The 141,999-nt window shown below is 50.0% G+C and overlaps 2 protein-coding genes across 10 annotated transcripts; both read left to right on the top strand.

The window, feature by feature from the left end:
* Positions 1–23,072: 23,072 nt before the first annotated feature.
* Positions 23,073–107,710, top strand: DLGAP4 (DLG associated protein 4; the record flags this gene model as incomplete). Of its 8 annotated transcripts, none has more annotated exons than XM_080813076.1 (11): positions 23,073–24,071; positions 26,704–26,945; positions 29,510–29,624; positions 32,257–32,307; positions 35,097–35,337; positions 74,058–74,419; positions 76,956–77,044; positions 77,623–78,035; positions 104,009–104,100; positions 104,995–105,150; positions 105,938–107,710. In XM_080813076.1, 11 exons carry the CDS (start codon positions 23,073–23,075, stop codon positions 106,154–106,156), a joined length of 2,979 nt encoding a protein of 992 aa, XP_080669202.1. In that variant the 3' UTR covers positions 106,157–107,710. The 8 variants fall into 8 exon arrangements, with proteins under 8 accessions (XP_080669202.1, XP_080669203.1, XP_080669204.1 ...); XM_080813077.1 differs by lacking the exon at positions 76,956–77,044 and adding an exon at positions 76,633–76,712; XM_080813078.1 differs by lacking the exon at positions 32,257–32,307.
* An 8,232-nt stretch (positions 107,711–115,942) lies between these two features.
* MYL9 (myosin light chain 9) lies at positions 115,943–124,729 on the top strand. Of its 2 annotated transcripts, none has more exons than XM_080813075.1 (4): positions 115,943–116,049; positions 119,191–119,400; positions 120,718–120,879; positions 121,703–124,729. In XM_080813075.1, the coding sequence occupies exons 2-4, from the start codon at positions 119,217–119,219 to the stop codon at positions 121,873–121,875; spliced, it is 519 nt and encodes a 172-aa protein (XP_080669201.1). In that variant the 5' UTR covers positions 115,943–116,049; positions 119,191–119,216; the 3' UTR covers positions 121,876–124,729. The 2 variants fall into 2 exon arrangements, 1 of the variants encoding a protein (XP_080669201.1); XR_013967387.1 differs by having other exon boundaries at positions 115,988–116,049; positions 119,933–120,879; positions 121,703–122,389.
* The last annotated feature ends 17,270 nt before the right edge of the window (positions 124,730–141,999 follow it).

The following is a 141,999-nucleotide window of genomic DNA, read 5'->3' as shown; positions in this document are numbered from 1 at the left end:
TATTTTATTCTGTTCCAAGCAGTGCCAGGCAGAATACCAAGCAGCATCCAGCCGCCTCCCTGGCGGGTCCAGACAGTCCTAGCCAAAGAGGGGGTTTCTGAGCGGAGAGACTGCTGCTGCTTTAGCCCTCGTGTGACCTCCGGCAGGTCACTCTTCCTTCCTGAGAGCCGCATGGCCTCGCTTGCAAAATGTGTTTGCGGCAGCCCCCATCCTCCACCCCTCCTCCCCCCAGTGCTGAGCCAGGCGTTGGGTACCCCAGAAGCTAGTGTCCATGCGTCTGACAAAGAGCCACCGATGCCGCTGTGGACAGCCACCTTTGCAGGGCTCGTGATCCAGGAGGAAGGTGCAGGAAGCAATGGCCTCTTGACAGAGATGAGTTGTGCCAAGGACACGGTCTGCCATGTTGGAGAGAAACAGGGAGCACCTGTTTTTCGGAAGCGTCAGGCCAGGCCTCCCAGAAGCCTAGATCTGAATTGGGAAAATTATTCCCAACGGAGGGTTCAGCAAGTGCAAAGGCTCTGAGGTGGGACAGGCCTTGGGGAGTTTGAGGAACAGGAAAACCAGTGTGGTTGGGGCCGAGTGAGCCACAGGAGGAGAGACGGGGAGGAAGCTGGAGGTGGCGGCAGGCCCGAGCAGGTTGTTGGGTTCACGATACGTTTCTGTTCTACAGATGAACTGTGAAACCGTTCACCGCTGCGAATGAGCAGGGCCAGGAAGACACGCGTCACCCCAGGGGGAGGCACCGAGTCCCGGTTCTCTGCTGGAGCTCTGCCGATGAGGACAGCTGGCAGAAAGGAACTGCCCCTTCCCTAGGCGAGCTCTTGACCTGGGCACGGTTGTTTGGGGTTCAGATTTCAGCTCCACTACCTTCCGGCTGTGTAGGTCACCCCACTTCTCTGGGCTGTTTGCTCGGGAGGCACAATCTACGTTCCCTGGCAGGACTGTTAAATGAGTTAATGTATGTCAAATGTATGGCAGATCATATGCACCAAGTGAACGAAATGGTCACCACTGTTGTGCTGTGTGCACCGTCATTACATTACCCCGTGTACTCCTCCCAGGGACCCACCGTGTCTACGCACGTGTTATAGTGGCTCAAAGAGGGGAAGCAACTTACTCAGGGTCACACAGATGAAGGAACTGGGATTCAAACCTGGGTCTTCCCAGTTCTGTTGGAGGTATGATTTCCTCTTCGCCAATCAGGTCTGTGATAATCTGGACCATCCCTGGAGGAGAGGGCAGAGCGGGAAGGATCCTGGCGCCTCCTCCTCTGAGAAAAGAGGAGAGAAACTAGGGTGGCTGTGCCCAGGGCTATAGAGCTGGCAAGAAAGGAGGCCAGAGGGGATGCCATCCCTATGTATTCTGTAATCCCAGGGGGCAGAGCCGTGGCCAAGGAGGAAACCCCAGATAGTCTGAACTTTTCAGTGATGGAGAAGATGGGTTTTTTAAGTAGTGAGCTGCCTACCTCTGGAAGCATACAAGCAAAAGTCAGCATGTTTCCAAAGAGACTTGTATTGGTTATCTATTGCTGCATGACAAAGTAGCCCAAAGCATAGCAGCCGAAAACAGCAATAAACGTATATTGTTATACATGGTTTCTGTAGGTGAGGAATGTGAGCGTAGCTTAGCTGGGTGGTTGGGGCTCAGGGATCTCTCATGAGGTTGCAGTCCAGATGTCAGCTAGGGCTACGGTCATCTGAAGGCTTGGTCGTGCATAGGGTAGGCATAGGTAGGAGGCCTTGCCATGTGGTCTGCTCCCCAGGGCTGCTTGCGTACCTTTACGATGTGGTGGCTGGCCTCCCCCAGAGTGAGAAATCCAAGAGGGAAAAATGGAAATGGCAATGTCTTTTATAACCTAGCACTGGAAGTCACATACTGTCATTTCCGCAGTGTCCTACTGATCCCACAGGTCAGCCCTCGTTCGTGTAGGGTGTCCATACCAGAAGATGAAACCCTTTGAGGGCCATCTGGGGTGCTGGCTACCACAAGATTGGACTATGAAACCTTGAGGGTGCTGTTCTGTGTCAGGTGGCCCCGCCAAGTGCCCGTTTCCCCATATGCATAATGGGGGGTTAGATTTGGTGATTCATGGGAGCTCCTGCAGGGCTGTGTAAAGCAAACCCAGGGTCAATAGCGCCAAGTGGCAGAACTCGGGAGCTGGACATGCGAGAGAGGCCCATGGTCACCCCCAGAGTCCTCAGAGGGCATCAAAGTAGGCTCTAGAATGTTCCCCCAGAAGGCACCGTCTCCAGGCACCAGGAGAAGTGGCAAAGGTGTGTTTCAGGGCAGGTAGGCTGCCATTGGTGCGTCCCTGCACTGCTGAAAAGATTGGATTCTGTGTCATCCATCTCCCCTTCCAGAGAGCTTTTTCCGAAAGCTTCTCTAGAGAAACAGTGTGTGAGGGGGTGGAGCGGAGTGAGGGGAGCAGAGGGATGGGCGTGCAGAGATGGCGTTTCCATATGTAATGTTGGTCTCCCCCACAACACCGCTCTGCGGGTGCACACTGGCCTAGCTCATGGGAGGTGTTTACAAATATTTGTTGAATGAAAGAATGAATGAAGCCAATATGAAAATGCCATCCCAGCTTGTGGAGAGCCCCCGGTCCAGTGGGGACGCTGACAGCTCATTCCAGTGCAGTGAGAGAGATGCTCCAGCAGGATTCACAAGGCGTGGGAGGTCCCCGGAGGGAGAGACAGTCATCAGAGTCACAGACAAGAGGGGTCGTCGGTGAGCAGGTCAGGGAGCGCCTCTGTAGAAGGGGTGTGGGAGCCAAACCTGGCTCCAGACCCCCGGGGAGGAGAAGGGCATTCAAGGCAGAGGGAACAGCACAAACAGGGACCTCGAGGGAGCAGATCGTGGCCTGGGAAGAGGGGAGGCAGAAGAGGGGGGCGGGTTGTAAATGTTGGGGGAGTGTCCTCAGTAAAGGAGGCCGTGGCTGGAGTCTGCAGGATGCAGAGAGTGGTTAAGACTTCGGGTCAAGTCCCAGCTCTACCACTGGGGCAAGTTGGTCTTTGAGGGTGCCTTCATCTCCTCGTGAGTGAGATGGGTGAGTCGGTGGTAGTTAACTCCGTCAGGGGGCTCCTGGAGCTTGAAGTGAGTTTGTGTTTGCGGCGCAGTGCTTGGAACAGAGCGTGACACGTAGTGAGGCTACACGAGTGTCAGTTATTATAAGAATTGGTAGGTATACCCACGTGAGGGAAGCATGGGTCATTTCTGGAAGACCACACGAGAAACTCCCTGGGGGGCCCGGGTAGGAAGGAGACTTGCTTTTTTTTTTTTTTTTTTTTTTTGTTAAACACATCCTGTGCTATTTTAATAATGATGGCAGATGCGCCAAAGAGGCTGCAGGGGTCTGGGGACCCGTTGGATCAGAGCTGATGGGGATCCAGTCATGCAGAGGACAGGGGATGGGGGAGAAGGGCTGGATTAGGGTGTTGGACGCTGCCCCCCAGGACTGCCTGGTGACTTAAGTGTGCGAGAGAGGGAGAGGCAGAGTGAGGGACCCCAAAATTAGCACACCTGTATTGGAACATCAAGACCCAAATGGGCCCCAGAAATTGTGCCAGGCTGGTCCCTGAGAAAAGGGTCCAAGGTAAGAACAGCTCATTGGGCCCAGTGATGCTTACTCGAAAGCGTTGAGGCAATGATCAAAGCACAGTGTTGGCGTCTGTGAGGAAGCTGGGTCCGCTGGCTCAGAACGCCAAAGTCCTAAAGGCTGCTGCTGGGAGCTGGGGCCACACAGTGGGGAGCTCTGCCCTTTGTTCCGCCTTTCAGCCCCTTACCCCGGTGAGGGCTTAGTTGGAAGTGAAGTGTTCACCCTTGACGTCATGTGAGATGAGTGACCTCTACTCTGCCAGGCACAGATGCCCTCCATGTCTTGGTCTCAGGGCTGGGAAGGAGTGACAGGGGACCTAAGGGGGTGGCCTGGGGGATGGTCCCCAGTCATTGACTCTCTCTCTTTTTTAAAAGATTTTATTTATTTGAGAGAGAGAGAGAGAGAGAGCATGCACAAATGCGGAGAGGGGCAGAAGGAGAGGGAGAAGCTCCCTACTCCCTCCCTGAGCAGGGAGCCCGACATGGGGCTCCATCCCAGGATTCTGGGATCATGACTTGAGCCAAAGGCAGCCACTTAACTGACTGAGCCACCCAGGTGCCCCTGACTCCCTCTTTAAACAGAGAACATGGCTCACAGCTGGATATCTAGATATCATGGATGGTTCTTGACCTTGAACACAGCTTTGAAATTGCTGAGTACTATGCCTGACCCCCCTCCCAATCCCGGGAGAGAGGGCAACAGGGCTGAGTCCCCTTTACCTAGGGCATTCAGCTGGCAGACCCTAGAGTCCCAAACCGTGTGAGCTGTAAGAGACCTTGAAGTCTTCCTATTCCGGCTGACCCCACATGGGGCAGGTGGGGAAACTGAGGCTCAGAAGCCAGAAGGGGCCAGCCTGAGCTCATATTGTAGTTTAGGGGCCCAGCCAAGGCTCTGGGCTCCAGCTTGGGGAGGGGGCGGGCAGGTGCAGGTGACAGTGGAAAGCCTGCAGGAACCCCTAGACCTGTTTGAACCCTAGTTCTGCTTCTTACCAACCAGGTCCCCTCACCTCTGAGCCTCAGTCTCCTCACCTGTCCTTCAGAATGAATGACACCTCAGTCAGTCTCAAAAGTGTGGGGAGGTCGAATGATAGCAGGTCTTAAAAGGGCTAGTGCAGTAGTCCCTCAGTGAGCGGTATTCCCCCTTTTTAAATGTGATCCTAAAGGGTCATTCACATCTTCCTGCCTTGTTCCATTCATTCATTTGTTCCTTCACTCATTTGCTCACCAGCCTTTTATTAAGCACCTGCTGTATATACCAGGCTCTGTGAGATGTATCAGACTCAGAAGCATCTTTGCCCTCGTGGAGCTCACACAGTGTGGGAGAGAGGATTCCAGATTTGCTGGAGGGATGACTCAAGCGCCATGCGCCTGCCCAGAGTCAGAGACATTCAGATGAGATGGTGCTCGGGATGGGCCGCTGACATGAGCAGAAGTTCCTGGGCAGCCAAGGAGGGAGTCCATCGCAGGCAGAGGGGACGGCATGGGTAAAGTCATAGACATCTGAAACTGTCATGTTCGGGGAGCCACAGACAGCCCTGTGCATGTGGCTCCCAGGTGCGAGGCTGCTGGGGGTGAGCGTGGGGTGAGGCAGGGGTCCAGGCATGGACAGCCTAGGGATCTGGCTCAGGGGAGTTGGGGTTTTCCTGGAGACCCAGAGACAAAGATTGCAGGAAAATATTTTGGGGGATGATCCCAGGAAAGCCATGTTGGGGAGTGGGAAAGAAAGGAAAAGGAACCAGTAAAGGATTATCCAGGCGGGTACTACTATGCACAGCTGGGGACCCCGGGAGAACAAGTAGAAGGTAACTCGGGGTTACCAGCGCCCAACGGGGAAGGAGGCCAGGTGTGTATGTACTAGTCCCCCTCCATCACAGTTGAGGCTACTTCTGGGGGCATGAGCTCCCCGATATTTCCTGTTTGCCTTGTGCATGGGCTGAGCTCTCATTTGGGCAGAGTTACAGGCGCTTGGAAGCAGCCTTCGTAGGTAGAGGTGAGTTCTCAGGGGATACGGACAGCACTCCCACAGCCTCTGCTACAGCTTCTGGCTTTTGGGGAAAAGGGAGCCACCAATACCAGGGAGCCCCGCCCCTGTGTGCTGCTTGCTCCCCTCCCAGGCTGACCTCTCGGGGGCATCCAGGGCCGAAGCTCTGTCTATTCACCTCAGCCCAGGTCACACCTGCTCAGAAGCCTTCGATGACCCCTGCCTGCAATTGTTATTTTTTAATAAATTTGTAGAATACACAGTATATCCGTGTGGATCAATATTTTGAAGACTAAATGCAATGTGGTTTCCTGGATTGGATCCTGAAACAGAGAAAGGATATTAACGGACTTGGTGAATTCCAAATAACGTCTGGACTTTAGTTAGTAGTAATGTACCAACATTAATTTCTTAATTTGAACACATATACCATCGTTATATAAAATGTTAACAGTAGGGGAAACTGGGTGACATTTACATGGGAACTTTCTGTACTCTTTGCAACCTGGAATAATCTAAAATTGTTCAACGATAAAAGGCTTATCTTTTTAATTCTAAAAAATCATAGTAAAAAGCCCCTCTCCTATCCTTTTCTTCCATTTACCCTGTTTCTGCTTTTCTGGGTACCCTTCCCCAGAGAAGCAGATTGGTACCAGATAGTCAGTGCTGTTCAGTAGCAGACATGGTCCAGCTGACGGCTTTCTCTCCGGCTGCACGGGAAGGTTAGTGCCCCCAGGGAGCCCTTCACTGGTGCAGGAGGACATGGGGAATACATACCCTAGCTCCCTCAGTGGGACCCTGAGCTGCGTGTTCTCCCGTCACACCGAGTTCCCAGTGGAACTGCGCCCACATGCCTGCAGCTCAGGAACGCAACCTTTATTGTCTTGTCTTGCTTCCCGCTCCCTCCATGTGCTTCCTAGAATCATCTCCCAACAGTACTCAGATCCTTGGCTCTGGGTCTGCTTCCGAGAGAACCCAAACTAAGACAGATACCATAACCCCAGTTCTACCTCCTGTTGTTTTTACATAGCAGCGTGTTTTGGAGAGCTCATCATCAGTACTTAGAGCAACCTTATCCCTTTTCACAGCTGCACACTCTTCCATAGTGTCCTGGATCACAATTTGCTTATCTAGTCTCCTAATGGGCACTTGGGTTGTTTGCAGGTTTTTGCAAATACAAATTATTTTTCTTTCAAGGTTTCAAAAAAAATCCTCTTTCAAGAAGAACCCTTTGCACCCCCCTTTCCCATGTGCATAAGGCAAGGCTGCTGGATAATTCCTGGAAGTGGGATTGCTGGTGCCAGTGTCCCTGGGCCGGCTCCACTCTATTTTGAGGGCAGGTGGCCTACAGTTTAAATCTAGAGTCCCTGGGGTTCACCAAAGACCTCTATGATCTGAGCGCCGACATCTGCCCACCTTCCCCCTCAAAGCCCACCCTTGCCCCACAGACAACGTACTGTTTCCAGCACTGCCTCCATCTCTCACCTCTGACTATGATTGCCTATGCTTTTCCCTTTTATGAAATGCTCTTCCCTACACCTTTATCTGCTGAAATCCTACTTGTCCTCAGAGACCTGGGTGAAATGCCACCTCCTCTAGGGAGACTTCCGGGTGCCCCAGCAAGTACTGATTCTTCCTTCCTTTCTTTTTTTTTTTTTTTTTTAAGATTTTATTTATTTATTTGACAGAGATCGCAAGTAGGCAGAGAGGCAGGCGGGGTGGGGGGGGAAGCAGGCTCCCCGATGAGCAGGGAGCCGGATGCGGGGCTCGATCCCAGGACCCCGAGATCATGACCTGAGCCAAAGGCAGAGGCTTAACCCACTGAGCCACCCAGGCGCCCCCTGATCCTTCCTTTTACTGGGCTGCTCATCCTGGCTTTGACGTTTCCTGGAATTTATTTTTATGTGTTGTCTAATTGCCCTGTGTATTTCTGCCTCCTGCACTTGGCCGCATGATCTCTAAGGGCTGGAACCTTCTGAGTCACAAAGCAGGCCCCATCAATGTTAGAGGAATTGAATTAAATGTGCTGGCAATTGCAATATTTTGACCATTTTGTTCTGCTGTTTGCCAACACGACCTTCCAGGATGGTCCCTCAGTGAGGTCCAGAATGAAACAGGCCGAAGCAGGTGACCTCTAGAGCTCGCCTGCCCCACATTCAAAGTTCTGAGGGGAGACAGTGGAGCAATGTGTCCCCTGGACAACCTCCCCTAACAGTCCTCCCCGGGAAGGTGGTGTTGAGCAGGCGGGTAAAGGTCGTGTCCCCCAACCCAAGCCCAGGGCTCTGTGAACTGGTAGCAGATGAAATGTTGTTACTGAAAGCTGAGAGGTAGCTCAGGGAGCTGACTGGAGGCACAGGCTCTGGAGGCACAGTCTCTGGAGCCACACTACCTGGCTTCAAATCCTGCCTGTGTGACCTTGGGCAAGTCACTTCCTTCTGTGCCTCCACTCTCCCTCTGTAAAATGGGACCAATGATAGGATGTACTTCACAGGGCTGATCTGAGGGATCAACAAGAGAATTCATATGAAGTCCTTATGTATACACAGGTGCTTATGTATGCAGGGCACAGCGTGTTTACATACATATATTGACCAGTAAACTCCCGAAGGTCTTGAAAGGCTCGTGCAACAACCACAGCTCCTCTTTATCAAGCACCTACCAGAAATTTTCCTGGGTGCTCTGCAGACACGCTCCTGCTGAATCTGGTAAACATCCTACAAGTGAAGTATCTTAATTTTAAAAATTGAGGGAGGAGACACATATTTTAACCAAATTTACCATATTAATCATTTTAAAGTGTACGATGGGGTGCCATTAAATACATCCCTACGTCGTCAGCTGTCACCACTGTCTGTTTCCAGAACTCATTTATCATTTCTCACAATGACCTTGTGCCCACTGATGTCACTCCTCACTCCCCGTCGTCCCAGCCGAGGCTCGGAGAGGCCAGCTGACCTGCACGAGGTCACATCCCTGGGAAGAGGTGGATCAGGATTCAAACCCAAGATCCAACCCTCGCTCTCATCCGCCCTTAGCACCCCCTGTGGACAACGCTCTCCCATTTAGCTAGTCCCATTTGGCCCCTCGTGAGGACCCGACACCATTGGGATAATTATCTCCATTTTCCAAATGAGAAAAAACCAAGGTAGAGAAGAGGACCTGCCTTTGGCCACACAGTGAGTTAGCCAGGGCCCCAGCCCCCATGAGCAAGACAAATACTGCCTTGAAAACGGCAGCTAAGGCCATTATTGAGGTCCTTCCAGAACGTGCTAGAGTGGGAAGGGGAGAAGATGAGCCCAGCTTCTGCCTCCCTCCCAGCCCTATAGTCAACCAGTGTGACCTGGGGAACCGTCCATGGAGCTGATGGGCACCCCGCTCTGAGGCTGCGGACAGCTCTCCCCCATCATCATTCCAGGGCAGTCTTTTTGCTTTTGTTCACCAGCAAAAATTTATTTCTTTTGACCAGCATCTCTGCCAAGCATGGCCTGACTGCTGACTCTCCAGCCGGAGCAGCAGGGTACTAGGGCAGGAACAGAGTCAGGAGACCTGAGCCCCTCACAACCTCCACCTGCTGTGTGACCTTGGACGAGTCCCAGCTCCTGGCTGGAGCCTAGTCAGCAAAGCACAGCATGAGAAGTGTGGATAAGATACTACGGTTTGGAGGCTGAACATTCCTCAATCCATAGGCTTTAGACAGGCTCTCTGTGGACCGCAGATGTAAGACCCAATTGGTGTCCCCTCAGGTCCCACGTAGACATCACAGGCAGCAGCCATATGTTGTGATCAAGTCGTGTCCCTTAGTACCGTCTGTGCTGATGGACATGGTCTATCTTGCACTCTGTATGTGGTAGCGTCTGGCCAGATGTGGCCATCGAGCAGTGTAAATGTGGTTCGTGGCACTGAGAAGCTAAATTTTAATTTTCACTTAACTATATGTAAGTTCAATTAATATCTAAAGCAGGTCTAGAAGGTTAGGCTCCGTGGATGTGAAGAGGAGTGAGGGCCACTTAGAAGGTGTCCACAGCCTAGAACACTCCCACCCCTTGTCGGTTTGAGACCTCCAGAGAACACTGACCTAGGAGTCCAGAGGCCTGGGTTCAAATCCCAGTTGCTACCAACATGCTGTGTGATCCAGGCCAAGCTCCATCCCCTCTCTGGACTTCCAAGTGGCTGAACAAGGATGCTGCCCAGCCCTGTTCCCTGTGGTGGGTCCTGTTGAGAAGGATGGCAACAGAGAACACTTGTAGAACACTCACTGTGTGACAGGTCCTGTGCCAAGTCATCTGTCTATATTAACTCATTTATCTCTGCCAGCAGCCCTTGGAGGACACTGGACTCAGGGAGGTTCAGTAACTGGCTCAAGATCACACAGCACCAGGAGTCACACTTGAGGAGGCTAGTTCCATGGCCTCCATACTGCACCGCCTGCAGGGGCAGGTCTGTCCTCAGCCCTCCCTGGGGCTGCTGCAGGGAGTGGCTGGAGAAGGGCGGCAAGGCCTGGAGTGTCTAATGGTCATCCCCAGGTGTGGTCTGGAGGTGGAGGGGAAGGGGGCGGTTGTGATCGTCACCCTCTTATCCCCCCACCAAATCAGGTTTTTCCTAGGTATGGGTGGGATGACCCGGATTCCCACGGATCAGGGGAGTCTTGGCTTAGAAATCCAGAGAAGATTCTCAGACCAGGCTTCATTTCCTCCATCTCAGCCACAAACCCATGTTCCTTCTTGCATGGGTAACCGTATAATTCATCATCTAAATCATAACACTTTTGAGAATGAAACAAGGCACTAGCCATCAGGGACTCAAGGCAACAGGCAGAACGTGGGCAAACCAGAATGAATGTCATCCTCTTCACACATGAACATTTATGAGAGTCCGCTCTGGGCAGTGTCCTGCTTCCGGTCCAAAGGCACCCCTGGGACTATCTGTGATTCCTTAGGGAGGGAGCTCCCATCATAGGGAGACTCAGAGGAGCCCTGACCCCCACCCCCTTTTGCAAGGTCAGGGAAGACTTCTTAGAGGAAGGGATGTCTCTTCTGAGCTTCAAGAATATTATTAAGTGGGGAAAGAGGCTAGGGACAGGCCTTTTCAGGAAGGTTCTGGGGAACAGAAACACCAGCCCAGCCCATCTGGGACCCAGACATGAGGAAGAAGCAAGAAAGGAGTACAGGGCAGCCCAGCAATCAACAACCATTGGGCAGCTCTAATTCTCTCTAGCTCCTTTCCCTCCGAGGCTCTGACTGCTTCATTTAGCAACTGCTGTTGTGCACTTCCTGGGTGATGACTCTGTCCTGAATCCCAGCCATACAGTGGAAAATGAAACTGGCATGGTACCCCCAATATCAGAGCCCACAGAACATAAAGAGATACTTATTAGCCAAGTGCCCAAGGAATCAAGCAGAATTCCCGGAGATCCTGGGAAGTGCTTTGAAGGATACCAAGAAGGGCGTGAAGAGAGGAAGTAGGGCGTCTTAGATACAGGGTCTGGGAAGGCCCCCTTAATGTTTGAGTAGAAACTCAAGTCAACAGAAGCAGCTGGATTATGTGAGGAGTCAAAAGGAAAAATGTCAGGCGGAAGGAACAGCATGTGTAAAGACCCTGTGGCAGGAAATACAATTGAGGCCCGCTTGGCTGAGTCAGGATGAGGAGGCTGGAGTTTTGCCTGAGGGCAAGGGGCGACCTTGAAGGAATTTAAGGAAACTGGGTGAACCAATCCTATTTGGTTTTTTTTTTTTTTAAGATTTTATTTATTTATTTGACAGAGAGAGAGGGAACACAAGCAGGGGGAGTAGGAGTGGGAGAAGCAGGCTCCCCGCCGAGCAGGGAGCCTGATGCGGGACTCAATCCCAGGACCCTGAGATCATGACCTGAACCGAAGGCAGACGCTTAACGCCTGAGCCACCCAGGTGCCCCGTCTATTTGGGTTTTTAAAAGGAAGACTCTGTGGCTCTGCCTCTGTGGTCCCTTTGCTCTGAGGGTCTAGGCCTGTTTCCTTCTGTCCTTTCCATACCGAGCGCACAAAGATGCACGCTGGGGGCAGGACTCGGGGGCTTGGTCTGTGACCTCCAGAGCCTCAGCTGAGCCTAAGCAGGTTTCAAAGGGGCATGGGCTCAGAGAGGCCTGGTGAGCAGCCCCATCCCCACAGAACCCCTCAGCCCCAAATCCGTGCCCCTCACGTCAGAGGACCTGCAGCAGCCCCATGCCGCGCCCTGAGTTCAGAGTTCACTGTCAGGATGGGCGGCACAGGAATTCAGCTTGGAGCGTAAGAGAGGCCCTGCTCTGGGGACAGCGGGGACAGTGTCAGCCACAGGTCCCAAGCAGCCCAATCCAGGGTCTCTGCTGGAGCCATCGCCTGCTATCTTGTTATCCAAACAACCAGTTGATGGAATGTTACGCTTTTCAAACAGTTGCTATGGACACAGACTTAGGCTGGAAGCAATTCGGACCTTGAATTCATCAGGATAACGGAGCTGTCATAAATGAAAAGGATCCTGGAACCTCAGCCTTGTGGCCAAAGCCACGGAATGTGGCCTCAGGAGTCAGATTGAGTCACACCAGCACCCCTTCGCTCACCAACTGAGGGCCTAGAGCAGTTGCCTTTTGCCATTCAAGGTGCTTTTTCTCATGGGTATATTGCCTATTTGTACATAAAAATTATACCGGAACTTGGCAGTGGCTTAAAACAATAAACATATTATCTCACCCAGTTTCAGAGAGTCAGGAGCCCCGGAGCACCCTTAGTGGGGGATTCTGGTCCAGGGTCTCCCTGAGATTCCAGTCAAGTTGCCAGCAGGGACAGCCACCAGCCAGTGTCCTCACTGGGGCTTAGGATCGTTTGCAAGCTGGCTCATCCCATGGTTCTGAAGTTAAGGTGGGCTTCCAGCAGACCTCGTTCCTCCCCACGTGGACCTCTCCTGAGGGCTGCTTGGTTTTCCTCACAACATGGCGGCTGACCTCCCCCAGGGCTGGAGGTCCAAGAGAGCAAGGCGGAAGCTGCAATGTCTGCTCTGACCCACCTCAGAAGTCCCACTTGTCATTTCCACAATCTCCTACGGGTTACACCGTCAGCCCTGGCTCGTGTTGCGGCAGGGGAGTGGCGGGGGTGCCTACACAGGAACGTGAATACCCAGAGATGGGGGCCACTGGGCTGCGTTTGGACGCTGCCACCGGGGACTCCTCAGCCCCACCAGGAACACCTGCATTGAGGGTGAAATGAGTTCACATACGGGAAGCATTGTGTATTCAGTAAGCGCTCAATAAGTGATCACTGTGACGAGCTGGAGTGGAAAAGCGCACCATCCTGTAGCTGCCTAACGGTCTTCACCATTTCTAGGCATCCGCCAAGATGCCTAGTCTTCTGCAGGTCTTGGATTTAGCAAAAGCTGCAGGAGCCTCTCCTGCTGGGGACCCAGCAGTGACAGAGACAGACCCTGTCCCTGCGGTTCCAAGCTCTGTCAGGCCTAAATCCGGGCAGTGCTGCAGAGGGCTGGCAGGTGAGGTGCTGCCCCGGGGGGGGGGGGCAACCTCTGCAGAGGGAGCCCGTGCGCTGAGACTGGAGGAAGCAAGGACAAGTCACGTGGTCAGAGGGGGACACAGCATTGCAGTCAGAGCCACGGGAAGAGTGGAGAGTCCCAAGATGGGAGTTAACGACCCGTGTACAAGGAACAGGATGGAGGCCCAAGGGAGTAGGGGCAGGAAATGAAGTTGGAAAAGCAAGAAGAAACAAGATGAGTAGGAAGATTGGCTTTGAGTCTAAGGACCATGGGAGCCTTGTCATCTGGGGGAGACGCGAGGGGGGGCCAGCCCCGGGCAGGGCTGTGACGGTGGTGAGAAGTGGTGGGACTCTGGGATATCTGGAAGGTGGAGTTGTTTTGAAGGATTTGCTGTGTGATGGGATGTGGGGCTGAGAGAAAGAGGCGTGGAGGATGATCCTGTGAGGTTTCTGACCGGAGTGAGCAGGAGGATGGGGTTGTCATGAGCGGAATCGGAGTAGACGGTGGGAGGAACAGGTTGGGGTGGGTGGGAGATCAGGCATTCGATTTTGGACCTGTCAGACATCCAGAGCGAGATGTCAGGGAGGCAGGGATAGGTGTCTGGCGTTTGAGAGAGATTGGGCGGAAGATGTAAATTTAGGATTGTCAGATATAGGTGGTGTTTAAAGCCATGAGTCTGGATGAGATCAGCAGGAGAGAGAGGGTAAAGAGAAGCAAAGAGCACCCAGTTCCTCTAGCAATTAGAGGTCAGAGGAAGAGACGCCAGCAAGAGAGAGCACAGGTGTGGCGAGGAGTGTAGGAGGAGAATGGGAGGGGTACCCAGAGATGAAGTCACTGTGGAACGCAGCCTGCCTCCCCCTCCACCCGTGCCCCGGGCAGCGCCAGATCCCGGAGGCTCCACAGGACCCATTCTTTTCCCTTTCCACACTTCTGCCCTGCAGAGGCCTATGGCAGTGGCTATGTTGGCCGTGGACTGTGGTAAACGTCCCCAGAATGTTCTGCCATTCTACCCACATCATTCCAAGCCATTCATCTCTGGGCTCACCCTCCCATGCCCTGCTCTAGTTCTCTGTCTCTCTCTTAACACAGTTCACTCCTGAGAGGACTATCCCCTCCCTTCATTTAGACTCTCTATCCCTGTTAATATAATCTTAGACCAAACCAGCCCTTCTGATCCCACCAAATACAGAAGACAGAGGCAAGAAATATGAAGGGATCTGAGCTGGTTAAAGGGAGCAGCTGTCAAGAGGGGAAGTGAGTTTGTTATCGTCGGGAAGGGGGTTTGGGGTTGCATCAGCATGGGTCTTGACTGCCTCACCAAGAAGTTTGAACTGAGGAGAGAAGAGGATCCACAGAAGGTTCTAGATTAGGGGAATGATGCAATCAGGTGAGTTTTGCATCAGGAAGAGCCATGCTGGGTTCCATTCCTGGCCTTGTCCCTAATTAGCTCACAGGCCAACTCTGGCTCCAGAACAAGTGGGGATCACACAGGGGGGCCACACTCTGTGTGGATGAGGGTAGTGACAGCAGCCACTGTTGCACCACAGAGCAGGGAGTGTTCCCAGGGAGGCAGCAGCTCTGCGACTTCCTCCATGTTTCCGTGAGGGCAATGAGGCTTATATTAATGAGAGATAATTATGGGCACCCGGATGGGCCTAAGTATAGCTCAGAGACAAAGGCAGCGCGAGGCTGCCAGCTGCTTCCCCTGCAAGGCCCAGGCCTGCCTATTTTAAGACCTCCCCAAGGTGAGGCTCCTGCCACTGCTAGGGGTTGGGTGGCTGAGGCACTGGCGCCCAGGGTCCCAGGAACTCTGACCAAGAGTGTTCAGAGGGAATCAGCGTGACCAGATGCCCACAGAACCCTCCCTCAAACCCCCACGGCCTGGTGGTGGAAACGGAGGCCTGGGGTGACCAGTCCGCAGTTGCAGCAAGAGCATAGTCAGGATTTGAATCCAGGGGCAGCTGCGTGCCCTTTGCATGATGCTCTGCGACATCCCTGCCCCAGAGGCATCGACTTGTCTGCAGGAAAGCACAGTGAGTTGAGGAGGGGAGTGTGACTGATGTTCATTAAGCCCTAAGTGCCAGATGTTTTCCATATGACATCACAATGAATCTTCCTCATAATCTTGAAAAGGGTCCGCATCCCCAAGTTATAGAAGGGGAAACTGAGGCCTAAGAGGAGTGATTGAATTACTGAATGTCTGTCTGTAAGGAGGGAAAGAAATAGAACCCAGTTATGTCCTGTCTTAGGGTCAGGTTCCGCAGGAAGAGATGCTGAGGTGTGCATGGGAAGTCTGCTGGGAAGACCTATGACAGGTGAGGGGCACAGGATCGGGCAGAGGGAGGGGCCAGATAGAGAAACCATTACAAGAAAGGTTCCGCTGATCCCACGGGCAGCTCGGTCTGGGCTGGCCCACTAAAATAGTTCTGAATTGGGAAAGGGAGCCAAGCTTTGGTGCCTACACATCAACCAGTTACTGGCTGCTGGCTACTCCGAAAAGGAGTGTAACCTCGGGTGAGGCATCTCCCTTTGGCTGAGAGCAAGTCCTAGCGTTGCCCAGTGTGAACTGTAAGCAGCCAGGGCTTGGCCGCTGGAGACGTGAGTGCCTCCATCCTGAAGAGGGACTTGAGTGGCCATTTCAGTGTCCACTGCATGTTCATCCATCTCCAGATCCTTTCTCATTCCTCTGGCTCCCAGATGAGAAGAACCAGCTCTTGCCCACAAGGAGATTATGGGAATATGGACTCATGTTCTTTGTGGGGCTGACAAACCAAGGGATGCTGGGGGGCAGGGAGACCACCATGGGTGCTAATGAGGAAGGAAAGAGTAAGTGACCAGTCCAGGAAAAGTTGAAAAACCCCACCTATTTAAAACCTGTAGAGACTGAATGGGAGAAAACTATTGCAAATCATGTTATAAGGGCCAGAATATATAAAGAACTCTTGGGGTGCCTGGGTGGCTCAGCCGGTTAAGGGTCTGCCTTCAGCTCAGGTCATGATCCTGGAGTCCTCAGCGGGGAGTCTGCTTCTCCCTGTCCTTTTGCTGCTCCCTCTGCTCATGCTCCTTCACTCACGCTCTCTCTCTCAAATAAATGAAATCTTAAAAAAAAAAAGAACTCCTACAACTCAACCACAAAAAGTGACAAATCACCCAATTTTAAAATGAGCGAAAGTCTTAAATAGACATTTCTCCAAAGAAGATACGCAAATTGCCAATAAGCACATGAAAAAATGCTCAACATCATTAGTCATCGGGGAAATGCAAATCAAGACCGCAATGAGATACCAGTTCATACCTACTAACATGGGTATAATTTTAAAAAAACACACACAAAAAAAAGCAAAACAATAACTGTTGGTGAAGACGTAGAGAAATTGGACCCCATATGTTGCAGGTGGGAATGTAAGATGGTTGGAAACCATTTGGTGGTTCCTCAAAAAGTTGAACAGAATTACCATATGACCCAGCAATTACATTCTTAGGTATATACCCCAAAGAATTGAAAGCAGGGACTCAAACAGATACTCGTGTGCCAACTTGATTGCAACCTCATTCACGATAGCCAAAAGCACAACCCAAATGCCCATCAACAAATGAATGGACAAAACTGAGGTCTCTGCGTACGTTCTGATATGATCCAGCCATAAAAAGGGATGAACTTCTGGTACATGTCATAATCCAGATGAACCTTGAAAACATTAGGCTAAATGAAATAAGCCAGATACAGGAGGACAAATGTATGATTCCATTCATATGAAATATCTAGAATGGGTGAATTCATAGAGACAAAGTGGATCAGAAATTACCAAGGGCTGGAGGAGAAGAGAGAATAAGGAGTCCTTGCATTTAATGGTTACAGAGTTTCTTTTTCTTTTTCTTTTTTTAAGATTTTATTTATTTGGCAGAGAGAGACACTGCAAGAGAGGGAACACAAGCAGGGGGAGTGGCAGAGGGAGAAGCAGGCTCCCCACTGAGCAGGGAGCAGGACATGGGGCTTGATCCCAGGACCCTGGGATCATGACCTGAGCCAAAGGCAGATGCCTAATGACTGAGCCACCCAGGCGCCCCATAATGTTTATAGAGTTTATGTTTGGGGTGATGATGAAGACTTCAGGACATAGATAATGGTGGTAATTGTACAACGTCATGAATGTAATTAATGTCAATGAACTGTACCCTTAAAAATGGCTGAAGTGGCAAATTTTTATGTTATGTGCATTTTACCACAATTAAAATGAAATACATAGGAAATAGGTAAATCCACAGAGACAGAAAGCAAATTGGTGGTTGCCAGAAGCCAGAAGGAGGAGGAAATAGGGAGTGATTGCTCATTGGGTACTGGGTTTTCTTCCGGGTTAAGAAAATGTTTTGGAACTAGATGGAGGTTACACAGCATCGTGACAGTACTGAATGTCACTGAATTATATGCCGTGTTACGTGCTTTTCACCTCAATTTTTTTAAAAGAGGAGGAAAAAAACCTGTGGGGAAATAAAATCCATGAGATGATGCCAAATAGGTACTCAGGAGGAAATGTACAGCTTTTCCAATGAGACATATACTAGAATATTAAGCCTCAGAAAATAAGTGAATTAAGTTTCCAACTAAAAAATGTGGGCAGAGTGTTAGAAGAGAGTATCTTGGACCCCAGCTTTAGGAAGGGGAGCTGGAAGAGGCTTCTTCCTGGAGTTGGATTTCAAGTTCTAGAACTGTACTATCCAATATGGTAGCCACTTGCCACATGTGGTGTTTACATTTGAGTTAATTAAAATTAAAAAGGCAGCTCCTCAGTGACATAGCTGCGTTTTATGTGTTCTATAGCCCATGTGGCTGGTGGCTACCATATTGGACAGGACAGACCCGTGGGACAATGAACAGTAAACCAGCAAGCAAGGAATATGTGAGAGTTTCCACAAGTGTTGAGAACTATGTAGAAAATCCAGCAAGGTAATGAGTTTTGTTGGCAAGGGGAGCAAGGGAATGGGAACGAGGCTGGAGAAACTGGCAAATACTAGACCATGCTGGGCCTTCCAGACCTCCACTCTGCTAAGGTTCTGCCTCATGCTGTCCCACCCTCCTCACCCCCTGCTCCTCGGCTGGCAATCCTGGCCCCTTCCCTTGCAGACCTTCTGTTTCAGGTGAGCCAGTGGGCTGCAACCTGGGTTGTCAAGAGACCCAGGTTAGCAGACCTGGAGTGGCCTTGCTGTGAGACCTTATGCTGTCCCTTCCCCAGGTTGACACTCTTTAGCTCCAGCAAGCTGTGTGGCTGGAGCTGACAGTTAGAGGTCTACAGAGAATTGCTCTCCAATGGCCTTGAATGCCAGGCTCAAGCGTCAGGCATTCGTCCCAAGAGCCAAGAGGAACCACAGAAGAGGAAGAACACTAGTGCTTTGGTATTTTAGCAGAATCACTCCAGCTGCAGTTTGGAACATGAAGGGGTCTTAGAGTGGACACTGAGGGACCAGGGAGAAGGCTGTTCAGCTGTCCAGGTGAGTGGTGGGAGGGACAGAGGCAGAGGATCCAGAGAGGAAATGGCACCAGGAGACACAACCGAGGCAGAATCACTGTGACTCAGTGACTATCATAGCTGAGGTTTCCCAGAAACATGCCCAAGACAAAGATTCAAGACTCAAGTGCAAGTACCTCATTTGGGAACAGCAGCACAGTGTGGGAAGGGAGAGGTAAGTCAGGGAAGGGGAGGTAGCCAATGAAGGGAGTGTTATCCGGCAAGTGACCACTGCAGATAACTGGAACTCCTGGGCAGCTCCAGGAGTCCGTGTAGAGCCCATGCCTCAGTTGACCCACCTGAAGGGTGGAGGAGCTGGGGTATTTACACACCAACTCCCTAACAGACACTGGTTGAGAGCTGCAGCTGGTTTGGGGGTGGGGGTAGGGTTGTTAAGTCTCTGGCAATTCCTGCCGGCCACATGTGAGCAGAGCCAGCTCCAGCAGCTAGAGAACACCCTCCACCACCACTCCCCGCCGCCGCTTCCCACAGGGCTGCAGAAGCTGAGAGTCCCAAGTCAGTCTTGGGCACCACAGTGATGAGGCCACAGGAGATATGAGGTGGGGGGGGGGGCACTCATAGCCACTGCTGTAGTGACGAACTGTTCATGAGGCCAGTATCGGGCTGTTGTTGAAAGACACAGAAACCCAACTCAAACTTAAGCAAAAAGTCTCCACTGTCATATGAGATCTTATCAAGATCTCAACAAAGGACTCTAGGCTGACGCTCCGCCAAGCACACAGCCCTAATAGAGAGAAAGGCACCTCTTTCCGGAAGAGTCCAGCCATTCCCAGGGCCAACTCTCATTGGCTAGGGAGGATCCTGTTCCCATCTCTGAGCCAATCAGTGCTCAGGGAGGCAGGGCTCTGATTGGCCAGACCTGGGTCATGTGTCCACTCCTGGGGTTCTGGGATAGGGCTGGCTCCACCTAGACTACAGGAAGTGAGACTGGGGGGTGGGGGGTGGATCATTTTCCAGGCACTGCGGGCATTGTTGCGAGGGAAGGACATAGAAAGTCAGAAGAAGGAAGAATTCAGGGAGGTGCCCAGGTGCCTGGCTTGAGCCCCACTGATTTTGCTGATTTGGGGACACCATGTGCCCACTCAGAGCCCTGGGAGGCACTGACATTTAAGGTGGAGTGGAAGGACAGACACACAGGCCCCAGAAGTCAGAGAAGGGACTTTTTTAATAATGAGGGCCCAGTCACAGGAAGGAAAGAAGTTGAGAGTTTATTTGTGGTCATTAAATCATCTGGGTCTCTAGAGGACTCCTTGATGGTGGCAGCCCCCACTCTCCCTCCTGTAGCCCCAGTGGCACCTCCAAGACAGGGACCCAATTCCCCCCACCAGCCAGGTGATGGGCCTCATCAGTAAAGACCACCAACAGGTCATGGCCCACGGTTTGTACCCCAGGCAATGAGAGTGTGCCAGCATTTCACAATTCACTAAGCACTTGCCCGCACTTTCCTTTCTCTTGGCCCCGTTTGACGAACACAGTCTAAGGCTTAGGGAGGCAGCCACGGTCCCAGGTTCACATGGTCCTGTTGGGGCAATCCTGGATTCCTGGGGATCAGGAGCACCTGTGATGTGACATTGAAGCCAGCTTGGACCTTGGGTTGAGAGAACTGTGTGTGGTGTGCACTTCTAAGCCAGCCCCTGGCCACTGTCTTCTGCTCCTGGTGACCAGCCCTCTCAACCTCCAGCATTTCTGGGGCGTCAGGCCCCTGCTATGCCCATGAGCCAGCAGGGCTGTGTTTGCAAATCGTGTCCTCAGTTTTCAGTATCTGGCCTTACTTGAGTGGGCATCGAGGACATATGGCTGCACACACAGTTCTCCAGCTAGAGAGACAAGGAGGCTGGCCCCTGAGCCCAGGGATCGCTGTGCCCCTGAGATGCTGTAAGGAAGCCAAGAAGGGATATGGGGCTGGTTTTGCTTGAAGTTGTCTTCGAGAAGAGGTTTGCCCAGAGGGAGCCGCTGCTAGCTGGAATGGAGGGGGATCCTTGACTTTCTGGAACCCTGATGGGGTGGCTGGCGTTGAAGTTACCTGTTTCGCCTTGGCTAGAAGGATCCCTCCCAGCCTTGGTTTCCCCATCTGTAAAATGGAGATAATGGTCCCCCACCTCTTGTGGCTGTTGTGAGGATATAGGGTAATGAAGATAAAGAGGCCAGTCAGTGGACGTCCTCTCCAGCTTGGAGATAGATGCTCTCCCAAGCCAGCTGGTGGGAGCAGAGATCCAAGGATGGACGTGACAATGCTCTGGCCTCCAGGATGGGGTCCATCAGGCTCCTAGAGGCAAGGAGGGTGTCTGGCGGGGAGGCGGAGAGCTTGAGCCAGGTGGACCCTGCTGAAGTCTCAGGGCTTAAGAAGGCTTAGGGAGAGCTGATCATGAAACATCTAGGTCCAAGGAAATAATCCTCAGACCCTTGAGGTTGTGGGGCTGGCCAGCTTCCCGCGACAGTTGCAAGGCAGTGCTGCAGAGGACTAGGAAGAGCTGTGGGTCCCCCACTGCCCCTGCCACTGGACCCACTCTATGATCCCGAGGCAGTTGTTGCCCTCTAAGGGCCTCGGTTTCCCCACCTCTACGATGGGAGTTTCACCAAGGCCAGTGTTTTTGACACAGTGTTAGGTGGGATCTGGAATTTGCCTTAGGAGCTGCTCTGAGGGGTGAGAGGGAGTCTCAGACACCAGAACCCATTTGGTATATTAATTTCCTGTGGCTGCTGTGACAGATTTCCAAAACTTACTGGCTTGAAACAACACAGATTTATTATTTTACAGTTCTAGAGGTTGTAAGTCTACAATGGGTCTCAGGACTGCAATCTTTCTGGAAGCCCTAGAGGAGAATCTGACTCTTTGCCTCTCTGGCTTCTAACAGCTGCCCACATTCCCTGGCTCGTGACCCTCACCCCCCTCTGACCTCTGCTTCTATCATATTTTCATGCCTCCCTCTTAAAAAGACACATGTGATTAGGTTTGTACCCCTCCAGATAATCCAGAATAATCTCCTCATCTCAAGATCCTTAATCATATCTGCAAAAACCCTTTTAATATGTCAAGTAACATAATCAGAGATTTGGGGGATTAGGATCTGGGCAACTTTGGGAGACATCATTCTGCCTACCACGCTTGGCTTCAGCCAGAGCCTGTGCATTCTGACCTGGCCCAGCCCTCCAAGATCTCTATCCCCACTGCCCTTGTCCCCACTTGCTCTGTTCCAGCCACACCGATGGCTTTCGGATCCTCAGCACACCAGGCACACAGTCTGTAGCAAGCCATGGGACTCATCTGAGTCAAGCTGGTGGTGCGTACATGCCTTAGAAACCTCACCAACCTCCCCTCTGCTTCGTGGTACAGATGGGAAGACTGAGGCACAAAAAAGAAAGGTACTTGCCCAAGTATTAAGACTGTTTTTTCCAGCATGGGCTTGGATGGAAGATCTAAAACAGTCCAACTGTCTGATTTTACAGATGGGGAAACTGACTCACAACTCCACCTAAATGTCACCCCCACCCAGGGCCTTGTCCTATCCACCCAGTCCTGAGAACAAGCACCCGTTATAGAACTCACTGAGAACTGTTCAGGCTGACTGTCATTGATCTGTTCCAGTCGGAAATGATGAGCTAATGGGCTTATTGGCTTCTCTGCTGTTTGCAGCCCCGGGCGCCTAGCCCAAAAGTCACATCAGTAGACATCTGATGAGGGACAAAGCAGATGTTTATAGAGGGTGTGCATTTGATGTAGGTAGGATTCCTCTGCTAAAGTGAGAGTTGGAGAGTACTGCCCTCAGACTCAGGTGAGATAGGCCCTACTATTTAGAAGGCTTCTCTGGCCCTCTTACAACTGTGCTGAACCACTCATAGGCAAGAGTGTTACAGGGCCAAGAGGACATGCTTACCCAGAGCCACGCTCTGGATACCGGGGACCGTGGAATTCCCTAACCAAATGGCTCCAGGCCTGCTTCCAGGGCCAGTGCGGGATCTTCCCATGGGTGGCCTGCACTGCCCATGGGGCCATCCCTAGGCCCGAAAGCACATGGAGTGAGCTTGTGGTGCATGTGTGTACGTGGTTCCTTGTAGCAAAGGATAAGTCAGAGATAGGAGGAAAACAGGGTGAGCCGCTCCCCCCACCCACTACATTTGATCGTGGAATTTGATCTGAGTTCAGACTTGGCTTTCCAGGTTATTATGAAGACATGTTCATCAAGGTAGGATTTTTTTAACAGTTTGCCAGCCTGAGCTGTGACTTGGATTGACACACACGGTATGGGGGTCTCTGTTTGTCTTCTTGTCCTCCACCCGACAGTGTTAAAGGTAGGCCAAGAGTCCTCAGAAACCCTCCCAATCCTGAGATCTGTAGGGGTCTGGGTGACATTCCTGGCACCCTGTCCCCTCCAAATTCAGCTGATTTCCTCTCTGTTTTCTCTCCCCAGGATAGCTGCCGCCCGGGAAACGCAACCCGGGTGCCCTGCTAGGGCAACGGCCCCTGCCCTGAGGGCCGGGATCATGAAAGGCCTCGGTGACAGCCGCCCTCGCCACCTCTCCGACAGCCTGGACCCACCGCACGAGCCCCTGTTCGCAGGGCCTGACCGCAACCCCTACCTGCTGTCGCCCACGGAGGCCTTTGCCCGCGAGGCTCGCTTCCCTGGCCAGAACACTCTGCCTGGGGATGGTCTCTTCCCCCTCAACAACCAACTGCCACCTCCAAGCAGCACCTTTCCCCGTATCCACTATAACTCCCACTTCGAGGTGCCAGAGGAGAGCCCCTTCCCCAGCCATGCCCAGGCCACCAAGATCAACCGGCTGCCTGCCAACCTCCTGGACCAGTTTGAGAAGCAACTGCCCATCCACCGCGATGGCTTTAGCACGCTCCAGTTCCCCCGTGGTGAGGCCAAGGCCCGTGGTGAGAGTCCTGGCCGCATCCGCCACCTGGTCCACTCGGTCCAGCGGCTCTTCTTCACCAAGGCGCCCTCACTGGAGGGCACAGCAGGCAAGGTTGGTGGCAATGGCAGCAAGAAAGGTGGCCTGGAGGACGGCAAGGGCCGGAGGGCCAAGAGCAAGGAACGGGCTAAGGCTGGGGAACCCAAAAGGCGTAGCCGCTCCAACATCTCGGGCTGGTGGAGCTCTGATGACAACTTGGACGGCGAGGGTGGCGCCTTCCGCAGCAGTGGCCCGGCCTCCGGGCTGATGACGCTCGGCCGACAGGCAGAACGCAGCCAGCCACGTTACTTCATGCACGCCTACAACACCATCAGCGGGCACATGCTCAAAGCAGCCAAAAACAACACCGCTGAGCTGACTGCCCCACCACCCCCTCCCGCACCCCCAGCTGCCTGCCCCAGCCTTGGGGTGGGCACTGACACCAACTATGTCAAGCGGGGCTCCTGGTCCACTCTGACCCTCAGCCACGCCCACGAAGTCTGCCAGAAGACCTCAGCCACCTTGGATAAGAGCCTGCTAAAGTCCAAATCCTGCCACCAGGGTCTAGCATACCATTACCTGCAGGTGGGTCCCTCCCATGGTTAGGGGTAGGATAAGGAATGTTGGGGAGAGCCCCTGTTCTGAGACTTAGCTGGACCACAGATTTACTTGGAAAGTTGCTTCATTCTGGGCTCCTGTGAGTAAACACCTGTGAAATGGGTGTCTGGTGGTACCTGCTAATAAGGGGATTTCTTCCACTGGTCATGCTTTCGGCAGACACTGATAAGGTTTCTTCAGAGCCCAGCCCAGAGTAGGAACTAAAATGTGTACCTGCCCTCTAGAGGACAAATCTGGAAGCCCTGCCCTCCCCCCTCCTCAGAGAACCAATTGCCTGGTGTTCTACGTGCCAGCCTCCTGCCTGCTAGCCCCACCAGACCAGGGGCTCCTTGAAGACGGGGACCATATTAGAAGCAGCTGTGTGTCCCGAAGGCCCAGGACAGGGTTGGCAGAGAGAGAGTGCTCAGGAAATGTGAGAAGAGAGAGGGCTAGAGGAACAGGTGGACATTTTAAGTGAACAAAGCTAGAAATAAATAAGAGCCCTGATTATCAGGATGCCGGGAGAGAAAGATGCATGAACAGATAGTCACGTCAGTGTGAGTAGAGTGTGATGGAGATCAGCATGGAGGGCTGTAGGAGGCCCTAACCCAGCTTGGGAGACTAACTTTCTCCTCCCAAGTGTTAATGTTTATTGAGGAACTTAATATGCACTTTGCAAAGCCACACTCCCGGAAAGCAGCAGAAGGCTCAGCGACATCTCTGTTGCTATGCATTCCCCTGGGGCCTTCGAGAGCAAAGCCAGGGGCTAAGAGCTGAGTGTGGCTCCTGGGGCAGAACCCAAGCTGTGGGTGGAAGTCACAGGAAGCAAGATTTCAGTACCCACCAAGATGGAAGGGGCTGCTTCTGTAGGTAGTGAGCCCTTCGTCCCGGGGGGTGTGCCAGCACAGGCCTGGCCAGCCTTTGGGAACACATTAGATGCATTTTGAACCAGATGAACATCAAAGTCTGACAAAGCCCTGGGCTCTTGTCATTCTATATAAAAATTCCAAAGATGGTGAGACTATGGGGGAAAAGCTATTTTTTTTTCAATAGAAGGAAAATGGAAATCTAGGCAGTATTTTATGTATTTAAGGCTTTTGTGGCTCTCAATCCAATTCCTTAGTTTAGAAACATCAGAGGGGGTGGTGTGTGACCTGGCTCCCTCTCAGAATGCTGTGGTTTGGTCTGATCATGTGAAAAATGCTTCAGAAACACATGAAAGGGAGTCTCTGCGGGCCCTGGGGTTTGTGCTGCTTGCTTGGGTCATGGGAGGTGGGGGGTGGGTGCTGGGGTAGCAACAGGTTTTAAGCAGGAATATCAAAGGGCACCTTCCCAAGGGGCAGGTGGAGCCAGGAAAATGGACTAGCAAATGGTTTGGGAGGTAGAATGTGTGGGCCCTAGACCTGCTGGGCAGTTAGCTGGTGGAGGGGGGGTAAGGGGGTCCTGGGGTGTGAGTCCCAGACTGGGACCATCCCTCAGCCGAGAACTGGTCACTGGCAATATGGGCATCTAGAAGGACGTAGCATCTGTGTGCATTCTGCATGTGGTGAAGAATGGTGATGCTGTGTCCACTGAGAAATGTGTGTCACCGGGGCCTCTGTGATGAAGGGTGTTGAACCTAGCGGGGGTGTGCACTCTGTATGTGTCGAGGCAAAGACTCGGTGAGATGGGGACAGGCTGCAGTGTGTCCGCAGTGCAGTGATGGCTGCTGTGTTCGGTGGGGGGTGGTGCAAGTATGTTCTGTGTTCACGTTGTATACTTGTCCAGGGGTGTGTGGTAATGAGTGACTGCTGTGGGAGTGTCCTTGGTGAGATGGGGGCGGGGAATGTACGTTTGCTCTCTGAGATGTGTGCACCTGGCAAGGTGTGTTCACTCTGTGCTTGGGCTGAGAGACCTGGTAAGTGCTAAGATGTGTGGAATCTTTCATCATGGGGTGAATGTCCACTGTGTATACCTGTCAGATGGGAAAACAGCCCTTTTTCCAGGTCACCACCTGGCTGCCAGCCCCCCAACGGGCTCTGCACCCCTGTGCCTGGGCTTACCCACTAGTAAGGGATACAGGATGTCCGTTGGCTCCAAGGACCCTGCCCCTTTACTACTGTGCTGGGGTTCTCTGACCAGTCCTCCCTATCCCTACCCCCATCCTAGGACTGGATCTTGGTGCCAGGTCTGAGGGCCTCAGTCTGGTCTGATGTTCTCATCTGTGTAGTGGGATCATAAGCCGTCCTCTAAGATAGCAAGGTGATGTGATGGGAACACAGTGGGTGCTCAGAAAAGGAACTGCAGTGGGCAGCTACTGTGATCTTACAGCCTGAGCGGTTTTGCTGGGGCACACGCAGCCTGGGATCCATGCAGAAATCTGAGGTCTGAGAGGGGCGAGGATTTACTTGAGATCACGCAGTGAAGCTGTGGCCGAGCCAGCTCTGGAACTCAAGTATCCTTCCCAGCCCCCGGCTCTGCCCTGCTGCTGGGTGGCTTCAACAGCAGTACCCATCACGGAAGGCTGAAACTGTCCGAGGCGGAGAGCGGGGGGCGCTTCAGGGTCCCGAGCACCGTTCTGCGATGTGCGCTGCCCCCGATCCCACCCTGCCCTCGCTGAGGTCTGTCCGCCCATCCTCAGGTGCCCGGCGGCGGCGGCGAGTGGAGCACCGCGCTGCTGTCCCCGCGCGAGGCGGACGCCGCGGCCGAGGGCCCCATCCCGTGCAGGCGCATGCGCAGCGGCAGCTACATCAAGGCCATGGGCGACGAGGACAGCGACGAGTCCGGCGGCAGCCCCAAGCCCTCACCCAAGACGGCAGCACGGCGCCAGAGCTACCTGAGGGCCACGCAGCAGTCGCTGGGAGAGCAGAGCAACCCCCGCAGGTGAGCGCGCAGTCCCGCTACTTAGAGCCCCGCCCACAGGCTAGCCCGGCCCCCCCGGAGCTCCGCCCCCTGGGATTGCGGCTCGGGAGTCCGAGTCAGGTCCTGGGAGGTCTCCCAAGTTCCGCCTGCTGGGAGCCCCGCCCACAAGCTAACCTGCCCCATTGGAGGTCTCCCCGCTCACCGCGAGCTCTCCGGGAAAGCCTCCTCCGCTCTCACAGGCTCCGCTCACTGGCCGGGCTAGTCCCTAGGTGAGCTCCTCACAGGTATGTCCCACCTCTGGGAACCTCGCTTTCCTACTCTGTGGCCCCTAGGAAAGCCCCGCCCCATAGGTAAATCCTGCCTCACAGCCTCAGATCCAGGTGAACTCGGGCTCCCAGTGATCTAGGCTCCCTAGGTAAACCCGACCTTAGCTTAGCCTTCTCCCTGAGATCCTTGGCCTTAGGTTGGCCCTTCGTTTGAGGAGTTGACTCTGGAGAGCCCCGCCATTTGGTGAACCATCCCATAAGCCCCCCACAGTTAAACCCTGACCAGCAGTGAGTCTTATCCTTTGGCAAATGATAAGGAGAGTCTCTCTAGAGTGACTGGCCATGTGCCCAGGAGGCACATCACCAGGTGAGTTCCATTCCCACAGGAGAACTGGACGAGGGAATCCTCTTCTTCCGGTTAGGACAACCCTGCCCCTAGTGATCCCACCACCTGTACCAACAAGGTACTTACTGCCAGGGGAAGGCCAGAGCCCCCTCTGCCCTTGCCCCTGTAATTGATCCCTGTGGTGAGCTCCGAGACTGGGGAGGAGGGTGTACCCAGAAGTCAAAGGCAGATGAACAGCCTTCACCTGTTCCCTCATCCTGCCTCGAATTGCACCGTCAAGCCCTTTCCTGTTGCTTTAAGACTTGGAAGAGTTAATGAAAGTATGAACAAATGAGATGCATGCACACAGAGAGCAACAATTAAAATGTTAGAGAAAGGTGAGGCTTTCACATGTAGAAGTCACCGTGGGGATCAGAACAGAAAAGAATGAGAGGAGGAAAAAAATGTTACAGAAGGCCCATCATCAAGTACAAAACAAGTAAAACTTAGTAGGAGGGGTTCAAAGTTCTTTGAGGAAAAGAAACGAAAGCAAGTCAGAAACAAAAAGAAGACTTAAGGGAACAAGCTTAGTCCTAGTTCCTAAACTACGGGGGCCAAGAGTCAAGGCTTCTGGGAGGAGGGGGTCTGCGAGGACCTTGACAGAGAAAAGAGAGCAGGTAAGGTGACAGAGCCATGAGGCAGGGAGAGGCAAGGAGGAGCAGGGAGGGGCAGTGTACTCGGAGAAGCCCAGGAGTTTCCTTGTGACAGGGAATTGCTTAAGGGATGCACAGGGAGACAGAAGGCAGGAAATGGCCTCCAGGTGGGAATTTAGGGCATCACTGGCCCATCCCAGGTCTTCCCCTCTCTGAGCCTCAGTTCCCCATCTTTAAGTGAGGGGGCTAAGGTGGATGATCCTTAAGACCCCTTCTAGTCCTGGAAGCACTACCATAAATGACCAGTGTGCACTGAGGTGGGAGAGGAGGGCTGGACCCAGGCCCAGACCTTGAATGAGAGGGAATAAATAATAATAGTAGCTATAGTCATGGGCACCATCTGTTAGCACTTGCCACACTCTGGGCTCTGTGCCTGGCCCAGTGCACTTCAGTGTGATTCCAAATCCTCCTCATCAAGGCCCCAAGCAGGCAGGCATGGTGTCCCCCCACTTTGTAGGCGAGGAAACTTAGACATAGGCAAGGGGGTCGTGACTTGCCCAAGGTCACCCACTGAGGAAACTCCATTCCAATCCAAGCCCACCTATGTCAAGGCCTGAGCTGTTGGGTGCTTGGATTTTAACCCCAGAGCAGTGGGGTTAAAACTCACTGCACCGCCTGCTGGGAGCCCCGCCCACAGGCTAACCTGCCCCATTGGAGACCTCCCTGCTCCCCCGCAGGTGAGCTCTCAGGGAAAGCCTCCTCCACTCTCACAGGCTCCACTCACTGGCCAGGCTAGTGAGGGAGAAACCCAGGGTCAGGTAGATGTGAGAAAAACTGAAGAGCAGGAGTTGTGAGAAGTGGTGTCTTTGGGGGCCTGGTGGAAGCTACCTGGATATTGTGTTGAAACTGATGCACTTTGGGCAGCTCCAGCCTGAGATCAAGGCTGTGAGCCTTGACCTACCTCCCCTGTCCAGCCATTGGAATTGCCCCAGACCTGTCGGGGAAGGGGGCTGTAGAACTGGGCGGGCTTGGGCAGCGAGGTTTGAAATGGTTAAAAGTGAGCTTGTGCTGCCACCTCGTGGCTACAGTAGAGATGACAGGTGAGAAAGACCGGCATCCTCCAGAGTCAAGTCTCAGAGAGCTGGGAGCTCTCCCCTTGCTCAGTGCCCCTGACCCACCCCTCCACCCCATCTTCACCCCTCCCAACACTACACAGGCTGGCAGTGACTTCCATTTTTCCCTCTGCACTCGATGACCTTGGCCAGTCTTTCCTGGTCTGAGCCTGTTTCTCAGGCTGAACAATGGGTGGGCTGAGCCCTGTCTGCTCCCCACCTTCCCCAGGAGTCTGGACCGCCTGGATTCAGTGGACATGCTGCTGCCCTCCAAGTGTCCCAGCTGGGAGGAGGACTACAACCCCGTCAGCGACAGCCTCAACGACTCCAGCTGCATCAGCCAGGTGAGGGTGGCAGCTAGCCAGGACAGTGGGCTTGGGAGAGCCCAGCTCCCACCCAGGAGGACAGACATCCAGGCCCAGCCCCTGGCGAGTGGTCCCCAGATGTCTTCACTGTGCTTCTGTTTGGTCTTTGTTCCCATAGCTGCCTGTGTACATATGTCTGTCCCACTGATTGTCCTGTGGCTGGAGAGCGGTCTCGGGGCCTGAGCATGCTGTGGCCTGAGCTGAGGGCCCCGGGGGAGGGGCCACACCACTGCTATAGACCCAGGAGCCCTGAAGATAGAGAACTGGAGACCTGAGCTTGAGTCCTAGTCTTGTCACCGAGAGTATGAACCCAGGACAAGTCACTCCCTCCCTGAGCCTCAGTTTCCTGATTTACACAGAAGGGTGATAATTCCTATTTCAAAGTGTTATGAGGAATTGAGATAGGAACGTAGTGTTCTCAACTAAGGGTAGCTAACGTTATGGTTCTTATTGCTGTGTTGCTGTATGACCTTAGGAAAGTTGTTTCTCCACTCTGGACCTCCATGTCCCGCAGGCTCAGTGGAAAGTTGGACTTCCAAGGTTTAGGCACCCCTGCCACTAACATTGATAAGCACACTGTGCTGAACCTTTCATTCTCTTAACTCCCAGGTCCTTGAACCCTCACAGCCATGTCCAGGGGTGGGTGTGCTTATTATTTATATCCCCATTTCACGGATGAGGAAACTGAGGCTCAGCTGGCTGAGATCACATAGTAAGGAGGAGGCAGAGCTGGGCAGAGATCCAGGGCTGTCAGTCATACACCGGGACTCCAGCCCCCGCCATGTGCGCAGTACTTTGGGGTTGGCAAAGGGAAGACCAGCCAAGTTTCAAGGGCTTCCCCTAGGGTGTGGATGGGGAGATGAGGCCCAGAGAGGGCAACACCTGCTAGGAGTAAAAGAGTGGGGCAGGCGAGGCCCCAGGTGCAGCCCTGGCCTCCTTTCTGGGCAGAGACAGGCCCCAGGGCCCACTGTGTATAGCCCCACTGCCTGGGCTAATACACTGCTTAGAACTGGAAAGCTTCAGGATCCCATCCCCTTACCACTCCACTGTTCCTCGTCTGGCCATAGTGTCCCCCCTTGAGTCCCCAGACCCCTCAGCACTGTCATTCCCAGACCAAGGGGACTGACTTCAGACTTGGGGAGGAGTAGAGCACCCTAACCATGGGACTCTGTCCCTGCCACCCTCGTGCAGGCCCCACCAAGTCTCCCGGGCTCCAGACCTGCCACCTGCACTGTGTTCCCAATTGCCATAGGGAGCTTATGAAGGATGTGAGGCAGATCACCCTGTGTCCCTGCTCTAAACCCTCTGTAGCTCCCGCTTGCCCCCAGTGAAGGCCAGACTCCTTACTCAGCTGCGTGTGAGCCTGCCTCTCTCTCACGTGGGATCTCAGATGCTCTGTCCCCTGTCCTGCTGCAGCCACACTGGCCTCCTTTCTGCTCCTCGCACACCTCACACACCTTACTGTTTCTTCTCCCAGGAGCACCCTTCTCTCAGATCTTTGCTCAGCTGGTTTTTCTCTGTGCTTCTGGTCTTGACTCAAATGTCACCTCAGGGGAGCCTGCCCTGTTACTTGTCGAAAGGAGCCCCCAAGACACTGTTCCCTTACCCTGCTTAATTTACCTGACAGCACCATTACTGTCTGGAGTTATAGCTGTTTATTTAATTGATGTCTGTCTCACTCTTAAGACTGGGAGCTCCCTGCAGGTGGGGAGCTTGCCGTGTGGTTCCCTGTACTGTCCTGGTCCTCAGCACATGGCACAGGGCACACCGGAGCCTGCTGAATGGATGGCTTCCCTCCCTGTGTCTCCTATCCTACTGTGTTCTTTTGTTTCTCAGTCTTCTGTCTTTGTATCTGTCTCTCTCTGTTTTTCTTTCCCCTCATTCACATTTTTCTCTGACTCCCTCTAGTCGGTACCACATCCATGCTTCTCTCTGTCTTTCTCTCACACACCCCATCTTCACTTCTGCCTAGCCCCGGCATCTGGAACACTTTTATCCTTTGGCTGTACGTAAGGGCCCATGGAATCAGCCAGGCTGGGGACCCCAGCAGGTCTCTGCCACTACCACCTGCCCAGCCCAGCTCTCTCCTAGGCCAGGGTCCTCTGAGCCCTCAAACCCTCACCTCCAGAAGCCTGAGTGACCTGAGCCACATATGTGGCCCTAGAGTCAGAGATATCCCAGCTCTGACTGTGTCTCTGAGGCCTTGACTCCTGCCAGAAGGAGCCTCCCTCCCACCAGGCCCTGGACTATGTAGGCCCTGACCAGGGAAGAGAAGGCTTTGGGCTCTGGGCCTAATCTGTAGATCCGGGAGTTGGGGGTGGGGGGGCTGCCTGCCTAGGTGAGAGGCAGTAGACTGGGCATCTCCCAGGGGCCAGAACAAAAGAAAGATGTAGAAAGAGCAGAGTATAAATCCTCAGTAGCACCCAGCCCCAGAAGGGGTAAGCCTCCCATCCGTGGAGGAAGCTAAGTGAGACCTCCTGGCAGACCAGGCCTCAGCCAGTCTGGGGAGGACGTTAGGCCAGCCAGCCAGCCTCTTGTAGCCAAGTCTGAATACCCTACCCCAGCCCCCAGCCTTGGTCTCCCCATAACCCTCCCCCTCTCTTTCCTGCAGATTTTTGGACAGGCCTCCCTGATCCCCCAGTTGTTTGGCCATGAGCAGCAGGTCAGTATGTTTGCCCTTCTCTCATACCCCAATTCCAGAGCCCAGGGCTGGGTCTGAGGCCTGGCATCTGAGTGGTCCCAGCCCCTGGCCCTGGCAGGAACCAGCAGAGCCTGCGCCAGGGAAGCCACCACCGGTGAGCACGGAGTCGAGGGTCACGCTCTGCCCTGACCTCTCCCTCACGGACCCTTTCACTTCACTTTTCTGTGCCTCAGTTTCCTCTTTTCAAAAATGGGAAAGAATGGGCTAGGTCTCATGGATAGGGCGGGAAACAATCCCAGAGTAAAGGAAAGTGGACCCTGGGAGTCTTCTAGCTAGAGAGACTGTTCTCTTTGGACACATGGGAAGCTGGGGGCTGGTGGTATTGGCCTCCAGGTCCCAGATCCCAGATCCCCTAATGTTTCTCCTTTAAGGATGTTGGGGTATTGGCATGAACACAGAGACTTTTCCATCTTACAAAACTTGGTGGGGGTGAAGCTGCTTGTGGTATGCTGTCTGTTTGCCCTACGGGTGCCCCTTCCTGTGCACACAAACCTTGCCCGAGAAGAGGCCCTCTCCTCCTTCCCAGGCCCCAGCCCCCGAGACCAGGAAGAGAGGCTGAAAGGGGCTCCAAGCTCACCCCCTCATTGTGGCCAGGAGTAGACAAGGAACCTGTCCAACGGGCGGGACGAATATTGGCCCTCCTCTCCTGATTCTAGCTGTGGCGGGCTCACATGCCTCCCATGTTCATGTCATAGTTCTTCCCAAACACATTTTTCTGGAGGGTCTTTGGGGAGCCCACAGGGGGCCAGGTGCCCTCTTCCTCCCCTAATGTCCACAGGCTTGTGGTAAGGATGTGATGTGTTAACATCCCAACGAGTTCCCTGCCTACAGTATGTCCTCAGTGATATACATACCAACAGCTCTGACCAGCTGGCCTCACCTCTCAGGGCTCGGAAGCATCTTAACCAGTACTTACAAATCCTTGCCCTCACCCCACGGAGCCTCCTCTAAGAATATGGATAGGTCACCTGGTGCTTAGTCTCCTGACACTGTTCTCAGCATGGGATATGAATGATCTCATTTAATCTCGACAACAATCTTAGGAAATTTGGTCTACAGTTAGCCCTTATTTTATAGATGGGGAAACTGAGGCACAGAGCAGTTAAGTGACGTGCCCATATTCATATTGCAAGGAATTGATGGACCCAGGTTGAAACTCCAGCAGTCCTGTTCCAAAGCTGTTGCCATGCCTGCAATCCCAAAGCAAGACCTTATTGCCCTTGGCAATCACAGGGGCTTCTCGGTGTACTTCAGGTCACAGCCAAGGAGGATAAACGCCTGTCTCTTTCAAACCCACCCCAAATGAATGTTGGGTATACCTCATGGCCTACATTTTAATTTATCAGTGTCGTCCGACAGAACTTTCTGTGAAGATGGAGATGTTCTGTCCTACACGCTTTCCCATAAGGTGGCATAAGCAAGTGAAACATAGCTAGTGTGGCTAAGGAGCTGAATTTTTTGTTTAATTTTGATTAGTTTAAAACCTAAAGAGCCACACGTGGTTGCTACCATATTGGACAGCACAGATTTAGACCTTTCCAAATAGATATGCTCCCAACTGGGTGATGATCCGTCTAGTCATTTTACCTGATGCAGTGCCCGGCATTTCATTTAGGTAGGAAACCTACCTGACCTCTGACCCAGAGGGTGGTGAGAGCTGGACGCCACACCAGCAGAGCAGGCCCCATGAACGGCTCCATCTTTCTTCCATATGGTGCTCAGTCAGCTTCTGTCCCTGCCCTTCTTGCTCTGGCCTCCCTTCAGGTCCTCCAGTCAGTGTCCATCCTTTGCCTGCCAACTCCTCAGCTTATGCTCTGTGGTCTCTAGTTGCCATCATAGCCTAAGACCTGGGTCAAACATACCCTTCCAGAACCCTTAGAGAGTATGTGTGGCAGGCCGCTGTATGCTCACGCTCTCAGATACAGATCTATAGGATCTTGGATGGCCGTCTCTAGAGAGACACTTAGAAACCATCTAGATAACGTTGAACTAGGTGTGAGATGACAAATAGCAGACGTGTCACCATTCTCCCTACTGCCCTTGGCAGACATCACTAATCAATCCTCACCACAACTCAGTCACCATTCTCTATAACGCCCTTGGCAGACATCACTAATCAATCCTCACTGCCACTACCCTCATTCCAGTTTTATCTTCTCTTACCAGATTATGACATCAGCTTCATCTCAGGCCTCTGCCTCTGTCCCAGACTCCCTTCCCAACATTCATTCTCTACTCCAGGGCTAGATTAATGCTCCTTAAATTCATATTTGGAGTACTGATTCAGCCACTTCCTGACTGGGTACACCTGGCAATTATCTTCCCCTCACTGGCCCTCGGTTTCTTAGCTTGTGAAAGTAAAGGAATTGGACCTTAAACTGGTAAATTTCTAGCACACCTACTGCCACCTCCCATTCCAACATTCAAGGTAGACATTACTAATTGATTGTAGCCTTCTTTGTGGCTGAATTCAGATGTGACCTCAGGATCTATCAGTTGATCAGTATGGACACTCAAGACCCACTAAGTATCCTTAATCAAATTTGAGGTCCGAAGAAGTGACAAGGGGCTGTCACTTCTTAAGGGTTCCATCCACCCACCCTATATCGTGAGCGAGACGGGAGGAAAGGGGGGAGGGCTGACTCAAGGCCCCACTAACTCTCCAGCCCTGCTGCTGAACCAACCACCCAGCACCCCGTCCCTCCAGAATGGGCCCTGCTGGCCCCTGACGCCCACCTTTGCCCGGCTAGGTACGGGAGGCAGATCTGAGCGACCAGTATGAGGCAGCCTGCGAGTCTGCCTGCAGCGAAGCCGAGTCTACAGCCGCCGAGGCACTGGACTTGCCGCTGCCCAGCTATTTTCGCTCCCGCAGCCACAGCTACCTGCGGGCCATCCAGGCGGGCTGCTCTCAGGAGGAGGACAGTGTCTCCCTGCAGTCCCTCTCCCCCCCGCCCAGCACTGGCAGCCTCAGCAACAGTCGCACGCTTCCGAGTGAGTACTGAGATGGGGGAGAGGGGTTGTTTTTGTTTCTCACGAGGGGACCCCAGGGACTGTTCCTGATGGACCAGATATGGGGAATGCCGGGGAAGGAGCAAAAAAGCAGGAGGCCTTGAGACTGAACTTCCCAGTAAAAGACAAATTGGAGCTCAAACGGGAGTCACAAAGGCTGATGTCATCTCTGGCAGTAGGAGGAGGGGGTCAGAGAGGGCTCCCACTCTGGGATCCCAATCCTGGCTCAGAGCAGCCACCTGCTGGAGGGCGGGGCTTCCTGAAGCCCCACCTCCCTATTTGGATTAGTTCAGGTAGGCAAACCTATGGTGAGGTTTAGAACCCGCAGGGAAGAGGATGGTGTCTGCACTGAGCCTTCTCAGCCGGCTGGGTTTGCGGGTGTCTCTCTTATCCACAGAGACCACCTGTCCTTTCTGATACTTGTTGTAAGTCCTCCGGTGACAGTCTATGCATGATCAGAGCAAAAGGGAACCCCACATCACAGACTAAGCCATGAAAACCCAGACCAGGGAAAATCATAGATCATTTCTGGTTTAGTAGAGAGAGTTTCAATCTTATCCTGGCTAGCTGGTTTTCCTCTAGGAGTCTCGTTTCCTCATCTGTACACCAAGGCAGAAGCCAGGCCCCAGAGAGTTCTTGGGAAGACAAGATAAGGGAGTGTTTAGGCAGGGCCTTGCACATGGTGGGAGCTACGATCGTTGGTGTTCAGACATGACTCTGACTTTCCTGGCAGTCAGAAGCAGTTGGGGTTGGATTGTTGTAGGAAAAGAGACATGTTACAAATGTTCAGTTTGTGTTTGATGTAAATAAATGAATCTAAATCCTATGCATGTTCTGTATGTGGGAAATTAGCTTTATCAAATGAATGAATTTGTCTTTACAGGGGGGCAGAGCAAGAAACGACTTGTCTCCCCATTGCCTTTCCAATCCTGGGTGAGATCTGGGCAGATCCCTGAGCTTTTCCAGTCACTTTTAGATCATAAGGAACAGTCTCATTTTTAGGTATTAGGAGTCAGGTCTGGCCTCACTGTGAAGCTTCAATCTTACCAACCTCAGATCTCATGTTTCTGCAGGTAGAGCCTGACTTGGGCTTTGGAGCTGGGCATGGTGGTCATTGTTGACTCTGTCCCTTGTTCACTAGTGTCTGTTTCTGGTCCCTCCAGGTGGCAGGGGAAGGTAGCCAGCACAGGTGTTTTTGGGTGTCAGGACTTTTTGGATGACTGATGCCACATGCTGGCTCTTTGCTAAGTGGTACCTTCGGAGGGCCTCACGGTGCTTCCTTCCCTGGCACGGGCAGCCCCCCTCCAGCTCACTGCTTCCTATTCCCTCTCCGCATCTCGCTCTGCTGGACCCCCTCCTCCCAACTCAGCTTCTCTTCTCTAGGGGACCAGGCCCTGCCAGGCAAGCATCTTGGGCAAAATCCTCTGATAACAACTCCAGCCCCACTTTCTTCCTTGACTCCCATTCTACCTGTGTGACAATGAGGCCCTTGTCCTGGGGAGCTCTGAAAGTCTGGGCTTCACTACAGCCCTTCTTCTAGACCTTCTGTCATGGGTAACCCTGCCAGGCTCTACTTCAGAGGTCTGCCAGATGCCAAGGCCCAGTTCTAGGGCCTCCAAATCCAGGGGATCCCTGCCAGGCTCTCCCAGGCATCCTGCTGTATTCCCCTAAGAGCCTCAGGGAAAGGGCCAGATTCTCCCATCATCAGGCCCATTTTCTAAGCATGAAGTAGGCCTGGGGGGACATACAGCACGCCAGCAATCTTCTTCAAATAGACACTCATTCTCTAATCTTCCCCAAACCCAATCACTCATGAATGGACTAAGGATGGGTCCATGTCCCAGAACTGCTTGGGTCCCTGTATCGATCAGCTGTGGACACAATAGCGCTGCATAACAAAGAACCACAAAATTAGTGTAGTACAACGATTAACACTTATTTCTTGCTTTGCGGGTCAGCAGGAACAGTTCTGTCCCACAACTCTCTCATCCTCCTCCTGAAACCAAAGGTCCTCCTGGGATCAGTGACCCATTCAGGGCATGTTCTTCTTCTTTTTTTTTTTTTTTTAAGATTTTATTTATTTATTTGACAGAGATCACAAGTAGGCAGAGAGGCAGGCAGAGAGAAAGGAGGAAGCAGGCTCCCTGTTGAGCAGAGAGCCCGATGCGGGACTCCATCCCAGGACCCTGGGATCATGACCTGAGCCGAAAGCAGAGGCCTTAACCCACTGAGCCACCCAGGTTCCCCCAGGGCATGTTCTTCTTGGCAGAAGCACAAGAGAGCGAGCCTAAGGACACAAGCACATTTCAAGGCCCCAACGTATATACTATCTGCTAAAATTTTATGGGGTAAAGGAAGTCATATGACTGAGCTCAAAGACGGGGATGGAGAGGTACCCTCCTACCTTTGTGTAAGAAACTATTTCTATGGCAATGGTGTGGATGCAGGGAGGGGTGAAAAATCAGGGTTGATAATCGAATCTGCTATAGTCCACTCTCTTGGCCATATTTATTCACGTTCCTCTCACATAGAAAATACACCATTTATCCAGGACACCTGGGTGGCTCAGCTGGTAGTATCTGACTCTTGGTTTCAGCTCAGGTCGTGATCTCAGGGTCGTAAGATCGAGCCCTGAGTGGGGCTCTGCTCTCAGTGCAGAGTCTGTTTGAGCTTCTCTCCCTCCCACTCTGCCTCTACCTGCTGGTGCGTGTGCTCGTGCATGAGTGCACATACCTTCTCTCTCCCTCTCATTCTCAAATAAATATTTTTTTAAAAATATACTTATCCTCAAGACTCCCAAAGTCTCATCCAATCATAACAGTGGGATCTCATGATTTATGTCAGGTCTGGGTGTGGTTCCTCTTGATTGAGTAACCTAAAATCTAAAAAGAAAAAGATACAGGGCACCTGGGTGGCTCAGTTGGTTAAACGTCTGCCTTCAGCTCAGGTCATGATTCCAGGGTCCTGGGATCGAGCCCCTCATTGGGTTCCTTGCTCAGCGGGGAGCCTGCTTCTCATTCTGTCTGCCACTCCCCCTGCTTGTTCTCTGACAAATAAATAAATAAAATCTTAAAAAGAAAAAGAGACCCCAATCAACCAAACCCACTCCCAACTGTCCTGTATGGGTGATCCAGGAGCCGGCTTTAAATAGAGGGATGTGGGCCTCTAATTATTCTCAGTTTGGGGACTTTAGATCAAACAAAAGACACTCAAAAAAGAATCATGTAGCAACACCTCCTATTGACTCCGACGTGTGTGTACAAGTGCACCTGCTTCCGGATATACATGAACTTGTAGACCCTTAGATCTCTGTATGATACGAAAAGTTACAAAAACACATGCACATGGATATTCCCCACAGGTGCACATACACACGTAATGTCTACATACACCTGCATACACACTCACACACACGTGTATCTCTTTCAAGACTCGTGCCCCCTCCACACCTGTGAGGAAATCATGCCCCTAGTAGATTAGAGCCACTGAAAAAATTCACCCTGACATTTTCCAGGTCAGCCCTCCCTCAGGTCTCCACAGTGACCACTACATACTTGCTCGTCTCTCCACCCTCCGATCCCCTCATGCTCAGCAGGTAAACCCACCTGCCTCACAGGGAAAACCAAAGCCACCAGATTTTCCCATCTGTGCCCAGAACTGCAGCTGGTCCATACGATACGTTTGTGCTGAGTTAGGAAAGGGCACTCCCCCCAAGACACTTAATTGCCATCTGTTGAAAAATTGTCATGATGTGTAATTTTTATTAGAATAAGGTCTTTTTCTGCCATCTGCCACAGATTTGTCATAAGTATATAATTTAATTATGTCTGCCCTATATGTGGCATCCTTAATCAGTGGAAAACTTGCACAACCATCCATGGCAATTCTGCACATAACCACCTCCCTCTACATAGACCCACGCCAACACGCAGGCCCACCCTGTTTCAGCCACCGTTGCCCCACAGGGGTCACCCCTATTCAGAAGCGGTCTCCTCTCCTCAGCTCTGTCTCCAGGAAGGGAGAAGTCCAGACCCCAGGTACACACACACACACCTAGGGCTGTTCTGAGCCCCCAGGTTGCTGAGGGGTATGAAAGCTCTTCCACACTCGTACATGGGCACGTATGGTGGGCACGTATGGACTCAGGCCATATGTGGGCAGGTGGGTGGATGTGGGCAAGGAGTGGTTATTGAGGCAGTGAGAGCCTGGAAGGGGGAGGGCCCCTCTGGAGTGGCTGTGGGCAGAGCCTGGAGCTGCCCGCCCACCCACTTAGAGCTCACCAGCTTCCCAGCCGCCAGCACCACTGCCACCACTCTTTCTCTCTCTCCCTCCCCCCTTCTGACCCAGATTCCACATTCCAGAAATAGCTCTGGCAGGTGACTGGCAGGCGGGGTCAGCTCCAGCTAGGGCGGCAGGGGAAGCAGTTTGGCTATATATATGAGCCCCTCCCAGCCAAAGGACCCAACTGGAAGGGGCCACAGGGGTGCCATCCCCCCACAGTCGGCCCCAGCCTGCCTCCTCTCCCCCTCTGGGAAAGAGAAGAAGAAAGAACAAAGAAGACTCTCCCTCCCACTCTCTCCCTCTGCCCAGCTCCCATTAGTGCTCATTCTCCTCCCCTCCCTCCCTTTTGCCATCCTTTTCTTCTAGCTTCCTCTGCCCTCTCTCCCACCATCTCAGCCTTCAGTTTGCCTCCCTCAACTCCGTTCCCCTCCCCAGCCCCCCACTTCCTCCCCTCCCAGTTTCTGGCTGTCCTCCCTCCCTAGCCTCCCCTTCTGTGTCTCTCCCACTCCTTTAGAACCACAAGGGAAGCTGTGGCATCACCTAGGGGCCTGGGTAGCACCCCCCACTCCCACCCCCTAGCTCCTGCCAACTGTGCCCTCTGCACCAGCACATGATTCCATGTGCATGTGTGTTTACACACACACACACACACACACACACACACACACACACAAAACCAGGTTACACACACTGGGGGGCTCTCCCTGGCAGTCCTTGAAGCTCTAGGCTGAGCTGGGATGGGTTCCTGGCCTGGGATACATGCTTGCTCCTTACTCAGGAGTCCTGAGATCTAGTTTCCTCTGTTCTGTGTCACTCTGGGGGGTTCCAGCCCCTCCCTATGCTTCAAATTCTCCACCAATGTTGTGAGGTTTGAATTTGAGGAACCCCCCCTTCCCCGCCTAAATACCTCCCATCCAAGTCATCCTCTGAGTCCCTTCTTTGTCTCCTCCCCTCTCCCTCAGAATGTTCCATTTCTTCTCTGATTCACTCCCTCCTCCACAGAGGAAGGGAGGCTGACAAAATTCCAGTAAGCAGTCAACCCTCCATTCAGCCTTGTCCTCCCTCCCCCCGGCCTAGCCCTCCACAATCTCTGATTATTACACTACAGGCTCCTGTCAGATTGAACACTCCAGTTCCGGGGGTGTCAGGGCTGAGAGGAACCTCAAAGACCATAGTGTCCAGAGGTTGCAAATAGACTTCAACTCCTGTGTCATCTCTGATCCCTGGAGCCCAAGACTGAGATTTAGTTAAGCAGAGAAGTGTGCCACCATCGATTGGTGATGTCTGCTATGGCCAGAATATTTACACATATCTGACATTCCTGAATTAACCCAGTTTAACCTCTCATATGTATGCACATACACATGTGACAGAACTCTTTCAAAGAAACTACAGCCTAGAGAAGGTGAGTGTCAGGTCAAGGTCACCTGGTAGGTCAGGGAGCAGGCAAAACAATAAATAACACATATCAGTATATGGTTCATTGGAAAATAGCCCAGAGCAAGGGGAAGGGTTGCAGCACAAACAGGATTGTTAGGGTAGCCCTCGTTGAGAAAGATGTTTAAGCAAAGACTTGGAGGAAGCTGGGGAGGTATGCCAGGCAGGGAGGAGAGGTCCTGGGACAGGAAGGTACCTGGTGCATTGGAACAGGAGTGGGGTTCCATGGGGCTGGGGCAGAGCAAAACTGAGCCTGGCGTGTCCTCAGGGATGTCTTGAATTTTCTAAGTCAATTTAAAGATGAATACTACGTGAATAGCACAGGTGTAGCATAGTGACTGTGACTAGGACAGGGTAAACGCATACTTTCAAAATGCTTAGCACGGTATCTGGCATCAAAACCGCTCAGTAATCCTCATTTTCTTTTGTTATTATTATGCCTTTATACAAAAAGGGTTACAGTGGTATCAGAAACACTGTATCATCTTGTTAAGATTATTTTCTCCATTTTACATTTATTAAAGAGATGTGCAGAGAAGGTAAGGGACTTGCCTAAGTCACCCAGCAAGGCAGGTCAGGCAACAGGAGTTGGGTCTGTGGATGGCAGACCTACTGTAGGTACAGCCTGAAGAGGTGAGGCTGTAAGGAAACGACTACATGAGGAGTGGGGGACTACCAAGAGAGAAATGGGGAACAGAGAGTTGCCTTGAGACAGGAAGGGAATGATTTATGTCCTTAGCGCCTACTGCACGTTGACCTTCAGGGTACACTGAGTGTGCTGGTTTTCTTTTGCTGAAGAGGAATCGAAGGCTCAGGGAGGCTGAAAGAGTATCTCGTACAAGGTCACGCAGTCCTGGAAAGGGTGAGGCAGGATTCGAACCCAATCGGAGGATTCCGTCTGAGGATGGCAAAGGGAGGATGGAGGGGAGGTGCCAACTAGAAACACTTAGGACGTAGAGTCCACAGTACTTGAGGTCTAATTTGACCATGTAGGGTTGAGAAGACCAGCTCACCAGCACAGGATGCTTGCTGGGACCCTCAGTTTCCCCCAGTGACAGCGAGGTGTCGCCACGGTGAACTAGGGCGAACTCGTAGCGCTCCTCCCCCGGCAGGGAGCATGCGTCCCGTTCCAGCTGGAACCGGTTTGGCTGGGCGGCTCGAGGGGCGGAGCTCCCGGCGCTCGGGCATGCGCGTGCCGACGTGGGCGCGCGCTCGCTCTCACCATCAGTCGGCCTGGGCGTGGGCTAGCTAAACGCGCCCAGCGCTTGCGCACCGGCCAAGCCGCGCGCGCGCGCCGGGCCACGTGCCGAGCGGGCTCTGCGCGTCCCCGCCCTGCCCGGGAGTCCCGGGAGGCGCGCGCGCGCGGCTGACGCGGGGGGCGGGGCGGGGCGGGGCCGGCACGGGGCTTTAACACGGAGGCCCCGCCCCTCGGGCGTACAAAACCGGAGCCTCGGGCCGGGCCGCGTGAGGGAGGAGGGTGAGTGCCCGCCGCTGGCCGCAGCTGCCGCCAGCCTCGTCCGTCACTCCGTCCGTCTGTCCGGTCCACGCCGTCGCCGCCGCCTCCTCAGCCCGGACGCCCGGCGCCCGCCCAGCGCCGCCCGGAGCAGCCGCGGCCCCGCGAGGAGACGGGCGCCGCCCCCGCCCGGCCCTGCCCCCGCCCTCCTCCCCGTCTGTCCGTCCGTTCGTCCACCCGCCCGCTCGCGCTTCCGTCCCTCTGTCCGGCTGCCAGCCTTCGGGCTGGTCTCCCCGCTCCGTCCGCTTTGTCTCTCCCCGGCTCCCTGTCTCTTTGTCTCTGCCCTCGCGGTGCCTCACAGCCCCTCCCTCGCTCCCCGGTCTCGGGTCCCCCTCAAAGCGGTCCTCTCATCCCTCGGAGCTTCCCTTTCTGGGAGCCCCCATTCCTCGGGACCCGCCCTCACGGTGCCCTCCCGTTTTGGGGGGGTCTTTTCTTCAGAACACCGCCCTCACTCCCCCACGACTCCTTTCTCAGCTTCCCGCACATCCTTTGGGGGTCCTCCCTTCCATCTGTCCTCAAATCCCTGCGGTCTTGCCCTTTTCTTAGCCCTCATTTCCTCGGGGTTTTTCCTCTCGGTGCCCCTGATATACGCTGGGACCTCTGAGATACTTGGGGTCTCTCTCTTGGAACCCCCAAAAGCTCCCCAGCTCCCAGACTTCACCCCTCCCTGCTTTCCCTTGGGTTGTCTCTGTGGCTGTCGCTCCTTGTTCTTTCTCAGGCCTCCGTGGCCCCCCAGTTCTGGGGGTCGGGGTCTCCCGCTTTGCTCTCACTGCCTCTGCCCCTGCATCTGTCTCAGTGGTCTCACCACTCAGTGGCTCTTGTGCTGAAGGCCCCCTTTTGAGCCTGCTCCTTTCCCCAGGGCTCTTGGCCCCCTTGCTTTCTCTGCCCCTGCCCCCTGTCTCCCGTGCTTTCTGCTCCCTTGTCTCTCCCTTTCCCGTTTTCTGTCTCTGCCGGTCTCTGGGTCTCTGACCCCACTCTGGCCCTCATGGCTTTGTGTCTGGAGCTCTTGAAGCAATGTGAGTGGTGGGGTGTCCGGGTCGGGCTGGAGTCCGCCCGCAGGCTGGCCGCGGCGAGGCTCCATGGGGTTGGCGCTGGGGCTAGGGCTGGCGCTGGGGCAGGAGGCTCTGGAGCCTCCCAACAAAGGGGCAGGGAGGGAGGGGCCAGGCCGTCTGGCAGAGGTGGGAGTTGGGGCGCCTTCTTGCTCGGAGGCTTCTGCTTTAGTTGCTTGAGTGTGTGTGAAGGGTGCCACGGGCTGGACGTCCTGCCCGCTTGGTCCTGCATGGCCTGGCACTTTGTGATTGCTTGTGGGCAGGCCTGGGCTATTTTGGAGCTGGCAGGATGTGATATCACTTGGGTGTTTATTTAGACCCAGCTGGGGGTGGGGGCTGCGTTCTTGCCAACTTGAGTAATGAAATTTTGCAGGGGGGTGCGGCCTTTTAGGCAGCTGGGCTGTAGGGTTTGTGGGCAGAACTTTGCAGGCCACCAGCCTGGGCAGGTGAACAAGGTTATCATGCTGCTTTGGTCTTCCCGAGACTCCGCCAGGATGAGGGGAGAGAGTTGTTCTTAGTCTGACCACCCTTGAGTATTCCATTTGATGATCTAAGAACTCAGGGGCTTGATCCTGCCAGCTTCAAGCTGTGTGGGACCTGTGACCTCTCCAAGCCTCAGTTTCTCCATCTGTAAAAGGAATAATTGTGCTAGTCTCACCAGGTTGTCATGAAGACCAAATGAAAGTCTGTAGACATGTGCTGTGAAGTGTTGCTGTGTCTTTGAGCTGAGCCCACAGAGGGCAAGCAGCTTGTCCAGGCTACACAGCTAGTTCATGGCAGAGCTAGGACAGGGATCCAGCCCTAGGACTCCCTATCCAGAGTTCTTTACCCTTTGCTCCATTTCCACCTGATTATTCAGGAATGCACCTGCCGTTCCAATAGGGCAGGGAGCAAGCAGTCCCTTATTTATAACCCGATTTCTGGTTGCTCTTTGTCAGTTTGTAAAGATAGGCAGGTGTGCATAGCTGGATGTCTGCTCTGGGAGACAGGTGGATTTTTCATGTTCCATCTCATTGTTTGAGGGTGGGTCCTGCGTGGCCAGTGCCACTTGGGAATAAGGTCGGTCACTTTGTGGTTGTGAACCTTGCCTGCTTTTCCTGCTTCCCTGTAGGGTGGGGGACAAAGGCCCCGACTGGGAGAGGCTCCACAGATGGGGGCGGGCAGGGGGGGAGGTGTCTGCTGTCAGGGAGCCTAGGATGTCCTAGAGCTGAAGCAGGAGATCAGCTGTTGTAGCACCCTTGTCTTACTGATGAGGCCCAGAGAGGCCAGGGACTCCTGGTCCTGTTCCATGGCACTGCCTGTGAGGAAGTCATGGTCAGGCTAGTGTCACTTCCCACTGGTGTATAATGACAATTTCCAATGTCCATTGACCTTTTACTATGGGTCCTGTGCTGGACACACTACTCGGACTACATGCATTGGGGAGGAAGAAGGGCTTGGTCCTTGGCCTGGAAGTAGGGGTTTGGGATTCTGGTCCCCACATCTTACCCACTTTCAGGGAGGCTACTTTCTCTTGGGCTTCAGCTTCCCTATCTGTAAAATGGGAATAAGAGTCTTTGTTATAAAACTGGTTCTGAAATCATAGAATCCCTAAAGAAATTCTGTGAGACAGAATGCCAGGGTTCTATTCCTGGCTATGCTAAGATGCAATGTGACTTCAGACAAGTGTCCCCCTCTCTCTGTATTTTTCTTTCTGCAAAATGAAGGAGCTGGATAGCGTGGTCTCTTAGGTGCTTCCAGCTCTGACATTTCAGGATTTTTTTTTTTTTAAGATTTTATTTATTTATTTGACAAAGAGAGAGAGAGATCACAAGTAGGTAGAGAGGCAGGCAGAAAGAGAGGGGAAAGCAGGCTCCCCGCTGAGCAGAGAGCCCAATGCTGGGCTCGATCCCAGGACCCTGAGATCATGACCTGAGCTGAAGGCAAAGGCTTAACCCACTGAGCCACCCAGGTGCCCTGACATTTCAGGATTCTAAGGTAACTCGGAGGCCACCTATTTGTACCTACATCTCATCTTACCTGTTGAAGGTATGCTTGATTGCAGAACGAGAGGAAGATTGTGTTGAATGCTGCAGGATGTGTGCTGATCATGTGTTGTGGGGTTTCAGAGGAGGGAGAGAAATCCTGTGTGGGCTGAAGGTTCAGAAAAGCTTCCAGGGGGAGGCAGTGCTGGAGTTGGGCCTCTATACCAGGCATGTTCTGCCTCTAAAATAAACTGTTACAGGTAGTAGAATTAATGTGGTATTGAGAGCCATAAACAGCTGGTTTTAATTGGTCTCCATCATTCATTCCATGTGTGATCTTGGGCAAGTTACTTTGGGCTTCAAGTTTCCTCATCTGGACTCAAGATAATATATTTACACTACAGAATTGTGCTGAGGATTAAGTGAGATTATATATTCTAAAAATGCCAAGTACACAGTAGGCACTTAATAAATATGAACTTTCATCTCCCAGGGATATCTGGATCACTTTCTTTGTGGGAACAAGGTAGACCCAGCTTCTCCCCGCCTTCCCCCCTCTACTGACGCCTTCCCCCCTCTACTGACCGGCTGGGGGAGGTTCAGGTAACAAGGAAAGCACCTGACTGTTGTAGTAAACACTGAGAGTAATCCTCTAATCTCCCCCACTTGCTCTGTGAGCCATTGTGTAGTCTGTCAGGCGCTTTCCTGGCCATTGTTCCTCAGAACAGTCCTGGGAGGAAATCAGAAACCACTGGAGTTCTCTCTGCTTCACAGGTGAAATGGAGAGTAGGGGGCCCAGAGAGGCCCAAGGACCCGTTCAGGGTCCCATAGCATGCCAGTGTCAGGGTGGGCTGGAGCCCAGACCTCTTGGCTTCTTCTCCCACGGCCCACAGCTTTGCTCCAGATGTATTGCTTCTGTCTGGTAGCCTGCCCCTCAGGCCTCCTTCTCTGGGTCTGGCATCTGTTCTGCAAAGGAGGGTTTGCTTGACATTTCCTCAGCCTCTGAGCTCATCCCAAACCTCAACGGGACTAGCTTGAGGCTGGGCGGGGACTGAGTCACCACCTTCCCTGGCTTTTTCATCTTGAGCAGCAGCCAGACACACACAGAGGGCCAGAGACCTGCTGGTTGTAGGACAGCAGCATGGCAGGCTTTCCTCTCTGAAGCTCAGATTGGTTCTAGAATGGCTCTCCCTGGGCTTTTAGGGAGAGGCTGCAGTGGTGGCTCCCCAGGGAGCGGGAAGCATGAGCAACACTGAGCAGCTGTTGTCTGGCCTTTCGAGCTCCAAACCTTTATTTGTGCTGTACCCTCCCCTGTGGTATTTTCTCTACCCCTGAAGGCCCGCATTGTCGAATGCCACCACCTCCTCCAGGAAGTCTCTGATTGCCGGCTCTCTGGAGTCAAACAGACTGAATTCTGTCCCAGGTCCACACTTGCTGAAAAGTAGTCACTTCCCCTTTTGGTGCCTCAGTTTCCTAATATATATAAAAAACTCAGGTTGCTTATCTTTATAAAGCTTAGGTTCCCAGGCTCCATCCCCGGAGAGTCTCCTTTGGCAGGTCCGGGGGCAGGAATCAACTTTACAAGTTCAGCCCTCTGGAGGAGTCTGATGCGGAGATCCTGTGGGCTGCATGCACCCTGGGAAAAGCTGAACTGAGAGTTTTCCTGGGTTTGTATCACAGCTTGGCTCGTCCCCACTGCATGACCTTGGATTGATCGACTTTCTGCACCTCCATTTTCTTTTGTCTTGTTGGGATGGAAATCCCTTCCTCCCAGGTTGCCATGAGGGTGAGAACTCATGTAGTAAAGGCCCCTCAAGAAATGGAAACCTTTGTGCTCTGCTACCATTTACCAGGTGTCAGGGACTGTGCCGGGTGGTTTATAGCATTATCTGACTGTGTTACTGCAGCAATCCCACGATGCAGATACCGGTATTTCCTCCCATTTTACAGATGAGGAAACTGGCTCCTCCTCATCTTTGATTTGGGCAGAGTTGGTTGTTTCCAGAAGCAAGGTACCCTTCCCTTGCTCAGCCCTGGCAGCAGACACTGTCGGACCTGGCCAGGGTGAGGGCTGTGGAATTGAACACCTGGGCAGGAATGCAATCCAGTCGTCAACAGGAATTTAATGAGGTTGATGAGGTGTGCGGGCTGAGTGCCTCTCAGATTCCCAGGTTTCCCAGTCCTGGCTGTGGCTGCTTCCTCTCCCTCAGGTTGTACTGGAATCAGCCGGTTCCTCCCCCATCCACTCCTGGGAAGGAAGGCTAAAACAAATAATATCTGTATTCTTCAGCTGAAAGATTAATGTTTCTTGTTTCACAGTGAGGAAGCAGGCACAGGTAAGGGGAAGGACAGGGACATGCCTAGGATCCCAAACCAAGGCCATGCTAGGGCTGGGCAAGAACCGTAGCCCTGTCTGCCCACCTAGGTCTCCATTCCTCTGTATCACGGGCCTGGGCCGGCCGGTGGAAAGGGGGAACACAGGTTTGGTTTTGGGAAGTTTCCTCACCGCGCAAGAGCAGGAGAAGTGGTCCTAAGTGTCTGGAGCTAGGGTTGGCTCAGCCTCCAGCCAGATGGGCTTGGAAAGCGCTTTCTGAGGCCTGCGCTCCCAGCCCTGGGCCAGGCTCTGAGAGGATGGGAAAGAACAGACAGGGCCTCTGCTCCTGGGAACTTATGGTCTGACAAGGGAGACAAGGCCTACAATTATGAGAGACTGTGTGACAGTCTGTAATTAAGCGTCTGCTGAGGAAAAGCATTGTTTGAGAAGGAAGAAGTGAGTGTGTGCCAGAGGAAACAAGAGCCCTTTTGAGGGGGGCTGGATTTGCAGAGACAGAGGGTGGGGCTGACATTCTAGGGAATGGTTTGTGCAAAGGCAGGGGTGTGGAGGCTGGAAGGTAAGCATGTATTTAGGGAAACAGTGAGTGGACTGGTTTTGCTGATACATCAGGACTCTGGATGAAAAATCTGGGAGGGGCCAGGAAGTTGTAGGCAGCATTGAACATCAGTGGAGAAGCAGAGGCTTTGGGGAGCCATGGACGGTTTTAGAGGAGGGGTAGCCCAAGTGGAGAATTTTCTTTTCAAGAAGGTAAATCAGGCTGGGTGAATTGGAATGAATAAAAATGATGACAGGGAGGAAGCTTCGCAAGCATCCAGATGAAAGAAGAGGGTGAGGTGTGGGTGGAGCCAGGAAAAGACAGTTGGGGTAGCAGAGGGTGCTGTGTCCCTCAGAGAGCCCATTCAGGGACTTACGGGCCAGAGGGAAAGATGTTGGGTGTTGCTGCTTTGGGGGAGGAAATAACAGTCTAAGCAAATTGCTTGTACACCTACTGTATGCCAGGCTCTCTGCCAGGGCCTCCGTGGATGCTGTCAGAAATCCTTACACCAAGCCAGAGGCAAGTGTACCCTTTTACAGATAAGGAAAATGTGGCTCAGACTCAGGGCTGGCTGACTGCAAATCCTGACTCTTCCCACAGTTCAGCTCTGGTTTTTGGAAAGGAAACTCTTATTATTAGGGTCCCAGGAATAATCTGAGCCTTCTTGCCCCTTGAATTGGGGGCACACAAATACTTCCCCTAAAGCCTACAAGCCTTTACTTTCTAAAGATCTGGAAAGTTGGGACTGGGTGTCTGTTTAGACTTTCTTCAAGGTAGGAGAGTCAGGGAAGCAAGGGGCCTTCACATCTTCAGTTTCGCTTGCCAGGCTGTGAGCAGCCTTCAGAGTCAGACCTCATACGTGTCTAGTCCAATGGTGGGCACATCCTGACTAGGTCCATTGGGATTCTCAGCCAGCTGCCACCAGAGAGGGTGTTCCTTTGCCCAGCCAGAGGAATCTGCCACCCACAAAGGCAAGAAGGGACTCGTCCCAGGTTGCTCTTGGCACTAGAGAGCCAGGTGATGGTGGCCAGTTCCCATTTCCTGGGCTGCAGCCAGGGGTACCTCCTGGGCAGAGAGAAGGGAAAGGGAACCAACCGGTCCTTACTGAGTGGCTTCCATGGGAGGCCACAAGGGTTGGTCGCAGTGTGTAGGTAGGAAACAGATGGCTTGGCCAGTCATGCTCCTCTGTGTGTCCCCCTGAGCGGGGCCTTGGGTCATGAGGCAGAGCCATCACATGGCAGGCACAGCCTCTGAACTCTGCTCACCCCCCCACCCCTCCTTTGCCTCCAGTAAACACCCCCCAGGATCCATATGCCAGTCTACTTGGGCAGATGTTCTCTGAGGCCAACCGTATGCAAGATAGGATTGTAACAGCACCCCTCTTTTTCATACCAAAATCTAGACCGAGCTTTGAATGAGGGATTTTTGTGCTCCTTTCAAACAGACACAGCCTGAGAAAATACTATTCAGACATTGAAACAGTGGAGTAGAGTGGCCTGTACTGTTCCTTTCAAGTGTAATCATTCATTTGAGTAATTCTTTACCATTTGGCCTGTGCTTTCTCAGAAATTTGACCATTCCCACATATATTCATTTTTCTATCTTATTTTCAGCATCTTGGTTCTGAATCCTTACTATTTGTTTAGCCTGTTTTTGATTTGCAAAGCACTTTCATCCACCTCATCCCAGTAGATCTTCTACAACCCTAGGAGGTCATTACTATGCTTGTCCTCCTTGTTTTGCAGAAAATGACTTGACCAGGGTCACTCTGGGGTTCACGGGCTGAGCTGCTTGTTTATTCAACAAATACTGAAGCGCCTGCTGAGGGCCAGGCGGTGAGCTGGCATTGCAGTGGCAAGCAGAGCAGGCTAGAGACGGGGTCACTCACCCCAGTGTTCACAGCATCCGTGAGGCCTAGTCAGGACCTCCCCTGGCACTCCTGACCTGCACGCTGGGCCCTTTCCTCCGCAGACCCCTGTAGTTTGAGCCTGTGGCTTAGAGCTAGACTATTGTAGCCCGTGAGCCCTTGGCCTAGAGCATCGTGGTAAAGCTAGCCAAGGCGACAGTTTCTGCAAACTGAACTTCAGAAGTGACAAAAGAGGCCTTCAGTAATGACTTAATTATTAAAAAGAAGGTGAGGAAGGGCATCTCAGCAGAAGGCCATCTGCTCCTCCTCTCTGGAGGGGTTGGAAGGGTGGTGGGGGGAAAGTCACCTGAGGGTTGCTATGCCTAAGATCCTGGCCTGAATTTTGTCTGTCCTCCAAATATTTGATTACACTCTGCACAGGTGTGGAGCTCTGTGGCCGTGTGCTGAGCTGGGGGCCCTCCGTTGCCTCCTTTAATATTAAATGAGGTGAAATAAAGGCAGATCCTAGGATTTCTGGCCCAGCCCCCCTAGGTCCCATGAGTGGGAACCAAGTGTAAGAGAGGTAGGGACTTGCCAACATCTCCTACTGAAAGAAACAATCCTTCCTCTTCCCCTGTCTTACCAGCCTGGTGTCGTTTCCTCACTGCTCCCTGTAGGAACTCTCAGCTGAACCTGCTCCACATTCAGAGCCCTCTTCAGGGTCTCTTCTATACCTTAAGGCCAAGTTTTTCCTGAGTCTTCCTTGACATTTCCCCCCCTGCCCAGAGCCCTGTAGTGTCCAGGCTGCCTCTGTCTCCTCTCAGAGGTTGGCCACCTGTTCTAGAAGGTGAGAGCGGCAGCCTTTGAGGAGACTTCAAAATCCAGATGCCTGGGCCCTTCCCCCAGGGCCTTTGATCCCTGAGCCATAGAGAGAGGTTTCTGTGGGTAAGCATTTTGCTGGAGTTATTTTTGTGTATAGAAATTATGTTTTTATTGAAAAAGCAATACATATATCTGTTTAAACACTTCAAACTCCGTAGAAAAAAGTTCCCAGTGGAAAATGTGTGTCTCTCCCACCCTCTATTCCTAGAAAATCAGTGTGAACAATCTTGATGTGTCTTCCAGAAATACTCTTCATATGCGGGCAGCTGTGTCAATAACATCCTTTTTTATTGCACATACAGTGGCATATTCTGTCCCTGCAGCCTACTGTTCTGTACTTTGTCTTTTTTTTTGTTTGTTTAAGATTTTATTTATTTATTTGACAGAGATCACAAGTAGGCAGAGAGGCAGTCAGAGAGAGAGGGGGAAGCAGGCTCCCCGCTGAGCAGAGAGCCCGATGCGGGCCTCGATCCCAGGACCCTGAGATCATGATCAGAGCCGAAGGCAGAGGTTTAACCCACTGAGCCACCCAGGCACCCCTACCTTGTCTTCTTTACGCAAGTCTGTCTCTGTTGTGGATGGACAGGTCCATGGCCCCCTTTTCCATGACTGTGTGACAGCCGCGCTGACGGATGGACCACCAGGTGTCTGCTTGTCCTCTGCTGGAGGGCATTTCCGTTGTTTCCAGTCTCGCCGCTGTGAGCAGTGCTGCAGCGCGCACCCTTCCCCACGTATGTGTATGTGGGTGTGCCTGCATGAAATCGTCACAAAGAGTCTGTGCACCTAACATTTTGTGAGATATTTCGAATTGCCTTCTTTTGCATCCCGAAAATGGGTCTTTTTAAAAAAGTACCCTGCCTTCCCTAGATCCAAGTTCATTTCCTTAGTTAAGAACGGACTATTCTATTTCAGCCCAGACAAGGGAAGGGGGTCGGCCAGTGTCCCTCAGCAGTTCTCAGCCAATGAGGTATTTCCAGAGTAAGGTGCAGATGAGAGGAATTGAGGAATGAAGGGAAGAAGTGGTCTAGAGGGGACTGTTACAGGTACCTGGGGACCTGTTGATGACTTGGTCTCCAGGGAGAAGCATATTGCCCCCACTCCCCCACCCCCGCCCACACTGCATCCTCCCTCCGGCTTGGGCTGCACCTGCTTGGCAGCTGCTGGGCCAGCAAACTCATTCATTCAGCAAATACTTACGGAGCTCCGGAATCCCATGCAGGTGGGGCCATTGTGTCCCTGCCCTTCTCTGAGCCTCAGTTTGTTTGTTTGTTTTTTTCATCTGAAAAGTGGAGAGGTTCATCCATGCCTTTCTAAAGTCGTCAGGCTAGTGGGAAGATTTGGTAAGCCAGCCAGTGGAGAACCCCCATAAAATAGATTATAGTGGTCTTAGCTCGACATTGTGCCAGGCACCCTGGAGTTGTGGAGTCTGATGTTTGTTCCAGTCCTGGGTGGGCTGCTGTCAGTCTTAGCAGATGGCCTGGGCTGCCATCAGATTAGGAGTTTGGGGGGCAGCTGTTGGTGAGTGTCTCCACTTGCCATGCCAGGATAGTCAGACTCATGCCTAAGATGCATTTGCTCTGCCCTGGCGTGCTGGAACTCTCCAGGGCCTGCTCAGGATGAAGGTATTCAGATGATAGGCGAGGAAGAGGTAGGCAAGGAAGGTCCCCACACCGAGGCCAGTTTTGTCTCCTCCAGGCCAACAGGAAGGTCCTTTAGTGTCCCCTACGGGGCATTTCTACAGCTCCCTTTCAGCCTTCAGCAATGGTAGGGATGAGGAAGGAGAAGTTCTGTAACTTTTCTAGTTCAAGTTGACTAGTTTAAAATCATGAGCCTAGTTCCTCCCTCCCGTTTTATCAATGGGAAAACTAAGGCCTGGAGTTGGGGGCCTCCTCCTAGGTGAGGGGGCAGTCTTATTACTGGAATTAGAAGCCAGGGGTTCAGCCCTCCTAGGCCTTACCTCTCCCCATCTTTCCCACATCGTCTCAGTCTTTAGTTTCACTTTGGGGTTAAAAACCAAAGTGAAAGAGAAAGGCAAAGCCGGAAGCAGCTGCTTCAGACCCAGCCCAGGCTGGGATTGGCCCTGGGGTACCCAGGCCAAGCTGGCCTCCCCAGAGGAGGGAGGCCTCTTCTCCCTCTTGGTCTGAAGCCCCGGGAGAGGCAGGAGCCAGTAGGGCCCCTCGGGATAGGCGCCAGGCTACAGACAGGCGGTGGCGTTTTGGCCTGCCTCTGTCTGGGAGACGGCCAGTCAGACGGGTTCCCTGGTGAAAGTCAGCCTTACCCGGGTGTGGCCACAGGTGAGGAGCCTTTTAAACTCCCGTCCTTCCGGGGCAAGGCTGAGCTGGGCCTGTGCTGGCCTCCGGAATAAATCCTGGCTTCCCAAAACCAGCTTTCACAGAACAGTTCCACTCCCTGAAGGTAAGAGCTAGGGCCCTGTCTCCACTGTGAAGACTTTTAAACTTTCGGTCACCGGTGGGTGGGCACTTACCTCAACTCCTGGTGGTTTCTTAAGGACCCAGGCAACCTGAAAGCCTTTCTTGCCCTTGGTTCCAGTCCCAGTCCCCAAAACTTGGAGAGGACAGGGATTGGGGGAGCAGGAGGCACAGCTTCTTCCTGAGTTTTAGGTAACCTCAGGCAAGACCCTCTCCAGCTCTGGGCTTCGGATTCCCCGTTGGTTTCTTGGCAGGAGGAGTTCTTTCTAGCTCTGCTGCTCAGTTCAGTCAATTTTGGTGCCTTGGAAGCTAGCGAGTGCTTCACACCTGATTTGGTTGGCCTGTGTATGTCAAAGATTAGCTGTTATCTAACTCGCTGAGGTCTTGAGCTCCTGTTTCTCTGTGCTTTTTCTAAGAAAATTCTCAGCCTTGCCAAAGCAGATACAGTATCAATTTTGTTGTTTCAACAAATACAGTTTCTGTGTACCTCTCCTGTCTGCACAATCACAAGATCCCCAGACACAGAGCCATTTTGGTTCATGGCTGCTCCCTGAGGGGCCCACGCTGCGCCCAGGCTGGGTGATCGACCGGGCGGCCCTCGGTAAAGGACTGCACTGACGATCCACACCTGGCCATGTCGCCTCTGTGGAAGGCAGAAAGCTGGCATGGATAAGGCCCAGCTGGAAGGCTGAGCTAGGACGGGGGGAGGAGCCCACACCCCGGAGGTCTCATAGACCCGTGATCAGGAGCTTAGCTCTGATATCGTGTTGCTGGGGTTTAGGTCCTATGCCACCACCTAGAGCTGTGAGACCTCGAGCAAGTTCTTTAACCTCTCCAGGCCTCAGTTTCTCCATTTGCAAAATAGAGATAATATTACTGACATTAGTTTCAGTGTGAGGACAAGAGAAAAATGTGTGTAATGCACTGAGCCCAGTATCTGGTACAGAGGAACCACTGAAAAAATGTTAGCTGCTGCTTTTATATCCTAGGGGAGAGCGAAGACTCGAAATAGCTAAAGACTGTCCATGTCCCATGCCTGGAGAGTTGTAGGTGGACTGGATGGGGTGTTTGGATGGACATCGAGTTATTGTTTGCCAAGTACAGGGCTCTGATGGGGACTCTGGCTGAATCAAGGCAGGCTTTCGAGAGGAGGTGGCCTTCAAAACCTCAGAAGCTGGGTAGGATCCAGGTGGACAGAGATTTTGAGGGGAAGACACCCTCACCGCCTGGGATATGGGCGTGTCCTGGGTAGTGAAGAAGAAGGTGCTGTGGTTGGGACAGGGATGGCAAGGGTTGGCTGCCCAGGGGCCAAGAGAGCCGAGATCAAGCCAGAATGCCTGCCAAGGACCATTAGAGTCCCTCGGGCTCTCATGCCAGAGCTTGTCTCTGGAGGGTCATCACTCCTGCTGCCCATTATTGAGTGTGCTGTGAATAGATTGTGAATAGATTGTGAATTCCAGGCTCTCCTCGAACTTTCTTGACTTCCCTGTCTTCCTACACTTCATGACATGATATTGCCCTGCACTGGGGTGTGGTAGCCATCTGGAGGTGCCTTCCTGCCTGCCTGGGGGCAGTTGTGGGCCAGGGTGGGGGAGGAGGAGCGGGGCTTGCCTGACAGCACCCTCGAAAGCCTGCTGCCTCCTCCTCTGCTCCTGCTGCCCCGAGGGCACGCAGAGCAGCCCATGGGAACGTGGGGGGAGGGGGGTTTGGGTTCATCCAAGCTGGTTCCGACCTCCAAACAGCCATCACCTCTCTTTCCAAAGGGTCAGCCATTCCTGTGCTCAGCCAGGTGCTGAGCCAAGGGAGGGGCGGGAACAAGACACACTTGGTCGCTTTCCTCAAGGAGCTTCCATCCAGCTTGGAGTCCCCATCCCAGCAGGTGACAAATAAACAAGATACTGTCTGCTTGCGACAGAGCCCTGAAGGAAACAAATAGATGCTGAGAGGGCCGTATTCAGAGAGGATGGGGATGGCATGTCTGGAAGGTGAGGTGGCCAGTGGGAAAGAGGCAGCCAGGGGCAGTGTGGGAAACGCAGGGGGGGTCAGGACCCTCAGGTGGAAAGTGTTTAGCAGGGGTGCCTGCTTGGCTCAGTTATTAAATGTCTGCCTTCAGCTGAGGTCATGATCCCAGGGTCCTGGGATTGAGCCCCACATTGGGCTCCCTGCTCAGCAGGGAGTCTGCTGCTCCTTCTCCCTCTGCCCTGCCCCCCACCCCCGCTAGTGCCCGTGCTTGCGCTCTTGTGTGCGCGCATGTGCGTTCTCTCTCTAATAAATAAAATAAGAAGAAAGTGTTTAGCATATTGAGGGAACAAAGAGAGGTTCTGTTGTATCGTTCTGTCGAGTGGTCTGAAAGGTCAGGCAGGGCCTCGTCATCTCAGCGACCTTGTTCGCTCTGAAGCAGACAACTCTGCTTGCCCTGTAGAAGCCAGAGGTGTCAGTGGGTTAAGAGGTGTTTTTGCTTTTGTTTTAAAAATTAACATCAGAACTCCCAAATGCTTACCTTCTGATTGGTTTTCATCCTGGTCCTAAGTCATCAAGAAAAGGCTTCTTCAGCACTCCCTATTTACTGCTCACGTCCTCTCACACACTGCCTCACAGTTCACAAAGCTTTGTTGCTTCTGTTGGCAGTTTGCAGGTTGCAGTTACTATTGCTGTTTTTAGACGTGATGGAACAGGGAGGTTGAGTGACTTGCCCAAAGTCACACAGCTTAATCAAGATTCAAAGTCTCGGTTCACTGTTCTCTTCCGCCACACTACTGTGTAGGAAGGCCAAAGCAGAAGTTTCTCTTTCTTTTGAGCAAGGGTGCAGTTCTAAAATGATCACAGTTTAAAAAGTGTTGGTATAGAATGATATACTAGTAATTGTGTCCAGGCAATGAGATTAGAATGACCCCTGCCTCCATTTTCTACAGTTATTTCTTTTTTGGTTTAAACTTTGTATTTCCACACACTCTCCCATCCACCTCATTTCCAAGGTTCTGAGACCAGTACATCCATGACTGTCATCAAGGACCTCTGATCTTCCTAATTTTCTATTTGAATTTTGTCTTCTGATTTCTCTTTCTTGAATGTCAGAAAAGAGATTGCAGGCAGATTTTAGATCAGCCCCTGCTCACAAACGTGTTTAACTCAAAGCAGAAATTTTTAAGATTCATGCTTACAGTAGTTTTAAATATTTTATTCTGTACCTTTTGGATTTGGGTTGTAAAACAGCAGTTTGATAATTGGGCTCATTTGTAAGGAATCCCTTAGGAGACTCCTCACTAGCCCCCCCGTTCTTAAGAGATTTGGGATAAAATGCACGTAACAACAGTTTACCGTCTTACCTGTTTTGAAGTGTACAGTTCAGCGGCAGAAAGTACCCTCACGTTGTTGCCCCACCTCCATCCCCAGAACTCTTTCCGTCTTGCAAAACTGAAACTCTTCACCCATTAAACAGTAGCTCCGCATTCTGCACCACCCCCCCAAGCCCTTGGCAACCACCATTCTACTTTGTCTCTTGGATTCAGCTCCTCCAGGTGCCTCATTCACAAGCCCATCTTAGAAGGATGTATTTGAAAAGGGGGTTATATGATATCTCTGAACAATGAAGTCTTTGGGTGGGGATTAATTCTCCCAGTTAAAGCACACTACCACTCACAGCTTCGTGTGACCGCGTTCCAGCAGAGTTAACAGACTGATCACCTCCTGAGAGGCCCTCGGTGGCTGCATGGAGCCTGGCCACAGCCCCCGCTGTGAAGGCGGAATAAGAGGTTGGGGAAGTAATCATAGGACCCAGACACAGTTCCTCAATTAGCTGCTTACCTGCTGTGGGATTTGAGCCAAGTCCCTCCACCTCTCTGAGCCTCGTCTTCCTCCTCTGAGAAATGGGACAATATCTCCTATCATGTGAACATCCCAAAATCAGTGAGGTAGATAGTGGACTTCCCTTGGCAGTCTTGAGGATCCTAGCGCAGTGTTTGATTGTGATTAAATGCAAGGGAACTGGAACTTCTGATCCCCATGGTACAGAAGCAGTAGAGACTTAGAAGTGGCATGACTGGCCTGAGGCCACTCGGCACTTGGCATTGACCCTGCGCTGAAACCCAGCCACCCTCGCTCACAAGCTGCAGCTACTGCAGGCTCCTCGTCGGTCATTCTTTTGTTGGGCAGGAGACCGTGAAACAGAGTTGCTTTCCCATCTTATGGGTTTAAAACATTGCCCAAGAAACTCTCTTATTGGCGGGCCTGCAGAGGAGGACGAGGGGTGAAGGTTTTGGTGGGGAGTCAAGGAGAGGGATTCTGCATCATGGGAATAGAGTCCTACAGCACGTCTGTGGTGATTGTCTCATCCAGGGACCACACAAACCTTGCACTTCGCCGTTACTCCCCATACTAGGCCCATGGCAAACCACACCAGTCAGTCACAGCACTCCCGCTGCGCCCAGACATAGCTCCAGGATCCTTCCTTTTTTTTTTTTTTTTTAAGATTTTATTTATTTATTTGGCAGCGATCACAAGTAGGCAGGGAGGCAGGCAAAGAGAGAGAGGAGGAAGCAGGCTCCCTGCTGAGCAGAGATCCTAATGCAGGGTTGGATCCCTGGACCCTGGGATCATGACCTGAGCTGAAGGCAGAGGCTTTAACCCACTGAGCCACCCAGGCGCCCACCAGGATCCTTCTTAACACAGGCACGTCCTCCTGGCCACCCAGAAGTAGCACACCTGTGCAACCGGTGCCACCTCCACCCCGTCCATAGTCTCCAGCTTTCATACATGGGGGGCAGTGCTGGGAGGGGAAGGGACTGTTTCAAGGGCAGGTGATGTCACAGGTCTCTTTGTGAGAGCGGAAAAGGGTCCTTGGGCAGGACAGCCCAAAGTCTGGGCAGGTGTGATGACTATGCTTGCAAGAACATCGCAGCACAACAGCTCCCAGAGGGGTAGAAGTTGTCGAGGTAAAGTCCACTTTCTTCAGGTGCTCTCTGGGGTGCTGGCTTGGGCTAGAGGTCTTCGTGAGGGTGTGCTCTCCACCAGCAGGAGGAGACCAAACTTGTCTTTCTGCAGTGGCTTCTAAGCCTTGAAGGAATGCGTGTGCGGTGGTGTTCGTCGGTGAGCTTGTATTTTTACTACTTGTGAGACTGGATGCTGGGAAGGTCGGGTTTTGGAGATTGAAACCTATAGGGTCTGCGCTCACTTACCACATAGAACGTGACTTGCTGTGTGACGCTGAGCAAGTCCCTCAACCTCTCTGAGCCTCCGTTTCCTCAGCAGCACGCGGGGAGATGGTGAAAACATCTCCTGAGGGAATCAAATATAAGACGCAGGTGTAATGACCTCGGACAGTGACTGGGCCACTGCAGATTCCTGAGCAGACACTGAACACTGGTAATTATGACCGTTAGCCGCTAATCACCCACTTTGTACCCTGCGCCATTGTGGGGGCGGGTGGGGAGGTTGGTGACCTTCACTTGGGTAGGTGTTCTTTCAGAGAGATCTCCCCAAATGTCACCATATTGGGCTTTCAGGGGTGGCTGGGAAAAAAATTGATCCGGGATAGGTCCGGGGGCGTGAGGAAGTAGCCTGTAGTCACGACTTGTCCCAGCGTCTCTGTCTTCCGCTTGCCAAGTCAGTTCCTACAGACTCTTTTCTACTTGCTGCATCCTCACGGGCTTCTTCCGGGGGAAGGCCCTGTAGGCCTATACCTCTTTCGGGGTAAAGGCAGAAGCTGGGTCGTATCTCCTAAATGTCAGCAGACATTTGCCTGGGTGCCTCTTCGGGGCTGGAGACAGGATTACAGGGACGGAAACCACATAGTCACTGCCTTCAGGGGCCTCAGGGTCTAAAGGGAGAAGTAGGAAAGCAAACAGGTCCATAAAACAGTGCGATGGCAAGGGCCCGGAGCATGGCTAATCATGGGGTGTTGACCCAGCGAGGGAGCTGGTCAGAGAAGGCTTCTTGGAGGGAGTCCTGCCGGAACTGGGATCTGAAGGAGGAGGCGGAATTAGGGAGGGGGTAGGACGTTGCAGGCAGGGAGCAGCCTGTGCAGAGGCCTGAAGCTGAGAATGTGATGTGTTGGCATGAAGAAGGTACTGGGGAGAGGGGGGAGTTTGGCGAGGCAGGTGCACCATTGGTCACCAATCAAAACTATCAGACAGTGAGACAGTGATACATGTGAGGCATGGAGGAGGTAGATAGCTGTGGGTCCTCATGCAGGGCGCTGACCCCACCTGCCCCAGCCCCTGGCCTGCGGAGGGCATCGACAGGGCTGGGATGGGGCAGCGGCTGCATGGGAGCCCGCCAGGCCCTTTCCTACCTGTCTTCGGCAGACACAGCGGTCCTAGGGCAGGGAGCAGGGCGAGCGGCTATTGTTGGCCTGTTATGGATGAGAGAAACTGAGGCCCAGGAGCCTAAGTGGTACAGTGAGTGAGTACAGAGCCAGTGCTCAGAAGCAGATAGCAAGTGCTGACAGATCTCCTGTTCTGAGGACGGGCTTATCGTCTCAGGTGGGGGCTCTGTGCTGCCAGACTTCCCGGAGGAAGGCACTGTAAGCCCGCTCTGTGCTGAGGCCCTGGTGTAGGTCCTCATACCATTTCCCATGTAGCTGGGCTGAATGAACATTCTCCTCCGTCTTTTTTGCTTGTTGATAACAATTCTCTGGATGAAAAAAGGAAAAGTTTCAAGTATGAATGTCACACACAATGTCTGATGTCACATCCAGAACTGGGTGTGGAGTAGGAGGGCAAAGAAAGAACAAACAACTCCGACTTGGGTGGAGTCAGAAAGGTCACACCCACGAGGGCTTGTGTCTTGTCCCAGCAGCCATCATGCCTGTGTCCAGCCTCACTGCACCCTCCTGGGCAGCTCTGCGCTCTAGAAAGTGCCTCCTTATAATGCAAAATCCGTATCCCCTTTGCTGTCCCCACTCAGGCCCACTCAGGCTGTAGTGTGATGACTTGGAGCAGGTGGATATGTGACAGTCTCCTAGGTATTGGAAGACAGTAGCCCTGCATTTCCAAATTGCCTGTTTTTTCCAGAACACTATCCCAATCTGTCCAAGCCCTCCCTCATGTTGAACTAGGCGTGATTCGTGGTACACGTGTCTCACAGCCTGTCTGTGGCACATCTCTGACAGACAGCACTAATCAGTCACAGCATTCTTGATCAGTCAGTCCCAGACTTCTTGGGTGGTGCTCCCCATGGTGGTGCTCCCTGTGGCAGTGCTCCCGGCAGCTCCGCCCAGCAAAGCAGGCACTTTTTCGCCACTTTGGCATTCTCCTTCGAGTTTCCTCAGCACAAGGACTTACTCATCCCAGATCCTCCTGCCTGCCCAGGACCCAGTGTGTGGCTTCCCCGTGGGAAAATAGGCATTTGTCATCTTGGGATAGATTTGAACCTTCTGCCCATGCTGATTGCCGCCTTCTCGTCGGGCTCCAGCTGGGCAGTGCCTCTTGTCCAGAATTGCCAGCACGACCCACGGTGTCATCCTGAGTTCAGTGGGGGCTGCCCAACCTCCACCCCCCAGCCCCATATCCTGTACCTTTTCTGTCAGGGTAGCCTTGGACATGTCTGTGGTCAGCAGGAGGTGCCAAGGCATTTTCCCACATGTGCTGCTTTCTTATATAATGGCCTAACTCTGAGGACCAGGCCCTCTCCCCTCTTCTGTCCCTGTCCCCGGGTCTGGCACCAAGGCAGGCAGCGTTGCCAGTGCTGACCTGACCTGAACCCAAGGTTTTCCCCATTCAGTTCCGTCCTGGTTTTTTTTCATCCCATCTCTCAGCTGCCCGGGCTTCTTGGCTCCTGATCCTGTCATCCGATATACTACCTGTCACTCTAGGCACAGTGAATGAGCCCGTTAGCACCTTCCTTCTATTCTGGGATCCTCTCGGTCATTCAGAATGATGAAAGAGGCCAGCAATTCGGGTGCATGGGGCCTGGCAGTGTGTCTGCCTCTGAACACAGGGGCCTGTAACAGCTTATAAAAAGCCAGGCTTTTGTGACCCATCCCCGGGGTTTGACGTCAGCCCTCCAGAAGCAAGGGTGGGGTTCTTTTTGTTGTTTTGGTTTGGTTTTTTTGACAGAGATCACAGGCAGAGAGGCAGGCTGGGGGTGGTGGTTGGAGGCAGGCTCCCCACTGAGCAGAGAGCCGGACGCGGGGTCCGATCCCAGGACCCCGGGACCATGACCCGAGCCGAAGGCAGGGGGCCTCAACCCACCGAGCCACCCAAGTACCCCAGCAAGGGTGGTTTTTTAAGGCTTTTTCTAAGTCGTATTTCCCAGACAGGGCCCCTGAGACCTTGGAAAGGCAGAAGTGAAATCCACATGCTAGAGCCAGTATTTGAAAAACCAAATCTTGGATTCCCAACAACTCTCCACCAGACCAGACAAGGGGCTCTATACATCAGCTTTTTACACGGACTGGAGCCACAGCATCCCGAAATCCTGGATATCATCTAGTGGTTATAACTCTGACATACAATGAGAAGTTGTGATTCAGTAACGACAGCTTGGAAGCTGGCATCTCTTTAAAGCTCCGACTCCCAGGGGTGGTGGTAATAGGTGTCCTGGGGGGCAGGGCAGGGGCCCCTGAGCAGAGCTGCTGGCAAAGTACACTCTGCCAGCAGGTCTCGGAGGATAAATAAGATAACAAGATGATGTTTGTGGCAGATTCCAACACAGAACGGAAAGTGGGGAGGCGCCTGGCTGGCCCAGTTGGTAAAGCGTGATCTTGAATTTGTTAAGTTCAAGCCCCACATTGAGTATAGAGCTTACTTAAAAATAAAATCTTAAAGAAAAAAAGAGAATGGGGGAGGAGTGAATGTTGCCTGACAGGTTGCTTTTACTGGACACTGTTACAGTAACAGTAGAAATGGATTTCGAGAGCAGCATGCTGTTTGGGGTCCCCTGGTTAGGGGCTGGAGGAGGTAGGGCTTCCTACCTGAAAGCCTGGATCTGGTGGTCTCCAGGCCTGGAACCTGAGGGCATCTTTCTTTCTCAGTCTGGGAAGAAGAGGGGACATGCCCACACTCAGAGCCCCAGGCAGCAGTCCCTGCTCTGCCACTTGATCCTCAGAAAGCACATGTGCGCTTCTGATCCTTGATTTCCTCCTTTGTACTATGAGGAGGTTGAAGTCATGTGGTGAGTTTCAGCGTACTGTGTGGGAATTCCATATGGAGGAAAAAAAGGAAAGTGGGAGTCAAAGAAGCCTTCTTCAGGTTCCCCTGGGCGCCCTCAGAACCTGGTTTGAAAATTACTGGCAATATTATCTCCTAGGACCCTGGAATTCGGAGCCATCACCCCTTCAACCAGCCGTGTGACCTGGGAGAGGTAGCCTCACCTCTCTGGGCTTTACTTTGAAGCTGTAGTGAGAGCCAAGCTAGGGAGATCCTGGGCAACTGGGGAACCCATGTCAAGGGTTCTGGTGTTTCTGGTGAGAGGGCCAGAGTGTATGGGACCACACACCTGGAGGAGAACGCCTGAGGAAGGGCAGTGGGCAATAGTGGTCACAGATGGGGGTAGGGGCCACCTTTTCCTTCCGTGTGCTATGGTCCTGGTCCGGGGGGCACCAGGCTTCTGCCCCAATGGCCAGCAGAGCCAGAGGCTGCCACCTTCTAACTTACTCAGGAAATCGTCAAACCCTGCTTGAGGACCCCAGGAGCGGAAGCCTGTCTAGGTCCTGCCTGGGGAACTGGCCTGGCCAGGATCACAGCCAGGCCCTGCCAGGTGGCACCACACTCCAGCCATGGGCCATGTGGTGGTGTAGTAGCTACAAGCACTGGCCCTGGAATCAGAAAGGCTGAGCTCAGATCCAGGCTTTTCCACCTACTGGCTGTGCGACCTTCGGTTACTTATTTCTCTCTGAGCTTCCCTTTCTTCCTCTTTGAAACAGGAATGGTAGGCCGGTAGAGAGGTGGTGACCTGAAAGGAGCTTGGCCAGCTCATGGCCACCTGCAGCCAGGGGAGACGCCCTGGAGCTTGTGAAGTCTCCCGGCCCACAGCTTCCTGTCCTGGAGACCCAGCTGACCTGCACTCTGGGTCCGTCTGGCGGGCGTTGCTTAACCCTTTCTCTAGCCCCTCTGGCCTGAGCGTGTCAGGACAGAACCCTCGCACAGCACAGCACTTGTAAGGAGCAGGAGCAGCTGTCTCGGGCGTGGGGGCTGGGAGTGTAACCAAGCAGGTCCCACTCAGGCAGCTGCTCCAGGCCCATGAAGGGTGGGTTGGCCATCCACACTCCGGACCCTGTCGTAGGTGCCAAGAACCTGAAACCAGACCCGGCCTGCTGACCAGGAGGGGCTTTCTTCGCTTTCACCCAGCCAGACCTGAGACCAGAAGTACCTCCTGGCTGCCTTAATTTCAAGGTTCCCAAGGTTGTCCTGCCTTTCCACAGGAGAAGCTCTTACAGACAGCCTTCCTGGGAGCGGGGGTAGGGGGGTCTAGAACTCCAGAAAAAGCATGGAGGTCTGAGGACCGCTGCTCCAGCAGTCACAGATCTGCACAGTGTTCTTTTAAAACTAGCTGAACTCATTCTGTTTAAAAATATGGGGGTTTGGGGATGCCTGGGTGGCTCAGTCAGTTAAGCCGCTGCCTTCAGTTCAGGTCATGATCCCAGGGTCCTGGGATGAGTCCTGCATCGGGCCCCTTGCTTGGCAGGGAGCCTGCTTATCTTTTGGCCTCTGCCTGCCACTCTGCCTGCTTGTGTGCACGCACACTCTCTCTCTCTCTCTGACAAATAATAAATAAATAAATAAATAAAATCGTAAAAAAGCAGGATGTATGACATCCTTTTCTTTAAAAAGAAAGATATATATATATATATATATATATATATATATATATATATGGATTTTACTATTTTTTTAAGTCCAGATTTCTGACTTCTGTCACCCAGGTCTCCACGTGGCAACTGTGGACCAGAGAGGTTAGATAAACAGTCTCCTATAGACATTTGAACTTGTGACCCCCATTCAAGGTCAGTCTGCTTAGTTTACAGCTGGGAAACTAAGGCTCAGGAAGGATCCGGCCCTGTAGAAGGTACTCTGCCCACCATGTCCGGTGTTGAGTTTAGAACCTGGCACCTTGGCCTCACAGAGCACAGCTTTTCCACACTGCCACTCTTCAAAGTGAAAAGCCTGCTCCCTCATCTCTAAAACATCAGTGACAATGATCTCCCCTCCCAGGCCTGTGTCTGGAATAAAGTAGCACCTGGCCAGGACTCATTCAGTAATGATTCTTTTAAATCTGAAATTGTGATACGCCTTGCCTGGAAAATGTTACTGGAAGCACTGCTTGCTTTTCTCTCTCTGCCAACTTTTAGGAGTGGTTATCTTCAAACAATTTCTGATACCCGTTCCTTAGGGTTTATTGAGGTCTCGTTCCCATAGCCTTGTTGCCTGACCTCAGGCAGTGTTGCTCAAGACTTAACCTCCCACCAGACTGTGTTCCTGTAGTGTGCACGCGCACACGCGTGTGTGTGTTTTTTGGGAATGACCTAAAAAGAGCTCAAAGCCCTGGGCATTGGATTCCAACTCAGACTCAGGAGTAGATCATTCTGCTTCCTTGAACCTCAGTTTACCCAGCCGTCAAATAGGAGGTTGTTCATTTATTCAGTAAATATTTACAGAACCCAGCCACGTATTGGCCTGTTGCTGGGAGAGCATCGTAATTATACAAGATATTTAGGTCTCCACGCTCAGGAACCTCTATTAGATATTGAGGATCCCTTTCGGGAAGGAGGGAGAAGACGAGTATAAACCAGTAAGTTCATTAATGCATGAATGAAACAATCAGGGTCTTCAAAGAGTAACAGCTTTAGACAGGGTGGTCAGAGAGGTCCTCTTGAGGACCCAACTCCTGAGTAGAGACAGATCAGGATGGGAAGGAGCAGACATGCAGAGGTGAGGGTGGGGGTCATTTCACAGGTTCAGCGGCCCTGAGGTGGGCACATGCTCAGAATGTTTGAGAACAGCAAAGAGGCTAGTGCAGCTGGAACAGAATGAGCAAGGGGAAGGTATAGGAACCAAGTGTAGAAATGGGGGGGGGTGTAAAAGAGGGGCCAGTTCTTACTGTAGGCCAAAGTAAGTGGTGCACAGAGTGGGGAGCCTTTGAAGGCTCTAGAAAGGGAAGGAAGTAGTCCTTTTTTTTTTTAATTTTTTATTTATTTGACACAGAGATCACAAGCAGGCAGAGAGGGGGAAGCAGGCTCCCCACCGAACAGAGAGCCCTATGCGGGGCTCGATCCCAGGACACCCATATCGTGACCTGAGCCAAAGGCAGAGGCTTTAACCCACCGAGCCACCCAGGCGCCCCTCCATTTTGTATTTTAAAACAAACTCTTCAAGCTGCTGTTGGGAGAGTGTGGGTGGGTGGGTGGGTTGGGCCACTGAGAAAGCAGAAAGGCCAGAGGCCAGCAAGTGGCAGCCTAGACCAGGCTGGTGGGGAGAGAGAAGCCAGTCTCTATAAAATGTGCTTTGTGGCGGGGGGGGGGGGGGTGCATTCCCAGGCTTCTGCAGTGTGTAACAGAGTGCATGAGGTCACCGCTCTCTGAGAAGAAAGCCATTGTGGGGGAAGAAAGGATTCAGATTAATTCTGGACACTCTCAGCCTGGAGTTGGCCTTGGGACTTCACATGGAGATGCCCAGTGCACTGGGCTGTTAAGATGAGAGGCGATCCGTGCTCCCAGCTGCTGGCAGGTAGCCCCTCTCCTGCAAGTCAGTTGGGAAGGACTTCATGAGGATTCTGAGGGCAAGAGGAAGATGCCTCTGTTCTTGTGGTCCACACAGCCCTCAGGCCTCCTTGCCTTGGTCCCTGTCTTCCCTTCACCAGTGGTGTTTCCTCTGTCGTACTTGGCCAAGCCATGTCCTGTCCTGCTCCTTTGCTCACAGAGGATCCCTTCACATTAAAATCCCTCCTTTTCTTGCCACTGGGTGACTGGGGTCCCCGGGAGGTCTCCCAGAAGATGATCGCTTTCTCTTTGATCCAGAAACCACGGTAACAGTAGTTGCAGTGGTCCAGCCCATGATTCTAATTTTAGTATATGTGCTGCAGAAGCAAGCACCCAGCCCGTGATGCTAAAGCGTCCTGTCTGTCATCTCTTTGGCTCCTCCTCAGGGCATATTGGGTATCACACCCCATTTTCTGGGTGAAATGATCGATGTGCCCAAGGCTGCTGCCTCCACACAACCCTCACCCAGTTAGTGCAGTGGGTGGAGGCGTAGGGAAGTAGCCAGCCTTCAGGCAGCTCGGGTTTAAGCCCCAGCCCCAACACTGCCTTGCTGGGAGGTGAGCTGGGGGGTCGTTCCACCCCCTGGAGCCTCATCTGTAAAATGGGGCAGTGACAGACCAATTTCAAATGCACCTATTTTGAGGATTCAGTTGGCTGGAGCGCAGTACATACATATTTGCCTTTGTTACATTCATGAAGTCTGACAAACACTTAGTGAATGAGGACTGAACCATGGCTCCTGGGGGAAATCGAGACCCTGCAGGACTCTGGTCTCATTTCCACCAACCAATCAATACATAACCTTGTTTTCTGCGTCTTTCTGTTTAAAAATAATATACTGATGATTTATTAACACTGAATTGGCCAATAGTGCTATAACTTGTGCCTGAACAAGGTCTGTCGGATACAGAGTTTCTCCACAGGCACATCACAGCCTTCTTGTACTCAGCAATGCTGGATGGCACTTCAGTGCTATGGAGAAATCTCCAGCAGAAAGAACAAAATGTGAAAAAACATAGCCCTGAGTAGGCCAGGAAGATCCTACTTGTTCACAGGATGAGAGCTGAAACTAGAAGGCCGGGCAGCCCCTTGTTCAGGCTCAGCTAGGGAAGTGTGCCCTGGGTGTCTGGCAGTGTCCACAAAAACCCCACGAGTATTGGCTTTGGGGTTACAAACACATGTTATCGAGTAGGTGCATTTACAGGTGCAGTCAGAGATAATGAGGGCTGACCGCAGATGACGTGCTGGCTCGGGCCTGGCCCAGTTGGTGCTTGACGAGGGCCACCGGAATATCACGAGCAGGAGTGCATCCGGGTTTCCAGACAGGACTCCAAGGGGTTGGCCGGGGCTCCCTGAGCTCTGTTGCTTTGTCTTCCCCGGTGTGCTGCCTTTGTGACCTCTTGGCTCCTACAGACATGGGCGTCCGAGGCAGGTGTCGATTCTGGAGGCCCCAAAGGCCTCCACTGAAGGGTTTGTTCCAAGTCCATGGGGTGGGTTGTGGCATCATTGAAAGGTTTCAAACTAAGCCGTGACATGGTCGGATTTCTCAAATGGCTGGCCAAGGTGGAGGAGAGACCGGAAAGACAGGACAGGAGGTTGGGGGCCAGGGAGGAGCAGGCCGGGTGGTCTAGGGGAGGCCAGTTCTAGGTCAAAGGGACCAGGAATGGATGGGAGAGGCAGTTAGGAAGCACCTGGTTGTGGGGAGTGGTAGAGGATTCCCAGGACGACGCTGGGGTAAAATGTGCCACCAGGCGCTCTCACTGGAGTTTGACATGAAAGTTTGACGTTGCCAGCTCTGAAGGCACAGGGAGGGAGGTGGCTTCCAGACTGACCTGGTGGGAAGGTGGGGTGATGTGAACTGTTGGCAGGAATGTGGCTCTGAGCAGTCAGTCTGTCCCTGATCCTGATCTAGCCGCTTGGAATTCCCTCCCAACTTCCCCTGTTGCAAGGGAGGAAACGGAAGAAGGGGAGGCCTTTGAGGCTGGTAGATGGAAGCCTTGAGCTGGTTTTCCCGCAGCACAGGTTGCTCACTGGTGAGAGAGGGAAGGGGAGCTTATAGGCCCTCAGCCCTTCCTGGGACAAGAAACCTGGCAGGGTGGGCAGAGGGCGGAGGCAGCTCTGGCTCCGTGGTCAGCTCTGTCTGTTCATGTGGGGCTGACGGGGGCCCCACGGCCTCTTCTGTCAAGCCTGCTGCCGTGGCTCCCACACTGTCTGGGGCCCCCTACATCTGTGCCTCTTCAGGATACTAGGCCTCTGCTGCAGCTCCCCGGCCAAGCTTGGGCATCTGGTTGCTGGCAGCAGGAGGGCAGCGCTGGGCTCCAAGGCCCTCGCAGGGGCCTACCTGCCTGGGGTTGTTGCGTCTCTATTTCTTGGGAGATGGAGTCACAGCCATTCTACTGAGTGCCGAAAGCTCTGGTCATCTTGTTACATGTTGATGTTTTAAAAAAAAAAAAATGAAGAAATAAATTCATTCTGACCTGATAGAGTTTGCTGGATAAGATCTTGAAGCAGAGGCAGAAATGAGACAAAGGGAGCTTCTACTTAGAAGAAGCAAGGACTTGTGCACTGTGGGGCAGGGAGGCTGGGCTGGATGTCTGGGGCCGGGGGCAGACTGCATGGAGGAGGCCTTGCACAACCGGCTCCTGTCTGAGCCTGGGCTTGCTGGACTGGCAGAGCCGAGATGGGGGCAGGGAAGCATGCAGCCCCCCCGGGGCGGTGGCTCAGTCTGTGCACTGCTGTGGCTCAGCTGGAGGCGTGTTCACTCTCCAGCTTCCTGGACAGATCCGAAAGTTTTCCAGAGTGAACAGACAAAAAAGCTGGACCCACATGCTATGTTATTATAAATCGTGGCACGTAGAATGTCTCCCCCGGGCAGGGAGGGCCGCGGTCCCATCCTGGAGGACGCGGTGCTGGCCAGGTCCAACATCTTGGGTCTCTGGGCCACTTGCCCCCCCCCCAAATTTAACTGGCATATGATGATTGTGCACCCTCTGGGCTGGGCCCTGGGCTGGTGACACCCATGGGACACACGCTCAGTCAGGGGTACAACCACAACCCTGAGTGCTCCAGCTGACCTACAGAGAAAGGAGAGGAACACTGCCTAGGCCAACAAGAGCTTGGGGTGGAGGGACTGGCCAAAGGAACTGCAAAGTGATCCTGAGAGGCCAAGTGCATGTGCAAAGGCTTGGGTGCATGCAGAGTGTGGCGTGTTTGGGAAAGTGTACATTTGCTTCTCTGAAGGTGGGAGGACAGGAGATGAAGCTGCAGAGATGGGTGGTCAGTCAGGACCAGGCTTAGGAAAGGGCTCCCAATTGGGGAGGAGACAAAAAGCTTACATACTTCAGTGTTGGGAGTCTTCACTAAAGCTAAATCATCTTCACTTGGGACAACTAAAGGGTTTTTATAGTGGGGCTGAGGTTCATTTTCTCATTCAAACGATATTATTGAGAGCTTTCTAGAAAGCTTGAGGTAGTACCCTGGGCCTGGGATATGACCTGCTGCGCCAAGACAGACAGAGTTCCCCCAACAGCCCCGAGCCTATTTAACCATCAAGTAAATGCCTAAGTGAGCGGATGACAAATGTGACAGGTGCCATGATTGGGATGCTGGCTGATCTGTGAGTAGAGGGCAGTCAGAGGAGACCTCTCTGAAGAAGGCACATTGGAAGCAGGAGGAGTGGGGACTTCCCCAGGTGGAAGGAGCAGCGTGTGTAATAGCCCCACGGTGGGAAGATGGGCAGTGGGGGCAGGGAACACAGAATGGCCAGAGTGCCATGTGGGAAGGGCCAGGGGCAGTCGTGGGCCTGTTTTTCATCCCCTTACCCTGGAGAAAGACAGTGCTCAGAGCTGAGGGACACCTGCCATCCAGGGAGCCCCCCAAGGCACTGAAATCCTCCCTGTTAGTCACACGACTTATCTGACTGTGACCTGTGCCCCAGGAGACATAGAAAATCCAAGAGAAGTTCACCTTTCCTCTTCTCATATCAGGCCATGTGGCCTGGCCCCTTGTTCTAGTTCACTTTTCCTCTGAGTGTGTGTCAGCAGGACTTCGGACCTAGACAACCCTGAGCGAGAGGCTGGAGGGTCAGTCCTCTATCCAAGCTCCTGACTGTGGGCACCACCAGCCCCTGGCAGGGATGCCTCTTCCACACACACATACTAATGACAGCACCACGCCACAGATGGGGACAAGGACCCTCACAGGTCCCACAGCCTTGGCCAGGCTTAAAACGCAGTTCTTGCTCTGCTGGGCGCTGTTGGCCATTGGCTTTAACGAGCTGCTCTTATGGTCCAGCTCTTTCAGAAAAACTTCCCTGGGGTTTGTCAGAGAACCAGCCCACCCTGTCCAATCAGTGACCAGTGTCCAACCAGGGGTGGCTCACCACTACCCACCCCCCAACTCCAGGTCTAGCTCACTCTGTACCAGAAACTAGTAGGAGCCATGCCAGCCCGGGGTCTGAGCCTTACTCTTTATAATGTAGCCAGTATAATCCCTCCCTGTGGCCACCAAGTTAGTACAGGACAGAGCTGGGATCTGAACTCAGGCTTGTCTGGTTCCCTATCGCCTTCTGTCTTCTGGCTCCTTCCCACTAAAGGAATGACTCTCGAATGGTAGAATTTCAAACAGTGGAGAGAAGGGATTCAGAGCAGGAACCCCCTACCCTTCAATGAAAATGAATGGGAAAATGCTTTTGAGTTTGTCAGGGGCCTTGTGAATATGGTGTATTACATGGGTTAGAACCCCTCCCCGCCCACTGAACAGAGGAGGGTATTGGAGAGTCCAGAGTGGGCCAGGACTTCCATGAGTAATTGCCAGGGCCTAGAAGGCAGGCCTCTGCCTTTAGGCTTTTCTCCCTCCAGCAGTCGGATCTCAGCTTGGGCATGCCCCCGCAGGCAGGCTCCAGAGTCTAGCAGGACGCTGCAGGGCACAGTGCTCAGCAGGGGCCCCAGATACCTGCAGCCCCCTCCTAGCAGGGAGGGGCCTAAAGCCAGAGCAGCAGAGTGAGGGAGGCCATGCAGCTGAACAGATGAGGGGGTGCCACTTACTGTCAGCAACTCTAGGTAAGTTATCTGACCTTTGTGAACCTCACATGCCCCACCTGTAAAGTGGGCACAATCCTCTCCCCACCTCAGAGTCACTGTGAGGTTTAAATTACAAAGCCATAAAACTGCTGAGTACAGCTCAGTGAATGACCCAGCTTGGGGCCATGAGCCCATGCCTATGGCCAGCTGCACACAGGAGTCCCTCTTCCCCGAGCAGGCCCGTCCCTTCTCCCACAGGGCAGTACATGGAAGGGTCATGCTCCTGCTGGCCACAGCCCCGCCTCCTGCCTGCCCTGCTGCCTGTCTCCTTCTGCCCATGGGTGCCCTTCTCAGGCTGGTAGGGAGAGACTCAGGGTGTGTCTGTCTGGAGGGATCCCTGAGTTTTTGCAAGGCTTCAGCAGGACTGGGAAATTCTGAGCAGAGGGGGAACTGAGTGCTCCTGGCTCAGAGCTCCCAGAACCCTTTGTCACCTCCAGACCCAGGCGTGAGGCCCAGCTCCTGGCTCCCAGGCTCTTCTACTGTGGCCCCTATTACTGTTCAAGGACTCATGTCACAGCCCGTTCTCTGCTGAGGCTCCTAGTTTTCCTGGAGTCTGTACAGCGCCTGACCTAACACGTGTCTCTCAGATGAACCGACAGATAGAAGGGCTCTTTAAATTGAATTTTTTATTTTTAGGTGATTGCCATTTACATGGTTGTAAAAAATAATACAGAGGAGCCTGTATGCTCTTTTCCCAGTTTCCCTCGATGGTAAAGTCTTGCACAACTAACAGAACATCATTACCAGAGTATGGACATAGACACCAGCCGGCTGGTCTTACTCAGATTCCACCATTTTCCCGTTACTCGCTTCGGGTCCAGTGCTGTGCGGGTTTGCGTGTCCACCGCCTGTCCCACTTCTTAGCACAAGGAAGGTCCTTGTCACCCTTTTATAGCCACACCCATCTCCCTCCCAGCCTGTGTATCACCCTCTCCCCTTCATCTCCCTGTCAACCACTGACCTGTTTCCCATTTCTATCATCAGGCCATTTCAAGAATCCTTTATAAATAGAGCTGTACAGTAGATACCTTTTTGGGATTGTTTTTTTCACTTGGCATAATTCACTTGCGATTCGTCCAAGTTGGTGCCTGTACCAGTAGCTGGTTCCTTTTCATTGCTCAGTCATATTCCACATTCTGAATGTGCCAGTTTTTTACACTGGTCACTGAAGGGCATCCAGGGTGTTTCTAGTTTTGGGGCCAGGACAAGTAAAGCTGCCGTGAACACTCATGTAGGAGTTCTTTGTGAATATGTTCCCATTTCTATGATAAAAAATGCCCAAGAGTACGGTTGCTGGGTGGTGTGATGATTGCATATTTAGTTTTAAAGGAAACCCCCAGAGGGCCCCTGGCTGGCTGCCAATAGAGCCTGTGACTCTTGATCTCCAGGTTATGCATTTGAGCCCCTAAGTAATACAGATTACTTAAAAATAAAATCTTAAAAAAAAAAATAAACTGCCAAACCATTTTCCAGGGTGGCGGTACCATTTTGCATTCCCAGCAGCAATGTATGAGTGATTGTTTCCCCACATCCTCACCAGCACTTGTCACTGTTTTATAATTTAGCCATTCTGATAGGGCTGTGTAGTGATTCTCCCAGGGGTGGACGGATTGCGCTGTGCCTTACTGACGCCCCCTGAGGGACCAGGCCTGGTTTTGTGGGTTTCTGCTGGGCCATCGGCATCATGGTGATCAGTAGCCCCTTGAAGGCAGAGCTCAAAGTCACTCTTCTGGCTCCCACTCCCAGCCCGGGTACAGGTTTGTTTTAGTCCTCATGGAGGAAAGGACATTTGGAGTTAAGATGCTGAGAAAAGCTGTCGGATCTGACCCAGCCCCTCAAAGCAAGTAGGGAGTGATGTTTGAATAGCACCTTCTGTTTCAGACAAAAAGCTGAGCATTTAACAAGAAAGCAGGGGTGGGCCTTCAGCGTTCTGTGCCCCTGCTGTGGGCCAGCCCCAGGCCAGGCTGGAATGAGATTCAGACCCCCAACTCCCACCCTGGTAGGTCCTGGTTCCCTAAAACATGGTGGAGAATGGGGACTCGGACCAGCATTGGTGGAGTATTGAGGGAGGCAGACTGGTGTATGAGGTTTTCACATAACTGGGCGGAATGGGGGGTAGGGATAGCAAGATGGGAGGATAGGGTTAGCTGGACCCTAAAAGAGGTGTTGGTCTTTGACCAGACAGGGAGGGGGTATCCAAACAGAGGGAAGGTAGAAGAGGAAAAGTCCAGGGGCAGCAGTAGGTCTCTCAGTGAGCTTGAGGAAGCAAGGTTAACATTCCTTAGCATTCCTGTCCTCTACTCTGCAGTCACTGCCTCCCTTGGCACTGGATCAGGCTCTGTCACAGCCTGTGGTGCCACGAACTTTATCATCTAGCCCAGGCCCCAACTGGAAAATAACCTTTGTATGGGACTATGAGGTGGAGGATGTCTTTGGCCCATGCTGGCATCCCCAGCTAGACGTGGCCTTGGCCTAGCAGGAGGGTGGGCAGGGCCTGTGTCTGTCTTGGTCATTGCTATGTCAGACCCCAATTCTCCTGCTCCAGAAATCCTCCTTAAGGCCAGATCTAGGGCCAGTCAAGTGGGGCCTCAAACTTGAAAGGGATTCAAGAGGGTTGGGATCTTACCTTCTCCCTGCCCTCCTCTCCCATCTGCAGGTTCATCATGCCTAGTGGCGTATAAGAAGACCCCACCACCGGTACCTCCACGTACCACGTCAAAGCCCTTCATCTCTGTCACGGTCCAGAGCAGTACTGAGTCTGCCCAGGACACCTACCTGGACAGCCAGGACCACAAGAGTGAGGTGACAAGCCAGTCGGGCCTGAGCAACTCGTCGGACAGCCTGGACAGCAGTACCCGACCGCCTAGTGTGACACGGGGCGGAGTCACCCCAGCCTCGGAGGCCCCTGAGCCACCCCCAAAACATGCAGCTCTGAAGAGTGAACAAGGGACGCTGACCAGCTCTGAATCCCACCCTGAGGCCATCCCCAAAAGGAAACTGTCATCTATAGGAATACAAGTAGGGGTCCCTTTTGCACTCTTGTGTCCTCAGCCCACTCTGTGCACCTGCCTGTGTGTAATTACATCTGGTGGAGGCCCGCTAGGTCTCCGGGGCGAAGTGGTTTGTCTGTATTTTGGGGGGTTGGCCCCATGTGGCCAGCCAAACCAGATTCCACCCATAGCCACACATTCCTTACATTTGCCCACTCATGTTGCAGTCTGCAGCTGTGGGCCCGTGGCCCTGCTCCTGTGATGGGCTGCCCCAGTGAATGTAGTTACACTCAGCCAGCCATCTCCTGTCCACTGTTCACTTGTCCACTGTGTGTCTGTCCACTCCACCCTTTGCCCTGTCAGCCAATGCGTGGGAGGTGGGACTGGCCTAACAGTTCTCTAATCCAAGGTCAGCTCGGGTGCGGAGGCCGCAGCCCCGCTTGGCGGCGGGAGCAGCATGGAGCGTAGACGCCGATGGGCCTGGGGCCCAGGACCCAGAGCCCTTGAGCCATGGGGGTTGCTTGAGGGGAACATTACCCAGAGCCCTCTCGGGCCCTGGGGACAGGTAGGTGGCTCGAGGCACCAGGCCCGTGTCAAATTGAGAAGTGTGATGCTGGTCCTGATGCCTCCCTCCATGGGAAGGGACCCAGGCAGATATTTCCCCAGGACCAAGTGGCCAAAGCCAACAGAACCTCCTGGAAGCCAAACTCACTGTACACCCACAACCGTGGCCCAGAGCGGGGCAGGGCACACCAGCTTCCCCTCCACTGCTTCACTGCGCCTTCTGCATGCACCAGACAGCAGTACTCTGTCTTCTGGCAGCCGAGCTGGGGCACCTGGAGCCCTGCTCTGGCTGGGTCTGACTAAAGTGGATCACACTCCGGGCAGGGTGGGAGGGAGGGCAGCTACAGGGAGCCTTGAGCTTGGGGAAGGCGGACCCCTCAGGGAGGTCAGGTTGGTGTGCGTTGTGGCTTGGGTCTGCAAGGGCTCCCCAGTTCCCCAGCTGCCCCTGAACAACCAGATATGGCCAAGTGGATGGCAAAGCGCTAAAATGCCCAAGGAACTTGAGACACGGAGGAGACCAAATGGCTCTGACCAGAGAAGGCACACTAGCCAATTTCTTGCACTGTCCTGAATTATTTTCCCCCTAAGAGGTAACTCAGGGCTTCAGTTTCCCCACAAATACAGGAACAGAGTTGTGCAGGAGACTAATGGTTTCTGGGATCCTTCATAAGGAGTCCAGCCCCTGCCCTGTGCAGCTGCTCCAAGAGGGATTCTTAGGGACATCAGAGTAGCCTAGTTTCTTGGGTCTTGTCACCCAGGGTCGTTGTTTGGGCAGCTCCACCCTCTCCTTGGCCAAACCAGAGGCTCCTGTGTTCTGAAGTTCTGAGTTAGTTTCACCGTTGGTTCCTTTCATCCAGAAAGTCACATGGGGTTAAGGATCCTAGCTCTTGGAGCCATCCTGGGCTTCTCCTCCCTAGGATGAATCCCCTCCCCAGGCCATGCTTTTGTCGCAGCTCTTTGAGATCCATGACGGTGCACTTCCCAAGCGGACTCTTACTGTAGGAGGAACGCAGCTGCATCCCCATGGCGAGGAGCTTGGTGCCTGGCCCCTGCCCCCAAAAGCCTTGTGGCCCCTGCCATATCTGTGAAGACAAGGGACTGGGAGTCCCCAGGTTCCAAGGATACCCTGATAACCCTCATCCCACCCCTTGGTACCTTAAGCCCTAGGTCAGGTTTGGGTTCTCCCTCATTCATGAGCAGTGATGGAAAGGCTGGCCTGCCTGCTTCATGGCCATGCATCTTGGTCCCAGAGAAGAAAGGCAGACTTGGGGCATGACTGCTGCTGGGTTTCCTTCCACTTAACAGGAGTGTAGAAAAAGTGCTAGCTTTTGCACTTGGCCCTGGCCCTGGTCCTGTCTACTGCTCCCCAGGCCCACCCACTGCTGAAAGTAACCTCAGCCATCCAGACCCAGGGATGGCATCCCAGAGTGTCCTGGAACCTCACTGGCTATCACCTTGGGGTAGCTTCCAAATCCAGAACCGCTGTCCAAGGTTTGTTCCGGATACAGGCGCCTCCAGCCTACCCTTCAGCTGCAGGGTTGGGGGGAGCGATCTTTGCCTCAAGACAGCCCCCAGCTTTGACTACACCAGATAACGGCTGTGGCTTTGTGTGTGTGTGTGTGTTTTCTTTCTCTCTCGTCGTCCTTCTTTTTTTTCTTCTCTCTGATGCGTGTAAAGGAGAGGACTAGAAGGAACGGTTCCCACCTCTCGGAGGACAACGGACCCAAAGCAATCGATGTGATGGCACCCTCCTCAGAGTAGGGAAAGCCAGTCATCTCCACCCCATCCCACCTCCCGCCCACCTGCCCGCCCGCCTCCGCGCGAATGAGCAGTGCCCGGCTTCACTGGGTCCGGCCTCGGGCCCACGTGCAGTGTCCGCATGCCTCGTGCCTGTCTGTCCTGCGTCGTCCCACTAATGTGAATTTCAGCAGCAAGTGTGGTGTTTGTTTTTTATTTTTGTCTTTGTCTCCGTGCCGTTGCTGTCGTTGTCCTTCAATAAGGTTGACTGCATTCAGCCAGTGCCAAAAGAGGAGCCCAGTCCCGCTACCAAATTCCAGTCCATCGGGGTTCAGGTAGAGGACGACTGGCGGTAAGTCGCACAGAGGTGGTGGCTGCTTCTCCCCCTCCTCTCCCTCCCTCTGCTCTCATCTCTCCTGCGCCTTCTCCTGCTCTCCCTAACCCACTTCTCCTTGCTGGATTTCTAATAACCAAGCTGGGTTTGGGGTTCGGGCAGTGGCCCAGGCATGGGAAGCTGGGCAGGCAGGCGGGCGGGCCAGTAGTGAGCGCTTGCTCTGTGAGATTAATCAGCCCGCGGGCGGGGGGACGGCGAGGCCAGCAGAGACATGGCCCAGCACCCCGATGTTGGTGGTCTTCCTGGCCCCACTGCAGTAAACAGGCAACCTTATGACCTTGTCCGTGTGTGTGTGTGTGTGTGTGTGTGTGTGTGTGTGCGTGCGCGCGCACGCGCGTGTGCGCAGACGGGTGGGGCAAGGGCTGAGCAGAGAATGAGATGGGGGCTGTGGGACCCGCTTCAGGCGCATGGTGAGCAGACGATGCATCCGTTTCTCTGTCTCCCGTGTGTCCGGGTCGGGGTGGCCTCTGGTCTCTGGCCCACCTGGTGACTCTCACCTCTTCCTGTCCCCACCCCACTTCAACCCACCCCCCCAGAAGCAGCGCCCCCTCTCACAGCATGTCCTCCCGACGGGACACTGACTCAGACACCCAGGATGCCAATGACTCAAGCTGTAAGTCATCTGAGAGGAGCCTCCCGGACTGTACCCCACACCCCAACTCCATCAGCATTGATGCCGGGCCTCGGCAGGCCCCCAAGATTGCCCAGATCAAGCGCAACCTCTCCTATGGAGACAACAGCGACCCTGCCCTAGAGGCGTCCTCGCTGCCCCCGCCCGACCCCTGGCTCGAGACCTCCTCCAGCTCCCCGGCAGAGCCAGCGCAGCCGGGAGCCTGCCGCCGGGACGGCTACTGGTTCTTGAAGCTACTTCAGGCAGAAACGGAGCGGCTGGAGGGCTGGTGCTGCCAGATGGACAAGGAGACCAAAGAGAACAACCTCTCTGAAGAAGGTGAGTGCTGCAGGGACGGCCCCTGGGCTAGAGGGAAGGGGGCCTGGCTCATGGCCCAGGTTCCCTTCTCAGAATGGGGGCAAGGCCTAGAGAGCACACTGAGAGCCTTCCCACAGGAACCAGGTGGCCTGTGGGCCAGCCTCAACCCTCCCCATTCACGTCCACAGGTCTCGGCAGCTGTGCATTCTGGTATTTGCTTTGCTACTGCTGCTTTTGTCTTTTAAATGGGATTGCTTTATGTTTCCTCTCAAATTCATCATCAACATGTAGATTTCCTGCTCTAAGAGATACGCAGTTAGCTCTGTCACGTCTGCCTCCATGTCGGACACCACCATTTGTGGTTAAATAACCACCAGTAGTTCTGGGCACCATGAGGATGGACATACCAATCACTGCAGAGCCTAATACCGTCTGGTGATGATATTTCCTTTCCCACATTTTATTTTTCCTAAAATGAATGATTGCCTCATCTTTTTTACACTTCATTTTCTAAGCTCTAATTTGTTACTTTCCGACACGTCCCACCACATCTGCCAGCCTACATCTGTGTTATTTCTCAGATACGCACACATATCAGATAACCTCATGATTTCATCTTTTTCCCGGTGCCTTCTAGTTCTCTGTTCTCATCTGGCCAGTTCACTGTCTGGGCCTGTTGCCTAGCTGCTGTCCAGAGACTTCCCTTTTTATCACCTGGGCCTGCCCTTGGCTACTGTCCCATGGTGGACACCCCACTTTCCAGGCCACATGGCCTTCTGCTTTCTTGGCTGTAGTCCCTCATTTTGCTGCCACACACCTTCAATTCGAGATAAATTTTTGGAAACTGCATATCTTTATTTAGACCTCACATGGTTGGGCTGGGTGTAAAGCTGAAAATAATAAATTATGTATGTAAATGTGTAGGTTTATAGGTGTGTGTGTTTGTGTATATAAAAATAACCTATAAATATATATACATCTTAACACACATGTATATACATATGTGTGTGTATATATATGTGCGCACATGTACATACATACACACACACACCCCTATAAACATAAAGTTGAAAATCATTTTCCCTCAGAATATTTAAGGATATATTGTGTTTAGCTTCTGTTACTTGTACTGAAGAGTTTGATGCATTCTGCTTCTCAGGCCTTTGTGTGTTTTTTATCGATGGAAGCTGTTAGGCTCTTCACTTGACCTCTCTTGTGAAATTCCTCAGTGCCATGCTGAGGACTGGGGCTTTGTTCATGTGCCAGCAGCGGACAGGCCCCTCCTAGGTGGAGACACAGGTCTTTTGTTTCTGAGAAATAGCCTTGCATTAACTTTTGGGTGGGGTTTTTTTTTTGTTTTTTTTTTTTTTTTTACAATTTTCTTTAATTTGAGGGAGAGCACAAGCAGGGGGATCGGCAGAGGGAGCGGGAGAAGCAGACTCCTCACTGAGCAGGGAGCCCGACATGGCACTCCGTCCTGGAACCCTGGGATCATGACCTGAGCTAAAGGCAGATGCTTAACTGACTGAGCCACTCAGGTGCTCCACCTTGCATTTACTCGTAAAAATAATTTCCTCACTTGAATTGTTCTCTCTCTCCGAAATTCCCATCACTCAGACGTGGGACCTGTCAGATGGAGCCTCAGCCTCTGATCTTTTCTTCCTCATATCTATCTTTCAGTTGTCTCTTTCTGGAAGGCTTTCTTTCTCTTTACTTTTTTTTTTTTTAAAGATTTTTATTTATTTATTTGACAGAAATCACAAGTAGGCAGAGAGGCAGGCAGAGAGAGAGGAAGGGAAGCAGGCTCCCTGCTGAGCAGAGAGCCCAACGCGGGGCTTGATCCCAGGACCCTGAGATCATGACCTGAGCCGAAGGCAGAGGCTTTAACCCACTGAGCCACCCAGGCGCCCCGTCTTTCTCTTTACTTTTTGTCATGCTGTAACAACTTTATTGATCTGTGATTCACATGCCATGAATTTCACCCTTTTAAAGTGTACTGTTCAGTGGCAGTTAGTACACTCACTGTGTTTTACAACCATCATTACTAATTTCATTATCATTGCTCCAAAAAGAAACCCCGTAACTATTAGTAGTCCCTCCTCATTGGCTCCTCCTCCTTAGCTCTTAGCATCCACGGATGATGTCTCAGGGGATCTGCTGTTCTGGATACTTATACAAATGGAATCCTACGATATATGGTCTTTTGTGTCTGGCTTCTTTCATTTTGCATGAGGTTCTCAAGGTTCGTCCAGGTTGTAACATCTGTCAGCACTTCCTTCCTTATTGCTGAATACTCCTCCACTTTGAGTAGACTTCATTTTATCCATTCATCTGTTGACGGACATTGGTTTGTTTCCATTTTCGGGCTAGTGTCCAGAACACTGCTGTGAACACATGTGTGTTTGTGTGGATGTGTGTTCATTTCTTTTGGAGACGTGCCTAGGAGTAGAATGGCTGAATCACAAGGTAACTCTGCGTTCAATGCTCTGAGGAACGTGCCAAACTACTGTCCACGGTGGCTGTACCATGTAACGTTCTAGAGAGTAGAATGTGAGGATGCTCATTCCTCCACATCCTCACCAGCACTTGGAATAATTGGTCTTTTTGAATCTAGCCATCCTAGTGGATGTGAAATAGTATCTCCTTGTGGTTTTAATTTGTATATCCATGACGGCTAATAATGTTGAGCATCTCTGCGTATACCTGTCAGCTATTTTTACTTTTTTGTTGGAGAAATCTTTGGAAATTGGGAGGTTTTCTTGCTTTATCTCCAAATCCTGTCCATCAGGTGCTACCTTTGGCCATCCATATAAGAGGTTATTCTTCCTCTGTTCCTTCTTCGAGTTATTTTTTTTTAAACATGGATGAAGCCAACTCTTCTTTTCTTCCCCCCCCCCCCAAAATTTTACTTATTTATGTAACAGAGAGAGAAGGAGAGAGCACAGGGAGTAGCAGGCAGAGGGAGAGGGAGAAGCAGGTTTTCCTGCAGAGCAGGAAGCCCAATGCCAGGCTCGATCCCAGGACCCTGGGATCATGACGTGAGCGGAAGGTAGACGCTCAACAGTCTGAGCCACCCTGGCGCCCCGTGCCCTTTTGTTAATTGGGTTGTCTTTTTGTCTTTGAGTTGCAAGAGTTCTTTAGATATTGTGAATAGTGGCACCCGTGTACACGGTAGGTTTTAATTCTGATGTAGTCCTGTTTTTCTTTCACTGCTGTGCTTTTGCTTATTTTTTTAAAGTTATGAATATATATTAATTTAATAAAAGTTAAAATAAGGGGGATGTCTGGGTGGCTCAGTCAGTTGGGCATCTGCCTTCCCCTCAGGTCATGATCCCAGGATCCTGGGATTGAGTCCCTCATCGATCGAGCTCCTTGCTTAGTGGGGAGCCTGCTTCTCCCTCTGGCTGCCGCTTCCCCTTCTTGTGCTCTCTTTGTCAAATAAATGAGAAATTACTTTAAAAAATTAAATTTAGGATAAAAACATCAAGGCACTGAGAAACTAGCAGCTCTGTGTGGGCAGGGCTTGTTGAAAAGTAGGCTTCTGTGGATACCTCAGAAAACTGATTTTAAATAATAGTAGAAATTATATCAAAATAACAAAGGAAACCAATTACATTAACAGAGAGTTATCAAAATGTATACTTTTTTAACACATTAAATGACACGGGGCCCCTGGGTGGCTCAGTGGGTTAGCCTCTGCCTTCGGCTCAGGTCATGATCTCAGGGTCCTGGGATCGAGCCCCACATCGGGCTCTCTGCTCAGCAGGGAGCCTGCTTCCCCCTCTCTCTCTGCCTGCTTATGATCTCTCTCTCTGTCAAATAAATAATTTTTTTAAAAAGACATTATATAACACAATCTAGCAGTGAGTTTAATTACTATAATTTCCAAGTAGTGATGACAGTAAACATTATTTCAAGATAACTGTGATAGCTATAATGTGATATGAAATTCTGTGATTTCTACTGGTGACAAAGTGACAGGTACTGCTAACATTAAAGTGGTTTATTGCCCATCTGAGTTTAAGCACATCCTGCTGGAGGGTGACAAACTCTCCCTTTCCTTAGGGGAAGACCTTTAAATGTCAGTACTCCTTCTCTGCAATCCTACAGAATGTTCTTCAGAGAAGAATAATCTTCTTGTTTCTCTAGGGTTCAATATTTCCTCTGATACTATTGCTCATGTTTTAAAATTAATGATTTTGTGAGGCACCTGGCTGGTGGTAGAGCATCAATTCTTCATCTTGGGGTTTTGCATTTGAGCCCCACATTTGGTGTAGAGACTACTTAAAAATAAAGCCTTTAAAAAAAATCGGGGTACCTGGGTGACTCAGTCAGTTAAGCAACCAGCTCTTGATTTTGGCTTAGGTCATGATCTCAAGGTTGTGAGATCGAGCCCTGCATCAGGCTCTGTGCTCAGCAGAAATCTGCTTGTCCCTCTCCCTCCAAGCCCTCTGCCCCTCCCCTTGCATGGACATGCTCTCTCTTTCTCAAATAAATAAATAAATAAATAAAATAAAAATGAACTTAATGATTTTTTTTTTAAAGATTTTATTTATTTATTTATTTGACAGACAGAGATCACAAGTAGGCAGAGAGGCAGGCAGAGAGAGAGAAGGGAAAGCAGGCTCCCTGCCAAGCAGAGAGCCCGATGTTGGGCTCCATCCCAGGACCCCAGGATCACGACCTGAGCCGAAGGCAGAGGCTTAACCCACTGAGCCATCCAGGCGCCCCGGTAATTCTATTTTTAGTTTTTTGAGGAAGCACCACAGTGTTTCTCACAGTCACTGTATCATTTTACACTACCACCAGCAGTGCTCAAGGGTTCCGATTTCTCTGCGTCCTTTCCCATACTTGTTTCCCATTTCTTTCAGAGTAGCCATCCTCATGGGTGTGAGGTGGTATCTTATTATAGTTTTGACTCACATTTCCCTAAGGATTAGTGATTTTGAGCATGGCTTCATGAGTTTGTTGGCCATTCATATGTCTTCTTTTGAGAAATATCTATGGAAGTCCTTTGCCCATTCTGAAGTCAGGTTGTTCGCTTTTTTGTTACTGAGTTTGAAGAGATCTCTCTATATTGTAAATATTAATTCCTTATCCAGATATCTGATTTGCAAATATTTTCTCCCATTTTGTGGATTATCTTTTTACTCTGTAGAGGACTTTTATACTGCACAAAATTTTAAATTTTCATGAATTCTTTTGTTTTTTGTTACCTATGCCTTTCATATCAAAACCAAGAAATCATTACAAATCCAGTGTCCTGAAGCTTTTGTGCTGTTTTTTCTTCTAAGAGTTTTACTGTTGTAAAAGGTATTACATTTAGGTCCTTGATCCATTTTGAGTTCATCTTTGTATATGGCCTTAGGTGGGTCTAACTTTTGCACGTGGGTGTCCAGTTTTCCCAGTACTGTCTGCTGAAAGGACCATCCTTTCCCCATTTGTCTTGGTACCCTTGTCAAAAATCATTTCCCCATATATGCAAGGGTTTACTTCAGGGCTGTCTGTTTTATTCCATTGATCTATAGGTCTGTCTATATGCCAACACCACACTGTTTTGATTTCTGTGGCTTTGTAGGAGGTTTTGAAATCACGAAAATTGAGTCCTCCCATTTTGTTCTTTTTCAAGATTGTTTTGCATATTTGGGGCCCCCTGAGATTGCATAGGACTTTTAGGATGGGTTTTTCTATTCCTGCAAAAATACACTGTTGGGATTTTTGAAAGGGACTATAGCTTTGGGTAGTATTGACATTTAACAATATTAAGTCTTGATGAACAGGGGATTGGCTTCTGTTTATTGTGTCTTTTAATTTCTTTCAGCAGTGTTTCATAGTTTCCTTTGTACAAGCCTTTCGCCTCCTTGGTTAAATACTTCTTAAATATTCTATACTATTTGATGCTAATGTAAATGGAATTGTTTTATAATTTCCTTTTCAGCTTATCTGTTGTTACCATATGGAAAAGCAACTCATTTTTATTAGCTTTGCATCCTGCTGCTTTGCTGAATTCACGTAATAATTCTGTGTGTGTGCATGCATGTGTCATCTTTGGAGTTTTCCACACAGAATACTATATCTGCAAACAGATAATTTTACTTCTCCCTTTCCAATTTGGATGTCTTTCCTTTTCCTTGCCTAACTGCTCTGGCTAGAACTTTAGTACTGCTGAACAGATGTGGTAATAGTGGGCATCCTTGCCTTATCTGGTCTTAGAGGAAACACTTTCAGACTTTCATCCTTGAGTATGATGCTCACTGTGGGTTTTTAATAGATGGCTTCTATTATGTTGAGGTAGTTCCCTTCTATTCCTAGTTTGTTAAGTGTTTTTCTCATGAAAGGGTGTTGGAGGGGCGCCTGGATGGCTCAGTGGGTTAAGCCTCTGCCTTCGGCTCAGGTCATGATCTCAGGGTCCTGGGATCGAGCCCTGCATTGGGCTCTCTGCTCAGCAGGGAGCCTGCTTCCCTTCCTCTCTCTCTGCCTGCCTCTCTGCCTACTTGTGATCTCTGTCAAATAAATAAAAATAAAATCTTAAAAAAAAAGAAAAAAGAAAGGGTGTTGGATTTTGTCAAGTGCTTTTTCTGTATGAATTGAGATGATCATGTGGTTGTTTCCCTTCATTCTGTTGATGTGGCATCTTAGTATATTAATTGATTTTCATGTTGAGTCATCCTTCCATTCCAGGCATAAGTCCCACTCGATCATGGTATGTAACCCTTTTAATGTGCCACAGAGTTGTATTTGCTAGTATTTTCTTGAGGATTTTGGTATCAAAGTTCATAGGGATATTGGTCTCTAACTTTCTTTTCTTGTAGTGTTTTTGTCTGGCTTTGGTTTCAGAGTAATGGGGCTTCACAGAATGAGTTAGGAAGTGTTTCTTCAATGTTTGGAAAAGTTTGAGGATTAGTAATTCTTTAAATCTTTGGTAGGATTCACCAATGAAGGGCTTTTCTTTATTGGGAGATTTTGAGGACTGATTCAGTCTCCTTATTAGATAAGTCTATTCCAATTTTCTATTTTTTCATGATTTAGTCTTAGCAGGTTTTGTCTTTCTAGGAATTTGTCCTTTTCATCCAAGTTATCCAGTTTATTGATGTGTAACTGTTCTAGTGTTCTTACAATCTTTTTATTCCTATAGAATTGGTAATAATACCTCCACTTCCACTTCTGATTTAGTATTTGTCTTCTTTTTCTCTGTCAAGCTAAAGTTTGTCAGTTCTGCTGATCTTTTTGTTTCATTAATTTTTCTCTATTGTTTTTCTATTCTCTATCTCTGCTCTAATCTTGTTTCCTTCTTCCTGCTGTCTTTGGGTTTATTTTGTTCTTCTTTTCTAGCTCCTTAAGTTGTAAAGTTAGATTGTTAGATTTCAGATCTTTCCTTAAGTTTTTAATGTGTCTATAGCCATAAGTTTCCCTCTTAGCACTTGTTATATTTCCTAAGTTTGGATATGTTTTATTTTCATTCATCTCTCAGTATTTCCTAATTCCCCCTCTATTTCTTCTTTGATCCATTGGTTGTTTAAAAGAATATTTTCTCAGCGGGGAGCCTGCTTCCCCCTCTCTCTCTGCCTGCCTCTCTTCCTACTTGTGACCTCCCTCTCTGTGTCAAATAAATAAATAAAAATCTTAAAAAAAAAAAAAAGGTATATTCTCTCTTTTTCTCTCTCTCCCTCTCTTAGGAAAAAGGAGGGGTTGCCTGGGTGGCCCAGTTAAGCATCCAACTCTTGATTTTTGGCTCAGGTCATGATCTCAAGGTTATGAGATCAAGCCCTACCTTGGGCTCTGTACTGGGCACGGGGCCTGCTTAGTACTGTTTCTCTCTCCCTCTCTCCCCATCCTGTCTCCCTCTGCTCCCTGTGTCCCCCTCCCAAACAAGTAAGTATATTGTTTAATTTACACAATTTTGTGAGTTTTCCAGTTTTCCTTTTGTTAAATTGATTTCTAACTTCATCCTGCTATGTTCAGAGAAAATACTGTGTATGATTTATATCTTTTTAAAAATCTATTAAGACTTAACTTATGGGTGCACCCACTGGCTCAGTCAGTGGAGCATGTGACTCTCGATCTTAGGGTTGTGAGTTCAGGCCCCATGTTGTTGGGCCTAGAGTTTGATTTTGAAAAAACTTGTTTGTTTGGCGGCAGGGTACTTAATGTATATTCTGTTGTTGGGTAGGGTGCTCTGTATTAAGTCTGTTAGATCTGGTTGCTTTATTGTGTTGTTTAAATGCTCTATTTCCTTACCTATCTTCTGTCTTGTGCTATTATTGTGAGTGGGACATTAAAGTCTGCAACTGTTACTGCGGAACTGTCAGTTTCTCCCTTCACTTCTGTCGGTTTTTGCTTTCATGTATTTTGGTGGTCATTAGGTGTGTGCCTGGGTGGCTCAGGTCATGATCCCAGGGTCCTGGAATTGAGCTCCAAGTCGGGCTCCTTGCTCAGTGGGGAGGATGCTACTCCCTCTGGCTCTGCCTGCCCTGCCGCTCACCCTGCTTGTCCACTATCTCTCTGTGTCTCAAGTAAATAAATAAAATGTTTTTTAAAAAGTTTTTACATTGGGGTGCCTGGGTGGCTCAGTGGGTTAAAGCCTCTGCCTTTGGCTCAGGTCATGATCCCAGGGTCCTGGGATGGAGCCCCGCTTCGGGCTCTCTGCTCGGCAGGGAGCCTGCTTCCCTTCCTCTCTGTGTGTGTGTGCGCCTCTCTACCTACTTGCGATCTCTGTCTATCAAATAAATAAAATCTTTTAAAAAATTGTGGCATCTCTTTGCTGTACTGAATGCACCTCTGATTTGATTCTTTTTTTAGTTTTTTAAGATTTTATTTATTTATTTGACAGAGAGGCAGAGAGATAGAACACAGCAGGGGGAGTGGGAAAGGGAAAAGCAGGCTTCCTGCTGACACAGGGCTCGATCCCAAGATGCTGGGATCATGACCTGAGCTAAAGGCAGAAGCTTAACAACCAAGCCACCCAGGCACCCACACCTTTGATTCCTTTTTTTTTTTTTTCTTTAATGGAGAAATAGCATATATTTTTACGCTTAATTCAACTTTTTAAAATTAACATATGATGTATTATTTGCCCCAGGGTACAGGTCTGTGAATCATCAGGCTAACACATTTCACAGCACTCATGATAGCACATACCCTCCCCAATGTCCATAACCCAACCACCCTATCCCTACACCCCCCACTCCCCAGCAATCCTCATGTTGTTTCATGAGATTAAGAGTCTCTCGTGGTTTGTCTCCCTCCTGATCCCATCTTGTTTCATTTTTCCCCTCCCTAACCCCCACGACACCCCGCTCTGCCTCTCAAATTCCTCATTTCAGAGAGATCATATGATAATTGTCTTTCTCTGATTGACTTATTTCGCTCAGCATAATACCCCCTAGTTCCATCCACGTCGTCGCAAATGGCAAGATTTCATTTCTTTTGATGGCTGCATAGTATTCCACTGTGTATATATACCACATCTTCTTTATCCATTCATCTGCTGATGGACATCCAGGTTCTTTCCATTGCTGCTATAAACATTCAGGTGCACGTGCCCCTTCGGATCACTACATTTGTATCTACCCAAATGCACTACCCAGTAGTGCAATTGCTGGGTCGCAGGGTAGCTCTATTTTCAACTTTTTAAGGAACCTCCATACTCTTTTCCAGAGTGGCTGCAGCAGCTTGCATTCCCACCAACAGTGTAGGAGGGTTCCCCTCCACACCTTTGATTCTTAAGAACACCTTCTGTGTCCCAGTGACATAGGGATTTTTTCATGGTTTCAAAATTTGGGTGCTTTTTTTTTCATTTTTTCATATTTAGGTATTTAATTCATCTGCAGTTCATGTCATGCATTCTACAATCTTATTTTGTTTTTTTTTCATATGGAAAGCTGGGTGTCGGGACACCTGGGTGGCTCAGTCTGCCTTCAGCTCAGGTCATGGTCCCAGGGTCCTGTGATTGAGGCCCATATTGGGCTCCTTGCTCAGCAGGAAGCCTGATTCTCCCTCTCCCACACCACCTGCTTGTGTTCCCTCTCTCGCTGTCTCTCTCTTTCAAATAAATAAAATCTTAAAAAAAAAAAAAAGAAAGCCAGTTGTCACAACACCAGTTATTGACGTCATTACTTTCCTCACTGATTAGTGATACTGGTCAGTCATAACCACTGCCAAATTTTACATACACAGGGGTGTGTTTCTAGGCTCTATTCTGTTCTGCTGCTGTTTTGTCTATTTCTACATTAAAAGAGCTGTTAACTGCCATAGCTTTTTAATATTCCTTGGTATCTGGTAGGGTGAATCTCTCTTCCTTATTGTGTTCAGAAATAAAAAGTTCATGTATCTCTTCATTCGTCCAATACTAATTCTGGAATTAGTATAGCAAATTCCTTGGAAAAATTTGCTGGAGCATTGCCTGGAAATAGAATTTATAGATTAATTTGGGAATACTTGATACCTGTAAAATACTGAGTCTTCTTAGCTATGAATAAAGCTTCTATCTCCATTTATCCAGCTCTCCCTTTTATATCCTTCTTTTCAAGTGTAATGAATTGTTCCACGATGGTTTGACATAATTTTATGAGGCTTATTTTTTGGTATTATCTAGGTTTATTTAATAGTAAAATCAATCGGTTCTCTATTCTGCGTATTCTGATGAGTTATTTTGAGATTTGTACATTGAACTCATGTGCAGCAACTTTGTATAACTCTATTCCCTTTGATGCATCTCTTATGATGCATTATAAAATTTGCTACAATGACAATTTTTCATCTGCTTTCAGTCTCTTGTCTAACTGCTGGAGCATCACAACCCTGTGGAACAGTGGGAAGAAAGTAGCACCATGCCCCTCCCCTGGTCCCGACCTTCCCGCATTCTGTGAATATTTACTGGCGCTTTTTCTAGCTTCTGGTGAGAAGGCAGTGAACAAAACCAAGCCCCTGCCCTCACGAGGCCTACATTCTCACGAGAAGAGACAGAAAATAACCAGATAAGCAAACAGCATGGACGATGTTTACACGTGCGACAGAGAAAACAGCACAGAAAGCAGGACAGTGAGGGATGGGAGCAGTGTGGCGTCCCACACATGGTGGGCCGGGCAGGAAACCTGACCGAAGGGAGACAGCAACAGCAATCCTGGAGATCTGGAGGGCAGAGGCAGTGGCAAGGACTGAGAGCTCCGGGGGTGGGCAGGTGCCTGACGGGCTTCAGGCCCAGGGAGCAGCCAGCGAGGGAGCAGCCAGCGCGGCTGCAGGAGCAGGTGGGACGTGGGAGATGGGAGTCGGGCGGCGGTGCCCCACCTCACAGAGGGCCTCAGAGGTGGCATGAAAGGCTTGGCTTTACTCTCAGAGGAGAACTCACTGGAGAGTTTTTTGAGTGCTGAAGCTTGACATTCTTTTTTAAAAAGGATGAATCTGGTTTCTCTGTTCAAAAGAAGTACGGGGCACAAGTGGAAAGTGGGGGAAATGAGGATGTCACCACAGTGACAAGACAAGACAAGACAAGACAAGACAGTGGTGGCCATGGAGCGCTTCTGAGACAGGAGGCAGTTCTGGATACATTTGGAAGGCAGAGCATGATTTCCTGACAGACTGGGTATGAAAGAGTAAAAGGAGTCAAAACTGGCAAAGCCCCAGGCTTTAAGATTCTACGGGTAGTCCCTAGAGTATATGTTAAGGTCAGAAATGGGATGGCAGGGGACACCTGGGTGGCTCGAGTCCTGGGATCGAGCCCCGTATCAGGCTCCCTGTTCAGTGGGGAAGTCTGCCTCTCGCTCTCCATCTGCCTCTGTCCCTGGCTCATGCTCTCTCTCTCTCTCAAATAAGTAAATAAAACCTTTAAAAATAATAATAATAAAGTACTAATGAACAAAAAATTTTTTTAAAGAAATGAGATGGCAGGGCGACTGCGTGGCTCAGTCAGTTAAGCGTCCAACTCTTGGTTTCAGCTCGGATGTTGATCTCACTGGTGATGAGACTGAGCCCCGCATAGGGCTTCGTGCTCAGTGGGGAGTCTGCTTGAGATTCTCTTACTCTGCCCCGCTCCCCACTCACACATGTGCACTCCTTTTCCCCTGCCTAAAATAAATAAATGAATATTTAAAGAAAGCCTAAGGAGTAGAGACACAAACACTGTATAGGAGGAAAGGAGGAGTGACCAGTGAGATGGGAGAGAAGACAACTGGAACGCAACTGAACAGTTTTTTGTTTTAAAGATTGTATTTTATTTATTTATTTGACAGACAGAGATCACAAGCAGGCAGAGAGGCAGGCAGAGAGAGAGGAGGGAGCAGGCTCCCCGCTGAGCAGAGAGCCCGATGCGGGGCTCGATCCCAGGACCCTGAGATCATGACCTGAGCCGAAAGCAGAGGCTTTAACCCACTGAGCCACCCAGGCGCCCCGCAATTGAACAGTTTTTAAGAAGAGAGACTGCTGTGTCAGATGCTGCTGCTGGGCACCACAGGTCAGATCTAGAAACATAAGGTTATTGGAGACCTTCAAGAAATGGCCTGTTGTGGGGGAAGGGGGCTGGTGGGTGCAGGGGCAGCCTGACTGGAGAAGGGTTAAAGGAAAACAGTAGTAATTGGAGACAGCGAGTGTAGACAGTCATATGGCTGACTTTTTCTGTACAGAGAACAGAGAAACGAAGGGATATAATGTTGGAGGACAGGGTTGGGGTTTTTTGTTCCTTTTGTTTGTAAACAGCGATAAAGCCATGTTTATATGTTGTTGAGAATGACCTTGTGAGGAAGGGAAAATTCATTATGCTGGAGAGAAAGGGGACAGTTGTTCGGGTGGTCTTCTTAGGTGAGTGAGAAGAAACTGAATTAGTGCCCCAGTGGGAAAAAGGCAGTTCTAGGGAGTGTTTGAGGGGAACAGAGCTTAGGATTGTGATATTCCTGATGAATGGAGAGTAACCCACTCTGTTTCTCTGGATATATGTTATGTTCTGCTTTAAAGTCTTGTGTGTTGTGAGTTCTGTACAGCTGTCCTGCGGTCTGTCTGATATACCATGTCTTTCTGTGCACTTACTTTCAGCCTTTCTCTCACTGTCCTTGCAGTCATGTCTCCTATAATCAGCATATGTCTGTATTTTGAATTTTGTCCAGTCTCTTAATTTTTACTTCAGAAGTGGACAGTGCAGTCCATTTATAATAGGATTTCTATATACTTAGGGTTGTTCCTACCATGTTATTTTGTGGTATCTGTTCTATTTTTTTTCCTCTCTCTTGCCATCTTTTGGATTAACCTGCCCCTCTCCTGCTTCTCTTTCCTAGTATTGAGGCTGTATTAGTTGGTATTAAGTTTGCATTCAAATAACATTTAAAAAGAAAGAAAAAGTGGTTTGAACAAGACTTTATATCTTTCAGGTATGTCTGAGATAGGAATGCTAGAGCCCCAGGCTTGCTTTTTCTAAGTTTGATGTCATAGAATTGGCTTCCACTCACCAAATCTCATCATTCTGTGCACCTGAGTGGTTCGGTTGGTTGAGTGTCCAACTCCTGCTTTCAGCTTAGGTCATGATCTTGGAGTCCTGGGATCGAGCCCCTGTCAGGCTCTGCACCCAGCGTGGAGTCCCTCTGCTCCTCCCCCAGCTCGCACTCACCCTCTCTTCTCTCTCAAATAAATAAATAAAATCTTTATAAAACAAAAAAATCTTCTCATCGTTCAGAGTGGCTGCTGGATTCCAGAAGTCCCAAGTGCATTCCAGCCAGCAAAGGAACCAGAAGAGCACAAGAGCAGCACAGCCGCACACATTACTTTTCCCACCCACTTTATTGCTCATTTCAAGGGTAGCCAAGGGAATGAATGCCTGGGTCCGGGCTGCTATGTGCCCAGTTAAAACTCAAAGGTCCCCATACATCTCTTATTTTCAGAATCCTGTGCTGTGCTTAGCAGAGTGTGCGCGTTACAGAGCTGCAACATAATACCAACCACAGAAGTCCTTACTCGAATCCTGATTCTACTGTAGCTTGTTAGAGGATTCTGATCTTGTGCAAACCTTCCCTGTTTTCCATTTGACAATACTTTGTCCTGGAAAATTCACACCATGCCTAAAAAATTTCTGCATTTTTACTTTATTTGAATAAAGTTGCTATTTGACACGAAGAAAAGAAACTCGGGTGCTATTTCTGAGGGATAAAGAGAAACATTGGAGACAACTAGCTCTAACGGCCACTGCTATTCTTTCAACCCTTAAAATCTTAACGTTAAATTATTTAACATCTTTATCTTTCTCCCAGACAACACAAGGACCTTAAGATATGATTTATCTAATTGTTTTCTTATGATTAACCCCCCAACTGATGGTTCTTATATAATGACAGAAATCATTACTTATACATGTATGTATTTATATTTATCTGTGTTTATCATTTTCTTTGCTTATCCTTACATTTTACATCTTCCTTCTCTGATAATTCTTTTCTTTGCTGAGTATATTCTTTATCTTTTTTAAGGTTCATCTTTTTTTTTTTTTTTTTTGTAATCTCTATACCCCATGTGGGGCTTGAACTCCCGACCCCAAGATCAAGAGTCGCACACTCCACCAACTGAGTCAGCCAGGCACCCTCTGAGTATGTCCTTTAGAACTTCTTTAGTGAGAACTGAAGAGCTGGCATTAACTCGGTTGCTATTTTGCTCTCATTCTTCTTATTAATCTTTATATACATGCAAAGAGCAGACAGAGTAAAGACAAATAAAAAGAATACTCATGTATCCACCACCTTTTTTATAAATAGAATGTTAACCATCTTTGAAGTCCAGTGGTATCACCTTCCTTCTGCCGTAGGGTAAGCACTATCCTAAAATTTGTTATCCTCAAGTTAATTATATTCTTGCTTTTCTTTATACTTACAGCACGTAGATGTGTAACCCTAAGGAATATGTTTTGTTTTGCCTGTGTCTGAATTTTCTACTAACAGAAGCACAGGGTATGCCTATTTTTCTGAGGCTTGCCTTTTTTTTTTTTTTTTTTTGTTGTTGTTAGTAGGGCTTGAACTCACAACCCTGAGATCAAGACCTGAACTGAGATCGAGAATCAGATGCTCAACCGCCTGAGACACCCAGGTGCCCTGAGGCTTGCCTTTTTTAATTCAACCTTGTGTTTGAGCTTTGAGCTTCATCCATGTTAATGCCTGTACCTAGAAAACATTCTTCTCATTGTTACGTAGGATTACACCGTATGAATATACTATTCTCTACTCCACTGATGAGCCCTTGAATTGTTTCTAGTTTTCAGCTCTGAACAGTTCTTTTATAACAGCATTGAGATACAGTTTACATACCATAAAATTCACCCCTTTAAAGTATACAATTCAGTGGTTTTTGTTATATTCATGGAGCTATGCAATCATCACTACCTAATTTTAGAACATTTTCATCACACTAGAAAGAAACCTTGTACCCATGGAGTCATCATTCCTGGCCCCTCTCTCCCCTGCCCTCCCACCCTAGGCAAACACTAATCTGCTTTCTTTGTGGATTTTCCCATTCTAGACATTTTCATATAAATGGCATCACAATATATGTGGTCTTTTGCGTCTGGCTTCTTTCATTTTGCATATTTTTGAGGTTTATCCATGTTATAACATAAATTAGTATTTCATTCCTTCTAATTGCTGAATAAAATTCCATTGTATGGATATACCATATTTTCTTTATCCATTTTTCAGTTTTCTGGTTGCTTGCAATTTTGGTGTCAGGTCTAAGAAACCATTGCCTAATCCAGGATCTTGAATATTTACTCCTATTTGCTTCTAAGAATTTTATAATTTTATCTGTTATATTTATGTCTGTGAGTTAGTTTTTGTGTATGGTGTGAGGTGTATAAGTCCACTCTTAATCTTTTACATTTAGATATCTAGTTGTCCCAGTAGTTTGTTCGAGTGATTATTCCTTCCTCAGTAAATAGTTCTTGGTACACTTGTCAAAAATCAACTGACCATAAATGTTAAGAATTCATTTCCAAACTCTGAATTCTATTCCTTCGCATTGATGCACATGTGTATACTTATGCCAGTACCACACTGTCATGATTACTATAACTTTGAAGCAAGTTTTGAAATTACGAAGTGTGAGTCTTCCAACTTTGTTCTTCAGATAAAAATACAAACAAAACAAGTTTATAGCCAGCTCTCAGCTTCTCACTAAAGGAAGTTCTAAAGTATGTACTTTGATCTTGCATTTCCATGAGTTTTGGGATCACACTGTCAATTTCTGCCCAAAAAAAGCTGGTATTTTATTTTGATAGGGATTGTGTTAAATCCGTAATTCGATTTGGGGAATATTGCCATCTTACTGTTAAGTCTTCCAATCCATGCACATGGGCTATCTTTTCATTTACCTAGGTTTTTAAAGCTTTCCATAGTATTTCATAGTTCTCAGTATACAAATCTTACATATATTTTGTTAAATTTATTCCTAAGTATCTTATTCTTCTTTATGCTGTTGTAAATAGGATTGTTTTCTTAACCTCCTTTTCAGATTGTTTATTGTTAGTATATAGCAAGACAGTATATTTTTGTATGTTGATCTTGTATGCTGCAACCTTGCTAAATTTTGAGGAGGGGGAGATTCCTTAGGGTTTCTTATGTACCAGATAATTTCATCTGAAAATAGAGTTTTCTTTCTTTCTAATCTGGATTCCTTTTATTTTTGTTTTTTGCCTAATGGCCTGGCTTCAGTGTTACCTACACGTGGCAAGAGTTGGTCACCCTTGCTTTTGTCTCATTCCTGTTCTTAGGGTGAAATTATTCAGTCTTACGCCATTAAGTGTGAATTAAGCTATGGATTATTATGAACATTTCTGACCATATCTTCACCCAGTTTGTGACTTGTCTTTTTACTTTCTTTATGGCAACTTCTAAGTAAACATATTCTTAATTTTAATGTAAAGTTATCAGTCTTTTCCTTTTATGATTTATACTTTTTTTGTAGCTTAAGAAACCCATCCTTCTCCAAAAACCAAAAAGATATTTTACTGTTTTGGGGGGGACAACTGGCTGGCTCAGTCCACGGCTCTTGGTCTCAGGGTCATGGGTTCAAGCCCCACACTGGGTATAGAGATTGCTTAAATAAATAAACTTAAAAAATAATACACACACACACATATTTTAAAGATTTTATTTTTAAATAATCTCTACACCCAACGTGGGGTTCAAACTCAAAACTAATCTTGGCTCTCTACTCTCCCATATAAATTTCAGAATCAGCTTTTCAAATTCCAGGTTGAGATTTTGACTGGAATTATATTAAATCTGTAGATCAATTCGGGGTAAGATTGACATCTTTAAAAATTAAGTCTTTGCTCTCCAAGAACATGATTATGTGCCTCCATTTATTTAGGTCTTCTTTACTGTCCTCAATTAGATTTTGTATTCCCTTCATAAGATTTGTCAGATTAGTATATTCATTTTGTAGGGATAAGCTATATTTTTTGTTAATGTATTTTGTTTATTGTTAATGAAATGCTCTTGACTTTTATAGTGATATTATATCTAGAAACCTTGTTATATTCCTATTATTTATAAGTAAGGAACTGCTTTTTCAGGGGGGCCTAGCGGGCTCACTCAGAAGAGCATGCAGCTGTTGATCTCTCAGGATGTTGAGGTCAAGCTCCACGTTGGGTGTGGAGCCTACTCCAAAAAAAAAAAAAAAAAAAAAAAGAATTGCTTTTTCACATTGTTCTGTTGAGTATGATGTTTGCCATAGGTTTCTTACAGATGCTCTTATTCTGGCTTAAGAAAATTGTTGAATTTGGGGCGCCTGGGTGGCTCAGTGAGTTAAGGCCTCTGCCTTCGGCTCGGGTCATGATCCCAAGGTCCTGGGATCGAGCCCCGCATTGGGCTCTCTGCTCAGCAGGGAGCCTGCTTCCTCCTCTTTCTCTCTGCCTGCCTCTCTGCCTATTTGTGATCTCTGTCAAATAAATAAATAAAATCTTAAAAAAAGAGAATTGTTGAATTTAATGGAACTTTTTTACTGTATCTATTTAGATAATCATATGCTGTCACTTTCTTAATAATGTAAATTTTATTAAGAGAGATTTTTCTTGGGCGCCTGGGTGGCTCAGTGGGTTGGGCCCCTGCCTTCGGCTCAGGTCATGATCTCAGGGGTCCTGGGATCAAGTCCTGCATCGGGCTCTCTGCTCGGCAGGGAGCCTGCTTCCCTCTCTCTCTCTCTCTGCCTGCCTCTCTGCCTACTTGTGATCCCTCTCTGTCAAATAAATAAATAAACAAAATCTTTAAAAAAAAAAAAGATTTTTCTCCTTTCTTGACTTCTTTTTGGATTAACCAAGTATTTCCACCTTTCTTTCTTTCTTTCTTTTTTTTTTTTTAAAGATTTTATTTATTTATTTATTTGACAGAGATCACAAGTAGGCAGAGAAGCAGGCAGAGAGAGAGGAGGAAGCAGGCTCCCTGCTGAGCAGAGAGCCCCATGCGGGGCTCATTCCCAGGACCCTGGGATCACGACCCGAGCCGAAGGCAGAGGCTTTAACCCACTGAGCCACCCAGGCGCCCCTCTTTCTTTCTTTTTTTTAAAGATTTTACCCATTTATTTGACAGAGATCACAAATAGGCAGAGAGCCGGGCAGAGACAGAGGAGGAAGCAGGCTCCCCGCTGAGCAGAGAGCCCAATGTGGGGCTCAATCCTAGAACCTGAGATCATGATCTGAGCTGAAGGCGGAGGCTCAACCCACTGAGCCACCCAGGCTCCCCTATTTCCGCTTTTCTCACGTTAGCTTACTATTCTTTTAGTAGTCACTCTAAAGATTACAACCTGCATCTTTGACTTGTAAAGACTGCTCTAGATTAGTACCTTCACCACTTCACGGATGTGCAAGGACCGTAGAACACTTATTCCCTTCCTGACTTGTGTACTATTGCTGGGAAGTGTTACAGTTCTATAAATAGTCTAACTGCTCCAAGACTTTATTTCTGCTTTATACAATCAGTATTATAATGAATATTTACTTAGCTTTACCAACTTTTTTTTAACCCTTTTGTTACTCTTTACTCCTTTATTTCTGTGCTTCTACTTAGGATCATTTTCCTTCCTAAGGAACTAAAGCAAGGGGTACCTGGGTGGCTCAGTTGGTTAAGCATCCAACTCTTGATTTTGGCTCAGGTCATTGATCTCGGGGTCCTGGGATGGAGCCCTACATTGGGCTCTGCACTCAGCAGGGAGTCTGCTTAAGGATTCTGTCTCTCCCTCTGCCCCTCCCCCCAACTTGCATGCTCTCTCTCAAATAAATAAATCTTTTAAAAAAAATGTTTAAAGCACTAAAGCAAAAGCCTAAAGAACTCTGCTCAGTATTTTTTTTAAAAATTTTATTTGGGCGCCCAGGTGGCTCAGTGGGTTAAGCCTCTGCCTTCAGCTCAGGTCATGATCCCTGGGTACTGGGATCAAGCCCCGCATCGGGCTCTCTGCTCAGCGGGGAGCCTGCTTCCTCCTCTCTCTCTGCCTGCTTGTGATCTGTATGTGTCAAATAAATAAATAAAATCTTTAAAAAATAAATAATAATAAAAAGATTTTATTTATTTGACAGAGAGAGACACAGCAAGAGAGGGAATACAAGCAGGGGAGTGGGAAAGTGAGAAGCAGGCTTCCCACTAAGCAGGAAGCCCAATACGGGGCTCCATCCAGTACCCTGGGATCATGACCTGAGCCAAAGGTAGATGCCCAACGACTGAGCCACCCAGGGACCCCTCTGCTTAGTATTTTAATGTAGTATTTGTCTTAAAATGTCCATATTTGTCCCCCCCACCTTTTTTTTTGAATAGTATTTTTGCTAAGAACTGTAGGTTGGTATTGATGTTTCAGTACTTTATGTCTTTGATTACGTTCTGATTCCCAGCCTTTCTATTAGTCATCTGTCAGTCTTCTGCTACTCCTTTGAAGAATCATTTGTTTCTCCCCTCTGTCTGCTTTCAAGATTTTCTCCTTGTGTTGTAGTTTTATTAATTTTACTGTGATACATACATGTGGTTTCCTTTTTATTTGCCCAGCTTGATGTTCACAGGGTTTCTTGAATCTTGGGTTTGTCTGACTTTCATCAGTTTCAGAAAAGTCCTGGCCATCACTTCCTCAGATTTCTGCTCCATTTTATCTCTTTTCTCCTGTGGGTGCCAATGACACATACATTAGACTGTCGTTTTGTTTCTTCATCATCTTTTCTGTATTTTCCCTTTTTTCCTGCTCAGGGCCTCAGTCTGGATATTTCCTGCTGGATTATTTTATAGGTCAGCTGTAACTAATGTATTAAACTCATCTCTTGGCATTCCTAGTTTCAGTTACTCTATTTTTTAATTCTAGAGTTCCCATTTGATTCTTTTTGATCGATTCTTATTCTCTGCTAACATTCTTTATCTTGTCACAGATTTCCTTGGCCATATTCAGTTATTTAATACCCTTGTCCAGTATCCACATCCCTTCTGGGTTTTTTTCTTTTTCCTGTTTTCTCTTTTGGTGTGCAGTCATTTGGTCCTTTGACTGCTATGCTTGGTAATTTTTATTCAGTGCCAGAAACTATACATGAAAACAGCTTGGCTCAGGATGATTTTCTGTTCTTCAAAAAAAGGTTTACTTTTGCTTCTTGCAGGCAGTCAGAGTAGGGCCAGACCATCTTAATCCAGTATGGGATTGAACTGTTTCAGAGCTGGGTGTTTTGAGACAGTCTGTTTCTACTTATCCTTATCCTAGGGTGCACTCCCCAGGGAATCCCAGAGATAGCCTGTGGCATGTTCTAAGCCCCTCCTCCTTGGCAGACCATAAACTCCATTTTCCTCTCTCCCACTGGAGACTATTGGAAGCATTGCTTAGCTTAATGCATTCCCCTACTGCAAGTCCTGTCTTCAGTTTTGGCTTCCCTAATTTCATGAAACTGCCTCAGGCTCTGCTCAGCTTCTCAGCCCCCTAACCACCACTTTCTGCTCTGCTTTTCCACCTCTCAACCTTGTGCTGCTCATAAATTGGGAGAAGCCATAGGGTACAAGCAATGCAGAGTATCAGACTTGCCTGAATATTGTTTCCTTCTTGCTGGCATCTTAGCCTCTCAGATTCTGGTTGCTTGGGTAATTTATTAATGCCTTGAGATTTTCTGGGGATTTGTTTTGTGTTCTATTTAGTTTTTTCCCTTGTTCTTAGTGGGAGGATTCGGTTTGTCTCCTACTAACTGGTTTTTCATGGCCAGAAACAGAAGTCATTAGAATTTTCTAATGTTGGATCAGTCTTGTATTACCAGGATAAACCCAAGTTAATAAGGATATATTATCATATTAGTATGTTGGTGGTCTTGATTTGATAATATCTGACTTAATACTTATGCCTTTGTTCATGAGAGTTGGCTGGTAATTTTCCTTTCTCATACTTGTCCTATTTTAGTATTAATGTTATCCAGCTTCATAAAATGAGTTTGAGATGTTTCCTCTATTCATATGCATTTTTAACAACAAAATTACCTTTTATTTTACCATTTTGTAGAACTTTTTTTTTTTTTTTTAAGATTTTATTTATTTATTTGACAGAGATCACAAGTAGGCTGAGACAGGCAGAGAGAGAGGAGGAAGCAGGCTCCCTGCTGAGCAGAGAGCCTCCATTTTGTAGAACTTTTAAAAAAAGATCTTTTCCAGGGGTACCTGGCTGGTTTAGCTGGTCAAGCCTCTGCCTTCGGTTCTGGTCATGATCCCAGGGTCCTGGGATCAAGCCCCACATTGGGCTCCCTACTCATCAGCTGGGAGTCTGCTTCTCCCTTTGCAGTTCTCCCTGCTTGTGCACACTCTGTCAAATACATAAATAAATCTTTTAAAAAGTCTTTTCCAGGGGCACCTGGCTGGCTCAGTTGGTGGAGTACACAACTCTCGATCTTGAGGTCATAGTTCAAGCACCATGTTGAGTGTAGAGATTACTATAAAATCTTTTAGGGGCACCTGGGTGGCTCAGTGGGTTAAAGCCTCTGCCTTCGGCTCAGGTCATGATCCCAGGGTCCTGGGATCGAGCTCCACATCGGGCTCTCTGCTTGGCGGGGAGCCTGCTTCCCTTCCTCTCTCTCTGCCTGCCTCTCTGCCTCCTTGTGATCTCTGTAAAATAAATTTAAAAATCTTTTTTAAATATATAATAAAGTAAATAAATAAAATCTTTTTAAAAAGTTAAACTTTTAAAAATATGTATCTTTTCTACTACGGTTATGTCATATGGCTCTTTTTCCATTCATAATCTTTTTTTGTTTGCACCTGTCTCCTTTATATTTTGATCAGCCTGGCAGGGTTCATTAATTTTATTAATCCTCTATTATATCTTGGTGTATTTATTAAATTCCTGCTCTTTTTGGGTTCATTGTATTGTTCCTTCACTAATGTCTTAAATTGGATACTTATTTTTTTTCAGCCTCTGAAAACATGTTTTGAAACCTCTGGATCTCTGTTAGTACTACTTTAGCCATATCTATCTAACAAGTTAGGACATGTAATATTTCCAACTGCCACTGTGATTCCTTTGACCAGTGGATTACTTAGATGTTTATGGTTTTGTTTTTTAAGTAAACCCTACACTCAGCATGGAGCTCAGAATCACAATTTTGAGATCAAGTCGCACATTCCACCAACTGAGCCAGCCAGGCACCCCATTTTTGTGTTTTTAAACATGAGAGTTTATATATGAAAACTTTATTCCTTTTTTATGGCTAAATATTATTCCATTGTATGTATATGCCATTTTTTTTAATTTATTTGAGCGAGCACAAGGGTGGGGAGGGAGAAGCAGACTCCCTGCTAAGCAGAGAGGGTCGACTCTGGGACTCTGGGATCATGACCCAAGCCAAAAGCAGGCGCTCAACCACTTGAGTCACCTGGACATCCCTCCATTCATCTACTGCTGAGCACTGGGGTGGCTTCCACCTTTGACTACTGTGGATAATGCCACTATGAATACTGGCATACAGGTAATCTGTTTACTCTGTGCTTTCATTTCTTTGGGGGTATATACCTAGGAGTGGAATTTTTTAGTTATATGGTAACTGGATGTTTAACTTTCTTTGAGGTGAACTGCCAGACTGCAGCAGCCGTGCCATTTTACATTCCCACCAGTGAGGCACAAGGGTTCTAGTTTCCCCACATCTTTGCAAACTTTGGGTTTTTGGTTTTGGTGGTTTTATTTCATTAACAGGCATCCTAATGGGTGTGAAGTGGTATCTTATGGTTTTGATTTGCAGCTCCCAAATGGCTAGTGATGTTGAGGATACACTTACTGAACATTGGTGTATATGGAAATATCTGTTCAGCTCCATGCTCCTTTTTTAATTGGATTATTTTTGTTGTTGGGTTATAGGAGTTCTTTGTTGTCTGGATGCTAACCCTTTATTAGATATGTATTTGCCAGCAATTTTCCCATTTGGTGGGTTGTCATTCCACTTTCTTCATAGTATTCTTTGATTCATAAAAATTTTCCATTTTACTAAAGCCAAATTTATCTTTTGTTGCCTGTACTTCTGGAGTCTTAAACTACTGCCCAGTTCAAGGTCATGAAGATTTGCTGTTTTTATCTAAGAGTTTTATAGTTATAGCACTTAGATTCATTCTTAAGGGTCCAACTTCATTCTTTTGCTTATGGGTAGTTTTTCCAGCACTCTGCTAAAGAGACTGTCTTTCCCCATCCACACTCATTCTGGAATGACAGAATACTACACCCAAAGGAACTCACCCCACACTTTTCCATTGTTGTAGTTGAGAAATTTGCTGTTGAATTCATTTCTTTAGCAGAAAGATTGCTTTTAATCTTTCCTTGCCCTTTGGCTGCTTTGTAGGAGCATCTCTGTGTCTTCTATTTTACTGGCAATGTGAATTTGCTTGGGATTCATTTGGCTCCTGAGTAACAGGTGTCAGCCATTTCTGGAACGTTCTAAATCATGTTTGTTCTCTTCTTGTAGAGCTGACCCATGTACACAGAGGCCCACTCTCTTCAGTGTCTCTCAGCACCTTTCTTTTTTGATAGTTTCTTTCATATTCAGTTGCTGCTTTTTATTTATTAAGAAATTAGGTGCCCCGGGGCGCCTGGGTGGCTCAGTAGGTTAAAGCCTCTGCCTTCAGCTCAGGTCATGATCCCAGGGTCCTGGGATCGAGCCCCGCATCGGGCTCTCCGCTCCGTGGAGAGCCTGCTTTCTCCTCTCTCTCTGCCTGCCTCTCTGCCTAACTTGTGATCTCTGTCAAATAAATAAATAAAATCTTTAAAAAAAGAAAGAAAGAAAGAAAGAAAGAAATTAGGTGCCCAAGTGCAGTCTTATGGTTGGGAATTCTCAGGAGACACCTCTCCTTTTATTCCTACTACACTCTAGACCAAGTGTCTCCACTACCTGTCTTAAGAAGGGGGTGAGGAGTGGCTCATTTTATTCCTGGCAATTTAACTATTCATTTAAAAAGACATCTTGTGGGGCACCTGGGTGGCTCAGTGGGTTAAAGCCTCTGCCTTCGCCTCAGGTCACGATCTCAGGGTCCTGGGATCGAGCTCCGCATCGGGCTCTCTGCTCAACGGGGAGGCCTACTTCCCCCCTCTCTCTGCCTACTTGTGATCTCTGTCAAATAATAAAATCTTAAAAAAAAAAAAAAAAAGACATCTTATTTTGTTACCAAGCAGTTGAAGCGGTTCGCACCAGGAGCCTTTTCGCTCCTCTTCTCCTAGTCCTGGGGCCCCATAGCGGGTTTTATTCTTTGTGCTGTTCCACAGTGGCCCTGGTTTCTTCGATGGCCTGGTTTTTCTCTCATGCTAGCTCTGAGCTCCACTGTCTCATTTTCTTCTCAGAGCACCTCAATCCCAGCCTTGAACGACCACTTGATATATTCATGGCTTTTCACCATTTTCTAGCAAGAACTATCTGGTGAATATTCGTGTGCCATTTGCTGTGCTTGTAATCTGTTTAGCTCCTTTTTAATTACTTTCTAAATAAGGCAAAATTCTTCCTTGATGAGTTCTTATAAAGTAGATCAGTGTAGAAGAGGGGCCAGGCCTGCGTCCCAGGTGGGCAGGAGTTCCTAAAGCACAGGGATGGGGGTCGTGTTCAGCCTCGTCTTCTCCCCCCTTACAGTGCAAAGCTCCCCACCCCCTGGTGCTGAACCAGGCACAGGAAAGCTCTTGCTGCAGTCCACATCCCCTTTTCATTTCAAGTAAGAGATGACTGGCTTCTCCCCTCGAGGCACGCTGCTTTGGAAAACTCAAAACTGACACCTCAATCCAGATAGGCAGCCCACTTCACACCCCGTGCTGACGAGTTCTGTCACAGGAGAATTCAATGCCGATTTCCTCTTTACTCTGTTTTGCTTTGGTGATTCTACGGCAGCTGAGAAGTCATACTGTCTTTATACCACAACTAGTAAAAGATCAGCCTTATATTCCTGGGCTGAGACCTTCATGGCTAACTGTCCTGTTGGATTCTGTTTGCTTATATTTGATGAGACTTTTACATTTATGTTCAGAATGAAAGTGGTCTATTCTTGGCATGTCCTATCTATTCTCAGGGCTCCTGAAATGAGCGGTGTCATTTCCTATGTTTATGGACACTCTGGAACAATCTCAATGTATGATACTGGGATTTTCTGTTCTGTAAAGGTTTTATCAAACGTCACCTGTAAAACTACATAGTTTAGCTTGCCTCCTTTTTCTGGTAAGATTTTTAACCTCTTCAATTCTTTTTAAAAACAGCTTTGGTCTAATAAGATTTTCTGTTTCTTCCTGATTCTATGATAATTCAGGTTTTCCTGGAAATTTTTTCCATTTAAACTCAATTTTCAAATCTATTGACATAAAATATATGTAGAAACTAAGACATGGGACTCACTTTATCTGTATTGTTTGTATTTTTCACAAGATCAGATTAAAGTGGGCATAAAATGAAGACCAGATGCCATTCACCAAATGATGATTGGTAACCTGAGTGGGGTCAAGGGGATAAATGCCCTGATCCTGCCTTCTACCCCAACAAACCCTGTGCTCTGCTCAGTCTCTCTCCACCTTCTCTTTCTCAGTCTTAGGAAAAGTCCTCAGTGCTGTGGGCAGTGCCCAGCTACTGATGTCCCAGAAATTCCAGCAGTTCCGGGGCCTCTGTGAGCAAAACCTGGTGAGTGTGACTCTTCCTCCTCCACCGTGGGCCTTCCAGACTTTGCCTTCCTGCCAGGTTAGCCCCTCTAAGCCTCTGTGCCCTCCTCCCTAACACAGAGAAGGTGCTGGTGACACATGTCCATGCCTCGCACAAGGAAAAGAGCCTTCCAAATTTCTAATGCCTCTTCAAATAGAAAAGCAAAGCCTATGTGAAAGGAGCCACATGAAACTTAAAAGTCAGCACTGACTCATTTGTATTAAACATGCTCTAAGACGACGGGTGAGGACTGGAGACATATCACCCTCTGGCCTTCCCTATCAGGAGGGTGGCTTTTCCTGTGGAGGCCTCACCTCACTCCCCATGGCCACAGACAGCATGCTCCTAGGGCTGGAGGATAAGGACGAGTGTTTATCTCCAGGACCTGCAGAGATGTAGCATTGGCTGGGGCAGTCATCATGAGCAGTGTGTGGTTGGAGAACAGACTAGGGGGACAGAAACCCTGTCGGTTCTGTAAATACACCCATCTGGCCGTGTTCCTGGCTTCTTCCTGCCTCACTATAGACCACAGCCAGGAGCTTCTGTACAATGAGAAGAGCTCTCAGCCTGACATACATTAGGAGCATGAGGGCCTTCATCCCTGTAGTCCTACAGTGGTGGTCAAGGCCTCAGTCCTATGCATGTACAGGGCCTGCTCTCTTTCTCCCAAAGATCTGCACCATCACAGGGCTGGCAGTGACCAGGAACTTGCTTCATTCCCTCCTACAGATCCTGATGTTGGGAACTGGGGGGAAGCAAGATGAGGCCTCCAGGGACCCTAACCAGAGCTGGCAGGGTCAGGAGACCATACTTGGTGTGGGGTGCAGAACAAGCGTCTGCCTTGCTCGCCCCACTGATCCCCATCTCCCTCTGCAGAACCCTGAAGCCAACCCACGTCCGACAGCCCAGGACCTGGCAGGGTTCTGGGACCTGCTACAGCTGTCCATCGAGGACATCAGCATGAAGTTTGATGAACTCTACCACCTCAAGGCCAACAGCTGGCAGCTGGTGGAAACCCCCGAGAAGAGGAAGGTGAGCATGGAGCAGTGCGGAGGGGAAGTCCAGGGACAAATTCCTGGTCGGCAATAACGCTGCCCACATCGGTCAGTGCTGCTTGGCTCCCTTCTCCGTGTGTCGTCTTTGAGCTGGGGGCTCACGTCCATCAGTGCGCAGGGTCCATGCTTGGCTCTCGTCCAGCATGCTGCTCGCTCTGTGTAGTTGAGGCTGCCCCCTGAAGCATGCCATCCCACCCTGCATGTTCAGAAAGGGGGCTCCTAGGAGACAGATGCCCACAGTCCTGAGCACAGGTAGAGACATGGCTGTCAGAACTCTGGAGGCAGAAAATCAGTCCTCCTGGGGCCAGCCTCTCCCATGAGGTGCGGCTTCCTTCTATAAAACCGTGGCACCCAGGGACCCGCTGTGGTTACTGGGTACTGAACCATGGCCCCTGTGAGTTCTGACCCCCTGGAAAAGCCTGTGAAATGTGGCCTGGGAGTCCGAGGTCCTGAATTTAAATCCCAGCTCAGGCCATGTGACTCAGGCTCCCCATGGTTCAGAGCAGGGGTGGGAACAGGTGCTGTGTCCATCCCTTCCTGCTAGAACATTCTAGAATCCTAAGCTTGCATTTTGCTCCTATGCCTTGTGCTATTCCCACTATCATCGCTTCTTGTGGCTTTCTGATTCCATGTGTGTGTTGCTTGTGCCTGATGTGGGGAGGCTGGGGTGGAGGCTCCAGCTGCCAGCATCAAGTGGGAGGTAACGCCCCACAAAAGGTGCACCTTTATTTTATTTTTCTTCCCTCCTTACTGTCTCACTAAAGGAAGAGAAGAAACCACCCCCTCCGGTCCCAAAGAAGCCAGCTAAATCCAAGCCGGCAGTGAGCCGCGACAAGGCCTCCGACGCCGGGGACAAGCAGCGTCAGGAGGCCCGCAAGAGACTCCTGGCGGCCAAGCGGGCAGCTTCTGTGCGGCAGAATTCAGCCACGGAGAGTGCAGACAGCATCGAGATTTATGTCCCTGAGGCCCAGACCCGACTCTGAGACCAGGAAGTGGGAAGCAAACAATTTTAAGTCATTAAAAAAACAAACAAACACACAAACTAAATGTGAACGGAACACCATTTTCTCAACCTTTAAGATGGTTATTCTGTCCAGAGACCCTGAGCCAACTTTCAATTGACGCATACAAGGGCTCACAATTTGGCTTTTTTGGGTCCCTCCCAGCTTTAGGTTAATGAAGACTTCATACAAAAAAAAGTCAACAGAAACACAAAACTCTCAAACTTTTTTTCCCCCTCTGGTTGGCCGCGGTGGGCTAGGTAGACGGACCTCGGCACCTCCTGGCCCAGCCTCCAGACTGCGGTCTTTTTACTTGTTCTATCTCACGAGAACTCGCACTAGCTTGTTTACAAGACGAGGACAGTCCGAGGACAGCCTTGGGTCCCTGCCATGTCCTTCCTCCTCTTCCCGCTACCCTGCTCTGACCTTGCAGTTTTCATTCTTCTGTTCGTCTCCTCTCCCTTCAGAGCTCACCCTGGGGCCACCATCGTGGCGGCCGGCTTGCCAACTCTGGGCCCCGCGTGCGGCTGCCAGCCTGGAGAGCCAGACCCGCGCCCCTGCCCCAGCGCTCCCACTTGCTCATGCGCACACGCAGGCGCTGACCCCGCAGCAGCAGCCCCGGGCGGGGGGGGGGGTCTCCGAGAAGGGGAGGAGGGTTCAGGGCTTTGTGGGGGGACAATGAGATAAAAGCCACCGTTATCACACTCCAGACTCCCGCCTCTTTCTTCTCTCCAGCCCCCTCTTCCTTCAGTAAAATGTCTGACTCAGAGTGACTTGCAGGGGACACTCGAGAGTGGGACCCCATTTTCCAGGGGTCGCCTGTCCCTGGCCAAGCCTGTGTACAGCACCCGAGGGGCAGGCGGCTGTGTCTGTATGTATGTGTACATATGCACATAGACCTTAGAGTGTATATTTAACAAACGCCCATCTGCTCACCCATGCCCCCCAGCGCCACCGCTGGCTCTCGGGGCACCTGGCAGGAGGCGGGTGTGTGAATAGCATATATTTTTACATGTACTATATCTAGGTGTGTGTACAAGTGTGTGTAAAAATATATACCTTGTGTGTAAGCGGCCTTTTTTTTGGTCTCCCACCTGCCCCCTGCCGTGGGCCCATCTGCCCTGCCTCTGAGTTTTCTATTCTTTTTTTTTACCCCAATCATCCTTCTCTCTCCCACCCCGACCCCCCCACCCCAGCCCCACTCCCAGGGTGGCGTCAGCCCTGAGCTGCAGTGGCCCAGGCCTGCAAGGTTGGGGGCGGGAGGGGGTAGGGGGAGGCCCAGCACACGAGGGCTGCTCTCTCTACCATGGAGATGACGATGGCATTGGAGATGTCCTCATGTCCGGCACTCGCTGCAGGGGCCCCGGGTGAACAGAGGGCCTGCTCCGGGGCCCCATTCCAGCCTGGCCGCTGTCTGTGACCTTGGGCAAGTCACTTGACCTCTGTGTGCCTCAACTTCCTCCTCTGTAAAATGGGGACAGTCCCTGCCCCTCCCTACCTCACAGGCATGTTGTGAGAATAAATGAGGTAACGTGTACCAAGGGCTCATGGTGTTCTTACAGCGGGCCGGGCCAGGCTGGGGTGAGATGGGCGGAGGGGACACCCTGGGAGACTGAGCCAGAACCCCTGCCACATGGCAGCTCTTTGGAGACAGGCTGACTTGTGTGTAAACCGTCATTCCAGCTCTGGCACAACCCGGCTTGCAAGAAAGCTGCCCTCAGTTCCCTGACCTTACAAATGAGTAACATCCCCCTTCACCTGCCTCCTGTGAGAAACAGACACTTAACCCATCATTGCTCCATGGAAGCCAAGCTGGGCTGCCCTGGTCCACCCCCCAGACCCAGGACCAGTACTCTGTCCCCTCAGCAGCGGCCTCCCCCTGACAGCTGCGTGCACTCAACACACCTCCTGAGCACCTGCTCCAACGGCCCCGCGCCTGGCAGGCGGTCCCACACTCTGGTGGAGGAGAAAGACCCTGAATGAGGCCTACGTGAGTTTAAGTCTACTGCAGGCGGCAAAAGAGAAGATGCAGCACCAGGAGGCTGCAGGAAGCGACAGAGCAGCCCCACCCAGCCTGGGGTGCAGCGCTCGGCTCCAGCCCAGAGGCACCACAAGTATTAACCTGCTCTGGGCGACAGCGAGTCCGGGGAGAGTGTGTTCCAAGCAGAAGGATGTTCAAGTGTAATGCCCGGTGGTACAAACATGGTTTTCAGGAAGTTCTCAGGCCAAGCTGGGCTGCAGATGCCTGGTCTCCTTCCTCATCCCCACCCAGCTAAGACGCAGTGACCTTGGGCTCAGGGGATGCACAGAACTGCCTCCCAGCTCCACCTGGTCCCTCCTGAGCTCCGCTCCTCCCTCAGGCCAGACCCCCGTGCTCAGAGCCTCTTGCCCTCCTCTCTGGATCCTGTTAGTGGTGGCTGAGCAGCTACAGAACTCAACTGTCGGCTCTGACAACCTTCCGGGGCTGGCACTCCCTGGACCTATCCCTGCCCTGAGGGGAAGTGGTGATTAGAAGAGTAAGTGAAGAGGTTGCAGGTGGCCTTGGGCACTGAGCCGGACACTTAGAGCGGTGAGTGAATGCTGGAGGGGGCCACGAGCTAGCTAGCAGCCCAGCTCTATTTCTGACAGACCTCAGGGGAAGAGGGGGGACGCCTACCCCTCAGGGCCTGAGTGTTCTTGCCACAGTAGGGGAGGGGCCCTGGCAGTTGGATCAGGGTCTCCAGCAGGGATCCTAAACTCCCTACAGGGGAGCACAGCGAGCAGGAAGCATGTGACGTGCAGCATCGGGGCCTCCACTCCTAGCCCTGCTGCCGCCACAGTGAAGAAAGAACAGGATAATGAACACCATGTCCTTCACCCAAAATCAGCAACTGTCAACAACTACCATATTTGCACCATCCCTCGCAGGCCCATCCAAAAACGCCCCACTTCTCCCGGAGCCATTTGGGAGCTAGCTGCATACACCATACTTCACCCCAAACACACCAGGCACCACCTGAGAATAAGGACATTCCTGCATGACCACAATACCACTGTCACCCTCTAACGTAAAAAAGGAGTGGTCCACGAGCATCCCCCCCCAACCCCATTACCCAGAAGAGTGCCCAGGCCCAGACATGAATACGAAAGCACAGCCACACTCCAAAGTCCCCAATAATGTCCTCTCTGGCTCTTCCTTTGTACCTGCCCAGGATCCACCCAAGGGTCTCTCACTGCTCTCAGTTATGATGTCTCGTAGTCTCACTGAACCAGACCTGACACTCAGGACATGACATCTTTTAAGTATCCATGCATCTTGGGGCACCTGGGTGGCTCGGTCAGGTAAGCGCCTGCCTTCGGCTCAGGTCATGATCCCAAGGTCCTGGGATCGAGTCCCACATCGGGCTCTCTGCTGAGTGGGAGCCTGCTTCTCCGTCTCCTCCTTGCTTGTCCTCTCTCTCGCTATCTCTGTCACTGTCTCTCACAAGTAAATAAATAAAATCTTTTTTAAAAAAGTATCCAAGGATCTTGCAGAGTGTTGCATGGTCTAAAAGTATGTATTCTCATGACTAGATTTGTATAAAACAGTATGAGCCAGAACATGACTATGATAATACCTCATTCTCTGTACTTCTATCAAGAAGGCATTTGTTTATTTAGGAAAAGACCAACAGCAGCTTCCCAGAGAAGCTGCATTTCCAAAGCTGGGTCCTGAAGGACAGAAAGGGGTCAGGAGAGAGAGATTGCAGGCTGTGGGGTGCTGGGGGAGAGGCAAAGGGAGCCTGAGCCTGTACACTGAGCCTGGGTCCCTGAGAACCACCCTCAGGGCGGCACATTCTAGGGCAGGAGCCCCAGGGTCCCTAGTTGTTCTCAAGCCTGGAGTCTCCCCCACCCCATGGCCTAAGCTGAGAGAGGAGGCCAGGCTGCAGCCAGGAGCAGCACTGGGTTCAGAGGCCTTCTGGCCAGGACAAAGCCATTGCCAGGTGGCCTGCCAGCCAGCAACATGTATATGCCAGCACAGGTAAAAGTGCTGCTGTGGACCTCCAGCCCATTGGAGAATTTGTTCCCACCACCATCACTGGAGTGGAATTTCTTTCCTTTTTTTTAAAAGATTTTATTTATTTATTTGAGGACAGACAGTGAGTGGGACAGCACAAGCAGGGTGAAAGGCAGAGAGAGAAGCCAGCTCCCCGCTGAGCAAGGAGCCTGAGTCAAAGGCAGACACTGAATAAATGGCCTGAGCCACCGAGGGGCCCTGGAGTGGAGTTTCTGAGAGAAACACAGAATGAAGTTGTGTCCCCTGCGCTTTGGAATCTGGCTGACCTGAAACATCCATGTGGCCCTCACTGCACCTCCCACAGCAGCCAGAGGGTCTTTACAAAGTCCTGACTCGGTTAGCTCCAGAACTCACCCTCCACGCAGAAGCCTTTGCAGCCCACCTGGTGGCAGCAGAAGAAAGCCCAGCCTCCCCCCCTTGGCCCGAGAGGCCCCTGCCCAGCTCTTCCACTACACCTCCCATGGGATCCCACCCTAGTTTCACCTCAGGCCTGGCCCAGGGAGCATGGCTCCCCACCAATGCAGTTAATGTTACCCCTTCCTCAGCCCTCAGCTCCCAAAGTCCCTGGGCCAGGCCAGGCTGGGGCAAAAACCCCTGCTCTGGACTTGGCTTGTCTGTCTTTGTTGCGGTCGCTGATGTGGTGATACTCCTATCCGTGCAGCTGTATGTGAGCATTTGTCTCCACTAGGAGACGGTGGGCTCCCAGAGAATAGGAAGTGAGTTTTTCAACCAGCCTCAGGGCCTAGCACAGATGAGAGCTTCAAGACTATTATTTCCCAGCTGGCTCAGCCGGTGGAGCATGCGACTCTTGATCTTGGGGTGGTAAGTTCGAGCCCCACATTAGGTATAGAAATGACATAAAAACAAAAGGTTTAGGGAAAAAAAGGAAGTATTATTTCCTAAATGAGTGAGCTTCCTGAGGGAAAGAGGGGTGGGACTTCACAGAGAAGACAGTATTGGAGCTGGGCTCTGAAAGATGAACAGGGGTTCCAAGCTGAGGCAGAGAAAGGCAAGCACAGAGGCTGAAGTGTGAGACTGCTGCTGCACAGGAAGGGCCTCAAATGCCACGTTAAGTAGTAAAGGCTCTAAATGGAACAGGGACATTTCCCCCTACAGAAGCCACCTTCCCATGAGACAGGGACCCCCAGTTCCAGCGTCCAGGGGTGGCCATGGTCCCCTAATGACCAGCCAGCATCAGGGTTTAATCTCTAGCACGTGTGCACAGAGCCCAACCCTGGTGACGCCCTGTGACCAACAGGAAACATGGGAATTTGGGGGGCCTCAAATGCTATGCCTCCAACTTTTCATAGACTGACAGATGACTCCCACATCTGACTCTGCAACCCCAATTTCCTTGAACTCCACACTTCCCACTCACATGTCTACCTCTCAAAATGAACATGTCCACCAACCAGCAGAAGTAAAAGGAAGTGAGAAGGGCCAGAAAGTCACCACGAAGCAACCATCCCAGCAACAACTAAATCACCAGTGGGTGTCACAAGTCAGTGAAAGTTTGCTGAGGAGCAGAATGTTTGGTCTCAAAGGAGCACCCCATAAACTACTTACTCATGAAATATGGATTAAAAAAGGGGAAAATTATAACTTTCTGATGGATAACCCAGCAGATACCACCTTAAAAAGAGGCTGAAGTTATTATTGCTGGTGAGGGAAAAAATTAACATCCTATGTCTTCTGTTGAAACATGCTGAGAAGGGCACATCATTTCTGTGATATTCCTGTCAAAAATCCACCACCTGAGGGATGCCTGAGTGGGTTAGTTGGTTGAGCATCAGACTCTTGATTTCAGCTCAGGTCATGATCTCAGGGTTGTGAGATCCAGCCTGGAGTTGGGCTCTGCACTCAGCAGGGAGTCTGCTGGAGAGCCAATCCCCTCTCTCTCTCCCTCTGCCCCTCCCCCTGCTCATGTGTCCACCTGTCCATGCACTCTCTCTCTAATAATTTTTTTTAAAAAATCCATAACTTGAAGCTAATCATGAGGAAGGATCATGTAACTGGCCTGGACTCTCCGAAAATGTCAATGTCTTGAAAAACAAAAGCTACGGGGCACCTGGGTGGCTCAGTGGTTTAAAGCCTCTGCCTTTGGCTCGGGTCATGATCTCAGGGTCCTGGGATCGAGCCCCATGTCGGACTCTCTGCTCAGTGGGGAGCCTGCTTCCCCCCCACCCCGCGCCTGCCTCTCTGCCTAGCTCTGATTTCTCTGTCAAATAAACAAAATCTTTAAAAAAATACTTTAAAAAAATAAAGAAAAACAAAAAAGAAAAACAAAAGCTAAATAACAGTTCCATGTTGAGAGATTAATGAGGGGCACCTGGGTGGCTCAGATGGTTGAGTGTCTGCCTTTGGTTCAGGTTATGATTTCCAGGTGGTGGGAGCCCCACTTTCGGCTCCCGGCTCAGCATGGAGTCTGCTTCTCCCCCTCCCTCTGTCCCCTTGCTTGTGTTCTGTCTCTCCTTCTCTCAAATAAATAAAAAAAATCTAAAAAAAAAAAAAAAAAGATTAAAGACATCTCAACAGATGGATAAAAAGCGTTTGATAAAACCCAACATCCTTTCATAATAAAAACACTCAACCAGGAATAGAACTTCTTTTTTTTTTTTTTTAAAGATTTTATTTATTTATTTGACAGAGCGAGATCACAAGTAGGCAGAGAGGCAGGCAGAGAGAGAGGAGGAAGCAGGCTCCCTGCCGAGCAGAGAGCCCGATGCGGGGCTCGATCCCAGGACCCTGGGATCATGACCTGAGCCGAAAGCAGAGGCTTTAACCCACTGAGCCACCCAGGCGCCCCAGGAATAGAACTTCTTTAAGCTGATAAAGGGCATCCAAGAAAAACCCACAGTTACTATCATATTTAATGATGAATGACTGAGCTTTCGCCATAAGTTCAGGAACAAGACAAGGGTGTCTGCTTTTACTACCTTTTTTTTTTTAAGATTTATTTATTTATTACAGGGTATGCGTAAGACAGCAAGCAAATGCAGGAGGGGGTGGGAGGGAGAGGCGGCGGCGGGGGGGGAGGCAGTGCAGGGGGAGAAGGAGGGAGAGGCTCTCAAAGCAGACTCCCCGTTGAACATGGCCCACATGGGGCTCCACAAGAGGCTCCATCCCAGAACCCTGAGATCATCACCTGAGTGAAAATCAAGATTCGGACATTCAATTGACTGAGCCACCCAGGTGCCCCCGCTTTTACTACTTCTATTTGATGTATTTGAGGGCAATATTGCCCAGGCAACAGAATGAATGAATGAATGAAACCCAGATTGAGGGGCGCCTGGGTGGCTCAGTGGGTTAAAGCCTCTGCCTTCAACTCAGGTCATGATCCCAGGGTCCTGGGATCGAGCCCCGCATCAGGCTCTCTGCTCAGCAGGGAGCCTGCTTCCTCCTCTCTCCTCTCTCTCTGCCTGCCTCTCTGCCTACTTGTGATCTGTCAAGTAAATAAATAAAATCTTAAAAAAAAAAAAAACCCAGATTGAGAAGAAAGAAGTTAAACTATCTCTATTTGCAGATAACATGATCTTTCGTATAGAAAATCTTAAAATATCCATAAATAAACTATCAGTTAATAAATGAGTTCAGTAATGTTCCTGGAAGTAAGATCAATACACAAAAATCAATTGAAGGCTGCCTGGGTTGTGGTGACGGCTGCACAACAATGGGAATGTGCTTACTGCCCCCCAACTACAGATTTCAAATGCTTAAATGGTAATTTTTATGTTTTGTTGTTGTTTTTTTTTTTACACCCCCTCCACACACATACAAATTAAGGAAACATGATAACATTAGATTGGCTGCTGGACCAGAAAAAAATTCCTGTAAAGGACATTATTGGGACCATTGACAAAATTTGAATATACATTGTAAATTAGGTAACAGTATTAAATCAATGTTAAAATTTTTCTGATTTTGATAAATGTACTATGGATTTGGAAGAGATTCTCCTTTTCAGGAGACACTCACTGAAGTATTTCCAGGTAAAATGGTAATAAAGAATGCAAGTTACTCTCAAATGATGTTGGCGGAGGCAAGATATACACACATACACGTAAACACACAGAAGAGGATATAATAAAGCCAAATGTTAACAATTGGAGAGTCTGGGTGAACTCTTGGAACAAAGGTATAGGTACCATTCAAAGTCTGAAATTATTTCAAAGTTAACTGTTTTTAAAAAAAATTAACAGGTCCAAAACAGAACTCTGATCTCGCTTCAAACCTACTCCTTCCATAGTAGACCCATGTTAGAAAGTGGCAGCTCTCTCTCTCCCACTGCTCACACCAAAACCCTTGGAGTCAACCTCAGCTCTGTTCTTTCACACACATTCCAATCCATGTGCAAATCCTATTGGATGCAACTTCAGAATATTTCCAGAACCCCACCCCTTCTCCCCCACCCCGCTGCTACCACCCTAGTCTGAACACTTGCTGGAAAGTTCCTCGCTGGTCTCACCCAGAGGGATTCAGTTAAAACATAAGCCAGACCATGCCATCCTTCTGCTCAGAACTCTGATGTCTCATGGTGGCCTACAAGGCGCCCCAGGCTACGTCCCCACTGCTTCTTAGAGCTCATCTCCCACCCTTCTCCCCAGTCACACTTCCCCTCTGGCTGCTCCTAGACCAGGAGTTGGCAAACTCTCCCTACCTGCCTCAAACACGCCCTGGGCATGACTTCTGATTGTCCCAATGTCACAGGAGGCACCCTCCTCTCTCTCTTTTGTAACTCTGCTTTATTCTCCTTCAAGGAACTCCTTTCTCTCTCCAAGCCATGGAGCTACTCGTTCATCACAGTTCCCTCATAAAAACTGCTTCCCCAGGGTGATTACTTTAGTGCAGTGCTGTTTCCCCAGCACCCGACACAGTGCCCCGCACCTAAGATGTCAGTTCGTATTGACAAGAGTAAGTAACTGGGTGTTGGAAGGTCTGCACTGCTCCACAGTGGGGTGAGGAAGGGACGGGGAAGCCTGCCTGGAGTCCAGGTGGGTAGGGTGTTCCTTCAAGGGTCAAAGTGATGGAAAGCACCTGATGCAGAATGGGGGAGTGGGGGGAGGGGGTCTGTCCTCTCTGACTCCCTCTTCTGACTAATGCCAACAAGAGTGGGTAAGGGGTGCTGCCACCCTGAGGAGGCCCCAGTCTCCCCCAGCCCTGCCCCTCTCACTGGCCCCTTGGGTGCTACTTGGCTCTTTCTGGCCACTCTTTCTAACTGAATCTTCACCATCACCCTCCCATTTTATGGGAAACTGACGCCAGCAGGAAAGGACAGTGATCTGGCCGAGGTGGGCTGTCCCCAGCACAGTCCTCCTACCCAAGCCCCACGTGAGCCCCCACACCAGCAGGGACCTGAATGACCCTTCACATGAGGATGGCGGAGCCATCTGACATGCCTTCTTTTGGACTGGTGAAAAAAGCCATACTTGGCCTAATGGAAGAAAACCCTCCCACGGGAATGGGCCAGGCAGTGGGGGCCTTTGGGGGAAAGATGGGGGGAGGGCCTGAGAACTGGAGAATGCCCCTAGGTGTTCTGCCTGCCTCACTGGGGAGGAAGGGGCAGCCCAGATAAATCCCCCTCCCCTAACGATCAGGAGCGAGCGGTCCCAGCGTTGCCCCGCATCACCTCCCCAGCCTACTCAGGGAAGGCGCCCCCGCCGCCGGCCAGTGGGTCAAGGCCAAATAAGGCTGCGCCGGCAAACAGCCCGCCCCGCCCCGCCGCGCGCATTCTTCTGCCTTGTAAGGCCCGCGCCGCCCCGCCCACTGAGCCCGGAGCCGACCGACAGCCCGCCGCCCCGCACCGGCTCCGCACATCGAGAGAGCTCCTTCTCCACACCAGGTGGGAGTTGCGGCCGCGGGGGAGTTAGACGAGATGGTGTGACGGCCCCACGGACAGGGACGCCCGAGGGTCTCAGCGAGGACAGCCCTCATAGGGCTCGGGCTGCGAGTTTCGGGGCAGACGGGGACTCTGGCAGGGGGGTGGGCAGCAGGGAGACTGTTCCAGGGTGGGGAAGCCAGTGGTCCTTTGGCGAGGGAACTCTGCCGGGCCCTGCCCCTTTATTATGGAGTTTCAGAGCCAAACCCAGAGCTCTGGGGGGTCCAGAAGGAGGGGAGGGGGATGTGGTCGCCGGTGTTCCCTGCCCCAGTAAACCCATGTGTGTCAGACAGGAAACTGAGCCCTGTAAGGCTCCTGGAGACTCCTCCAGAACTCCTGGGGCAGAAGAGAGGGATGGAGACGGGAGAAAATCCATCCCTCCACACACACCGACGCTGTGCGCGCGCACTTGCGGCTTCTACACACTCCAACATCTGCCCAAATATGCCTGTTGGATGGAGAGGGTCTGCCAAGGGCTCTGGGAGCTGGACAGGAACCTGGGCTGGGGGACCTCAGACTCCACTCCTCCTCTCCAGCCCTCCAACTGCCCTGAGGAATGAGTCAGATAACTGAGCCACAGAGGAGGTGATTTTACTAGCAAGGCATCGGGCACTACCAGCCATAGGGATGAGATAATGGGGAACACAGGCCTTGTCTTTGCTGTTATGGGGGGATTTCAAACACCAGAAGGGGGGAGGTGACACCTAGTTGCAGCCTAACACTAGTTATATCTGATCCCTAGTGTCTAGGACCTCCAGGAGCAGGAGAGGATGGCTCCAGGGCTAAGGACCTAGCCTGTCTCTGACCCCTTTTCCTCGACCAAGCTTAGAAGCTGTCTCTGGTCACAGAGAGCCCTCAGCTGCAGCAGGCCCACCACAAGCCTCTCAGGATGTGTGTTTCTGTGTTCAGGCATCAGGGGTGCCAAGGGCTGGCCATTACCACCCACTGACCCAAGCCTAGCCCAAGCTGTTGCACTCTATCCCTCTCGTGGGCATGCCACTTCCCTTCTTGGGCATCACTTCTTAAACAGCACAGTCAGGTGGGGGAGGGGGTGCCCTCACCCTGCTTCCTAAGATTGCTGGGATGGACAAACCCTGAAGTTCAGAGCTTTCAGCCACAATATGGCTTCGGGATCAAAGAGGGTGGGGAAGGGGGAGGCCATGAAGACAGAAGAGCCCAGCCAGTATCACAACAGTGGGTGAGGTCCTAGCCATTCCTGCTTCCGGCTGCAGCTTCCTCTTCTCCAGGCTGTGTCTGCCCCAGAGCTGTGCAGACAGGATGGGGTTGGCAATAGTGATGATGACCATCACAGCCTCTCATGGCCATGGACTACTACTTGGCTGCCTTCCGTTAGTGCCATGAGTCCAAGTTCCCAGTGAACAACAGGCTCAGGGAAGGACTGAGGCCCTCAAAGCACAAAACCCCTGCTGATGCCACCATCCCACACCGACCCAGGTCAGGTGAGAAGGGCTTTTGTCTACCCACCCCGAGCCACGTGAGAATCACCCAGGGCCAGGTGTGTCAGGCCAGTGGCACACAGCAGCCCGTGTGTCATGCCTACAGGCAGCTGTGGCCCTGGGGAAGGGTCAGGGCTGGCCAGATCCCTGCTCAGGGTTTAAGAGCTCAAATACCACAGTCTGTGAATGACTGGAACAGAGTCATGGGATAAAGGCCTGGCACCATTCAGGGCTAAAAACAGGCAGAGGCTTCCTGGAGGCCCTCAACCAAGGGCAGAGGAGAAAGGGGGGCAGTAGTCCTGGGGCCTCAGCCACACCCATAACTCTGCCCCAGCTGAAGGGAATACAGCTCTATGTCTTCAGGGGGAGAGTCCTCACAGGCCATAATAGGTTCACGGAAAGAGCACCTTGCTGGGCCTCAGTTTCCCCATCTGTGCAGTGGGGGCAATAGCCTGGCTGCAGTTGCCCTCACAGCCATTCATTAAACAACCATCTGTTAGCCTGTTGGTAAATCTGTCAGCCTGTTGGTAAATGACCTCTAAGTGCTTACAGTCAGAGTAAGGGTGTGGGAACTGCTCCCCAAGGGGGTGTCTCAAGAACTAGGCTGGAAAAGGAAGGGTGTTCGGGGGGGGGGACCAAGAAGGAAAGTCTGGGGTTGTCTGGGAAACATCCAGAGGTCCAGCATAGCAGAATCACAGGCAGCTAGAGGAACACAGTGAAGGGTAGTACCATCGTCAGTCAGAGCGAAAGGTTGGAGAGGTTCACACAGGGTCCTGAATGCTAGGCTCAGGGGTCTACTTGTTCCAGGAACTTCCAAGGGCTTCAAGGTGAAATGACAGGTGGTACAGGTCTGGGTCTCTATAGGTTGGGAGAGACTGGCTGGAAGCTAGGAGGCCAGATCTAGACAAGGGTGACAAGAAGCTGGGTCTTCCAGCCCAGGGGAGCCTCATGCCCCTATAAGCACGGCAGAGTGAGAACAAATCAGGTCTATCACCCACCTAAGGGGCTGGTCAAGTGTGGGCAGGCTGGGGGAGGGGAGACTGCCCAGAGCATATGCCTTCTAGAACATCCAGAGCCTGGAACACAGAGGGATGGGGAGGAGGGAGGAGGGAGCAGGAGGAGGAGATGACAAGAATGTCAGGAATGCAGGGCCACTGATCCAGCTCCTTGCTGCTGGGGGCAGGAGGAGCTGGCAGGAACCTCACAGCCTCCCACTTTTCAGCCCACCTTCTCACTTGGAGGGAGAGAGATGGACAGTGTAAATGCTATAAAGAATTAAAAGAGAGAAAGCAAGGACAGGTTGGCACAGAATCCAATCCTAAGTGTCTTACCCAAACGGCCACAGCAAAAATAGCTTACTTTGTGCCTGGCACCATTCCAGGGGCTTCTCGGGCACGAATTATTCCCTGCTGCTGGGCATTCCTCATGTCCCCATTCCCAGATGAGGAAACTCACTCAGAGAGGTAGCAAAGTTGTTTATGATCGCAGAGCCCATGCCTGTCTGCTTTTGTGATGAGCTGGGTGACAGGAGCCCCAAGCCTATGGGAGGCCTTGAATGCCAGGTCCAGGCACTGACAGGTTTAAGTAGGCAGGAAGATCCCCTGGCCCAGGGTCCTAAGGCTTTTCCCCCCACACCCACTTCCTGCAGGGAAGCCCCACCCACCTGAAGCCAAGATGTCCAGTAAGCGGGCCAAGGCCAAAACCACCAAGAAGCGGCCACAGAGGGCCACATCGAATGTCTTCGCGATGTTTGACCAGTCCCAGATCCAGGAGTTTAAGGAGGCCTTCAACATGATTGACCAAAACCGAGATGGCTTCATCGACAAGGAAGACTTGCATGACATGCTGGCCTCACTGGGTGAGCAGGGACGGGGTGGCTGGGGTCTAAGTGGGTCCCACAAGGGTTGCAAATGGAACAGTCAATGAGCTGCTCATCGCGTATGGAGTCCTTTCCATGTAGGGACATGTGGTACCTACCCGGGCAAGCAGATGCCAGTACTTTCTCCATTTAACAGATAGGGAAACTGAGGCACGGAGCAGTTGGGCACTGGATCTGAACCCAGACAGGCTCACTCCAGAGCCAGACTGTCTCGGGCAGATTTGTGGTTGGGCTGCCTGGTTACACTTCATTTAAAGAAAAGGATGAGTGACTAAAAGTTGGAACTGCACAGACCTTCCATTGTGCAGATGGAGAACTGAGGCTGGAGGGGAGGCCAGAGTGCCTCCCTCCAGAAGTCACCCATGCCAGGTCCTTAGAGCCTCTCTTACTCCAGCTACTTCCCTAGAATCAGAATCTTAGAGCTGAAAGGGCTCAGGAACCTGCTCCAATGGGGAACCCCATCCCTAGTCTGTGGCCCTACCCCAACATCCCTCCCCTGTGCTCGTCACAGATACCACCCCGAACCTCGGTTCCTGGCAGACCCTTCAACCAGATGAGACACTGGCTGGGGGAGAGAAGAAGCCTCTGGCAGAAGACGAGGCAGCCTGTGCTCGTCAAGCCCCAAGCACTGAGGCCAGACAGGCCCAAGGGAGTCCCTGGCCCTGCCCCTCACAGTGGGGCCACGCACTCTGCCCATTTCCCTTCCTGTGCAGTGGTGACCAAGGCCCTCATGTACACACCCAGGAAGTCCAGTGGGAGGACTGGGCAACCCTGAGTTGGGGGGCTGACGTGGGACCCTGGGCTTCCAGAAAAACTTGAATTCCTGTTTGTAGCTCTTGTCGGTGGGGCCGCACGTCAGGCGTAGCCTCCTGGTAGGAACATCAACCCCGGTTAACAAGCAAGAGCAGCACATAACACAAACAGCAGCAGCTGCACCAAGTGTCTTAAATCTCCCAGCTATCCTGCGACACAGATGTGACTGGGGCATTGCGGTGACCTCGAAACATGGTGAAAATTAACGCAGACAGGCAGGCGGGGCCGCAGATGCTGCAGTACACTGCGGCCCTCACACCCCGGAGGGCATGGATATCCGGACCAGAGGCTTTAACTGGTCAAAGCGGCCTGGAGGGCCCGGGGGAGGGAGCAGTCAGAACACTGGCCATCCCAACAAGACGCTCTACGGTTTACAGAGCTTATCGTCTCCTGCCTGTGGGATTCTCACAGGCCATGAAGGGAGGGGGCAGAGAGGAGGGAGGGAACAGGGCGGTGACAGCAGGAATGTCCCACCTGCCACAGGGAAGAACCCCACCGACGAGTACCTTGAGGGCATGATGAGCGAGGCCCCGGGGCCCATCAACTTCACCATGTTTCTTACCATGTTTGGGGAGAAGCTGAATGGCACAGACCCTGAGGACGTGATCCGAAATGCCTTCGCCTGCTTCGACGAGGAGGCTTCAGGTCAGGAGTCTCCCGCTGGAGGCCTGGACAGGGCTGGGGCTGAGTATTTTACCCAGGGTGTCCCTAAGGATGCAAATGGGGCTGCGCTGGGACTTCAGGGCCCCTGTCCCCAAAGGCCAGAACAGAAATCCCCCATCTGCTGGGATTTCCATTGCTGCAAGTAGAAAAATTAAGCTGTGTCCTTGTTCCCTTTCCCCAGACACTAGACCACAACAGCCCACATCCACCAAGGCTTCCCATGTCCTGAGTTTACCTGTTGGCCCAGCACAATGCCCCCATTTTAGACCTCCCCAGAAACCAAATCATTCCAGGCCCTTCTGGCCAATAAGGTGCAAAAACCAGCCCCCCTCCTCAGACCTCACAAAGGACTTCTGTCCCACAGCTTGTCTGTCCCAGAGACAGGCCAGAGTGACCCTGGCACCAATTTCAGAAGTTTCTTGGTGCCCACAGGCCCAATCAGAACATCTTCCTGACTACCTTCATGGTCCCCTACCAGGGTGGCATATTTTCATCTCTGTTTTCCAGATCAAACAGGCACAGAGAGTTTAAATAACTTGCCTATGGTCACACAGCCAGGAAAGGGGCTGAGCATGCAAACTTAGGCAGTGGAACTCTAGGGCTCAGGTCAAAGTAAGACAGCCAGCCCGCACACTCACAGGCCCAAGGACCCCATAGAAACACTGCAGAACCCCTCCCTCTGGGGCCCTGAAGAGTTGAACTAGCTGGAGACTCACTGCAAGGACTGCTGCGGGACCACACGGGGAGGGTGTGAGGGATGTCCCAGCCTGAGTCCCTATCTCATGGGCCCTGGCCCTGCCCCCAGGTTTTATCCACGAGGACCACCTTCGGGAGCTACTCACCACCATGGGAGACCGCTTCACAGACGAAGAAGTGGACGAGATGTACCGAGAGGCACCCATTGATAAGAAAGGCAACTTCAACTACGTGGAGTTCACCCGCATCCTCAAGCATGGGGCCAAGGACAAGGACGATTAGGCCACCCCAGCCCCCCAGCCCCAGGCCCCTGTTCCACTCTCCTGCTCCCCATACTCACTGTACTCCATGCCCGTGACCCCACAGGATTTTCTCAGGGGATCCTCCCTCTGAGGGGCTAGGGGCCCAGCTCCCCGTGGAGGAACAGGCTGAGAGCGCACAGTGCCAGGCAAGGGGTTCAAGGCCAATGTGAGGCAGGTGTTCCACCGTGACCTCCCACTACCCCAAGAGAGGACTGTCTTCTGAGGAGCTTGGCCTCATGGCTGCTCACCACAGGACGGGCCCTGTGTCCTGTTGGACCCAAGTTCACATGCACCCCCACACAGGGAATGACCACTCTTTCCCAGCCACTGCCACTGCCACAAAGCTCACCAAGGTCCCTTCTCAGGACAGGATGCCAGACCCCTCCTCTGTGCCCTGCCCAGCCACTCCACCAGGAGTATAATCCAGAAGACGCATGTAGGCTGGATATTGGACCCAGGGGAGGCAGAGTCTCCAATAGAAGTCTGAGCACTGCTTTGGGTCTGCGTGTCTGTTGCTGGGGTGAAATAGAGGAGCTCCTAGTCCCTAAAGAACCTCCTGCCCTCTCCTGTCCCTAGTGGCTGCCCAGACCCCTCCCACACTCCCAGCTGGGGTAAGGATCCCCTGAGACCAGACCAGGAGTGGGGACGGGGGCAGACATAAGTGCTGCAGAAAGCAGTCCTCCTGGGAGAGAGAGGCCCAAGTGGGGAGGACCCTCAGGAATCACCACAGCGTATCTCTGTGGGGTGGTTCTGTGGTACCAGGAAGACCAGGGTCAGGTGACCCAGCCTTTAGAATTAGAGCCTGGATCTCCAGGGACACCTCAATGCTCCTGGAAAACCAGGTGGTCCTGGAAGAACAGGGAGGAAGTCCTGGAAGAACAGAGGCTCCGGCTATAAGTGGGACCAGCTGAAGGTGGGAACAACGGGTTTAAGGGATTCCCTGAGATCAGCTCCAGGCAGCCACCACATGTGGCCTGGGCTGTGCCCTCTGCACCTGCAGGGTCAGTTTAACTACATGACCAGTTTTCACGTTGCACACAAGGTGGGCAGGGCTGGGATCTCTGTTACACGTGAATGATGGGGACAAATGACCACAGCGCCTGAGGCACAAGAGGAACAGAAATATTGGTTCAATGAACAGATAGCCAAGAGGAGCAGGGACTACCTGAAGTCACCCAGTGGATCTGGAGCAGAGGGAGGGCTAGACCCCAGCCTCTAGATCCCCCAAAGGGCTCGGACCTAGGCTACAAACATCCCACCAGACCCCAGCAAAGGTCAGGGGAGCAGCTGCTGGGCCTGGTGCGATCCTGACGTCTTCCCTAAAGTCACCCATAGCCAGTCAACCACAGCACAAAGCAGAGGTCTGAGATCAGAACCAAGGGAGTGTTGAGCACTAAGTGGACTGTGTCTTGGACGAGGAGGGTCTAACTTCCCACAAGCCTCTGCCCCACATCAGCTCCAGGCCCTGGCCAGAAGCCCATGAAACACCTGCTCTCTTGCCTCCAGATGGAGCCCCATGAGTCCCTGATCTCCACTCCAGGTGGAGCCAGCCCCAAAGGAGTCCTGACCAGGCCCAAATACTGAGGCAGACTCAGTCTGACCATGCCCTCAACCCCGGCCCTAGATGGAGGGCCACTCACTGCAGCCAGTCCAAAGGGAGGGACCAGGGAGTAGGGCAGACTCTGGGCGTCCTCTGAGGACCCCCAGAGCGCTAGCCACATATGTTCCTTTTCTTTTTTTAAGATTTTATTTCTTAATTTGACAGAGAGAGATCACAAGGAGGCAGAGCAGCAGGCAGGGGGGGGGGGGAAGCAGGCTCCCTGCTGAGCAGAAAGCCCAACAGGGGGCTGGATCCCAGGACCCTGAGATCCCGACCTGAGCCGAAGGCACAGGCTTAACCCACTGACCTACCCAGGCGCCCCCACACATGTTCTGCATTAAGGTCACATGGCACTCTGCAGAGCCACTGTCGCACCAAAAGCCTTTCTGTAAGATGGCAGGGACCGGGTTAGAAACAAGCCTCCTCATGTCCTGATCCCTCAGTCTGCAATAATGTCACAAGCCTACTCCCCCTTCACTCCAGGGAAAGGGAGAGAGATTCATGCCTGCTGTGGCGGGGACAGAACCTGTCTAGCCTCACTGGTTTCCGAGCTGGCGTGGCCTGACTTGACAGGATAGAGGATGGGACAAGGGAAGTGTGTGTGTGGAAGGGCAGGACCAGCAGGCGGAAGGAATGTGCAGGAATGGGAGCAGAGCTCAGAGGAAGCAGCGTAAACAAAGTCTGGGAGGAGGAAGGCATATGGCACGTTCAGAAGCCAGGAAGAAGGCAATTTTCTATTTGAGAGCTAATTTATTACGGTCCTAGCAGCTTTTTAGAAAAGCAGCGGCAGCTACTGTTTTATCTCTCACAGGCAACATTTACAGGTAACAGTGAAACATGCCCAGAACTTTCAAAGTCTGCCACAAAACTCAGATACCACAAAGGAAAAGACTGATGCATTTAAATCCATGAAGACTATCTCTTGGGGCCCCCGGCTGGCTCAGTTGGTAGAGCGTGCAACTCTTAATCTCGGAGTTGTGAGTTCAAGCCGCATGCTGGCTATGGAGATTACTTTAAAATAAAATCTTAAAAAAAAAAAAATCCATGAAAAATTTTAAAAACCATAGGGAGGAGTGCCTGGGTGGCTCAGTTGGTTAAATGTCCTACTCTTGATCTCGGCTCAGGTTATGAGCTCAGAGTTGTGAGATCAAGGCCCATGTCGGGCTCCATGCCAGGTATGGAGCCTGCTTAAAATTCTCTCTCTGCCTCCCATCCCACTCACTCTCTCTCTGGGAAAAAAAAAAGAAGAAGAAAGGGGTACCTGGGTGGCTCAGTTGGTTAAACCTCTGCCTTCGTCATGATCCCAGGACCCAGGGATCGAGCCCCATATTGAGCTCCCTGCTCAGTGGGGAGTCCACTTCTCCCTCCCCCTGCTCCTGTGCTCTCATTTGCACTTTCTCCCCACAATCAATCAATCAATCAAGCAGAGTAAATGGCCCTGAATTGCCAGATATTATGAAAAAGAAGAGGACGGGCAGCTGGATGGCTCAGTCATTAAGCATCTGCCTTCGGCTCGGGTTATATTCCCAGGGTCCTGGGATCAAGCCCCATATCAGGCTCTCTGCTCAGCGGGAAACCTGCTTCTCTCTCTCCCACTCCCCCTGCTTGTTTTTCCTCTCTCACTGTCTCTCTCTGTCAAATAAATAAATAAAATCTTTTTTTTTTTTTTTGAATTTATTTATTTATTTGACAGAGAGAGATCACAAGTAGACAGAGAGGCAGGCAGAGAGAGAGAGAAGGAAGCAGGCTCCCTGCCGAGCAGACAGCCCGATGCGGGACTCGATCCCAGGACCCTGAGATCATGACCTGAGCCGAAGGCAGCAGCTTAACCCACTGAGCCACCCAGGCGCCCAATAAATAAAATCTTAAAAAAAAGAAAAAAGGAAAGAAAAAAAAAGAAGAGGAAAATAAGATGTAACTGCTACAATTCAGGGCTTACCGTGAAGCTATAGTAAACATAATGATCTGTGACAGTGGAGAGCCAGGCTGACCCATGAATTAGAACAGAGTCCAGAGACAGACCCATACATTTATGGCTCTTGTTATGTATGACAAAGGTGGTATATCATAAAACAGTGGGGAGATGAGGGACTTAATAAATGAAGCTGACACCTACCAAAGTGGCCACAATGAACAAAACTCCCAATTCCAAGTACTGGTGGGAGAGGATGAGGAGTACCGAGAGTCCTCACACACTACAGACAGGAGTGTAAACAGGTACAATCGCTTCGGAAAACAAATTGGCATTATCTACTAAAGTGGAACTTTCATCTACCCCATGACTCAGCAATTTCACTCTTAGGAACCTACACACCTAACAGAAACATGCACACATGTTCACCGAAAGGCACCTGCAAGAAGGCTCACAACAGCATCACTGTAATAGCCCCACCAGTGGAATGTACAAGGAAATGGAGATGAACTACAGCTACATGCATCAACATGGTTAAACCTCACAAACATAATGTCAAAAACAAACAAACAAAAAAAAAAACCAGACACAAAAGAATACCATTTGTATCAGGATGTGATCAGGGTCAGAAACCACACTGTTTATTTCAACAGAGATTATTTAATATAAATGTTAACTAAGTATAAAGTTTTAATTAAGTAACTAAAAGGGTAGAAAGGGAACTCAAGGGGCGCGTGGTTGGCTCAGTCAGTTGAGCATCTGACTCTTGATTTCAACTCAGGTCATGATCTCAGGGTCGTGACATCAAGCCCGGCACTGGGCTCTGTGCTCAGTGCGGAATCTGCTTAAAATTCTTTCTCCCTCTCCCCTTACCCTTCCCACCTGTGTGTGTTCACTTTCTATAAAACAAATAAATGGGGCACCTGGGTGGCTCAGTGGGTTAAAGCCTCTGCCTTCGGCTCAGGTCATGATCCTAGGGTCCTGGGATCGAGCCCCGCATCGGGCTCTCTGCTCGGCATAGAGCCTGCTTCCTCCTCCCTCTCTCTCTGCCTGCCTCTCTGCCTACTTGTGATCTCTTTCTCTGTGTCAAATAAACAAATAAAATCTTTAAAAAAAAAAAAAACAAATAAATGAATCTTTAAAAAAAAAGAGAGAGAAAGAGAACGCAAGAAATTTGAAAATCCACGGGTGGGATTTTTTTCTGGGGAAGTACTAGAAATAAGCGAAAATATTAATAGAGTAAGTCATATCAAGAAAGTGAAACTAGGGGCACATGGCTGGCTCAGTTGCAAGAGCATGTGACTCTCTAGAATCCTGAGTTTGAGTCCCATGTGGAGTGTACAGATTACTTTAAATAAATAAATAACTAAAAAAAAAAGAAAAAAGAAAGTGCAAATAAAACAAAATATTCGCAAATAATATCTGATTAGAAACCTCTATATAAAGAACCCTCACAACTCAATAATAAAAAGATATATAACCAATTTAAGCATTAAGGAAATTAATGGCTATAATAATAATAATTTTAAAAACCTAGAAAATAACAAGGTCGGGAAAGATGTAGAGAAATTAGAACCCTCACACACCATGGTTGGAAATGTAAAATGGTGCAGCCACCTGGGAAGAGTCCAGCAGTTCCTCAAAAGGCTAAACAATTACCATGTGACTCAGCAATTCTACTCCTAGGCAGACCCCCAGAAAATGAAAACATATATCCATGCAAAAAGTTCTACACAAATGCTCATAGCAGCATTATTCAAAAGAGCCAAAAAAATAGACACAACCCCGATGTCCATCAACTCCTGAACAGAGAAGTAAACATGGCCTCTCCACGCACCAGAAGGTTATTGAGGACGGAGAAGAATGAAGTACTGACTCATGTTACAACACGGATACTCCTCAAAAACACTAGGCTAGGGGCACCTGGGCAGCTCAGTGGGTTAAGCCTCTGCCTTCGGCTCGGGTCGTGGTCTCGGGATCCTGGGATCGAGCCCTGGCTCTCTGCTCGGTGGGGAGCCTGCTTCCCCCCCTTTCTCTCTGCCTGCCTCTCTGCCTACTTCTGATCTCTCTCTGTCCAATAAATAAATCTTAAAAAAAAAATAAAAAACAAAAAAACAAACCCACTAGGCTAAGTTGAAGTCCTTAACAAAAGACCACATATTGCATAATTCTATTTACATGAAATGTCCCAAATGGGCCAATCTAGAAAGAATGAGGTATATCTGTGTTGGCTGACAGCTGAGGTAGGGAGGGCACAGATGGGGAGTGAAGCTGATTATGCTGATGGTTACATGACTCTTTAAATATGCAAAAATTAACTGAATTGAACACTTCAAATGGGTGCATTTCCAGGATGTAAATTATGTAACAATAAAGCTGTTAAAACAAATAGTAACTATTCAAAAAAATCTTCCTAAACTCATGTTTATGTAAACTCATTTTTTCTTTTTAAAGGCCAGTATGCTGAAACTATTAGAACTTCCATCTCTTCATTTCCTGTAAATTTTTTGTTTCCTTCTATTTATATATGCCCCATGAGGTCTGATAAACCAATTAAAACAAACCTTAAATTTATGGCCTATTACAATTTAACTTATTATTTAACACACTACAAAGTAGGACAATATTTTAGACTCCTCCAGACACACTGCAAACTTTCAGCTTCAGTTCTACAACCACAGCCATGTGCCAAAATAAACCAAGAAACACCAAAACCCACTAGCCTCAATGGGCTGTTCTCCTTTCGATGCTTTCTTAATTCTCTCAATGTTTTCTTAATTGATTTGAGCTTGCAAATAGTCAAGCAAACTGTAAAAACAACAACAAGGAAACTAACAAATCAGAGTTTCCTACATTTCCTGCCCCCCCCCCCCCCCCCCCCCGAGAGAGAAGAGATTCCCCACTGCCCTGTTAAGAGATCAATGAACAGGCCATAAAACCAACTGCCAATCACTGCTGCCAGCAATGGGAAATAGTCTGGACAAGAACTAAAATCAAAATGGGGTCTGAAAACAAACAAGAAAGAAAGAGAGAGACAGAGAGGTCGTATGGGGGAAGGGGGAGAAACAGAGTCAGTAAAGGTAGTTTTAATGACTGTTAAAACCTGTGAGGGGCGCCTGGGTGGCTCAGTTGGTTAAGTGTCTGCCTTTGGCTCAGGTCATGATGCCAGGGTTCTGGGATCAAGCCCCACATCGGGCTCCCTGCTCAATGGGCAGCCTGTGTCTCCCTCTCCACCACTTGTGTTTTCTCTCTCTCTAATAAATAAATAAAGTCTCTAAAAAAAAAACAAAAACCTGTGAGGCCTCCGTTGCAGACAACGGTGTCACTGGCTCTGGGAAGTATGTCCCTGAGCCCCTGAGTATCCCAATGGAATGTCCTCCAAACTCGAGGCACAATGTTCAAGAAATTAGACATGATTCTTAAAGCATTCTACAAAATGCCTAACCAGTACTCCTCAAAACTGTCAAGTCATCAGAAACAAACTTACAAATCTGCAAACAATTCAAGTCTCTTTCAAATGATAAATGGTTAAACAGAATGTAGTATATTCACCCAACGGAACGCTCTTCATCCGTAAGAAGGAACTGAGGGCCTACCAATATACAATGTGGATGAGTCTCAGTTGCATTCTGCTAAAAGAAAGAGGCAAACTCAAAGGCTACATCTATATGATCCCATTTATATGATAGTCCGAATATGGCAAAACTTAGGACAGAAAATAGCTTAGTGGCTGCCAGGGCCACAGGGTGGGAAGAGAGACTGTATGGGGGCATGACGGAATTCTGTGGGGTGACGAAACCATTCTGCATCGACTGTGGTGGGATTCTGTAGTCATATATGTTTGTTAAGACTCATTTTTTTTAAAAGGGTGAATTTTTACTGTATTAAAATGAATCAAGGAATTAATACCTAACTCATTCCAAGAAAAAGTTAGAGAATCAAATAGGCAAACAGGCAAAGCATATAAATAGGAGATTCACAAAAGGGAAATTTCGACTAACAAGTACAACAGAATGACCTCACTGGTGTTCAGAAAGCAAATCAGAAACAGGCCACTTTATACTCCTCAGATTGCCAAACATGAGAGAGGGAGAATACTGAACACTGACGGAGATGGAGAGAAAGGGGGCTCCTCCTACGCTGGGTGGTGAGGACACGCTGGGACACTCAAGCAGGATGGCAGGCACCAGTCGGTACCTGGGAACAAGGAAATCCCTTAAGGCTCAGCAACTGCACCGAGAAATCTGTGCCAAGGCCCAGAAGGAGCAGGACAAGATGTTCCCTGAAGCAGCCGTGATGAGGGCAGGGCACTGGAGGGAACCGTGTGTCTGTGACAAGGAGAACGAATAAGTGAAATGTGACAGACAAATGCTGTGGCCTACTGGGCAGCTCTCAGATGTAATGAACTGAATGTTCGCATACAGAGATATTAAAAACGATGTGGAAGGGGGACAGAACAAGAGCTATAAAATGTAATTTTTTTAAGGTTGGTTTTTTTTTCCAAGTAATCTACACCCAACATGGCGCTTGAACTCACAACCCCCAAGATCAAGAGCCACATGTTCCACAGACAGAGCCAACTAGGCACCCCCTTAAATGTAATATTAAAATGTGCAGAGGACTTTAAAACCAGTGGAGGATTATCCAACATTGTTCAAGGACCTAGAGAAAACATTTTAGAGTGGATCTCTATAGTGGGGGGTGGGGAGGGCACAGAAGGGGAGACTAGAAGAAACACTTGGGTAATGGCCGTGTGTCAAGAAGGCTGTGGGTCATGATGGGGACAAGGGAGGAAAAGGAGGCAGCTGGGAAAAGAGAAACAGAGGGACACTTACAGAAGAGTCCCTGAAATTAACAGGCTCTTCCCGACAGATCAATCTCCCCTGGGACAGGCTTGCCATCAGTGGGGAGACAATAAATGGATGAGGTTTACCTGACATTCAGAAGCACCCCTTGTCACCTTAAAACTGATGAGAAAATAGAGTCAAACAGAGGCCGGTTTGCCCAGAGTCTCAGTGCTGGAGTGTGTGTGGGGCGAGGTGGGGAGAAAGTTCAGAGCCACATCTGAGGCACCTTCGATCCCAGGTGACAGCATCTGGTTTTCCCTCCTCGCAGCCACGCCCAGAGCACCAAGGAGTCTCTGAGGGGTCTGAAACGCAACAGAGCTTGACCAGATTTGCCCGAGAGAGAGCAATGTGGATGTAGGTAAGAAGACTGGGTGCCCAGTACCAACAAGCATCTATGCCAAGCCTCTTCAGGCAGTGTTGGGAGGTTCCACGGGGAAGAAAGCAATTCACCACGGAGCAAGGGAGGGAGAGATAAGGACAAAACCCATCATTATTCGGTTAAGTGTGATGTAGCAAACTGAACAACATGGGCAGGAAGGCTGGGAGACCCGTCCTGAGAGGTCAGAGCCAGCCTTCCTGAGGTGACATTTAAACTGAAACCAGGGAAAATAACTAAGGTTAAAAACAAACAAACAAAAAGGGCACTTGGGTGGCTCAGTCATTAAGCGACTACCTCCGGCTCAGGTCATGATCCCAGGGTCCTAGGATTGAAGCCGGTATCGGGCTCCCTGTTTGGTGAGAAGCCTGCTTCTCCTTCTCCTACTCCCCCTGCTTGTGTTCCCTCTTTCACTGTCTGTCTATCAGATAAATAAAATCTTTCAAATAAGCAAACAAAAAGCACTCTGTGGACATGAACTTGGCACAAAACGGAGTGGTGGGGCTGAGACTGGTAGAAGATGAGAAGGAGGCAAGGGTGAAGTGATGCCTTGAGAGGCCTCTAGGGCTCCGGGGAGTATGGACAGGACTCTAAAGTGCTGTGGGAACCACTCAAAGATTTCCAGCAGGGACAGACTTCTGTGTTTACTTGACATGTATTATGGGCTATGTACCTAGCTCTATATTATACCTGGGTAATCTAGTTTCATTCCTCCCTCATAAAGAGAGGTTGTTATTAACCAATTCACACCTAAGGAAACTGAGGCAGGAAAAGGTTAAATGACTTATTCAGGGCAAGGTCACACAACTAGTGAGAGAAAGACTCACACTCAATCACTATAGGATGCTGCTCAATAAAATGATGCCCCACATTTAATGAGCAATTACTACATGCCAGGCAATCTGATTTCAGGGCCCCTGCAAGTCCCACGTCATGGACCAAGAAAGGGATCTTTTTAAGAATTCCTTGGGCTGTAAGATTATACAGGAAAATCCCAATCCCTCTCTGGACCTTACGTGTCCTCACACATTAAATGGAAAAGCTGGACTTGTACCGTGGAACATGACAGTTAATGGGGCCTTTCATACCCCAGCCATGGCCCAGAGAGGGGCAGTAGCCAGCACACGGTCACCTCGCCAATTGAGAAAAAACACTCAGAATGTCCAGCCTAGTCTGCTTTCCTGATGCCAGTGGCCTCCTGAGGACCTCCAAGGTCCCTTCAATTCTAAGACGCGAGGATCCCACCTCCAGGCACCAGCAGCCCAGGCCTCAAGAGCCTCTGGCTGGGTCTTGGGCACCTAAGTTCAACAAGGCAGGGGATAGTAGCCAGAGGCAAGGACTCCTGTGGCAACCAAAAGGACATGACCCCGATGACCTTTCCTCAAGAGCCTCTGGCTGGGTCTTGGGCACCTAAGTTCAACAAGGCAGGGGATAGTAGCCAGAGGCAAGGACTCCTGTGGCAACCAAAAGGACATGACCCCGATGACCTTTCCACCCACCACACCCACTGAGTCACTTGGGCAGACCACTGGTCTCTATTTCCTCATCTGCCAAATAAAGGAGAACAGCTTCATTGTGAAGTTGGCAATTACTTTACATAATCACCTAACTGGGACCTAACTCTATAAACCTGTAGAAATTACCAGTATCTCTCCCCTGGCTAGAAATTAACTTTTCAGAAGGGGTAAAGTAGACCTTCCCTGAAGCCTGGTCTTGTCTTAATCCCCAGAATTCTTGCAGAAGGCCCACTATGTATAAAATCCTGTAGTGCGGGTTGTCGGAGGGTGAGCATGCCAGGACCTTCTTTATTGTTTTATTTTTATTTTTTATTTTTGAGAGAGAGATAAAGGGCTGGGGTGGGGGGAGGAGCAGAGGGAGAAAGAGGGAGAGAGACTCCAAAGCAAACTCCTGGCCTAGTGCAGAGCCTGACAAGGGGCTCGATCTGAGATCACAACCTGAGCCGAAATCAAGAGTCAGATGCTTAAGCAACTGAGCTACCCAAGCACCCCTTATTAACTGTTTTAATGTTTGGCTTATATACATTTTTTCCTCGGACTTATTTCAATGCATAAAAAATGTCCTGGGGCACCTGGATGGCTCAGCTGGTGATGCGGCCAACTTGATTAGGCTAAGGTCATGATCTCAGGGTGGTGAGACTGAGCCCCTTGACAGACCCTGCACTCAGCAGGGAGTCTGCTTCTCTCCTCCTTCCTCTCCCTCTGCCCCTCCCCCACACATGAATGCTCTCTCTCTAAAATAAATAAATCTTTTTTTATTTTTTTCAAAGATTTTATTTATTTGACAGAATGAGAGAGATCACAAGTAGGCAGAGAGAGAGGGGAAGCAGGCTCCCTGCTGAGCAGAGAGCCCGATGCAGGACCCCATCCCAGGACCCTGAGATCATGACCTGAGCCAAAGACAGAGGCTTAACCCACTGAGCTACCCAGGTGCCCCCCAAAAATAAATAAATCTTTTAAAAATAAATAAAACAATTCATATAATTCTGCACATGCTCCCCCAATTTTACAGATAAGGCTCTGCGGCCTGAGGTCACCCTGAAGAGGAATTTGGGCTCAGACCCAAGGTTAAGATATGTTACTAATAGCTGAATGTAGCCTGCTTCTTGGCTTGTAAGATACAAATCATCCCAACTTTACATCGAAAGGCTATGGGAAAATAATTTTAAGACCAGAGGTAACACAATGGAGTAGTTAGAAGAAATTTAGGTTACAGTCCTGGTTCTGCCATTTGTTAGCTGTATGAACTTGAACATGGTATTTAACCTTTCTGAGGCTCAGTTTCTCAGCCATAAAATGAAGATAACTCACGGGGCGCCTGAGTGTCTCAGTCAGTTAAGCATCTGCCTTCAGCTGGGGTCATGATCCCAGGATCCTGGGATCCAGCCCCACATCTGGCTCCCTGCTCAGTGGGGAGTCTGCTTCTCCCTCTGCCACTCCCCCTGCTCAAGCTCCCTCAAGAGAGCACGCGCGCTCTCTCTCAAATAAATAAAATCTTGAAAAAAACAAAAAACAAAAAACAGAGATAACTTTTCACCCCAAAGAGTTGTCATGAGGATTAAACAAGTTTATAAGGTACATAGGACAGTGCCTGGTACGCAGAAAGTGCTTTCTTTTTAAAGCTATTACATAAAATGAATTTTAAAATACACATACTGTATGTGACCTGAAGGTGGTTTTATAGGAAAAAACACTTTGGTTATATAAATACAGTGCAGAGGACTCTAGTAAGAACTCAAAACCTCTGGAATGGACAGAAGTCTCAAAAACTAAGAAAAAAATGACACCAACAGCGATACACTGTAAATAATAAAATATATTGGATTTGCCGGTAAATGAAACCCCATTCTGTACGTACAGTGGTATAAAAGAGAATATGAGCACTGCATCCAAGGGAATAAATGAAAGCCACAATGCAAAAATATATTGAAGGAACTGCTACCTGGTACCCACGATAGAAGTAAATAAATCAGCAGAATCTGGTACAGTGATGCAAAACCCATCCTTGCTGGGACGCTGCGTGTTGCCACCCGTCCCACTAGGGGTCGCCCAAGGTCACCCTGAGAATTGGGGACAGAGTTCAATTCCCAGCCCAGTCTGCTTTCTGGGATGCCAGCTGCCTGTAAACCCCCCAAGTGCCTCCTTTACTAAGCTGCACAAGGGACCAGTGGCCCCAGGTCTATTGAGCACTCAGGAGCTTAAAGGAAGGGATTTCAGCATGAGGTGCCCAAGAGCCACACTTCACAGCATCTCCTTCCAAGCACAATACAGGCATATTTCATGGCAGCAGGAGAAAACATGAAATGCATTTTTCAGGAAGGGGTAAAGGGGGCAAAGAGGGTATTATGCCCATTTTATAAGTGAGGAAATCAAGGCTCAAATGATTAAGCAACCTGCCCAGAGTCACACTGCTAGAGACTTTAGAACCAGAATTCACACCCAGGTGGGTCAGGTCCTTGTCACGTGGTTTCTAATTGCCCCCCCCCCACCCCCACCCCACCCTCAGCTGGGCCTGGAAGAGAAAAACAGGTTAAGGAGAGTATGTAGGAGGGGTCATGAAGGGATGGTTACTTGCTCCCCTAGGTCCCTCTGTGCTTTCCTCAACGGGCCCAAGAAGGCTGTCTGCTTCCCCCATGAGCCATGACACTTGAGGATGGGGTCAAGGCCTACACTTGAGGATGGGGTCAAGGCCTTTTCTTGGCTCCCCACCCCAGCAGAATCCCAGAGCTTCGGGCTAAGTTTATTTACTCAGCCAGAGCCCCCAACCACTCCAAAGGGCTCATCTTCAGTGCTCAAGGACCAAAATTCTTCCCTGTCTTGCTCCCCCTCCTCCCACAGGCCTCCTGGTTTTCCTGGCCTCTCCTCAAACCCTTTTAGTTCTACACCCAGAACCCCACTCAAGTCCCTACATTGTTCTCTGCTCCCAGCCTGGCCTGGAACCGCTTTCTCAGGCCTCTGGACATCATGTGGACCACTGTGATAGCCTTTGGTTCACATTTTTTTAAACTGAGGTATAATTTATATATAGAAAAATGTACACATTTTAAGCATATTGCTCCATGACCTGCCCTGCCCCAGCCTCTTAACCAGCCTTCCTGACTCTCCCTGACCCGCCTCTCATCCATTCTCCACAGGGCACTTTCAGGTTGCTCTTCCCAAGTATGCCTGACCACGTCACTGCCCTGGCCAAAACCCTCCAGCAGCTCCCTCTGCTCTAAGGATAGAGACCCACAGAAACAGAATAGAAACACTCCTTGCCTTTGTGTGAGAGAGAAATATACAGTCAGATATAAATTCACCCTTAATAAAGAAATTCATTTCAGTTGAAGGGAAACTGTTAGGCACAAGGTACTTGGGCCTTAAAGGATTTTGTTTATCCAGATGCTGAGCCGTAAAATGTCTCCATCTGGGATGACGAGAAAGTAAATTTATAACCCAGTAAACAAAGCATAGTTTAACTGCCTATGTAAGCTGCTGGTCAACTCTAATGTATGAGAAAATTTAACCACTTGTTGCATGTTTCCCGTTACTACTGCTTAGTCTGCATCTCACTGTCTTTAATAAAATTTACCCACTTAAGAGAAAAATGAAATTAATGTTGTCAAACATGTGTTCATTCCCCTTTTTGGTCCAGCCCACCTCCCCAGCTGATCTACTTTTAATAGAATCCTTTCTCTTTCTTAGAGTTTTATGTGAAGAGATCACACAATATTCACGCTTTTGTATCCAGCTTCTCTCACTTGGCGTATTTGTGAGATTCACTCACGTGACTGCACATATCTGTAGATCTCTTTTGTTGGTCAGTAGTATTCCATCACACGAGTACAACACAGTTTCTTTTCCTTTCCCCAGCTGATACCTATCCTTGCCCTCACTGTTTCCCAAGTGTTAGGCAGAGCATAGGATAAGCATTTTACAATTTATCTCTCAGGATATACTTGTAAGGAGATAGTGCTATTATATGGGAAGCTGGGCTCCAGGAGGGGAAGGAAATGACCCAAGGTACACCCAAGCAAGGGTCCACCAGGGCCAGGGTACATCCTGGGCCAGGGCTTGAGGACTAGCTCCACCAGTTAGTACAGACTCTCCTTGGGCCTCAGTGTGATGATTCACTCAGCATCACAGACCTCTGAGACTCTTCTAGAAAGTCCTGGCTTCAAATATTCTGTTCCTACAAATAATCATAATGTCCAGGAAATGCCAACATTTCACCCAACCACAGGAGCAAGTCAGGACAATAAAACCAGCATGCAGAGCCAGGTGGGAAGTTCTTGTACCTGACTGCTGGCCCCACACAACTCTTAAGTTAGTCTGGACCCAAGTAGACAAGGTAGACCAAAATAGACAGCACCCGACCCTGGAGAAGCCAAAGAAACAAAGACAACAAAAGCAGCCATTAAGTAAACAGTTCTACAGACGGCAGAGGGAAAGATCTGGTTTTGCTTCAGAGAAGAAATGGGTGAGGGGAGAGGGAAGGAGGCCCTCAAAATGGAGGGAAGGGGAGACCAGAGCCCGGAGCAGGTGAGGGAAGGCTGGGTACTGCTGGGCCACGACAAATCCTCCAGTAGCCGGAGTCCTCTGTGTTTCCATAAACCACACCTTTCCTCTCACCCTCTAACTGTAAACGGCTTACTGGACATGTGTTAGTAAGGCTTGGTGAGGGGTGGGAAGGCTGAGGGGAGAGACACTGAGAGAGGTGACAGGGAAAGTGACTGACATGTGGAGACTCTACAGGACCAGGGTATGCTTGTAGGCAAGCAGGCTCCAGGGCCCAAGATGGTGGCGAATGAGAACATCTAGCCATCTGCAGCGTCTTGGGAAGGGCTGGGGGTACTTCCCTGGAGTAGAGAACAGAATTCCAGCTGGTCTGATCAAGACCCAGGGTCAGAAGATCTAGCTGGCAGAGCACACCTGAGTGAGTTTGGAACCACTGAGAATACAGGAGCTGCAAGACCACCTGAGGACACACCTGGAGAGGTGGGGCAGTTGGTGTGAGGTGAAGTATATGGATTTAGAAGTCAGACTGTCTGGGTTTAAAAATACTAGAGACAGGGACGCCTGGGTGGCTCAGTTGGTTGGGCGGCTGCCTTCGGCTCAGGTCATGATCCCAGCGTCCTGGGATCGAGTCCCGCATCAGGCTCCTTGCTCGGCAGGGAGCCTGCTTTACCCTCTGCCTCTGCTTGCCACTCTGTCTGCCTGTGCGCTCTCTCTCTCTCTCTCTCTGACTAATAAATAAATAAAAAATCTTAAAAAAAAAATACTAGAGAAAGAGAAACACTCTATAGTGACAAAAGGGTCAATCCATCTGAAAGATATAAACACTTTAAACATACCTGTACCTGACAACAGATGGCCAAAATACGAAGGCAAAAACGGACAGAAATGAAGGGAAAAATAGACAATTCAACAGTCCACACTGCTCTTGTTTGTCCCCCAAAGCTCATTTGTCTCAGGGTCTCTGCTCTCAGTATGTCCTCTGTCCGCAACAGCCCTCTAACGATCCATGCACAGCTGGAGTTTCCAGTTCACTCAAGATTCCGGTCAGTGCCACCTCCTGAGACGGCGTTCCTCTTACCAACTTATCCATAGCTCAACCTCTCACTCCCTATGCCAGTACTCCGATTTTGTTTTTCTTCCGAGTACTTATCTCTGACATTATGTGCTTACTGCCTGCCTGCCTCCATTAGAATCAATTGCCATGAGGCAAGGGCTTTGCCTAATATATACTGTTTCCTACCTCCAGTGCCTAAATCAGAGTCTGGCACATGGCATCTGCTCAGAAGATATCTGCTGAAGTGGAAAAGAAAGTTCACTAATAGGACACACAGACAGACAGACAAATGGGACTTCGTTTTGGTACAGGAATAAAGGTAACACCTCAAACCAAAGGGAGAAAGGCAGACTAGTTGACAGAGGTCCGTCCTAGTGTGTGTTGGGCAGGGATTTAAGTTGAAACAGATTTATCACAAGTATAAAACTTGTGATATACTTCCTTCTTCAAACTCCACTTCCAAAATGCAAAAACCCACAAGAAAAAGAAGAATGGAAGAGAGGACCACAATGAAATTTTGGAGGCTGGGAAATAAATGGACAAGTACCATCAGACAGCAACACCAAGCAGGCAATATGAAAAAATTACAGTCTAGCCTGATTTACATTAAAGAATCCTTAAAAGGCTCAGAAATTAGTGGTAGGAAGACTGGTAGAAGAGGGTTTAAAAAGCAGCTTACAGGGGTGCCTCAGTGGCTCTGTGGGTTAAAGCCTCTGCCTTCGGCTCAGGTCATGATCCCAGGGTTCTGGGATGGCCACATTGGGCTCTCTGCTCAGCAGGGAAGCTGCTTCCCCCTCTCTCTCTGCCTGCTTGTGATCTCTGTCAAATAAATAATGCAATCTTTTTAAAAAATAAATAAATAAAAAGCAGCTCACAAACTCCAATGAGCAGACTCTTAGATCCCCTCCCTCCACTACTCACCCTCTCCCCTCACGGGGGACAGACCCTGGCAGATCAGAAGAAACATATTTTTAGGAGAAAGTAGAACAAGGTCCCTGGACAGGTGGACACAGGGCACAGGAGACAGAGACAGTGCCAGCAACAGAGGGTTTATACAAAAGTCCACACATATTAACCATTGAGGATGTCCAGAACCTCAGCCCTCTTGCTCCACTCAGCTCTTGGAACAGTGCCAGAGAGGCACAGTGCTCACAGTACTAAATGGGGAGACTGGCCCCTGGGCTTTCATGCCCCCACTCAACTCCGAGAACTCTCAGCAAAATGGGAAAAATGGATCCCTGTGAGGGCATTTCATTAAGAAACTCCAGGCCACTAAGGAAGAGAGGAGATTCTAGAACTTTCTAGAGAAGTAAAAGTAGGTCATACACACAGAATCAGTATTCAGAATGACTCGGGACTTCCCAACTGCAATACTGAAAGCTGAGAGACAGCAGAGTAATGCCTTCAAAATCTGATGAAACTTCTGGGTATATACCCAAAATAATTGAAAATAGGGACTCAAAAGGATATTTGTACACCATGTTCACAAGAGCCAAAAGGTGGAAAGAACCCAAGCATCTGCTGATGGATGAATAGATAAACAAAATGTGGTCTATCCATACAAGAGGGTAAGAAGTAATTCCCAAAAAGAACAAGGAAGCTCTTCAAGTACAGAGAGAAAGGACTCGTGAAAAAGAAGTGCGTGAAGTATCATTCATTTCATGACCTCTTTAAAAGTTCTATTTCAGTGTCAAAATAAGGGTGAAGTGCAAGAAATTTCATTTTCCAAAAGGCCAGAGGGGACAAATTATACCCAGATCTTCTGAAGGGCTCAGGCTTTATCCTTGCCAAAATATTCAACCTAAGGGTTGAAGGCAGATTCGTATTTTGTGTGACCTGAAACTTACATAATTGGGGAGGGGCTAAGAATGTAAAATATACAAAAACTGCAACGAATGTGAATATTTCTTCAAAAATGAGAAAAAAGATTATAGCAAATTACGTTTTTAAAAACAGATTATCACGAACATCACAAAATCCAGAAAAATAACATTTTCTTTTTAACTGCCTGCAACACTTCTGTAAGCCTTTTTTCCTACTTTTAGGGCCATATTTTCTGATGGTTTTTCATATGAGAAGGATTTTGTAATATCCTTCTATACAGAGAAGATAAGAATGACTCAGTCTTCTAACACGTACATTTATAACAGTACACATTGCATTATCGAGTAGCTTCTTGGCAGAAGAAAACTTCCACTTTTAATAAGTGTTGGTAAGAACTGAGGCCTTTGCCTCTATTTTTACAGTCTTTATGATCGGAAGAATCTTCCATAGATCAGCTTTTTTTTTTTTTAAGATTTTATTTATGTATTTCACAGACAGAGATCACAAGTAGCCAGAGAGGCAGGCAGAGAGAGAGGAGGAAGCAGGCTCCCCACTGAGCAGAGAGCCCGACACGGGGCTCGATCCCAGGACCCTGGGATCATGACCCGAGCCGAAGGCAGAGGCTTTAACCCACTGAGCCACCCAGGCGCCCCCATAGATCAGCTTCTGACTCCAGATGTTTCAAACCTTGTTTATCTTCCTTAACGCACCTCTGGCACAGGTGCTGTAGGACACCTGTCCATGGTGATATTACCTCTGTTCCTGCACCCTCTTCTACACCAAGACACACTCAAACCACTAGTGGAAGTGACCACAAACCACATAAATAAATAAAACCAAACTGAATGTATTCTAACCCAACCATTAGCCAGATCCAAAAAATGTCCAGGACCAACATGAGGTCACTTAACAGGAGAACAGTGAGGAGGGAAGTCATGTTATAATGAAAAAAAAATTTTTTTAAGACTTTTATTTATTTATTTGAGAGAGAGAGAGTGAGCGAGTGAGAGAGAGAGAACAAGCTGGGGGCGGGGAGCAGAAGGAAAGGGAGAAGCAGACTCTCCCCTGCTGAGCAGGGAGCCCATGTGCAGCTTGACCCTGGGACCAGGATCATGACCTAAGCCGAAGGCAGACACTTAAAACGACTGAGTCACCCAGGTGCTCCTACAAAGAAAATTTCTTAATTTTGTACACTTCGTAGAAACATATGACCTCTTACAGGGCCTTGGAAGAGAGAAGAATGAGGGTCCTTAAAGCAAAAAGTTATTAGTTTCATGGAGAGAATCTGTCTCATCACAGAAATTCAAAGGCTTTCCTTCCCTGGCAGAAATCTGTCTTTCCATCCACCAAAGTAGTAGTCTCAAGATACTCCCTCCGCGAGACATACCAGGAAACACAGCTTTAAGAACTCACTGGCTTGGAAAAGGTGACATCACACATCCAAGAATATGCGAAAGATGGTAAGAAATGGTATGCCATTCAGAAAAAAAAAGTTATTGGGACGCTTAGCCTCACACTATAAACCAAAATCAAGTCCAGATGTAGTAAAGAGTTAAATGTTAAAAATTAGGCCTTATAGGAACAAAATCAAAAAGTGTAAGTAAATATCCTTTGATTGCTTGTATTCTTTCCTAACCCAAAAGCAAGCTATTTGGGCAATGGCACAAGACTGATATTTGACCGAGTGAAATGTTTAAACATAAACAAACAAAACAGGAGCTTGGCCAGCTCTGTTGGAAGAGTGTGCGACTCTTGATCTGGGTGGGGGTGGTGAGTCTGAGCCTCGCATGGGCGAAATAAGTCAGTCAGAGAAAGACAAGTATCATATGATTTCATTCATATGTGGAATTTAAGAAACAGAGGATCATAGGGGAAGGGAGAGAAAAATAAAATAAAATCAGAGAGGGAGACAAATCATAAGAGACTCTTAACTATAGGAAACAAACTGAGGGTTGCTGGAGGGAAGGGGGAGGTAGAAGACAGGGAGTGATGGGCATTAAGGAGGGCACATCCCATAATGAACACTGGGTATTATATGCAACTGATAGATTACTGAACTCTACCTCTGAAACTAATCATACACTCTATTTAATTAATTGAATTTAAATAAAATAAAATTTAAAAAATAAAAATGAATAAAAATAATAAACAAAACAAAAATAGCCCAGCTTAGAAAAAAAGTAAGGCGAAAAATAATCTTGAGGGAAAAAACCTACCTGCAATAAATATAATAAACAAGGGTTAGGCATCCTTCATACTGAAAAGTGCTTACAAGTCAGAAAGAAACTCAAGATTTCAAAAGATGTCACAGGTGACAAATGCCCAATAGTTACAAAATGTTAAGATATTCAACCTCACTAATAGTAAAAAAAAAAAAAAAAAAAGCAGATTAAAAGAACCAAAGGCTACTCGTCAGCCATCAAAGAAGATTTCCACAAAATTGCTAAGTCTTCCTGTGCCTGAGCACGAGGGTAAGC

Source organism: Martes martes, assembly GCF_963455335.1.
Source record: "Martes martes genome assembly, chromosome: 9".
Classification (NCBI taxonomy): domain Eukaryota; kingdom Metazoa; phylum Chordata; class Mammalia; order Carnivora; family Mustelidae; genus Martes; species Martes martes.
Note: the sequence above shows the minus strand (reverse complement) of the source record. Positions and strands in the feature narration are given on the sequence as shown.

Excerpts from the sequence above, each read along its gene's own strand:
- MYL9 (XM_080813075.1), top strand. The coding sequence starts at position 119,217 with ATGTCCAGTAAGCGGGCCAAGGCCAAAACCACCAAGAAGCGGCCACAG. Across the intron at positions 119,401-120,717 it reads TGACATGCTGGCCTCACTGG|GGAAGAACCCCACCGACGAG; the intron begins GTGAGCAGGGAC and ends CACCTGCCACAG. Across the intron at positions 120,880-121,702 it reads CTTCGACGAGGAGGCTTCAG|GTTTTATCCACGAGGACCAC; the intron begins GTCAGGAGTCTC and ends CCCTGCCCCCAG.